Source organism: Vidua chalybeata, chromosome 15, assembly GCF_026979565.1.
Source record: "Vidua chalybeata isolate OUT-0048 chromosome 15, bVidCha1 merged haplotype, whole genome shotgun sequence".
Classification (NCBI taxonomy): domain Eukaryota; kingdom Metazoa; phylum Chordata; class Aves; order Passeriformes; family Viduidae; genus Vidua; species Vidua chalybeata.
This window is the reverse complement of record NC_071544.1, coordinates 13,156,965-13,298,810: the sequence shown is the minus strand read 5'-3', so window position 1 is coordinate 13,298,810 and position 141,846 is coordinate 13,156,965. Positions and strand designations below refer to the sequence as shown.

Genomic DNA, 141,846 nt, shown 5'->3' with positions numbered 1-141,846 from the left:
GGATGACAGGCAGGAGACAACAAACTCTGATTCCAGCTACAAAAAAGCCACCCTAAAAGCCATGCTAAAGCCTCCTGGACAGCTGTGGGGACAGGTCCTTCCAGTGTCATGGGAGTGCTACACACACTGATAGAGTGCTGCCTTTGAGGGCCAGAGCACTGCCTGCCTCTGACCCTGAGGAGCAGCTCCAAGCTGGCCTCCCCCACTGAACAGGTCTGAATTCCTTAAGGGCTCTCTCTAGAGCATGGAAGGAGAGTGATGGAAGGGGAGTAACAGGCCTGCAAAATGCAGAGTGGAAAGGCAATGAGAGGGCACCTACCACCAACTTAATAAATGGGAGTGAGGGGTGGAATTTGATGAAATGATCAGGCAGCATGTCTAACACAAATTAAATAAAGTGCTTTTTTACACAGTTAATTTATAGAACTCCTTGACACAAGTTACTGCACGAGACAAAGAGTTTTAAAAGGATTCAGTAAAGGACTAGACAAAGTCATAAAGACTTAGTACCTAAAGGCATGGCTTGAAAGCCCCTAAGCCAGCAATTGCCAAAAACTGGAAAGATTTGTCTGAGACAGGTTCAATGTCTGTTCATTCTGCACATCTGCCACTAGACAGGCTGGCCAGGTGATGGCTATTTCCATGTTGCCCTTGGCACTGGGCAGGGGCAGGGGACAGTGTGGAATGAGCCACTGCAGCAGTTGGCCCTTCCTTTTCTCCTGGGTCACCACTGAGGAGCTTTCCCTGCTTCTCAAAGAGATGGGCTCTAATCCTGCCTGCCCGTGGAGTCACTTTCTCACATGCCCAAAGGCCAGTCCCATCATGGCTTGCAATGTGACTAGCACAGGTCAGAGCTGTCCTCCTGTGGTTTTCCTACCACTGTTCAGATTATCCTTATTAAGTGAAAGGAGATATTTTAAGGTCTTTTTCTCTTTTCATTAAAGTCTCTGTCACAGGAATTACTTGTTGCCACAGGTTTAATCTTCTGCAGAGTCCAGTTTCCACGTGTTTGCATTCATAAGATGAGGGACAGAACACGAGGAGGAAATTGGACCAAATTAACCTGCTCCCATGACAATCCACAATAATAACAAAAGTGGAAAATGGCAGAGAATTAAACTGTTCTTGACAAAAACTGTAATGACCTCCAAGAATGCCTCTAAAGTAACTGTCCAAGTAGTAGTTTCCAAGTGTAATTTCAAGGATGTGCTATGCAAACTCGCCTGCAGTATTTCAAGCTGCTGGTTAAGAAGCCAAAAAATTTTAAAAATTAATGAGGGGAGGAGGTAATCAATATTATAATGAACAAAACAGTAATCTGAAACAGGGTGATTGGGTTAAATAGGTACAAGTAGATTGGATCAGAGAAAACTCTAAAATAAAGAGGAGACTTTAAATCTGATTTGGTTTTAACGCTGGGAAACAAAACACTTTAAAAGAAGTTGCACAACAGAGTGCCCTGCTCCATTTCAAACTCAAAGTAGTTGAGTAGAAAAAAACCCACCAAAACAAAAAACCAATGAAAACCAAAGAAAACTGATTTTAGATAGCATAGCCTTAATTAGTCAATCTCCAAATAGAGAGATAGCATCAGTCAAAGTCAGGCAGAATTGGATTGAAAGGCCATCTGAAATTTGGCCAATCTGCTGAATAAAAAGGATGTCCAAAATAAAAGTATTTCCACTGAGTGAAGACCAGGAGTCTGCATGCTGCATTTTCCTTTTTAAAGCTGACTGAGGCAGCCAGGGCTATGTTTTCCAGGGATTAACAAAGGAGAGAGAAAGAAAAACCTCACTATTCTCCTCAGAACAATGGCTGTGGCACTACCTAAATGCTCCTGTTTAGAATCAATATTTCTGAAAATGGTGTCAGTTGCCATCATGTCAAAGAAGAAATTCAAGGGTTTGTCCCTGAATCATAAAAAGAGACTGAGACATCGTCTTCAGGATAATGCTGTGCTCTGACACACCAGGCAGAGGCCACATCTAGGTACCATAAAAGGACTGTGGCCTTATCAATGCACATCTGACAGAGAATGGTTCAGGGACAGTAGAAATTAAAGTTACTCCTTCAGCTAAAGCCCAGCACTGACACAGCATTGTCATAATACACCTCCTTAATCTAGTCAAACTCTGCAAGAAGAAAGAAAGTAATCCTTGGAGGATTTCCACTAAGTATAAACAATAATATATTACCTAAGGGCTTAATACTGCTCTACTGACAAAACCTCTGAAAAGTGCAGCTGAGACTCCCAAATTCCAACTCTGTACAGGGAGCACTTCATTTGGGATTCATCTGTCCAACTTCAAATGCATGCAACATTAATATTTACATGTGAAAATTGATTTAGACTCCATATGTGAAGAGCTAGGCATTTCTGGAGTTCATTACTGATGGAGAGAGCCAAGAAGCATTGCAGATAAGTAATGTGAAAAATGAATACTATTTCTTTAGTCAAATATATCTGAAAACTCTCTTGGCTCTGTGGCCAAGATGGAGTTTTCTTCCACTTTGAATAAAACAAAAAACTAGGAAAGCCTTGGTGCCAATAAAAAATTTTTAAAAGAAAGAAAAAGCAGCAGCAAAAATCCCAGCATTGTGTTGCTCACAAAGTCATCCTTATCACATACTGTGAACCAAATCCTTCTTCCAGGCAATATCCTCTAACATAAGAAGTGAGACCAAGGGCATTGGCCAAACTTCAGCTTCTTTCTTTAGCTACATCTCAGTCCCCTGGACAATTAATCTCTGCTTTAGGAGTCAGTCTGTGGAGCACAGTTGCAGTCAAAGCTATCATTGCCAAATGAAAGCAGCAGGTAAATGACTTTGTGCTATATCTCTGGTTCTATATGCTTCCTTTGATAAAAGTTGGCTTTGAGGCAAAAAACCAGCTTGGTATGAAGACACACAAGCCAGCAAAAGTCTGGAAGTCTTTTGGATCTTGGTATTATCATCTCAAGATGAACCCTTGGACCAAAATCATACCATAAAATACAGGAAAGGGAGAGGTGCAAATCCAGTTAGAACTTAAAAATTTTTTAACTTGTCATGTTCAGTATCTATTTCTATACTCTTCCCAATTTATTGAAGCAGATTTTGGTAGGAGTGCAAGGGAGAGAAGCTCTGCAATTTAAACAGACCTTTCTGACTGTCAGTTAGATTGATTACAGTTTTCTGCAAACAATACATTTTTAAATATTTCTTTATGGAGTTTATTTTACTCCCAACATTTTCTCTATTATACAAACCCCATAACGAATGCAATCACACTTCTATTCACTGCCTCTCCAAAGTCTTCCTCCCTCCCTTTTCTCTAGCCACCTGTTAGCTCGCTCTTTTCTAAATTTAACTCCCTTAGCTTTGTTTAGTAACCTTTTCCTCATGCCCTCATTATCTAAATTCTGCTCCTGCTGTGGTAAAGCTGGTGGGGAGCTGGATCTGGGTTGTTATTTTGGAAATGGGCGGGGGAGGAGGTAATGAATCAGTCCACTAGTAGAGGGTTATTTATGGCTGTTTTTCCTTAATAAACAATTTTTTTTTTAAATAATCCAAGGTCTCTACCACATCATACAAAAAATTGACAGCATAAGCACCAGAATTTATTTAGAATATCTCAAGATACGTCTTACTTCTGGTTAATACATTGGCAGGTAGTAAAAAGGCACTGGATAGTCCTTTACAGCTGTGAAAAGTAACTATAAGCTGGAATTCTAACTAATTTGTTCACTGCTCAGTGTTAGCACAGGTGACCCTGGAGAAACTGTGATCAGCACAGAGGGACAGACTCCTGGCTGCTCCACAGGGCAGGGAGCAGAGTCCTGCCCTCAGCCAGCTGCTGCTCATCCCCAGCTCCCTGTCAGTGCAGGAGGCACATCCAGCAGCAATTCCCACCTGTCAGGATGTGGCATTTGGGAAGTTGTCCCCTCGAGGGTGCAGGTAACTGCCCTCTTTCATCCCACCCACCACAAACGTTCCTCACCCAGCCTTGGGCAGAGCTGAATGCTGCCTTCAGAGTCTCTCCATGAGCTGGTGATGACACCCAGCCACCCACTGAGAAGCACAAATATGGAAACAGATTGTTCTGAGGGAAAAAAAAAAATAATAAAGACTTGCAGCATGAAGAGACAGAAGCAAGAACAAGGCAGGGCTAACTGGTCACCAGTGACTTCCCAAAGAGGACAACAGAGTAAACCCACATCACTGAACAAAGGATACATTGCTCTAACTATTATAGTGTGTCTTGCACTTCATTTGCAGCAGTTTTGCCCAAACTTTAATGCATAAATTGCAGCTTTCTTTGGAGTTTCCCATTGACTCATCACACACAAAACACCTACAGCCCTTTGGAGATGAAGAGAAGCTCCAGGCAGAACATGGCTCATCCATCCTATCAGGGATGCAGGAGAAAGCCGTAGGGAGCACAGTCTTAGCTGAGGGAATAACTGCAGCCTTTCCCAACATCATGTTCCATGTATCCTGCCCAACACACCCTTCTACAAACTCCTTGATTGCTCCAATAAATCCAACCTTGAGCTAGTGCACTTTAAATACTCTATGGAAACAGGTTGATGGACATAAAAACCACACAACTAATACACAGTGAGGTTACTAAATGAATGAATTTGGATGCAAGTAGGAAAATAAAAGCTGTATTTCACCTACAGAGAGAGCCTGGAAACCCCTGTTCCCACAAAGCACATACTGATTTTGAAAATATAGTGAGCTTGTGTTGGGACACAGAGGGGAGATATTTTTAAAATGCCAAAGTCACTGGCATGGCACCAGGAGTTGGTTTAATTTCATTCTCATGCTTGCTCAGAGCCAAAATGAGTCATCTTGCCCATGAAATAGGAATCTGTACACAACGCTGGCTGTTAATTACCTTTCCTGTCTCCATTAAAGAGGGAAGTGACAACTTCAACCTCTCCCTGGGCGAGCATTGTGTTCTCTCTCTGTCTCCTCCGCTCGCCAACAAATCTGCTGCTACAGCACAAGTGGCACTTGAGATATTCAGTCTAGCATTTCAACAACAGCATAATAACTGATAATTTGACAACAAGAAGCCATCCTCAGGAAACTCAAGCCACTTATAGCCCCAGGAGAAACAAAGAGAGGTATTTCTTCAGCAGGCCTGCCCACAGAGCAGCTCATTTTGGCCCTGGGCAGCATCAAGCACTCCAGAACTGGGAGCAGACATCTCCAAAATATGGCTGGTTTAGCACATTGACTCCATGACATGAGGGGGGTCTATTCCTCATTTTTTTGTGAGCATAAAGTTTTGAGAGCAGCAGGACTCAAAGGAGATGGTGCCTGGCTCAGAGTGATTGCTCTGAGCATCCCCAGCTCTGGGCAAGTCACCTCTGCAGCTGCATTGTCACCCCAGGGACCAGGACAGAGGTGACAAAAGGTGTCTCCCAGCTCTGCCGGCAGCTGGTGGTCCACCAAAATATCACAAGTTCCTTAGATGCCTTTTTACCTTTGCACAGGACACTGAGTGGAAGGAATGCAAAGTGTTACAGCAGTTGCCACCAATTAACTGTCAAAAAACCTGAATCTGCCCTGTTCCAAAAATTACAGTGGCTAGATGTGACAAGAAAAAACTTAGTTCTGTTTGTTCCCTGGGCTTTCACTTATATGGGAGACTCTAACTGAAGGGCAGAAATAATTTTTTTCTATTCAAGAGCCTGCTCTTTTTAAAGACCCTTTTGAAGAGCTTTATTTATGAAGTGAAATAACATAAGATTTAGAATATAATCATAAGGAAAAAAATGGGGGAAAAAATAAAAAAGCAACTCTGAAATTGCTACTTATTTATGGTTGTAACAAAAATTCACTCCTATTCAAAGGTGAATCAAGATCCATACAAGGCTTCTTTCAGCAAGCCCTTGGGATTCAAGTAGATTAATGTACTTGTGCTGAGATTCCCAGAAGGACAAATCTCACCTTTGTGTGCATTGCAGCAGTTAAAGAAACAAAAATTTTCCAGAACTGAAAACACTGAAAACCTTCAAATGCAGCAGGGAAAAAAAGTCATACTCACTTCCATCTCTGTTCATAAGCTCAATGTTTTACTCTGAAATAAAACAACCTCCAAAGAAAAGCTCATAGCAACTTGCTAACCCTCCTGAGGTCTCACTGGGCACCTCTAAATTAGATAGCACCACTGATGAGTCTTTAATCCTTTGTGTCACTACAGGAGAAGATTGATGTGTTCACAGCAAGGTGTTGGATCATTTGCCTGGACCATGGCACAGGTCATTCTCCTAGTTCAGCCTGAACGCCACTATAATTTATTTCTTTTCTTACACCAGTTGCATCTGATTTATTTACTTATTCACCTGAAGAAGTAAATACAAAGACCAGGGTTGATATCTTTATAGCATCCTTCCCCCTGAAGAACCAGGTTCTCACTATATCAGGATACCCACTACTATGATAAACCCTTTTTGTGGTGAATTTATTACTTTGTCACAGCATGTTCTGTATTGAGTAGAACAGCTCCAAGTGAAACCAGTTCATTAGTCATCTCTCTGTGGCTTATGGGGGAAAGCTCTGGAATTACTGAAAGTAAATACACACAAGGAACAGCATTATTTCCCAGAGGCAGAGAAATTTCTGTTACCACACATCTTATCTGAGAAGATAAAGAATGCAGGGGAATAATAAAGGAAATTCTTGATTATTAGAGTATTTTCATGAGAGTATCTAAAAATCAAAGCAGAGGACTGAATTTCTGCCTTGCAAGGTTAGTCATAGAAAACTCATCTACATGAAACACACTGCCTGGTTTACTGCTGCTTTTTTTTTTTTTTTTTTTTTTTTTCCATAAAATAGTTTAAAGCTAGTTATTCATTTCATTGAACTTTTCATGGGGCTGTTCATCACATTTTTACCATCGTGGCAAGTGACTAATGACCTTGAAAAAAATAAAAAGTATCCATATGAGCATTAGCAGAATAATATATACTCCAGATAAAGGAGGGAATGTTCAGCTTTTGCTCAGTGAGGTATGCAGCTTGTTCGACAAAGAATGATTTATAGGGAAAGCAACAGGAAATCTCATGATGGTTTTGAGATACAGAGCAGGCATAAGCAAAGCTGTGACTCAATGCAAGCAGAATCCCAGCCAGCCACCATGGAAATAGAGGTAATTAATATGTGCTTGTGCTTGAGCTCACCCAACCTCTACCCTCTTATTTAATTCCTTGAACTCAGGGCCATCATGAATAACAGACTCGGCTGTGCCTTCTTCCCACAGACTGGGAAGAAATGAGAAGAGAGTCACAACTACACAGGATAAAACTAGAGTCTGATATTTCCTTCCAGATGAAGGAGGAATTGCTGAAGGTGCAAGATTCAGTGCTGCAGGCTCCCAGTGCTGCAGCCTGTGTATGGACACCAGCACAGAACTCTCACTATTTAGCAAATTTTTCCGCCTGAAATAAAAAATCCCAATGTGTGAAGGAGTCATCTCCCAAACTCTTTAAAAGATTCAATGCTTCTAATGCTAGTTATTCCATTCCAGATATTCTTATTCACAAAAAGAACAACATTCCCTTCCTGAAATCTTTGTTGTGTACAAAGGAGGCTCTAGCAATGGGTTCCTACAAGTACATGAGAGTTGTGTGCAGAAAAGGGGGAAAAAAAGGGGGGGAAAAGCCACAAAAGAACCACTAAAAGCAATGGCAGAATGGCTCTGTTTTCATTCTGTCAAGCCTCATCTCGACTACACTTTAAAGCAATTTAAGTGTTGCCCAATTTGATTCCCTGTGCAGCCCCAGCAGATGACAACATGAAAACCTGAGACACCACACGCAGCTGAAAGTGCCCGAGCACTGTCCAGACAGACAGACCCTGGCCAGGAGAACCCAATGGCTGGATTCAGGGAAAGGGAAACAAACAGAAAGAGAAAGAAATGGAATTTTTAAGGATGTCTCTTTTAATCTTGTTTCTATTCACTTCAATATAGGAGCAAGAAGAACTTTCTCTTTTAATTTTACAAGATTTCATAGGCAGATTAAAGTTTCTCTGTAGTTATTTCCTCTGCATTTGATCTGGCTTATTTCTTTTAATATCAATGGAGTTAAAAGAGGATGCATGTCATCTATTTTATTAGGTTTAGTTTTTCCCAGTGCAACTTTTTCAAGAGCAATCAGCTCAAAGATAAAAGGCAACACTGCAGTTCTGACCTGGGAAAGTTTCACATTTACTTAGCAATCTTAGAGGTTATTTCAGTTGTAGACTTCAGCTTCAGGCAAACTCTTGCTTTTTGGTTGCAATCACAAAAATGTCACATGCAAAAGGAGTCTTTCCAGGTAAAAATGTTTTGATGGGCACATGTGTAACCAGTGCACCCTGAAACGCCTTTGGAAATACAGGACACCATGCCAAGAGGTTGGGCACATATAGATTACTGAGCTGGAAAATTATTTTGGACCCAAAGTCTCTGTACTTCAATTTTATGGGTAATTAAACCTAATGTGTTGTCATTCAGAAAGCAATTAAGTCCAATATCTAGAATGCAGTGTCCCCTTCCAGTGAGCGATAGGGAGGAAGTGACAGCATTCACCGTGCTGATGGATCATTTCTGGGAACCCCCCTCGTGACCTTCGCTCCCCTCCTGAAAGGGAAACTGAGCAAAACACAGAGGATGTCCCTGGGGCTACACCTTGCACTCATTGTCAGCTGCAGGTCCTGGGAAGTGCCTTGGCTGGGGGAGAGCCTGGAAAGGAGATTTCCCAAGCAATCAGACAGCTTTATCTGGATATTGCTCTACTAAAGAGACAGAAATGGTCAGAGATAAGAGAGATCAGGGATGCAACAATGATTTCCATTCTTTGGGAATGTCACATCAACCACACTGGGCACACTAGAGGTCTTTTCCCTTTTTCTGTTGGCAAAAGACACCAATTCAATCAGGCTAAAGGCACCAAAACCATCAATAGGGGTAACTTAGTCATGGCAAAATCACCTTGGCTGAGAGCCATGCAGAGCATGAGGCTCTGAATTCTCACACACCACCAACTGCCCAACCCTGGGCAGCAGCACTGCACTCCTGGTGTGACTGGGAGCAGATCCCAGGCCATGCCCATGGCCCCAGATGGATGTGAACCAAAGCAGTCCACAACAGGGTGCTCCTGGACCCCCCAGATACCCCACACAGCCCAAGTGCACCAGTGCTGCAGGAGCTGTGGTGTCCTCTCCAAGCAGAGGCGCTGCCTTGGGTTCCCTGAGCCCCATGAACTGCACACAACCTGCATTCCTTGGCCATACCAAAGGTCAGCTGTCCCCAAGCTCAGCGAAAGCCCTGAGTTGACATCTTCAAAAAAAAAAAAAAAAAAAAAAAAAAAGCAGGCTTATGTCAGAGTACCCATTAATAACACAACATTTGTTTTAAATTCTATGTTTAAGTATCATTAGGTTTAATAACAATGGTGCGCTGAGACATAATTGTGATCAAAAGGTTCACTCAAGGTTAGAAAGAAAGTTGGTTGCAAAGTCACAAAAGCAATCTAATCTCCTGCTGTGCAGACCTGTACTTTGGGAGGAAGATAATTGTTACTAAAGCTCACCAGTGGGTAGTCGCCATGAAGAAAAACTTAATAATTTAGAGTGTGTATAATGCCAATTTTTTTTTCAGTGTAACTATGGAATGGGGAATGAGATTGGTAGGGAAAAATAAAATAAATTTAGCAAACAATACCTTCACAAATATAGCATCAGACCACATCTCAGAAATTCTGTTACAATCATGCTGACCCAGCCAAAACATTGGTCTTTTTGACAGGAAAAGCTAACACCACAGTGGGATTTCTTAAAACATTTTTCTCTTCCTCTGTTATTTTTTATACTATTATTTGAATGCACCAGCTTTCTGCTTCTTTTATGACTGGGCAGCTTAGTGATAAGCCAGAGTATTACAAATGTTTTCTCCATCTTTGAGAGCAGTGTGTAATATCATTAGATTTACATGGTTTGCTTTGGCAGTGACATGCTCAGTGGACAGGCTGGTCCCCCACCACAGAGACAGGGTCAGCTCTGAGCAAGCAAGATAGAAGGGCTGTATTAGCACAAACCTTTATCTCTGTTCAGTTTTCCCAAAGAGTAACCAAGGCCTCTTCTGTGACAGAGAATAAATGAAAATATTTATTGTCTGGTAAAAATTAGTAAGCTGCTCTAACACATGTCTGTTCTGGCACCTGCCTGTTCTGGCACATGCCTGTTTTCTCACCAATTACAGCACAAGGTAGCTTCAGGTGATGAGCAGAGAAGGACTGGTGACAGCCTCAGCAAGACACTCCCAACACCCAAGGACCTGGCTTGAAGAACAAGAGGGCAAATCTACAAACCCTGGCATTGCTAGAGGATGATTCAATATTTAGTGTGCAACTCACATTTCCACAAACAAAACAGGAAAAAAACAGTCCTGTTCCTATGCCTGCCTACAAGCTCACCTCCCCCGTTTGAGCTGGCAATGCCACATTGTCCCTACCCCAGCTGTTTTGGGCCAATTGTTTCTGAAAGAGAAAGGCAGCACATTGAAAGCAACATCACCCCATCCTGGGCACTTCTGGAAGGTGAACTTTCCTGAAATGCCAGGCTTGCAGTCTGTTGTACTGCCTGGCTAATTTTATACCCTAGCCCATCCATGAGGATATGGACGACATATGAGGTCTGTTAATGGCTCATATTTCTGCATCAGATCCTCGTGAGCTGCTCCACAGGCTGGCAGTGATGTGTGACATATCAGGAATTTCCCAGTTTGTTGACTGTCACAGGTTTGCTTTCACCTCCCTGGAAAATCAGTCCCAGGAGCTGAAAGCCAGATTTTCACTCTCTACTTCAATGCCTCTGTTCAGCATGTGCAGGTTAATGATGGTGTGTAATAATCAATAAACAGCTCCTGGCTTTCAGCTGATGGTGCATTACTGCCAGGTCGGAACAGGAAGGTGAGCTGTGCAATTGCTGCTCGCTGGGGAAGGCTCTCTTGGGGCAAACACAACCCCTCACAGCTCCCTTGCTTGTCCTGCTGATGTCATTACCACTCTCCTCAGTCTTTGCTGTCAGCACATTGCTGTGCTCTGGAATTAGGAGGCTGACAGTGATGGTTTTAATGACATGCAAACAGGCAACGTTTCGGTGATTTCCAATAACCACGTGCCAGCATAAAAGCTGCAACTCCTAAGTGAGGGAGGCATATTCTAGAAAGCTTTATGCTTACAAAACCAGTGTCCACATGAATCTGAGTCAGGACCAAGCTGGAGCCTGTGGCAGGAGAGCTTTGCTTCCCCCAGCACAGGTCTGTGGTGCTCATGCTGCTGGGTTCAGAGGCTCCTTTCTGCTTGTGCCCTGCCAAGCACATTTGACCTGATAATACCAAAGGTTAAGAATGAAGGAGAAATGCCTTTTGGTAAAAGAAGGAACTACACATCAAAATAAAATATCCTCCCAGTTTCAGAAGACAGCAAAGGAAATTACTTAAGATTTCATTATGCTTTTGTCGGCCATTTCATATCTGCTCCTGATAGCAAATGACATCTATCCACACTGTCAGACTTCTTTCCATCACACAGAAGGACAGAAGAAATCACTCACTGATACCTTGAGATTGTAAGGACAGAAAGAAAAGGGACATCAAGGGGTTTAGCATTGAATGAGCCAAGTACCTAAATCCATTTAACTCATAACTTCCAAACAACTTCCACTTGACTCAAGCAAGGAAGCAGGAACACAATGGATACCAAAACAAACAAACAAACAAAAGAAAAAAAAAAAAAAAAAAAAAAAAAAAGAAAAACTTTCAGGCTTTATCTCCTCAAGATAGATCATCACTCAGAACCTACATAATCCATCTCATCTAGTTTGTTTTCACCAGCTGTGCTCTAGAGGTGGCATGAGCACCCAGCAGAGAAACCATCTGAAATGAGCTCCCTGCAAGGACAGACGGGCAGAGCCTGAGCCTCCTTTGCACGGTTCAGAGATGCACCCAGGAACAATGCATGCTCCGTGCTCCCAGGAGTAGGTTTAAGCTCTGAAACAGGCAGGATCCTACAACCCCTCTCCAGGAAGGCAGTCAGCAATAGCCCCCTTTAGGGATAAAGCAGTTCCCATCTCCCTGCAGTGCTGGTCAGAGGAGCAGCAGATCCCCAGTCCCAGCAGGTTGTGCAGTGCCCACACCCTGGTGGTCAATCGTTCATGAGCTGGTTTGTGCTGAGGAGCTCTCAGGGGCTCCTCTGCCTCTGGCAGGGCCTCTGCTGTGGCTGTCACTGGCTGTGATGGCACCAGCTGGGTGACAAACCCAATTGCAGCTGTCACATCTGCTTCGAGGACCTGCCACTTGGAGACTGGTCTGAGACTGACTGAGGCATTTGCTTCTGGAAATTGCAGAACTTTGGGGAAAGAGCCCAATGAAAAGGAGATAAGCAGCTGGGGCAGTGCAGGTTGGTTTTATTTTACCCACTGAGAACAGGTCCAGGCACCACAAAGAGTGACCATCTCAGGAAGAGCCAGGTGGAGCAGCAGAGCCTGCGAAGCAGTCTGGATGAAACAACAGCACGAGCTCTGTGCCTGAGGATGCAGCTCTGAGACAGGCAGAAGAAACACCAGTCCAAATCTGCTACTTATTTGCTTTGGGCTCCAGAGGTTTTTATTCTTAACTGAGACCAGCACCATGCTTGAAATCACCCCTCTGCTATAAGTTAAATTGTCAATATTCAGTATGTCAGTGGGCTGTGTGTTTTTCCTTTTTGCCCCTTTTTTAATGAAAACAAACAAAACCAAAACAACAACAAAACCAAATCCAAACAAACCAAGCCCACACCACTCTGAAATTCCTGTACAAGTTTACAGCTTCTGCCAGGCTTTGTAGAGCAGATGATGTGATGCAACTAGAGAAGGTGAGGGAGCCCAGATGATTCCCATACTGTTTACTCTCACACAATAAGGAACAATCACAGCAACTCAGTAGCTTAGATAAAATGAATTTCACACCTCAGGTCAGCATGGAGTGAATGGTTGCTCCCAGGTCTCTCACACCAGTGCAATGAACCTGGGATGAAGAGGCATTGCTGAGATACACAGAGACAAGGAGAATTTTTGTTGCAGCTTCTGCCAAAAGAATTAGCAGAAATAGCCTGCAAATGCTACAGAATAAGTCCAACACTTCCTGCATTTATTTTACCCTCAGAAAAAAATAAAAATACAAAAAGAAAAAAAGAACCCCTATTGAAATACATCTCAACATTTCCTCTCTTACTAAGGCTTCTTCTCCAAACTAGATTCAGCAAGTGACATGAAGCCCATTCCAGAGCAGATAACTGCACTGCAAACCATTACCCTGGAGGTGAGAAAAGCCACAGTCCATTGCAGAGGGCTGTTAGCTGCCCTGTGCTGAGCAGTCCCACAGCCATTAAAGTGTCATGTTATGGAACACACAATATTCTCCTGCAAGAGTTATGCTGTGTCATGTTTCTTTAAAATGCCACAGAAAGACACACCAAAAAAAGGAAGACTCCATCCTTGGAGGGGAATACAGTCAGACTGACTGCAGGGCAGAAGCAGAGCAAGCAGCAAGCCACCTTCCTGATCACTAATTCTGGATTAAACTTCTGTCTGTCATTTGTGGATGTGGCTCTCCAGTCCATCCAACCACCACCACCATTTGCTTTAAAACAAAGAAGAATTCAGGGGAAATACTAAATTTGTTAAAAAAAAAAATAAAGAATATGCATAGCAAGAGCAGAACTGCTCCCAGTTCCCTCAGCAGTTCCCCAGTTCCTCTGTACTGCCAGGTGAGAGGGGGGCCTGGTGACTTCACTGACCCAGCAACCAGGATCCTTTCATCCTGTGCAATACCCCAAGCCTTTGCTGCAGCCAGAATGGTCTCATTGGGAGCCCCAGGACATGGGATTACTCAGTTTTAGGGTTCATGATTCCAGACTCAGCTCAGGAGATCCAGCACAAGGCCTGTGTGCAGAGGGATCACGTATGATGTGCTGGTTAGAGTGCATTTGAATGTGACAGGACAGATGCAAGCCCTGACATATTAATGGGGCTAAAGTGATCAAAACAAGGCTCTGTAACCCACACTCCATGGACAGACAACTCTCCAAAGGGCTTGTTGCATCCTGTGTTTCCTCCATCAACAGAAATCCCTCCTCGCAAAGCTTCCGATGAGGAAGACTTCTGAAAGATGGAAATGGGTCATCTTCTCTCCCAAACACTCACATCTTTCCTGCCCTGGGGAACCACTTAAAAGCATTAGGTGACAAATGTTTTGTTGCCAAGCATTACAGAGGCCCCATGGAACTTGTCTTCTGACACCTCTGCTGGTAAGCGAGCGAGTGGCACAACAACATAACAAGGGATTTAAAAAATTAAGTTTCCCCAGACACTCCCTGGGGGTGCTTTTGCTACAACATGCAGACTGGCAGCACTGCTGCTCGTGAGATGCCACATTCCCACATTTCCTTGTTTTACAAGAAATGGATTTCTCCTCTTAGTGAAACTTTAATGTGACAAAATGAAGGGGCACTGCAGTAGTGCTGGGATGGTTTTTTTTTTTGACACCACCATGTACAAGGCTGCCTGTGGTAGGGCATTCCCCTTGCTCCTGGACTTGCCTTTGCATGACCAATCATTCAGATCAGAAATAAAATCCTTTTGAGAAGGAATAGACAGAGTGTGAAGGTTTTGGCTGTGAACTTTCCATGCTGGAAAGTGCTAGGAGGAGAAACAAAGTTAGAGGGGGTGGACAAGACAGGCCATTGGAGCAGAATGGGACAGGCCATGTTTCAAACACCTGGTTTCTTCCCTCCCAGGGATTTGAGACAAGGCAAGATTGCTCAAGACATGTGGGAGCCTTTCAGTGACAGCCCACAGCTCGTCTCAGCCTCCACCAGCCAAAGCTGTGTTATCAATGGCTGTCTCCTCACTTCCAGTACCTGCTGCTGTAAATCATAGCCCAGAGCAATGCTTAAGAGAAAGCATCTAAATCACAAAATAAAACAGGTCAGAGCTGCAATTATGATCAGTGAAGCAGGCATCAGTATGTTGTGCATAATTAAAATGACTGTAGGACTTCTCTATAAATATCAGCCAGAAAAGTGTCTCTTTGTGTGTGGGCATAAAAATGAGATGCAGGAAACAGCCTGCTCTGATGTGACAACACGACCTTGGAACAACTTTGTTGCCTCCACACCAGACTAATTACACTGTTGAAATGTCTGATTGTGTCCCTCTTGCCATCAGCAGCAACCAAGGCTCTGCAGCACTAGATGTGGGGTGAGTAACAGTTCAATAAAGATCCACAGACAGCCTCGTTCTGCAGGGGCTGCTGCTCCTTGAAGTTCTTTGAAACTGCAGCTCCATGAGCAGAGGCTCTCGTTTTCTCCTTTAAAAGTCTGAACTCAGCTTGGAGATGAAATCTACTCAAGATGATAAATGGATACCATGCAAAGCTTGTCTTACACACGTCTTTAAATATTTTACTTACTGCTCATCAATCTTCCCCATCTATGCAGCATTCTTAACTACTTTGCAGTAAGAAATCCGATCCCTCTGGGGAATTTGGGAAGCAAAATACATTCCCAGTCCTCTCAATGCTCTGATGACAGGAAATATGGAAATGTTAAATGGAGAGTGGTGCTAAAGCAGAGAGTTACTCCAGACAACATCGTTATTGCCAGACGGAGCCGTGGGGCAAGGGCTGGCCCTGGCTGGACCCACGGGTCAGGGGCAAACCCACACGGTGCATTTTGGACCTTGTGAGTCCCAATGGTCCCAGCTGCACTGGCAACAACTCAGAACTACAAATCAAGTCTGAAACGCTGTACAGGGCAGGCTCCACAACTGAGCAGGGGAAAAAAATCACTGGAAATGAGCAGCACAAAAAGACTCTTCCCATTAGCACAGAGAAAAACCAGAAGTTTGGCAAGTGACAACACGTGAGGTATGTTTTTATTCAGAGCTATTTCAAAACACAAATACTTCAATCAATAATCACTCACCTCCCATTCAATACCCCAGTAATCCCCTTTTGTCCAGCATAATGCCTAGACACAATTTTATTGACCCAGCAGTATTCTCCTAGGACGCACCATTCTTTGACTGCTAATGACCAGGTGGGCACATTTCTCCCTGCAGCCAAGTATTTATCAGGCAGAAGGCAAATATGGGATTCATTGATGCATAAAACATTGCAGATAAATAATAATGAAAGACCTATGCATCATTCTTGTCGATGTGCTGAGAAGATTTGCTGAATGCACAGAGGCTGGGGGGGGAAGAAAAAAAAAAAAAAATCAAAAGTGTTCATCTGTGAGAACAGATATTGAGGCAAAAGCTCACTCAGGGGATAAAGGGACTCTTCCACCAAGACCAGACTATTAGCACTGGAAAATACACAGCCTGATCTTGTGTCCAAAAATGCAACATCACCACATGCCCCGAAAGAAATGCTCTAAACTATCTCACGGTGGTTATAAAATGTATATTGAGTTGGGGCATAAATGATGGAATTTAATAAATTAAAGGGGTTTTTTTTATATATTTCACAAGATGAATGAGTAGAAGAGTACTGGATAAATTAATTAATATAAATTATTTTCCATATGAAATATTAATATGCTGGACAGCAATCAAAAGTCATGAACTAAACAAAATAAAAGCCTGCAATAAAATGAACTGGAATACTATGAAAAACAGGAAAAATAAGCAAGGAGGAACCAGTTGTCATTCTGAAATCACTCAAATATAGATCTTCTTTATAAGGAATAATGGTGCATCCAAAACAGTTATTTCCTTAAAATAACCTATATAAAGTACTAAAGGAGAGGCACATAATACATGGCACTGTTGCAGCTCTGTCAGGTCACCATTTTCTTTTTAAGGTGCTATAGTGCTTGAGCTTCTGCTGGGAATTCTCCCTAATAAATTTCCTTTATATGTCACTTTTCAGGACTGACATTTGAGGGATGCTATGAAAAGATTTGGAGATCTTCTGGAATAACTCCGTGGAGCTGGTAACCCTCAGCAGGCAGGAGCACAGCAGCTTCCTGGGACATCCCCACTTACACATCAGTGGTTTTGGTGCAGGACAGGAGTCAGGGAGTCTCAGGAGCCATTGGGACACAAATGAACTCCAGGTCCAGATTCTCTTGAGCTCTGGGAAGCCACACATGGAGCAGGCAGTTCTAGCACAACCTGCATGCAGCATCTCAACCCCACTCATGTGGGGACAGAGGGGGAAAAAAAAAAACCACCTTGCAAAACACCAGGCCAAAGCCCCTGTAAGGCAGTGCTGTGCTAAATAAAGTGGAAGAAGTGCTCTGAAATCCCAGCCTTGGTACAGCTCACGGAGCAGCCTGGTCCAGCCTGGCAGCACTTTCTGCATTTGACCAGGCATTTGACCCATCTCCTGTTGCTCAAACTCAGGGAAAACTGACATCCATCTGTTAATTAATTCCTCTGTCAGAGCCTGTTAAGTGCCCAGCTGCCCTTCTCCATATCCCTCACCCTTGCAGGAGACAAACTCCATTCAAGGCAAGTAACATAAAGAAAGCTCATTTCCTTTGAACTTATTTACAAGTTTTACCATTAAACTTGCCCACATTATGCAAGCAGCTTGCAATCTTCCCTAATTCTCTGACTTTAATTATATAATTGAGCAACCTAAAAACTCATTTTTTCCAGGAAACATTAAACATTACCATCTTAATGAAATTCTTAATGAAACCGTCCTCCCTGCATGCAAATGACTGGCACTGGATTTGCTTATCACACTGATAGACAAAAGGACAAATGCCCTTCCTTTTGTCAATCATCAAGAGTGACAGCCCTTCCTAAGGACACTCCTCCTCGATGGATGGATAGGGCTGACACAATGCCAGGCAGGAGGAAGGCATCATCACAGGGAAGGGTGAGGAAGCAGCCAGGAAAGGTCAGTAAGAGGGAATAAACCAACAACAGATACACAGTCAAGGCAAACTTTTTTCCTTAAGCTCAGCTGAGTTCCAAGGGGCTCTGCACCAGCTGAGTTGTGACACACAGGGTGGGGAGAGCTGGAGAGGTGACTCAGGGGTCTCAGCAGGGTCCTGCTGCAGCCATGTACTGTCCATAAGGAAAAAACTGTGGAGCACTTTAGGCTCTTATAACCTGTTTCAAGAGACTTGGCTCAGCCTTCCCCACCTCAAACACCCTCCTTGTGTTGCCTTTGTCTCAGGGACACTCTTGGCTCCAGCTCCACGGCTGCAGACATGGTGCACTCACCAAAAACCAAGAAACCACCTGGGAAGGAGCCCTGCCAGTGGCATGGCTGTGCTGGGAACACCTGTCCTTCCCCATGCAGCTGGACATGCCCATCATGTCACAGCACAGAGGGATGCTGCTGTATCAAGCAGCAGCTGTACTGCAGGGAACCAAGATATCTGCAGGGGGGAAACCTGCAGGAAGAGCTGCAAGGGAGCAGGGGAAAATAGAAACCAGCACTAAACTCCCATTGCCTCTCTCACCTCACCCACCAACTTGCCAGTCCTTTGCACCACACCAGCTGCAGAGAGGAGCATCTGTCCCCCGCCAAAGGTGTGGAGGTACCTTTTAGGAACCAGGTCCTGTTTTGGTCCCTGGCTGCTGCTGCTCTCCACAGCAGATTTTGAGGCACTGGCCCAACCATCACTCCAAACAATTTGATTTACAGGCTACAGCATTGTTTTCCCAAAGCAGACCCATTCTGCTCCCTTCCAGCCTTTTCTTGCAGAGTATTTTTATGCAGCCAAGTCCTTGTGCAGTACCAAGCTCTACCCAGCTGAAGAAATTTTTGTCATGAATATTTTGGGTGCATCTTCTCCTTCACTGTCACTTTGTGACCTCCAGCTCTTGTTTTTGATACCAGTTCAAAGACACCACAAATGTCTTTCATTTTTATTCCCATCAAACACATGTGTAGTTCAAAGACACGACCTTGGTGTCTGCTTCTGCAAACAATGCTGGCCTCAGTGCTACACCAAAATCCATGTCACTGAATCAGCTTGCTCGAGCCTCTTCTAAATCTAATTCTTTCTAAATCTAATTCCCACAGATAAAGAGCAGAATAGTTTTATTCAATAAGCATTAATTAGTTATTTTTTCTCCTCTCCCCTGCTTCACTGCACTTACAGCGTCCTACCCCTTTGGCCTACAGGTACACCTCACCCTGCTGCAGCTCCCAGATTGTCCTGATGATTTATTGACACTAAAACTCAAGCCCCAGGTGCCTTTCCCGATTTACACTCAGATCTACAGTTATGTGGTAGGTGGTCACAGCAAACTTCAAAATAAACAGAGATAGATGTGATGAGTAATTTAGAGGGAAAGAAGGAAAAAGCAAAGAGGTGTCAGTGTCCTGGCACTACCCTAACCAGAAGGTCTGGGAGGGAATGTTGCAAGAGTTAAATATCCAGCAGAGCTTTGGAGATGGGGATCTTAACCTGACCCCTGTGTGGCCCCCACTAAGGGCATTCTGCTCCTCTGATTCCTGCTGCTGTCAGCTGAATGTCTGGCAGTTTTAAAGACATTAGGGCAAAATGGTCTTTTCCATTTCAAGTCCAAAAAGATATAAATATTTTTGAGTCAGCTACAAATACCTGACAAGCTAATTGCTTGGTATCATTAGGAGATTAAAGAATTAATTTTACTTGGGTCATGCATCTAATCCAGGTGAATTTCTTATGCTGGTTTGAAGAAAATGTTTAGGGAGCCTTGATTTGACAAGCTCCCACCACCAGTCTTGATTTCTCAGCTAAAACAATCTGACAAGTTCTCCCCACAGTTGCAAATAAGTTCTATTTTCTAGCTCTCTATCTTTCCTTAAAGCACTACAGCCCCGCCAGCACCAGAACATTACCTGTGTCCAGAGCAGAAATGCTTTTTAAAGTTCTGGTAGAGAAAGAGGTTCTTGATCCCATGACTGCTCATGATCCTAAACAACAACAGGAATAACCTAATTCTCAATTAACAGTCTTAGTGCTCGAACTGTCCAGCTGAAACCAACTGATATATTTGTCCAGCAGAGTAAGAAAGTATCCACAAAGCACAGGGGATCAAAACATGGCCACTGAGGCCCAAATCAACTCATTAAAAAAATTAATGGGAGCAATTCCATTGGCCTCAGTGGGAATTCAATCCAGTTTACAGCTTATAAAGCACTTTCACCAAGTGCCTTTCATTCGAGGCTCTTTGCAGCAGAGGTGCATCATTATTTTCTGTAATCCCAGAACCTTCCCCTGGTCTGGCTTGTTTTTCACTCTGTGGTTCATTCCAGTCTCTCAGAGTATTCCCTAGCTGTGCATTTTTGTCCCTGGCATTGTTTTCTGTCCTTAGCATCCCAAGTGCTGTAATTACTGAGCAATTATTTATAGAAGGGACTCATCCAGCCCCAGATCTGTGCCCCCAGCCTCATGGCAGTGCAGCTCCAGCTGTTTGTCTCCCAGGAATTCCATCACTTTTCTGCGCACAGGCTGCAGCTCAACATTCCTGACAGGTCATCCTCTCTGCAGGAGCAGAGCTCCATCCTCCCACATGGAAGCATGGAAGATTTCCATTTAGCTTCCACGACAGCCATTTGCACATGGAAGCATTAATTCTAAAACAGGGGTCCTCAAAAATCTACTTTTTCAGGCTAGCAAATCTAGAACAACATTGAAATCCTATTTTACTGTGATATAAAATTTGGCTCTTTATTCATCCCAATAGAAAGCCCTGTTGTTTTTTTATTACCTATATCATGGTAGCATTTGTGATGACAAAAAGCAACTCAATGTGCTCAAATCACACATGCTTGGGCATATGAACCCAAAACCAAAACTCTATCCCATTTGCTACACAGACTTCTGTCTGACTTGGTTTTCTCTATCACCTTTCCTCTTCCCTTTCCTCTCTAGTCTTCTCTACCTTTTCTCTTCCCTTTCCTCTCTATTTGTAAAAGAAGAAACCATTTTTGCCTTTCCAAGCAGGAAATCTGCAGTGACAGGGTGGGGAAGGGGCCCTTCAGCAGTGGGAAGGGGCTGACAGCCAAGTGCCTTGGAGATACACCAGAAGTGCTGACTCTGCTCCTGAAAAAACAGGAGCAGCCTCCTGGTCATGCTCCATGGCTTGGACCAGCAAGGATGCCCTTTCCAAGGGAGGGATATTGATTGCAAGGAACCATCCCACCACCACCCCCTGGGCAAGAGGTCGCTGCAAAACTCCCCCTCCTCTCACTCACATCCATCTTGTTGACTCTGTGGAGATTCTGCAGATTGCAGCAGAGCAACTGAATTATTCCAGCTAATGAGAACGTAATGTTTCATCGCCAACTTCCACAGTCACTTAAATCTATCCTTATCTAATTAATTTTGCAAAACAAAAAGTGACTAGGCAAATAAACTCCACATTGTGACAGCTGTAGTATTATGAGTTACTGTTCGGTCAGCAACAAGAGAGTGTAAGGGGGCCAAAGAGAAAAGGATGAAGAATTTACTCAATGAATGATTGGCTTTAAACCAGTGCAAAATTTGAGGGCAAAAAAAAACCCACTAGTGAATCACTTTAGCTCTGTAAAAGTGTCACCACTGCCATCCTGCTATTGAAAGGCACAGAGGCTTGTGAGTGGCAAATGAAACAGAGCCGAGCTACGCAGAGCTAAGGCAGGCAGAGCCCATCTCAGAAAAGCAAAATTAAACAACATTAGCAATGACCCATTTCCTCACTCAGCAGGGGCCAGCCGAGCTAATCTGGCACTGGAGGAAACATGCTGAGGGTTTTCCCACACAGAGATTGCTCTTTGCCAACATTTCCACTAATCCACCTTGCCCCAAAATGGTTGACCATTTCTGTTTAAAGAAATAAGTGGGGATTAAGAGGAGGAAGCCTGAAATCCAACTGTATTGAAATTAAACTGGCAGGGAAGGTAAACTGCTGAGAAAGAGAGATTTGCTCTGGAAAGAGATAGAGAGCTGCTGTGGGATGGGGGGCTGTACAGAGGGTGTAGCTGTCACACCCCACTGATGCCCACAGCAGCACAGGATGTTAATTTCTGGGGGTTTACACTTGCTTTTTTCTAAGTACAAAAATGAATTCTCTGCCTGTTGACCTCCAAGGGAACAAGCTCAAACATAACTTTAGCCACACAGACAGACCTTTCACTTGTGCTGCAGGTAAATGTTTTCACTTGAACTGCAGTGACAGCAACATTGGACTCGATGATCTTAAAGGTCTTTTCCAACCTAAACGATTTTATGATTCTGTGACAGCTGCTTCAAGTGTTTGCTCCCATCTTCTCCCCCTCACTTCCCCCGCCACACTCTTACTTTCTTTGCCTATATCCACAGACATTTGTATCCTCTTTGCTACCAGTTCCATTTGCCCACTTTTTCCCTTAAAAAAAAGAAGGCAGCCCCATCTGCTGATGCCTCCTGCCAGAGATCTTTGCCTGCAATCAGAGCAATCCTCATTTATTCCAGCTGAGGATCTGACCCCAGGACTTCCAGTGCTTGAGCTGTAATAGAAATAGAATCAGAACAGGCCATTACATGTTTGGGAGAAGTCCAAGACACTTTCAGGTGCTGCAGAAAGCAGTGGCAGCAATTCTGCAATTTGTAAGGATTTCCCCCCCCCATCTGAATCAAACAGATGATCAGTGCAATGGGTAGGGCACACAGAGAGCTCATCCAGGCACTCTTTTGATTATCAAGCATGCCAAGATCTGCCACAAGGTTTAGTTGCAGGCTGAGGAGTCCAGGAACATGCACCAGCCCATTTTACAATTCAAGGCTTGCTTACATTCCTGGGGCTTTTTTTTGTTTTCAGCCCAAAAAGCAAGAGAGACCCCATAAGTCAGACAGTCTGGTGTGGTACTGCTGCAAGGGCCATGATCCTCAATATGTGCCACTTCTGGCAAACAGAGCCATCTTCACCTCCAAATTGGTTAAATTTGAAAGGAAGCTCAAGCTATACAAAAAATCCAATCAAAGCAAACAACTGACACAAGAGACTGGTCACATTTTACACCCAAGCATCCAAAGAGAAGTGGATTTCTCATTCTCCCTTTCTTCCTTCAGATTGAACAATTTTATTGTGGTTTTTCCTACTTCTTCACAGGAAAGACATCCCAAACCTTCCTCAGTTATGCCTGGATAAGGGACAGGGCACATTCTGCTTAACCTGGGATACTAAAACAGAACTACCAGCTCCTCTCTACCTGACCACTCTCACTAGCACAGGCCACTACTATTTGCTTAATAAAGTGTTTTGCAAGACAAACCAAGAGCACCACAGGGTGACAGCAACAAAAAAGCCACCCTCAGCCCAAGAGCAGTATCAATATGTCTCTGCACACATGGAGCAGCAAGAGCCTGACCCTGCACACACCAACAGCAGTTCCTCCTTGCAGGAGGAGAAGTCAGCCAAAGCCTGACAAATACAATTAACAGGTGAGGAGAGACACGTCCAAGAACAAACATGTTTATTTGTATGGTTATTTTTACACTAGGATGATACATTCTGGCATAACTTTCCATGCCCTCCATTTCTGTCCCTCTAGCACTCTGCCAGTCTCCCAGGAAGGCCAAGAGTAAGAATATGGCTTTTTCTAAGCAATCTCATTTATTTCTTGGTTTGTCTTTCTCTACTAATGTCTTGGGTTAACTAATTGAATTCAAGTTGCTTAATTGAAACATCTTGAGTTAAGTTAACTAATTGAATTCAAGTTGAGACATGTTAAGTGCAGTGCCTGTTTCTGATGCAGCAGGAAGGGGAAAAAAAACCCCAAACAATGAATGTTAGAGCCCTCTGCATTTGTTGGCAGCATTTTTTTTTTTTTTTTTTTTTTACTTTGACACAGATTAGGATCATCAGAACAATATTATGGAGACTATTCAAATTTCTAGCCAAGAATGAGAGAGAAGATATTCCTTTTGTACAACAACATTTCTGTAAATTTTGTTTAGCTTGCGTGGGATACAGTTAATTACAGTAATCTATCAAACTGGCACAAGGTAGTATTCACATACAAAGTTTTTCCTGCAGTCAGAATCCTTAGTTTTATATGAGACTGGTTTGTGCTAATTGAATTTTCACTTGGGTAGATAAAATCTTTAACAACTCTGGAATAACTAAGTGCTCTTTGTTCAATGATGTGGATCAGAATGATTTACAGCACCTTTCACATAATCATGCTAATTTTGCTTTCATATGATTAATTAAAACAATATGTTCTTTCTTTGTAAAATAGAATTAGTGCACCGAAGGAGACAGGTTTTATTGCAAACTTCTTTTTCTGGTAATAAAAGCAATTTTCACACATCACCTTTTTGGCAAAGCTAAATAAACACGCTTAAGTGGGCAAGGAAACTGCAGCTGAGGTCAGATCCCTCTGTGGAGGGCCACCAGCAGGATTTGCAGATTGCACCAGGGATGGTCCAGCCCCAGTGCTGTGAAGCAGAGCATGGCCAGCAGGAAGCTTTTGGGATCTCCAGGCCAAAGCCTCACTGCCAGTTTCCTGTAGACCATCTCTGCCCCATCACATCTAGAGCCAAACTGAAGGACACTCCTGTAACAGCACAGAAACTCTCATGCTGAAATGGACGGTGCTTGTGGTGCAAGCTCTGGATGCAGCACATCCCTCTGGACCAGAATGTCTGACTGGGATCTGGCTCTGCCCCGTGGGAAGGGTGGGAGGGAATTACACAGATCATTGTTCTGTGTGTTGGTGCCAACTTTATACTGTCCCAGTTTTATTACTGTGCCTTGGCAGGATTATTTAGCTCTCCTTGAGGTAGATACTGATGAAATACCCCAGATAATGAGAACTGTTAGAGGAGAATGGTGAAGTGGATCCCATGGGGGACTCTGGAGGGGAGGCAGGTGCTCTGGCTGATGGCAAAAAGAGAAGAGGGAACCTCAAGAGGTGCTCTAATGGCACCAAAGGGGTAATTGTGCAACCTGATCCATGAGAATGTACATGCACAACCATCATTACAATTAATAGCAGCCATGTGGATGGCTAAACTCCCCACACAGAGCACTCAGTATTTACCTCCAAGGGCTCCCCCCTGCCTTATTTCACTTCAAGTCTGGATCAAAGCTGGACCAGAAAGGTTACCAAACCCAAAGTTTCAACCACACCAAGGTATCACAACTCTGACTACATGCCTGGGTCTAAGCGTTCTTTACTGCATGAAACACTGAAGGAAATCATATGGTGCTGGGTTTCATAAGCCAATTTTAAAAATTCACAATAAGAAGTTTATTTTCATCTGTCAATCCAAGATCTCAAGTCATTTTGCCTGAAGCATCCATGTGTACCAACAAAAAGAAACTTTCCTCAACTGTCAAATGTCACATTTCAAGTAGTTAACCCACCAACCAAACCATACAGAGAAACCTGCATAGAGGCATAAATACAAGGAGAGTGAAGATCAGTCAAGGCAATAATTTATGTGGCAAAAAAAAAAAAAATCAACACTGGACAGATCAAAATAGAATATTACCAGTACTTGAATCTAATCCCAATGCTAAAATGTGCTGGGCAGAAAACAGAATGCCTTTAGGAAAGGAACTGTGAAAAATTTAGGCACCAAATAGAGACAGCCCTGCATCAGCAGGTAAAGGAACTCTAGAAATCAATCAAGTTTAGGACAAGTTGAGTATAGATGGAACAAGCACATCACTGGTGCAAGGAAAAATGAGCACTCCCAAAGAGCCTAGAAAAGACACCCTGTCAGGAAAGCAGTGCAGCTGGTATGGACACTGAGATGGAGATACCTAACCCCAGTCCTGACTCCTAGAAAAGACTGATGCAGAACAAGCCAGGAAAAAGAAACAAAAGAAAAAGGTTTTGCATCCATGTTTTTCTGTCCCTATCAAAGAGTTTCCAAGGGCTGTCTGAAAGGGCCTTCACTGCCCCCTCTGCTGTAACTATCTCCACATCCCAGCTTGCTTTCTCCAGCAGGCAGGAAGGTGTATGGTCATGGGGAGAATTCCTGCTGCTGCAAACTGCTCCTTGTGCACACGGTCGTCTCCAGGGCAGGGGATGAGCAAACCAGCAAACTGCAAGTGACAGGCCACTTACTGCACTTCATGGCAATGCTCAGGATGTGGTTTGACTACAGTCCTACCAGGCTCTAATTTAGATGTCATGACTACTTCTCTTCAGTGCCTGATGCACAAAGAGGAGCCCTGGCTTGTTCCTGGCCTTAACCTCTCTGTGCTCCCTGCAGCTGATGGGAATAAACAGCTGTGGCAGCAAAGGGAGCTGCCCTTTGGTCATGTATCTTCAGTGCCACTGTATAAAATAAAATACAAATTCCATCTAGAAAAGCAAGGAGAGAACAGAGTAATGGGCTGCTCCTGGCTCTGGGTGGTCTGGACACCACCAGTGGTCAGACAGCGTGGTCAGTCTGTCCATCCTCTCTCTGCATCCATCAGTCTTGTTGGAGCCTGAGCAGGTGGGAGCTTCATTCTGCTGCCACCTCCTCTGGTGATTGGCATTTCCTGCTTCTGTAAAATTAATTTGATGACTGAATTACACTAATAGCTGTTTCAGTTACAAATATGGTCTCTGAATGCATTTGACTTCAAGCACGTTTCTCTTGGGAGGTGCCAGGGAGATCCAGTTGTATTACTCATGGAATCTGGGCTAATTTAATTACTTTTTGATGGAAAGTGCATGATTTTGCAGACGGTAGCTGTCTGCAGGGCCACACACAGTTGCTGATATCTTTTCATGTTCCTCTGTGATGCAAGAGATGATAAAAGGCCCAATTAATAAAGTCACCTTGAGAAGGAGACCTTCTGTTAATGGGAGAGCCAGAAGTGATTCACCCTTTGGGAAAATTCTATTTTCCTTATTTCCATCCTATCAAACACTCACCCACTCACAATATGCCTCTTGAAAACAACTGAATGCTAAGGGAGTCCATATGTCCACACTTTTCCAAAGTCTTTCAAAGAAAGGTAGCAATTAGAAGCATGTTTATAAATGGCATCCTGAGTTTGTGCCCTTTCCCTCTGTCACTCCAGTTCCATGTGCTCCCACTGGACCCTGCCAACCCCACACAAGGGTCCTCATCCCATATCAAAAGTCTGGGGATTGAGTGCTGACAATGCAGAAATAGCACCACAGAAAATGACAATAAACAGTTGTTTCAAAAGTATCCTGTGCTGTTCAGACAATTAAATCCCATTTTCCACTCATCCCCAGGCAAGGGAAGAGTCACAGACCTCCACCCAAGAGCACCACATGTGCTTCTTTTGCTGCCACCAACATCCAGAGCAGCCTCAAAGTCATTGCTAGGGCTTCTAGCAAGCTTCTAGGGAAGGCTGCTCCTCTCCTTAAATTCCTTAAATTCCCCATGGAAAAGGGAAAATATTTTTGTTTCTTGGCTGCCCAGATCACTTCTTCCTACAGGTCCAACCACTGCTCACTCTAAGTACACACAGAATCCAGTCCTGCAAAAGGAGCAAGGTCTCTGATTTTCTGATTTCACAGGGATTGAGATGCCAGCATGACACGAGCAAAATGAAATTGAGCCAATCAGCATTTCATGGTAAGTGCCCTGTCAGCAGGCAGAAGAGAGGTGGAGAGTATCAACTCATCCCCACAGCTCACAGGAAATCCTGACAGGCACATCAGCCTGCAGAGCATGAAACATAATGCTCAAGATGCATCTTGGAATTTGAGATTTACTCTCAAGGGTAAAGTGTTTGAGTTCTGCTGAACCATGCCCAGCTTTAAACAGCACAGAGAATAAGGACCATCAGCTCAGCTGCTTTCTCCAGAAAAGATGCACAAGATCTAGGTCATCATCTGTCAGCTGTGAGCAGGAAACTTCCCCAGAGAAAATTAGGCAGAGGAGGAGGAGGAAATTCGGAAGTGAAGGTAGAATAGTTTTGCAAAAAATGAGGAGGTAAGAATAATCTCTCCAGAGCTCTGAATCATCCTACAGATGAAGAAAATGGTGGGTTTTAGTGGTACTGTGAGATGCTGAGTGGTCTTAACCCCTCTCCTAAATGTGGATTATTTTCTATCCTAACTTACAAAACTATTATTTCCATTTAAATATCTATTCTACAGGGGCGAAACCACAATTTGTAAGGTTTTATCCCTCAGACTCTCTCAAAGCACTGAAGAAAGGAGTTGACAGAAAGCAAACGGCACACACAGAACCATGCCCATGCCTTGGAAACTCAGGTGCCCTGCCCTGAGGCCCTGTGATCTGCCAAGGACTGCACGCACAGCAGCAGAGGGAGTTGAGGATCTCTCCATGGGGTTTGGTGCCTCCACAGCAGAGGCTCTCACCATGAAACCCTGGCAGTGAAAGATCCTTTCAACACACAGTTCTCCTATTTATTACAGAGTCACAGAATGGTTGGGTGTCGGAACCCAGAACGTCCCTTGGACATTCTTGGATGTTCTGGGCCCAGGTCAAAAACATTTGAGACCCTGGCATGCAGCCAGAAACCTCTGTAGCTTTGAATCTGATCCATGGCACAATTTACCAACCTTGCAGGAATAACAAGAAAGCACAAAAGTTTAGATATTATAGTAGAAGTAGTCACAAAGTGAAAAGAAGAATCTTTGAGTGCTGTACAGGGGGGTTTTAGGCCTTGTACAGAGGGGTCTGAATTTTGTACATGGGGGTCAGAAGTTCTAAGATAGAAAGATTTAGGCGTGCCCTATCCTCCTCCTTTCTCCTTCTCATCCTCCATGTTCTTAGTAATGTTGATACTCACAGATTAGTTTAGACTAGAAAGTCACCATTCAATATAGGTAATAAGCATTAAGAAAAAACTATAAACATTTAACACGTAATATATAATATAAAAGATAGCACCAGCCCTCTGGGCAGTCAAAGAGTGTCAAAGAGCCTGTCAGAGTGTGTGTGTGTGCCTTTGTCTGACCTGCTTGAACCACAGCAGTTCAAGAAGAAAATCTTTTAGATAACATACAATAAACTACCTTGAGACCTGACAACTAAAGACTACTAAGTCTTTCTTTAAAAACATGAGTTAGAGGAGAGACTTTTCCACCTCTCGGGGTCACCCCAATCTGGGGGTGAGCCCCGGCAGTTGGGGTGGGGAGGGACCTTTAAAAGCCATCTAGTTCAAGCCCTCCCCACACCCAAATTCTTGAGATAAGCTTTCACCCTGGACATTCATTTCTACTAATGAGGCTCAGAGCCTGAAAAATCCAAAGGCAGCAGAGCGAGCACACACACCCAGCAGCATCCACACACACTGAGAGCAGCCAGGCTGGTACCTCGTGACCCCCCTTGGGACAGAGGAGGGCTCGAAAGAGAAAACCTCGACCCGGCAGCGCTGACGTTATCAGGCCTCCAGTACAATATTAAATTAGAGGCTTGGTAGTCCCTCTAGGACCACATACTTGTATTTGTAATACAGCTGAGCTACACTTAAAATGAGGACTTGTGAAAGGAGTAGGCTACTGTAAAAAGAATTAATTTTCTGTACTCCAGATCAGAGCCGTAGCACTGAAGTGAGGCTTTTGGAAACAGATGACCAAAAAGCAATAAACCTATTAAAAATAAACTTCAGCTGCACAAAAAGGGTGAAATAGTGACATGTCAAAGGTATGGTGCAGTTAAATGAACAGGTTTTCTGTTTTGCAAATCAAAGCAAATTTCCCTGAGAAATGGATTTTTTTTTGAACAAATTTATTTTTTAGGATGGGGCACATTGGAACTGCAGCTTGACTTTACAGCATGGCTCTGCATTAAGCAGACTTTTACTAAAGAAAAGAAGTTATAGATGTAGTTAGCCAGGAAAAAATTAAAGGATTATTTTGAGAATAGTTAGGCATTCAAGACCTTGAGAGACATTGCCTGGCACGGAAAATGCTGTGGAGCTGCAGATTTCAGTGCATGGTGATGATCGTGCCTTGAGCAGAGGCACAGACCCTGTTCAAAGGTGAGTGTCCCTTTTCCCAGTCTGTTTTTTGCCACTGACAGCTGTGGTTTGCACATCTGGCAGGTTGCAGCAAGGGCACATCCAGTTTATTCCAACCTCTGGCCCCTGCTCCCTGAATTTGATGACACAGACCAACCACTTTCATGTCCTGTCATAGGCACCTCCATCAGGTTCCACAGGTCCTGTGCATCACCTATTCTCAGCCCCATTGCTCCAAAAATATGTGTGCTTTTATCAAAGTCCTAGGGTTTGATGACCAAAAAAGTCTGGCTTTTCTCCCAGCCTGATGCAGACAGGTCAGAGATTCATGATACACCTATGCACATGATGGTAAGAGTTTTGTACCTTTGAAAACAAACAAATCAGACATTTCCAGGAGCTGCAATTCTTCAGAAAAACATCAGGCAAGGACTTAAAATTAAAATGGCAGAGCCAGCAATGGTTATGTGCACCCAAAACACATCCATAATGGTGAGGGGGAAACTGCCTCACCCTCAGGCCTTGGAAAAATTCATCCAGTCCCTGCAGTTTTCCAAAGTGACAAGGTTTTATTTACCTAAAAGAGATGTAGCCGGACTTTGATGAGCTCTTGCTGCTTTTTAATCTATCACTCAGGGAGCTGCTCTTGCAGGGAGCATTTGACACTGAGTGAGAGGCAGCAGTGCCTGGCAAAACCTGACTTGTCTGTTTTCACAGAGGCTGTGTTTGAGCATCCATCAGGTGTGCTGTGCACACAGCCCAGCCAGACTCTGCTCTCTGGCAAGTTTGGCAGACATCACAGCACTGTCTCTCACTCAGAGAAAGTGTTTTTTCTTCTCTCACTACTCAGATGAAGGAGAAACTCGAGGAGACAGTCATCCTTCCTCCTCACACCACTTTTGCACTTCACAGTAGCAGTGTTGCTGAGTTCTACAAAGTCTCCATCTTTTTCTTGCTCTGAATGTGGTAGGATGAAGCAATTTTATTCCACCTTTAATAACACACAAACTGGCATTTAATTTTTAATGCTAGCTTAAAACCCAGGAGGTTGCTGGGCTTTACAGGTGAAATCAATCTCCTCTTGGGTCATTTAGAGAGTTCAGGAGTCCAACACCACTGCTGGCAACTAATCCCTTCCTCCCCCCTCTTCCTCCCTCTCTCAAACATCCTTTGAATTTTGCTGGACTAAAGGCAGGGGTAAGACTAGGCTCCTGGGGTACTGCAGGGGCCATAAACCAACAGGAATTAAAGCAGGATATCCATGCCATGTTACTGAGCCCATTTCCTGTCAAGTGCAGTTCAGTGGCCCACAACACATCCCCTTTATCTACAGCTCTTGAACAGAGCTTGCTGCTGTCCCTTTCTGGTCACTTGGACTTTGCAGCTCTTAGGATGACCTGCAGTCTGGTTTGATCCTACCTGAAAAGGCTGTCTTGTCTAAGAAGAAGAAAAAAAAAAATCTAATGTATGAAGGAATAGATAAGAACATATTCCTGCAGAGATGAGTCCCTGAGGTTTTAGGGTTTCATGCACTACCAGCAAGTTCACCAGACTCATGACATGGGTCCATACCTCCAGTGTTTTAGAACTTACTTTAGAGAACAGACTGCTTTTTCTACTCTTTGGATTTTCTAAAGGGAAAGATCAAGAGACTAGAATTGAAGAGCAGAGAGGGAAAAAGCCACGAATAGGATTAGTTCCAAGAATATCAGCTACTTGTCAGCTCTGCAAAATAGCTGTTAATTTACAGAGGAGAAGTGTGCAGGTTCTTTCAGAGCCATACGTCAAAGCTGTCTCACTATGATACCTGCTTTTACTTGGCCTTCATATTATGGACCAAAATGGATTTCTCTGATTCTGGATAAACTGCACAAGGGTGATGTACACTGTGATTTATGGCTGCAAGTGCTTAAAATGCCTCCCACTAAATTTGTAGTGACCTTATCACACTATTAAAACCTGAAGTAAATAAGTGCACTGAGTAAAGGTTAACAACACCTCCAATAAAACAAACAGCAAACAGAGGGGATAGGAGATTCTCAATCCCATCACCAGCACAAACCAGGGAAAGAAACTGCTGCAAGTCCTGGCAGCACCAGGGAGGATGCAGAGCCATGCAGAGATAAGGAAAGTGGTTTAACACCTCAGCCCAGCAGCTCACCGAGCACGACAGCTTTGCTGTGACATGCTTTCACCTCGGGGAGCCCCTGGATCAGGATCCATAATGAGCCCAGGCTGGGCAAACACAGCAGCACAGAGGCTCCCAGGGCTGCCCCTGTGCACAGAGCCTGCATCGAGCTTCAAAGCCCAGAAACCACTGAAGAGGACAGAGCAGTAACTTCTTATGGCTCTGCAGCCATAAGAAAATCCTTTTGAGGAAAAAAAAAAAAACAAAAAAACGTTTATACTGTGGTCTGAAGAGAAAGTCATCACCAAATCTATCTCAGAGTCTTAATCAGAAGCTGAGTATTTTCCCTATAGCAACTGGTTTAAGTTTATTTTCTAAAAGACCATGCCCAGGTCATGCCTTCTATTGTGTCTGACAAAGATTTATAAGTTAGCAGATACCTAAATAAAATTAGTATCAGGAAGTAGAGGAACACTTGAAGGTGGACAAATGTAGACACTAATCCAGAGAAAGAAAAAGAAACTTTTAAGCCACTGATTTGAACAGATTCTTTACTGGTTTGTAGAGGGAGACATTCTCATCTCCAGTTGCCCCTTGTTACAGCCAGGTAACAATAAAGTTTTCTGCAACTCAGAGCATCAGAACACACCTTGCCCACCAGAACTCTAATAAAAACAATTTATGAAGGGGAAAAATATTTTTCACTAGAGATCCTCAAAAAAGGTGTTTTAAGTTAAAAAGGGGGAAACAAACCAATTTCTTAATGAAAGCTGAATAAATTTTTTTCTATTTGGCTTCTGCAGTTAGAAGTGGTTTTTTATTCCAAAATAAATTCTCATTTCCCATTTCATGTAAGTGTGAAGTTCTGAAAGTTTCTCTCCATACATTAAACTGCTTGAATATAACATTTAGTACTCCCAGCCTCATTTTCTCTCTGATACATCAGCAAAGGTGAGTCAGGTCATTAGAATTTCCTTTCTTTTTATTCCAACAGCAGTTGTGATCATAAATTCATTATTTTCATAATTGCTCCATTATAATTTAGTAATAGATTCACATTAATTTCAAAAGTCCTACTATGAGGGATTATCCAAACAAAATAAGAAACAATTACAAATAAATTTATCTAAACTCCTATTTAGAAAGCATTATCCAAACAAAACAAGTAATATGTAGCATGAAATTTATTTAACATCCTATTAAAAGTGATAACTTTAAGGCCAAAGAAAATATTTTACATAAAAGCACACAAGATAATTGACTTTTTCTGCTGTGCTGTTGAAGAACAAAAGATAGCCAGCACTAGTGCTAAATCAGACATGCTGAGCAGCCTCAGGGGCTTTACACCCCCAGGGCAGATCCCAGCAGCCCACCCAAGACCCCTCCTCTCATCCAGGCTGTCTCACCCTCCCCAGTAATCTTCCTTTAGGAATTCAGAGATTTATTACACCAGTAAGAAATTCACTTTTGCCAGGACAGCCAGGACTCCGTGGGAAGCTTCTTCTGCTATCTCCAAATCTCCAGGTTAAGAAACTCCTGCTCTGGAGCTGCAGGGAAGCTCCACGGGTGGTGTTTCCTGCTGCCAGCCCCAGCAGGTAACCACAGCCTCACCTGGGCAGCTCCACACCCCCAAAACCCCCAGCAACAGCTGTGGGGAGAAGCTCTGAGCACTTAACCACAAACCCTTTTCACCTGGTCTGACCTGGGTCACTCACTCAGGAACAGAGTATTTCAAGGAGAAAATACTACTCTTAAAGCCAAGGCACCTGATGCTCCTGCCTGCTTTGTCCAGTGTTCCTGCACTCTCCTTGCAGAAAGCACAGCAGATTATTGTTTGTCCCCTAAGGCTCCCAGACCTTTGTCTCACCTCCCACTATCTTGAATCATAAACTGTGTTATTGTTTGCCACTTCAGGGAGCAGCACACAGCTGAGCCTTGCCTTGGGCTGCTCTTTTCACTGTCCCTCCATTGGGTTGTAGCCACTTTTAATTTAAAACCCTCACAATTTTTTTTTTGTTGTTGTTGTTTTGGCATGTGTTGAACTGTTCTTGCTGGAGAGGTGCATTTTCTCAGCAGTAATGGAACTTGTATTGATGCAAAGCCTTCTGTGTAACAAATGCAAGGTAACCTTAACATGTTTCTGTATGTCTCAATAACTAGGTCATGTTCAGCATTAAGAAAAAAATGCTGCAGATCAGATTGCTGTCTACCATGCCCCACAAGAGGAACTCACAGCATCATTTTATATGATTTACTTGATCTCAGTGTCCAGTTTTACATCTGAGGATGTATGTCCATGGTCAGAAACATATCAAAGCAAACACTTAACTCCACCCATCAGTTATCTCCTGCCTCAGCCTTCCTGAAATGAGTCATTAGCTGCATTTCATCTCTTCAGTTCCAAAATTCAGCTGCAAAAATGGAACCCCTTTGATCTTAGATTGCCACTAATTCATAATTGATAACCCAGTCTGGAAGGAAAGGAAAAATTCGTCCCCATTAGTTGTTCCACTTAATATGTTCTGGTGCTTCAATTATGCAAAACCCAACTCTCAGGGCCTGACTGCTTTCCAAAATGTGAGCCAATGGAGGGAAGAGAAAAACCCAGATCGAATTATTCCAGCTGTAAATCTTTGTAATAGCATAGATGTCATGGGAGCAATACTCAACACTGAACAATTCTGTTTGTTTTCCAAGCTGTTCCTTTGTAGAATTCCCAAGGCATCCATAAATGACTCCAGAGAGTTCAGTGGAGGACTCAGGACTTGGTTCTCCCTCACTTACATTTTTTTGGTCAGGCCATTAGGCTGTGAGTTGTAATGACCCTTTTTGGCCCAAGGCATTAAAAGCCTTGGAGCTGGTAAGTGAGTAAGCGAGGAGGAATAATTAACACAAGTCATTATGATCTTTATTTTGTAGAAGAGAAACTGTCACTTCTTTCTGTAGACCTTTGAATTATAAATGTTCAGAATATGAGCACGGTGAAGAAAACAGCATTGGGCCAAAGTGTGTTTTTTTGCTGGGAGACTGACAGAAGCAGGACTACCCAGCAGGGAACTCAGCTGAAAAGGCACAGATGCCTGCAGCACCTCATGAATAACCAGAAATCAAAGATATGGATGTGTCTGTACCTGTGTTCTGTCACCCAGCAGGTTGCTGGGCTTAAAGAAGAATCTTTGGGCTTGCATTTCTCTCAGACAAAACTGTACAACCACGCAGCAAACTCCCAGGAATCAGGGGAAATTAAAGCCTGAAATTGCACAGGTGCTGGTCAAGATCAGGAGGATCACCTGTTGAGGACATTTTGGTTCCATAGTTCTCCAGAATTCACCCACATTAGCAAAAAAAAAAAAAAAAAAAAAGAAAAAAAAAAAAAAAAAAAAAAAGAAAGAAAGAAAGAAAGAAAGAAAATAAGTAGTTTAATTTTCTACTGGCTTGTGTCAATTGACTGATAGACTTCGTGCTTTAGGAAGGTGGGAGTTTTCCTGGAGTAGGACCAGGATAAGGTGCCTTTTCTGGAAGGCATCACAGCTTTTCTTTTTCAGGCACCTCCAGGATCTCCCCTCTTCCTGTTACTGATTTCTATAAATTTCAATCTCTTCCACACTTGTCCTTAAACCTGGTGAGCAGCTCCTGACACTGCTGGGAAGCCTGGGAGGTTCAGAGTATGAAGGCAAGATCTTCCTTCCTGGAGTGAGTTATGCTAAAGAAAAACACAATTATTTTGCAACAGAAATTCACATCTGCACTTTTTTCTTATGTCCAATGAGTTTCCTACAGTGGCAAAGTAAAGTCAAAGGCTTAAGGCAAATGGAGGGAACATCTTCACATTGCATTTATTGCCAGAATGTGTCAAAGCCATCACATAAACCTCCTTGCATTTTCTGGTACATTTTAAGGGCTAAGCTATTAACCTCTTACAAGAATAAATCTATCGGGTTCTCCAGGCTTCCCTTGCTCTCTTATTACTTCCAGGTCTAAATCCTTTTGGCACTTGGAAATTGAGGGGTACCCCATGCCTTTTACAAACAGACAGATGCCACTTGTCCTCACAGACCATCCCCTTCCCCCTTTTCTTTTGTCATGTGCTGCAACACACCTGCTCTTACCTTTGCACTCCTGGTATTCTCATTCCCACCCAAATTTCCTCTCATTTCTCAAGAGAAATATATGCCTCAGCCTTGCACAGGTCTGTGAGAGCAGGAAACTCTCAGCTGCCTTCCTTGGGCAGTGCAGACCCTTCCCCACCCATGTCCTGCAGGGGACAGAGCTCTGGCTTTGCTGGCACACTTTGGGGATCCTGGATCGTGGCCAGCAGGACTGGGACCATTGATCCAGGGCCAGTCCTTGCCTTGCATTTTGCTTCTCCTGCTGTGTGTTTTCCTGTTGTTTTTATTTTTCACAGACACCTGGCAAAAGAAAAACAACCCTGCACCTCACAGACATTTTAATAATTCATATTCAACTTCAGTCACTGGAAGTTTAATAAACAAGTACTTATTAGAATAAAATAACTTCTTAAAGTGGTCACTTTTTAGGAATGAAATCACAATAATTACCTGTAAGAATATGTATGACTAACAAACATTCAGTCCTCCTGTTTTCATTCTTTTGTTCATTTGCATGAAAGACTTCCCCACTGTTCCCCTTGCCTCTGTTTTAGCAAAGACTTTGCCTTTAATGGGACTGAATATTCAGCTAGGTTCAAACCCAAATTTTTATGTAAAGAAGCTACTCATAGCAACCAGCACATCCTGGAATCCATTAAAAATAACAAGAGGGATTGGAATGAGATTATTTCAAGAGCTCTCTTGCATTCACAGAAAAACAGATTTATTGCACTTGCAGAGAAGCTCTCCCAGGCAAGGGAGATGCAGGTGATAACACTGAGTCCTCCTGGTTTTTCCTCTTGTCCACAAAGCAAAACCATGAGGATTTCTGAGCTAATTTCATCCCTGAAAACCAGCTTGCCATGCACTGAGAGCCTGTTATCAGCACCGCCTGTTCCTGCAGCCTCCTGCCTTCAGCCCTCCCTCGGGATGCATTGCAGGTCCCTGTGAAATTCCACCTGCACTAAATGGAAGCAACGGAGAATACTACAGAAAACTAAAATAAACCAGATGCTGCTAAGTGGCAACTACAATAAAAACACCTGCAAGAGCCAGGAAAGCAGGTTGAAAAGCTGACACCCTCAGAGCAGGTAAGCCCAGCAGCCAGCCCAGCATCGTGCTGCTACAAGCAGTGAGCACATCCTGACCTCCCACCCTTGACCCAATCACCTTCTCACAGGGCTCCAGTGAAATTTGGGCTCACCAAATAAAAAGCAGCGTGTCCCCCTAAGAGCAGTGCACAGTGCCAAATTGCAGCCTGCCACCTCAGCTGCCACCCCTCTGGGAGGATGCAGGCTGTGTTTTCATTCAAGGGAAGGGTTTTTTTTTATTTCTCTCACTTAAAAATAGCTATTTTCATAAAAAGCATCTTTCCCACACTCCCACTCACAGCAAGAAAATGGAAAGTGATCCAGAGACTTTAGGTTTCTCCTTCTAGCTCTTGACAGGGGAGATTTTCAGGAAGAAAAAGAAACCCTAACAAGATAATTAATTGTTTTGGGGGACATATATTGTGGAACTCTTGAATGGAAGAGAACATGGGGATAGGAAAATGTTGACTTTCTCAACAGGGAAAAATAAAACATTTCCAAATCAGAGGCACACACACCCTGAGGCTGTAGCTGAATTTTTGAAGGGCAAGTCCTCAACTAAGACTTTCCTCACTGGCTGCCCTGCAGTGACCTCATGCAGCAGCCCCTGTAGGAGCCTTGAAGTCACCATCTCCAAAGGCACAGGCTGGGAGGTGCCTCCTGAGCAGGATGCACATTTAACTCCAGGGCTACAAACACAGGCCAGGTGAAGGAGCAGTGAGTTCTCCTGTGTCAGGTCACACATGGCCTTTCAAGCTGCTCTTCAAAGCAGAACATCTTCCTTTGGACCACAGAGCCACAGGCAGCTCCAGCTTAGGGTTCTGGGGAAAGGTTTGTGATAGAGGAGCCCTGATTAGAAGCCAAATGAAGCAGGGTAAATTTGTAGAGGTTTTAAGAACAAGTTTTACTGATTGCCATGCACCCTTAAATGCTGAAAGTCTGTTGATCCCAAAGGTCTGGGCTGCCAAACAAAAGTCACAGGAGCCAAGGAGGTTTTCTTTGAAGTCTTGCTTCTAGTTGCTTACAACTTGCATTCCTCAAACTAAATGAGCTGCAGTTTGGCTCTCTGTAGATAAAGGTGTCACATTTGCACCATACCCAAAGAGCTCCCAGAGTTCAGTCATTGCTCTGCACCGTGCAGGTTCCTGCAGGAGTTCATCCCTCTAAAGCACAGTGGGGTCTTCTGGCGAAAGGCACTAAGTCCCATGTTTTCCTGCACATCCCACACCTCAAGTTTGTTGTTTTTTTTTTTTTCTCTAAGAGCAAACTAAAATGAACTGAACATTAGTGTGGCTTAGTTCTGTAGCAGATCTTTAGCTGATATAAATTAACAGAGCTCTGACCCATATTCCTCATTCACACTTCTTGCCAACCCAGGAATGGGGAGTGAAACACAGCCAGGAGGAGTATAGTTAACAACAAGAGCCTTGGCTTCAACAAGGTCAAGGACTCATCTTTCACCTTCATTTTGATAACCCTCATGCCAAAATCAGAAGAGGAAAGAGGCATTTATTTCATTGTCCTGGAGTTCATTCACTCTGTGTTTTATAAGAGCCTGTGTTTTAACTTTGTGTTTTCTGCCAACTCATTTTCCCTGGTGCACTGGCAGAGAAGCACACCGGGCACAAAAATCCCAACAAAAATACTGACCATGTTTGGATCTAACCTACTTTGGGAATCTGGGATGCAGAGGAAGTTGAACTGGCTACCCAGTTCCAGCTGTTAAGAGTGCCCTGGCTTCTTTTAAAGCTTATTTATGTACAGATCAAACAAACAGACTTCCAAGAGCTTTCAGTTAACTTTGGTGCCAAACTTTGATGTCTTCACCATTTACAGTAATCATTTTTATGTGCATTTAATATTATTTTTTTAGTCCAAAATACTATACATAAAAAGACCAACTTCATTTAAAATACGCAGCATTTTTGCTATTTGAAAACACTGCATTTTTAATTTGTTTCTTATCAGCAGAGTACTTCTGGGGCAAGGAGAACATCAAGTTTTTAATGCCTTTCAGTTGATTTAAATTAATATTTTATGTTTTTATTCAAAAGAGCTGACTGATAGAAGGGTGCTGACATTTTTTTCACACTCTTTCTCTGGCATGCGTTATATGCAAAGTAATGGTGATTTCTTAAATGTTTGGTGCTTTATTCCATGATGAGTACCCGGAAGATAACATTTCCACACTGTTTAATGCACTTGGATCACTGCTCAAATGCCCAGGCTGGGTAGGAAAGGGTCCCCAGTGTCTCAAGGTTAAGATTTTTATCTCAATATATCAAACATTTGTTTTAGAGGCAAACACTACCTTTGTGTGCTTGGAAGCCCCATCCCCTCAAAACAACAAAGCAGGGAAGTGTTTCCCTCCTTGGCTCTGTGTCTGCTGAGCTCTTTTTGAAAAACATAGAAAGCCAGAAAGAGAAGAGTGAAACTTTTAATCAAAAGGGCCCTGAATGATTTCTACTGCATTTAATAACCACTTCATCACTGTCTCTGGATGAAAGTGCTGTATTGGATTCCATAGCTGACAGGAGTGGTGAGGCAGAGGACAGTCTTCAATTGGGAAGCTGCACCCCTCTCCTTTTAAAATCAATGGAGGAGGAGTATCTGAAGTTACCTTTTCACTGCTGAAGGCTTTCCCTTCCTTTAACCCAGGTAGCTCAGAGGCTGGTAGAAATGTGGTACCTGCAGGATGGAGCTCAGAGAGGATTCACTGGGGATGCAAACTCAGACTATCCCTGCTACAGCTACCAGAGTCACAGACAGGATCTGGAAGTGTCTGGAAAACAGGGGGTGTGGCAGGCACATTCTTCTCAGGATTATTTAATAGAGGAGCACAGAGGAAAGAAAGAGAAAACAATTTCTATTTCTGCTCCATGTTTTTCCCATGTGGAATGTGTTTGGAGAATTGTTTACCTGGGGTGATTGCTTGATTGGATTCTGGTGAGGATTGTTTGAGCCTGATGGCCAATCCAATCCACCTGTGGCTGGACTCTCACCAGAGGGTCACAGGTTGGGAGTTAGATATAGTAGTTAGAAAAAGTAGGTATGTAGTTTTAGTATCTCCTTTAAATAGTATAATAATGTATTACAGAATAGTTATAATAAAGAAATCATTCAGCCTTCTGAACTGGAGTCAGACATCAGCATTTCTTCCCATCGGGTTCACCTGCATTTACAATAGGGGGGAACTTAGAGGAGGACTGTAATCACACAGCCAAGTCCCACACAGCACAGGTTACTGCAGTATTAGCACCACATTTTTATAGAAAGAAAATATTATTGCCATTATCCACGAGGGCAAAGTACAAGGGGAAAAAGTTTCTCTCTCTAGGGCAGATGGAGGAGGAGGAGAGAAGCGAGAAGAAATCATTAGTAAAATAATTGGCTGCCTGCTTTGCACAGTTGCCACAAAATGTTTATGCTGTCAGTGCCATGAGGGTATTGACTTGCCAAAGTCACAGCTGTGCCAAGGAACTGTCAACCACGGGGGCTGCTGTTGCTTTTCACCTTGTAGGTATATGATGCACCCCTGAGCCATCACCCCCATTGCCCTGCTTTCCCAAGAACCATATCAGAAAGATTTATTATCAGCCTCCTTCTGAAACCTAGGATTTTGGCCCCCATGATTGCAATCAGGAACAACCATAACATCTGAAAATATCTCTGAAAAATAAAGATAGGATGCTGTGTGATAAAGGATCTGAATTAAGTTTGTGGAGGGTTTTTTTTTAAGTGAGTAATAAGTTGGAAGCTTCTGTGTCAGAGAACAAAAGACCTGTTGTTTTTCCCTGCTGTAGATAGAAAGAAATGTTAATATCTTACATTCAGGCAAAATGATACTGAGTTTATTCCAGGAGTGTGCTGGAGTGGGGCAGAAATGTCACTTTATTAAAGCAGTTTTTTTGCTTTTCCACCTCATTTTCCAACTAACTTTAACAAAACACAATTTGAAGAAGGAAGGATGCCTTTGTTTTGTATCAAAGCAGATGGATGTAAAAAAGAACTCCTAAGATACCCAGAAGTGGTTAACTGAACACGGGCAATCGTTGCAAAAATACCATCCAGAAGCCTCCCTTATCAGCAAGAAATCATATTAAAGAAGGGCATGGTCTGGGAAGGAAAGACATGCACCACACAGTAACTTACTCATACATTCCACGTGTAAAGAAAGCTTCTAAGAGCACCACCCTGAGAGCAGCTGCAGCTCCCTGCAAGTCCCTGCTGCTCTGGGGGTGGTGAGCACACTCAGCACACGGCAGGCATTGCCTCTCATGGCTATCTCAGCCCAAAGCCAAACTGTTAAATGAATAAAATCCCTGCAATCCCTGCATACTAGATCAGGACACGAGAAGATTGCCCGTGTTGCTGAGAGATTATCAAGTGAATAAATCTAGCATGTGACAGATAAAACAAATACCCATTAAAAATACAAATCTCTCAACACTAGGAAGAGAAATGCATTCCCAGCACAGACTCTGAAAGCCTTCAAAAAGACAGGCATATCCAGCATCAGAACAGATGGAGAAGATGAACAATAATTGCTTTCCAAGTATCCATCCCCACAAAAGCAGTGAGTACAGGCCCCCTAAAGAGACAGATAATAAGAGTAAAAGAAAAATAAAGAGTATCTCTGAAACACCTTGGACTTGATGAGAATAGCTGGGAATTTCTGCTATGAAGTGTGACATACTAGAGACAAATGCAAACACTTCTGGCTACTCAGCCAATAGTTTAGTTGGTATGGCCTTGATCTTAGAAATTTCCACTGACTTTTGGAGGTAAGAGAGGTGTAACTGCACCAGACTTCTGATTCTTGCTCTTGACTCCAGTCAGCCCAAAGTAAATCCAAGTTTCAAATAATTTTGCCTCTTCCCTTTGCTGATTTTAGAATCCACCTTCCCTTCCTAAGGGCACCTCAGTTCTGGTTGTTTCACACTCAAATTTCTCCAGATAGACCTTGGTCTAGAAAATGAAAATTGTCTTGCCACATTCACCTGTCAAGAGAGAGGGCAGCAGCATGAGGCTTATTATTAATTACTTAATCAGCCACTTGTGGGGGTTTCTGGGCTCATGCCAGCTCTCCCTTCAGAGTTTTTGGACAAACAGTGTGAGGGGCAGGACTCCTGTGCACTCTCCCAAGCTGTTTCACTACACCTGATTTATAGCATGACACTACTTGTTCTAGCCCATAACCTTGAGCTTGTAAACTACACAGGGGAAAATTTACTAACTACTGAGTTCATCTTAATGCACTCTTGGGAATCTTAAGTGGGGAAAAAAAGAAGGGAAGGAATTGGGCATCTAGAGGAGCTGGTTTTGAACAGCAACCCTGTACTGGCCCAGTGCAGTGTATCTCACTCTGCTTCCATTTAAATAAAGTTTTAATTTACACAGCCAGCATACAGTAAGGACCCATGTTTATCTTGCTCTGAAGGTAATAATCAATAGGAGAGTTGTAGACACATTTCCCAGCTTATTAGCTGCACACATGGATGGAGTTTCCCACAACAGCATGTACAAATGCCTTTACTCTACTCTTAGCTGGCATCAGAGTTTGATTAATAACAGAAGACAGAAAACTGGTTTGCAACTTTTCTATTAGGAGAGAAAATTGTCACCCACATAACAGACAAATTCCTAGTAAAGGAATGTAAACAGGAAAGCACTGAGAGCTGGATCATGGGTGCCAGAGCCTTGATGGCTGCACTGCTGTGCAATACACACAAGCACCACCCACAGATCCAGAAGTTATTCAGATGCTCTGCCCCACATTTTTTGTCATTTTCAAGTGCAAACTTTTAGGTTAATTTCCTCAGCTCATACTCTTGAGGTGAATGTCTAATTTGCCCAAGGTAGAGTTAGGCTCTCCTTGGCTCGTTCCCTTCAATGGCAGCCTGCCCTCTGTACTAATTTACAACTTCCTTGAAACAAGCAGAGAGTGTTGATGTTACAGAGTAAATACAAAATGAACTCTGCATTCACTGACTATTCTCAAGAGATATCTTGCTCCTTACTTCAGTCTAAGTATTCAAAAGTCAGACCCTGAAACTTTCTCCTCAAGTTATTTTTGCCATGTAAGGCTCCAGCAAACAGCAACTTGAGTGATTATTTCTGCCATTACAGTCTCTTACTTTGTTCAGCTTTTAATTATTTTAAATTACATGGCTGAAGTGCTGCTGGATAGATGTCATTCAGCAATAAAGGCTTGTTCCTTGAAGAGCCTGAACTAGGGGCCTTTTCAGCAGGACTGTAGCTCATATGCTGGGGAATGTCACACTGTTTCTGTGGTTCACTGAGGACATTAGGAGTAACCTTATTTCTATTCAAAGCAGAATTGTGTTTGCAAATTACTTTCCAGCATCCCAGCAGTGGATTCTCAGAGGGACTGGGAGGAAGCAGTGATTCCTGTTGTTCCTTCACTCCAGTGACTGAAGGATTTCCCAAGTGACAGCGCATTGCAGAGACAGGACTGTCACACAGCTCCTGTTTGTGCCAACAGGGAATCACAGGATTTGTACTGCACAACCTTGCTCGAGCCAAGTTCACACCAGGTACAGCAACACAGCTGAAGCACTGGGCAGAACACACCTGTCAGTGCCCAGGTACCAGCTGAGCCCTCATGCAACCCCACCAGAGCAGTTCCCAGCACACACCTGGGCAAACCAGCAGTACCCAACTCTCCAGTCACTGACTCTGACACTCTCATTTATCTTCCATGTTTAAAAAAGGATGATGATCATTTTATAACTACAATAACGAGCATTTCTTACTCTGCTTTTGATGAACCACTTCATTAACAACTGCCCAGAAGTCTTAAAAAGGAAAAAACAAACAAACAACCACACACATCCATAAAGATATCAGGCTGTCTGACTAAAGTACTACTTTCTCAGTGGATACTTCAATATGTTTATGAACAAGCCCAACAGCAGGTTTACAAGTTTCTCCTCAGTTAAATCTCACACTGCTGAGCAGAGCTCACAGTTCTGCTCTCTTCAGATTTCCCTGAAGCCTCACTACACCTTCACAAGTACTTGCTCCTTCTGCTGTTTCTGTACCACCAGCACAAACACACACCAGTGGTGAGTTTACAGTGCCCCCAGATGTTACTCATGAAATCAGCACCAAGTAGAGGCCTCACTGCCTCTCCATCCCTTCTGGTGGCAGTTCATTTTAAAACATTCTTTTATAATAAATGATCTGCTAAAGGCTTATTGCAGTTAGCATGGAATTTTGTGTCTGAATCTGTACCAAACACCTAAGGTGCAGATGTACTATAATTACCATGAAAGCACAGTAGAATCAAACCTCTAAAATTTATAAATATACAATTATATATAGAAATTACCAGTATAAAGCTGTGTCACTAGATCTTACTGAAATGGAAAAGGTTCAGGTTCCCAGCATTCTGATGGACCTACCACAGAAACCACTCCAGACATTCTTACCACCCTACCAGGGAAAGGCAGGGACCAAGCCAGTTCCTCACCTCACCCAATCTCCCATCACTCCTGTCAGACACAGCTGTGGAGCTTCCTTAGCCAGCACCATAAAGATCAGTTCTGGGTTATGCATGTTTAAGACAGCAGAAAATGCCACCAAGGCACAGAATACTAGAAACATGCCAAAAACGAGTTTTCCCACTTACTGTCTTGAGGAAGAAAACAAGAACAAGCAACAACCTTGCTTTTTAACTGAAAAACTTTTTAAAGCCCAGGTCTGTTTGTTTAAAGGACTTTCAGGGCCACCTGCAAATCATAAAGAAGCTGGAAAATAAATCAGTCACATTCTCACTTCTCTCTCTGTCTGTGGATTCATAACCAGAGTAATGATATCTCTAAGGATGCAGCCTTCTCTGGAGCTCCAGAAAGGATCTGAAGCAAAAGCTACAGCATGCAGGAGAAACAGGTACTGGAATAAAATACTTAGGAGCCAGGGTTTAGATATTTACATGTGTCTAAGTGTAATATATGTGAGTGCTTATTAAATTTGGATTATTTTGCAATTTTTTAGTCTTCTCCCAGATCAGTGATCCCCAAAAAGATTATAAACAATTCAAGTTTGCTACAACTTGTAAGAGATTCACTCTGACAGCGGAGTGTAAGGGCAGCTGGCAGAGCCCAGCACAGCTGTTTATCACAGTACAACAGAAACAGTTCTTCAAACACACATCAGGGACTGCAGAGATAGAGAGTTTTATCAGAACACACCTTTCAGGCAAGTTACTAAATCGTGGCTTTACAGCAAGAAATGTGTTTGAAAGTGCACTGCAGAGAACCAGATTGCAATAGACTCCCATTAATGGAACTGAGCTCTCAATGTGCTTCTTGTGTAACTTCACTGTCCCCTAATACTCTAAACATCATGAAACCCTTTCTTCAATAGCCAAAAGAAACCACTCTCTAGCAACCTTTGTTATGACAATAAAAATAATATGTTTCCTTACAGGAACTGTCCCTTCCCCATCATCCAATACTGATCAAAGTAAACACATGTAAGAAAAGCTACCATGAATTGTTGCAGTAAAAAGACCCAAGTGAGGTGAGCAAGCTCCCACTCCAATGTTCCCAGAATGGAAAAGAAAGGTCTAAACATCAGACATGTGCATGTACAAGCAGCTGCTCATTCTGTTTCTATGCTGATGTTCAACTCTGACCATCTTGGTTTGAAAATCTGACTGAGCAAAATGAGATTCCTCCTATCAATCTGTCTTCTTCTCTTCAAAGAAGTAATGATAAAAATGAGATTGTTTTCAGAGAACTGAAAGCCTGATTTGTATATGCAACAAGCCATTCTATATTAAATCCATGGAGGGTTTCACTTTCCTCAATGTTACAAAAGCAGTTTGTTTCCAGACAATGCAGAATTAGTTCACTCTTTACCAAAAAAGCTTTTCTCCATATTTTGCCTGTTACCCACAATGAATTTCCAGAGAGAACAGCCTGAACTCCCATGCCTGTATCAGATTATTAATGCCATGGGCAAAATCCAAAAGAGTTTGACCATTCTGGAAGTTTTCACTGCTACCTCCTCTCTGACAAACTAAATATTGCCACCTACTGACTGCCAAAGCCTGAACTTCCAAGGATTTTTTAATTTCCCTCTCCCAGACACAATGCCCAAGACACACAACGAAGGCTGTTACAGCCCAGATAAACAAAAAAATTGATGTCTGATATTCTGAAATATTATTGTTACTTGGTTTTGTCCACTGTTACTTGTTCTCTTCCAATGTTGTAACTATTTTAATATGTCAAATTTTAGTCTGAGGTTTGATCTTGCAGCATGACTGTCAAGCACACAGTTTTACAATAAAAGGCCCACCATACATAGCAAGAGACACCAAGCTTTATAACAGCACCATATGTTTTAGATTTGACAGTCCAGAGTTGAGCTTGAATGCTGTGGTCCAAATAACTCAGAAAAAGTAACATCTGCTGCTCCAAGATTTTTCCATACCCTTGACTTGACAAATAAGGAAAAACCCATGATTTTTCTCACATCATCCAGCTCCAGCAGCATCAAAGATGTAACTAAACCATGACTTTAATTAATCCTTTATATAATTACATTGCCCAACACGAGATACCTATACAGCCACTAAAGTGTATCACAGCGTGTGAACAAGGGTTCTGTTTCGCAGCTGCTGCACATATTCCTTTGCTTGGTCATAGCCAGTCCTTGGTGGTTCTGGGGGAGGAGGAGGACCTTCCACCAGCTTCACAAAGTAGTGGCACCTGCTGATTTTCATCATGCCAAACATGCCCTTGCCGTGGCACCGCAGCCGCTTCACGTAACGGCCCCTGCCCGTCTGCGACTCCGCTGAAGGAAAAAGGATAGGGGAGAGAAGATTATTCAGTCAAGAACAAACTGCTACAGCTGCAATAAAACACCTGTCTTGCCAGGATATTTTTCATGGCTGCTTCCAGAAAGTTAATTCTACTCGGGATTCTCCCCTCCATCTTTCTTCTGTTACATTTAGCAGATCACTGCTACAGAGGAACCCATGAGCTGCATTAATGCTCTGCAGGAGCGCCAAAAAGGGGAATTTAGAAAGCAGGCACACAAAGATAAATATGTGGTGAAGGACAAATCACACTGAGCAATTACTAGATTATACAGCTCTTCTGAAGGTGGTATGTGTTTCACTGCCTTTCAGTAGTTTGTCTCATGAATTCCTGTAAAGCCTTACAGACTTCATTTTCCCTCCTTTCTCCCTTTATTGCATTCATCACAGGTATTTTCATTATCTGCACATCCAGTCCTGCACTACAGCTGAGCCTTCTTGTGGCAGAGGCCTGGAAGGCTCCAAAGAATTCTAATCAAATCTCTCTACAGTCCAGGTGACTTTAAGCTTATGAGGTCAGTTGAGTGAAATTTATCCCCTATTAGACAAAATGGTAATTTTTACTCTTAGGTGTTTTGAGGCCCAAACAAAAAACATTTCTCTAACATTTTCTAGGCTAAAAAGCACTTTAGTTATTACAAGCTAATCCTGCAAACCATCTACAGACAAGTCTTTTTATTAAGAAGTTTGCTGTCATTACCCATTTACTTTTATACTGTGTCTGATGGAAGTTTAACTTTGATACTGCAAATCAAGTTGTACCAGCCACAGACAAAGCTTCCAGCATCTCTGACTGGCAACATTAAAAACTAGAAACCATTTGCTTCTTGTTGTTCAATCTTTCAGATTTGTGTCAAGCATCTTCCTCTTCAGGACGTTCTGTTCAACAGGGAGCAAAAATTCCACTCTCAGATGGATACATCTATCTTAGAAATGCTGCAAACATGTGCCATTCATGTTTTGGTAAAGTTAAGTTTAGCAGAAACTGTCCTCTATTCACTTCTGGTGATTTCAAGCATCAAAATCTTATTAAATATAACACATTTCCACAGGGTAGGATAGAGTAGGATGACATTTTTGTAATGCACTAAATTTAAAAATTGTACCTATGTGTAAGTTTGATTTGAATTCCACATTGTGCTTTCTTACAGCCATTTCCTGTGCTTCTAACAGAACCTGTAACAAAAGGAAAAGAAATGGAAAAACTGAGGAGGAATTTAAAGAATGCTATTTCTTATCTCTAGATAACGTGAAAGAAATTGCAGATTTAAGTCAGTTATAGAAAAAGTATTTTATAAAGATAAAAACTGTTAAAAGACAAGCATCTTTTACATAAGGAAGTTCCCTGCATAGAATGAAAAAGCCTCAGGACAATTTTATTACATTTTTGGGGAGGAAAAGGAGTGGAAAAGATAGTTTCCACCAGCATTTGTCAGCCTTCCCTCCACAGATCTTTGTGTAATTAGACATCTGACTAGAAATAAATTCCAAGGTGGGCAAAATTAACTTGGTCTATTCAATATTTTCAGCTAATACAGGACATTTCTTTGCCATAATTATACCAGAAATCAACACTTCAGCCGAGACAATGAGTAATTTGAGAATCCAAACTACCACAGTGTATTCAAAGCTTTTGTGCCTTTACAGAATTTAGTCCTCTCCTTAATAATGTCCTTCATCTCTTACAGTTTAAGAACCAAAGCACACAGATGTAGCAGCCATTAGTGACCAGGATTCTGCACCTTTTACCATGAACTTAACACCAAGCAGAGAGGACACCCACATGGAATTTATCACCATGACAAGTTAGAACACTGAGCACAAGTGACCCCAACATATTCATAAGTCACAACATCACCTGACTACAACAAAAACATGTTGTTAGAATGTGCTCCCTACAGGCTTACTTGAAACACAAAAACCCACTGAAGTAGAAATGCCTCCAAACTTCTGGTGACAGATACTGATTTTCAAGTTTTCTGGAAACCAGGAGTGTTAAAGAATACTGCTATTTACCTCTTTGATCACCTTTGCTCCCTTTTTGTCACTGAATTCCAGCTGAGCAAGGGCCTGATCAATGGACATTCCTTTTATCTGCAATCAAAGTGGTAAAATTAACTTCTGCATTAACAGGTATTTCCTTTCTCTTATTCAGAAGAAAATATTTAAATTACACTGCTATTATAAAAACAAAAATACCGTCATTTCCTTAATTACCACTTCTTCAGTGTAATACCTTACAGCTAAACCAAACAAACAGCCATTCCCTGTCCAGATCCATGCTCATCCCCAGGACTCTGCTATAAAGATGCTGATTAAACTGTGATTGAATGAGGCTCTTAAGACAAATGCAGCAATTAAATTTTGCATTCTCTCAAGTACAGCACAAAGTACTCTTTGCTTACCAGTTTTGCCAGATACCACATCTTATCTTTGCTGTATTTTATTTCCCTCCTACAGTGATATATTTCCTAGGGGCAAAAAAAAAAGTTAAAGGATGAGTAATTTTGCTGTGAAAACAGGAATGGAGCATCCATGTCTGCTCCACAATCTATTTTCTTACTAGGAATAAAATAAGAATGGCTCTGCCTGCTATAAGAACAGCACATCAGGCATAGCTTTGACATTTGAAACTGAAAGCACTAAAAAAAGGTGCTGGCACACAGGAAAGTTTAATTTAATCTTATGACACTTAGCTTATAAGCAGAAGTCCCTGAAAAGGATAATCAGAAGGTTTATCACCATCTTTTCCTCTCATTCTCCCCACTTTAGAAGCAAAGATTGACACACCCATTCAGCCTTAAAAATATAACCCTGCTGTCAACTCAACTTACTGGGAGAGCAAATAAACAATATTACCAGAATGAACTTAATTAGCCCTTGAGAAGTAAAGAGGGTTTCAAGTTTGATTAACACAAAGAGCTGCCTCCACAGACCCATTTAACATTACTGCTAACAGGGACCAGCACCAGCTGGTAGAATCTAACATCAATGCAAATTTGAAAGAGATGGAACTCTTGATAAACAGGTAAAACACTGTCAATAGCTGCATTTTCACACACACTGCATCACTTCACAGCAGGGAGTTCTATGTCCTAGGCCACAATGTTCACAAAAGCAACCAAAAAATGCTCATGGCCCACAAAACACTTGCTTAAAAAAACCCATTTCTTTTCAGATGTAAATGCTTTTACTTTGCTGAGCAGTGTGTCTAACGAAGCCACAACATATTCATTCCTAATGAAGAAAAATGCTAACAATGCAATTCCAGAATATCAGTTCTTGACAGTACAATTTCTACCTCCTTCTAGTTCAGAAACTTCTGCAGAGAGAGGATGGGCCCCTTAGAGCTTGAGCCACACACTGAACAGGTGATCAGCTCCCAGGAACTCAAGGCTCCAATATAATTCAGAGATGGAAAGCATTCCAAGCGATATCAACTTCTACAACACAGCCAAAAATCCTAAATAATGAGCAAAGAAACTTTCAAATCAGTGCCCTGTGCAGTCACCCTGTGCAGACAGTGACAATCTGCTCAGAAATTGCTAAACATTCTCAGGTGAGGACATTCACGGGTGCATCCTTACAGCTGGTCTGCGAGGCTCTCCAGGCAGCTGGGGAGGGTAAACAATCCTGTTCTTCTTCTCCCACTTCCCAATTTTCTGCAGAGATGTGCTGGTGTGGATGCATGACAGAGGAAAAAGGCTGCCAGGTGCCAGCCACCTGCAAGGCAAGACCACAGCCTCAGCTGCTGAACACAGGAGTTCTTTGTCCCTGCCCAGTTTATCTGGAAAACTGTGAACTTGCTGTCTTGAAAAAGAGAACCAGCACATTTATATACTCAAAAAACCAAACTGTTAAATCCTTTATAGTTTCTGCTGAAAGGGCTTTTTAATTCAGCAAGAAGACTCAAGCTTCCTAAAGCAAACCATGAATGTTGGTGTGAGATTCCACATTAAGTGTCCTCAGACTGTCACACAGTCACAGCCACCTCTGTTCTGATGCTCTTGTGGGGTTCAGAACTCACACAAACCATTTATACTTTCCATACTTGTTTAACTTTTACCAACAACATATTTAGCAGTGAAAATTTCTAGCTTTTCAAGGGGCTGAGTATCTCAGAGCATTAGAGGTTTATAAACATTGTGACATTTGAGAAGAGAGGTGTTCTAAACTACTTCCAAAAACACAATCAAGTCAATCCAAAAACCAGACAGCTGAGAGCAATAAAATCAATTTTCAGGCAGTTTGCTCAGCTCAGATTCTTTAAAACCAAGCTACATTTTGCCCCCTGGTGCCTGGATAAAGCAGCAGTGGCAGCCACCGGTGACTACAAGAAACAGATGAGTTCAAGACCAAACACTGTGAGTTTTCCTGAGCCTTGAACGTCTTTGTGTGTGTGGCCAGCCTGTGCAAAGCATCTTAAAAATAACAGGCAAACAGAGCATGCCAAAAGGGCAGTGTACAGCATTGTTCACAGTAATATGTGAGCAGAAATTAGCATAATATACATATTTCAATGTCATGGAATATTTTTTCAGGTATTTGCAGGGATGCAGCTGGCAGTTCCAGTGCTCCTACAGCACAGCTATGGGATTGCTCCTGAATGAGGGGAAACTTCAGCAAGTAAGGAAAGCAGTGACTGGGGACAGCTCAGATACCACGTTACTGTGACCTGAACTGTGAAGTCAGAGAGAATATGGATGTCTGACAGAAAGAAGTGAGGAGAGAGACACCTCCATCATGGCACAAGCTCTGAATACACAGAAACACCACAGGGACAGAGAGTGACCCACAGCTCCAGGGCTGGGTGAGCCAGGGGACCCCAGAGCCCAGCCCCAGGTAGCCCAGCAGGGCAATGCCTGTCCCACTGCCCGGGGCACGGGTGGCAGAGCCAGACTCACCTCTCTGGCCGTGCCCAGCTGAGGAGACTCCGTGCCCAGGCAGCACCTGAAGGGAAGGGAAAGTGAGGGAGGCATGAACAGAATGATAAAATCACAGCATGGTTTGGGTCGGAAGGGACCTTGAAGACCACCCAGTCCCACCCCCTGCCATGGCAGAAACACCTCCCACTGTCCCAGATTGCTCCGAGCCCCAGCCAGACTGGCCTTGGACGCTTGCAGGGATGAGGGGCAGCCAGAGCTGCTCTGGGAAACCCGTGCCAGGGCCTGCCCACCCTCACAGGGAAGAATTTCTTCATAATATCTAACCTAAACCCGCTCGCTGCGAGTTTGAAGCCATCCCCCTCATCCTGTCTCTCCAGGCGCTTGTAAACACTCTCACTCCATCATTCCTGGACGCTCCCTTCAGACACTGTAAGGCTGCAACTTGGTGACCCCGAAGCCTCTCTTCTCCAGGCTGAACAACCCCAATTCTCCCAGCCTTTCCTCATACTATAGCCGCTCCACCCCTCCGTTCAACCCGGCGGCCTCCTCTCCAGCGAGACCCTCCCAGAGCAGCGCCGCGTCCCCTCAGCCTCACCCGCGCTCAGCGCCCAGCGCGCCGCCATCTTCCCGGCCTCGCTTTGCGGCAGCGCCCTGGGCGGGCGCACGGGCAGGGGCGCGGTTTGCGACAGTTTGCGGCGGCGTGCGCGGCGCTCGGCGGCAACGCCCGGGGCACGTGGGGCGGCGCGGGGGGACCGGGGCGATGGCGGCGGGAACGGGGACAGGGACAGGGACAGGGATGGGGGTGCGGGCGCTGCCCGCCTCCCCCAACTGGTACAGCAGCCGCTGCAGCGATGCTAGCAGCGACGGCCGCCTCTTCGGCTTCGCGGCGAGGCACCGCGTCTGCCTGCTGGATGTCGCCGGCGCCGCGCCCGCGTTTTACGGTACCGTCAGAGCCTCCCCTGGCCCCCGCACTGTGCAGGGCCTGCGGGGCCTCCCCGCCGCCGGGAGCCCAGGGTGGGCAGGCGGGCTGCGGGAGGCTTCGGCAGGCCCCGGGTGCCCCGTGACCATTCCTCCTTCCCCTTGCTGGCAGGGGAGCTCATCGGGCACACGGACAGGATCTCCGGCTTCGCCTTTTGCCACTGCCCCGGGCAGAGCAGCCTCTGCGCCAGCAGCTCGGATGACGGAAGCGTCAAAATCTGGGACAGCGGGACACTGTCGGCGGTGCTGGAATACAGCCTGCACCAGGTGGGGACGCGGGAGTCGCGGGGCGGCCGCGCTGCTGCAGGGCTCGCACTCAGAGCACGGCCAGGCTGCTTTGCCCCAAAGTGAACTTCAGAGAGGTGCGGCTGGACCTGTTCCACGCTCCCGGCCGGCTCTTTGTTCGTAGCCTGCAGCGCTGCTCATCCCCGTCATTAGCTGCTGCGTGCTTTGGGCTCGCTGCCGCTTAACCCTGTGGGCATTCTGAAAATTGGAAGGTTTTGGACAAGTTGCAAAAGGCAGGCATCAGAGGTAGCAGAACTGCGATTAGAGCTAAGCAGCAGACATAGGATTTGTCAGGAGAAAAAAATTATAAGATAAGTAGAAAGTAAGGACAAATAGAACAATGGTCAGTGTATTAATGCTTGGCTACAGTAACTCCCTAAGTTATAGAAAAGTATGTTTAGCGAGATATTAGGAAGCTTTAAGCTTAATAATGGAGCTCTGTGCATTGTATCTTAAGGCTTACAAGCAGGTATTGTATTGGAAATAAGCAAGCACTGTTTTAACCAAAGGTACGTGTGCTTATAGTTGGACAGAACTACTGTCAATATGCTTTTGCTTTGTGTGATTGGTCAAAAAGCTTTGAAAGGAAGTTGTAGCATTAAATTCTTTGTGTGCTGCCGGGGATGTGAGCTGCTGGCAACTTCCCATTGTCATAGCCATGTAATGAGAGTGATGCTGGAAAATAAACAGCTCGAGGCACGTTCCTCAGCAGTCCTGTCCTGTTGGTGATTTGTACATGGTCCCAGCTCGCCTAAAATGATCTCAGTAAATTGCTGTGGCCACAGGACAGACTAAATGTGTATTTAAAGAGTTCCTGTGGCTCAGGAGTGCCCATCAGCAGCTACACCCATCCTCTAAAGCCTGAGTGAAGGAGGCACTCGTGGAGGAAGCACAGTGCTGCTGGGCACTGCTCACAGATGATGTCCTGCCTGTTTCTCTGTGTTAGGTGACAGTAAAACAGCTTTAAACCTTCCCAATGCTCTTTCTTCAGAACGCCATCTCAGCACTGCACTGGTCCCCTCTTGTGAAAGATCTGATTGTGTCTGGTGATGAGAAAGGTGTCATTGTTTGTTACTGGCACAACAGAAGTGACAGCCAGCAGTTCTTCCCAGAGCCCAGGACAGTTTTCTGCCTCACCTGTTCTCCTCATCATGAAAACCTGGTGGCCATTGGGTAAATGCTCATTACTTAATGTTTTGTTTTCCTTACGTTTTGTTTTTCACTCTTCTTCTGCAAGAATTTAATTGTGAGGTTTTGGTGCATGATTGAAAAGTAAATTTTAAGAGGTCTTGGTGGTTGTTCTTTTAGTTTTGGAGTAAAACAAATTAGAAATAACATTTAGATTTGATAAACCTGCAAAGGCAAAGAAATCTTTAAAAATGTAATGGTCCAGCCTGGCTTCTCCGTAATAGGGTGATAGTGACCCTGGAAAGAGCCTGTAAATCACCTTGATATTATTCCACAAGCATCCAAGAATCCCCTCATTACATTAAATCTCTGCTTTCAGCTACAAGGATGGCATGGTGGTGATAATTGATATCAGCAGGAAGAGAGAAGTTGTGCACCGGCTGAGGGGCCACGAGGATGAAATCCATTGTCTGGCCTGGTGCCCTGTGCCTGGGGAAGAGAGGTTACCTGCTTGGCAGGATGAGCTCCAGGGTATGTGAACATGATTAACAACTTGTGGAGTAATTTCTAGTTCATGTAAGTGTCCTTCTGGAGGACTGAATTTTTTACAGAAGGTTGGTAATTAGCTAAGAAACTGATAAGTTCAATAAAATATGCTCTGATACAAATCAACATAATTTTCAGCTCATTTTTATGAACTTTTGATTTTTAAAGCATAATAACATGATTTCAATGCTATTTAGGAGCTCCTTCAGAAGAAGGCAAGGTTCCAAATGGGGAGCTGACACAGGACACAGCCACAAGGAAAGGTTGTTACCTGGCCTCTGGAAGCAAGGATCAAACCATACGAATATGGAGCTGTACCAGAGGCAGGAGTAAGTAAGAGATAAACACTAACAAGGTGTGGAGTAGCTCCTGAACTGCAAATTGCCTTTGGCCAAATACTAAGCATGGAAGACTTTGGCCCAAAATACCAATATTTTATGAGGTTAATGTATTATCATGGAAATTACTTGATAACCAGTGGTGAGATAGATAATAATGATGTCAGCTGTCACATGCCTGTGTCACAGGTGGGATTGGGAGCACATCTGGCTGCTTCCCATATTCCCATGATAAGACCTTGCTTTTCTTTTCCTTGCTTTATAATGTTGTTGAACTCAGAGAGTTTAGGCTGAAATTTTTCCATGTCAAGTGCCTGCCCAAAGCTGATTATTTTGGAAAACTCAGTTCAACCTTTGTGTGTGCTGAAAGCATGGGGAATGCAATTAAAGCTGCAGATTCCCAGGACTCCTCTGTTTGAGAATTTGGATGTGTGAGGTGCAGTGATGCCTCCTGCTCCTGCAGGTGTGATGACTCTGAAGCTGCCTCCCACCAAGAGGAGAGGTGGAGCCGTGGACCCGGCGGTCAAGGAGCGCATCTGGCTGACTGTCCACTGGCCTGCTGGCCACCCCTCAGACCTCGTGTCCAGTGGCTTTGGGTAAGTGGGGCACCCAGCAGCAGCTGCAGAGTCATTTGTTCCTACTGAAGGAAGAGCTGAGTAGAAAAGACACCCCCTTCTTCCTTCCTTTCCAGTGTTACAGGAGAAAACAGGCCAAGAGTTAGAGTTCAGCCATGGAGAAAATCACTATTTGTCACATAATTTGTCTTAACAATCTGAGTATTGGCTGCTAATAGCACTAATTGTGGTTTTGCCCATCTACTGAGAAAAAATGGCAGTTTTCAGGTGGAGTTTGGGTGTGTAGCTTTTCACAGGTGTCTGCAGAATCTATTACTCCTGTATACTTGCAGTAAATTTGTCATATAGTTTATATAGGGCCTGTGGTGTTTTTCTGAAGTGAAAAAGTTAAATAAATTTCAATTTTGCAGAGGAGAACTGCTCCTTTGGAATTTGACCCAGCCTGGCAAACGCAAGTGGACTCTTCTGGGATCTTCAGAAGGACAAAACCACTCCAGAATTGTGTTCAATCTCAGTTCTGTGAAGCACCAAGACAGAGAGCTCCTTTTTTCCATTTCAATGGACAGAGATGTAAGAACCATTTAAAAATTAGCATAGGAATGCCTCTACAATGCAGTTTGACTGAGTGAGACTAACCCTTTTAGGGCCACAGCTTTTCTCTAGAAGTGGGTTTATTTTTAGCACTTTATAACATCACTTCTTGCCATTTGTTCTGAGCACAGGTTGGGTATGTTTCTGTTAGTTTATAAACTCAATCTCTTACCACGGTGGGGTGAATGCTTATGACATTCTGGACTTGAATAGTAAGCATTTAATGAAAGGAGTTTTCCACTTCTTTTCCTCTATATTTCACTTTTAAAAGGCCTGGTTTTCCTTCTTAAATTAATTTGATTGTACAAATTAATGCATCTATTTTTTTGGGGGTCTTTTTTTCAATCTTTGGTCTTTTACAGGCAGCAGAGTGTTTCCTGTTTTGAAATTGGAAGAGAAATTTAGTTAAATATATTCATTATGTCCATTCCAGTCTTGCAGCTACTGCCACCCTGTGACATGGAATCCTCTGGGTGCAAGTCACATCCTGCCAAGCTTTGCATTTGACCCTTTGATTCTTCATTTCACTTCTGCTTTGTTTTTTCTTGTCTTGTCAATCGCTCTGTATTTAACTATTCCTTGTTCCTCAAATATTCTTCAGGTGAAATGCTGGGATCTGTCAACTCTGGACTGCAGCTGGACCATGCCCTCCCTTGGAGGGTTTGTCTACAGCCTTGCCTTCTCCCCCGTGGACACAGGCTGCCTCGCCGTCGGGGTTGGGGACAGCATGATCCGAGTGTGGAATACCTTGTCCATCAACAACATTTATGATGTTAAAACCTTCTGGCAAAGCATAAAGTCCAAGGTTACAGCAGTAAGTGTGCTTTGGATTACTTTTTTTTTGCCCCCTCATCTCTTTTTTTTCAAGTATGTTTTTCTCTCACTCTGAAGGTTTGTCCCAACTAAAATGAGATTAAGCCACGTTGTTCATTGTATACTCAGTTCTTTCTGTATACAATACATTTTAGAATCTGGCAACAAGTTTTTACACCTATTTACAATCCTAGAAGCTTGCATTTACATCTAGTGGAAATAAGCTGAAGTCCTGTTATGTTACTTTTTCACTTTTGTACTCCTTCATGATTCTTCCTTGCTTCACCCATGGTTGCCCTTGCTCTGCTAGGAAGTTTGACAGGTACAAAAAGCCAATGCAACCAAAATAGGTGTCTTCAGTTGGGGTTTAACCACTGGTTGGTCAAAAGCTACTGCTTGGTGAAATAGCTAGCAGCTATTTTTGTTTTGTAATGTAAGTATCAAATAGCATTTTAATGATTTTAGTCCCTTGCATCTTATCCCATCATAACTGGAAGGGAGAAAGCCTTTGATACTCAGAGCAGAGTGATCAAATCAAGTGGCTGTGGTTGGGAGGGTGGTATAAAGTCCTTGCTCGTCAGTTTCAGCATTTTCCTTTTGTTTATTATTTAGCAATAAAGTGTTTGTAACTTAGGTCATCTTGTGTCTCTTTATATTTTTCCTGCAGTTATCCTGGCATCCAACTAAGGAAGGCTCCTTGGCTTTTGGAACAGATGATGGAAAAGTTGGCATATTTGACACCTTGTCCAGCAGGTGAAAAAGTAGCTTTTGCATTCATTAGTGTCAGATCCTGCTGGTGTGTTACCACTCTGGGGTGGTGTGGTCTTTCCTAAGGGATATCTTTGCTGTTAGATGAGTTAGATTAAATTCAAATTAGTCAAACAGTTGTATTTTCAGTGCATTTTTTAATTTCCATCATGTCTGTAATCTCCTAAGGTGAACTGGCTTTAAGGTAAACTTAAAATGGCGTGACCAGAGACCACCTGTGGGAGGACATCAGTTCAGGAAGACTTTACATTTTCTGGGAAAGAGGAGCAGCAGGGAGGGGAAGGTCACCAGGACAATTATGTTACAATTTTAGTACTGTCCTACAGGAGATGTTAGAGAAAGCTTGGCTGAGCCATGGCTTTAGAATGTTAGAGCACCTGTTGTCCCAAGTATGTTGCTTTGATTTTATCTATTTTTCATTTCCATTTGCTGAAATCTGACTGCCCCTGCTTCCTTATCTCCCTGCCCAGTGCTAAGAACAAGCCACCTCAGATTTCCAGCACTTACCACAAGAAGACAGTGTACACATTAGCCTGGGGTCCTCCAACTCCTCCTCTGATTTCTGGTGAGTCTTCCAGCACCTTGTGACAAAGCAGAATGTCCATGCAGAGCACACAGATGCCAGGAAGCTGCTGTTCCCTCCCTTCTTAGGAGAAGGAGCCCCATTTGCTTGGTGGCAGTCCTTTGGAGCAGCTAAGAATGTGTTCTGCTGGAGGAGCTGCTAAGAGTTTTGCAAGGGCACATACTCTTGTGGTTTTTGAATTCTGGTACCTTTAGCAAATAGGTTTGAGTAGTGCCCCACACCTCTGGGATTGCTTCAGGGTGTTACAGGCCAGGAACTTCACAGGCTTCCTGCAGCAATTGCATCAAATCAAATCCTGGTTGCAGAATTTCTGCCATTTGAACTTTAGCCCTTCTTACATAACCTGGGATTTTTTCTTTTAAGGACCAAAATTTAAAGGGATTTTATTGTTTTTGTGTTATGAGGGATCTGTTGGTAGGAATGAGAGCTCCTTTTAGAGGGTTGTACTGTGAGAATTTCCTGCTGCTGGACCACAGGCAATTGAAGGATGTATATTGCTTTTTGAATTAATGCTTTGATTTATATTGGGAGAGATTAGTTCTGTGAAGAGTGATGAAGAACAGAGTGTAATTAGCTCTTTTTCTCTGTTGGATAGGAGAAGAAAATGAACAGCCCTCTGTAACTTTATATAGTTGTGCTGGAGAAGGAATTGTTTTTCAGCACAATCCCTGGAAGCTTAATGGAGAAGCAAATGACATCAACAAAGTCATCAGAGACACCAATTCAATCAAAGTGAGTATGAATTTGAGGGGTTTTATAGATTCATAGTAACCACGCCAGAGTTTCCATGGCCTTGTAGTTGTAAGTTTCTGATTTTGCCTTTTTGATGTATCTGTAACAAAAAACTTGAACCCCTCAGTGTCCACAGGTGAACTTCAGCAACACTGACTCCAACTGTGTAAAGAGTTTATATATTTGTGTCTGAAGAGAAGGTGGTTGGTTTTTTTTTTTTTTTCTCCTGTGTCAACATGGCACATTTTTTTCTGGCATCAGTTGCTTAATTTTCTACACTGTGATTTACTTGGGAAAGGTAAATGGAAGATAGAGTTTGTGTTTAAAACTGTGTGTGACTGTTTCAAATAGTAAGAGATTTCCAGATTCAAAGCACTTGAAATGATATCCTGAATATATCCTGGCTTAGGTCATGTGGTAGGCATGCATGAGTTATTTACCTCAATTCCTTTAATTCCCTTGCTTCGACCATGAACTTCTTAAAACAAATTTTTCATTAAAAACAATCATGATTTTGCAGGAGGTTGTTTCCATTGATACTGCAGCCAGTGCAGAGTGGTTGGTGATCACTGAGTACCTTCTCAAGTGTGATCAGTCATTTCTTAGTTGAAAGTACAAAATAAGTGAAGTGGGTTGGATCTTCAGTTCTTTCAAGTCAGCTGAAGTCAGTCCAAGGGTATTGATTTTTGTCAGCTGGGTTTTGGCTTCTTCCTTGAGTTAAGACTCTCTGGGGGTTAAGAGAGTAATGTCAGAGGCATTGAAATGATCATATTGAGGCATCTGAGTTGTAAATTTTAAGTTGCTTTTGTCTGAATTCAAATGAATAGGGATAATTAAATGTAAACTTTGGTTTCCTTTGAAGTGTGAAAGAATTTGCTTGCAATGTCTGGTGCTTTCCAAGGAGTGTAAGGATATGAAACATCAATGCCCTATTGGAATCCAGACAAAACTTCAAAATATTTCTCAGAACTGAACAAATCATTGGTTCTTGCATCAGTTATTTCAGTCTTAATTGCTCAGGATTATGTCACAAAAGCAATGGACACTTTTATGACTCTTCATTTTGCAGACTAATTGCAGCTCTGTCCAGTTGCCAGCCTTGCTCTGTTAAATGTGAGAGAGATTTAAGAGTTTTTGGCAATAACTGTCTTCTTTCTGCAGCACAAGCTGCCTGCACGTACAGAGGTCAGCTGGAAACCAGATGGCAAACTCCTGGCTCTTGGCAATGAGGATGGGTATGTCCCACTTGTGGGTTAAGGTGGTGTCTGTGCTGATCTTGACTGCAGTCACTGTGGTGGAGCAAAAGTACTTTTTGTTTCCTGGTTTGTCTCTGTTCTTTCACTGCTGATGTATTTGAATCATACAATATGATTCAGTCATACATATGATAATATAGAATTCCCTGCTGTTATTTGTTGTAGCTGCTCTTGGCATGGAGGATCCTCATTATCCCATTAAATTCTGTTTCAAGGATCCACTCATGGTAGAAATGCACTTTTGCTGATCAGTGAAACCAGGGTTTGAGTTGAATCCAGAAGGCACAAACTCAGTTATTATAATTCACATGCTTCAATTCTGCTCGTGCAAGAAAACAAAAATGTTCCCATTTTCACCAACTACTGAAATTCTTACACTGTTGTTCTTACATTTCAGCTCAATTGAAATATTTCAGGCACCAAACTTGAAGTTGCTCTGCACTATCCAGCAGCATCACAAATTGATCAATGCCATTCGTTGGCACCATGAGCACGGGACCCAGCCAGAGCTGAGTTACTTGATAGCTTCAGGCTCCATCAATGCCACCATTTATGTGCATAATCTGAAGAGTGTTGTAGGTAACAGTTTGCAGATTATATTCCAAATCTTGGCTTTTTTTTTTTTTTTTTTTTTTTCTGTTTTATCTTTCTGGCTGTCCTTAATGTTTCTTTTTTCTTGCAGAGAACTCTTCAGAAAATCCTTTGACAATAACAGAGCCTTTTCGAACTCTGGCTGGGCACACAGCTAAAATCACAAGTCTTTCTTGGAGCCCCCACCACGAGGGAAGATTGGTGTCTGCTTGCTATGATGGCACTGCAGAGGTATTGTCCAAAGCACCTCAGAATTGTATTTCAGATCATCCATTCCACAGCTGATCAAAGAGCAAAACTTGGTTTTGTGAGATAAACCGTTGAAGCACTTCAATTTTACCCTTGCTAACCATCTGCTCGTTCTGGATACCTGATATGCAGATTATTGTGATTTGTGAATTGATTTGTAAGTCCAGTCATTAAGGTTTTCATATTAGCATTTTTGCATCCTTAGAAAAGAAAGATGTTGTGCAGCTGTATCAGTGCAAACAAAGGAAGCCCTGCATTTTCTCCATTTGCATGTTGGTGTTTTAAATACCCCTGCAAAATCCCAAAAGAGAAGTTCCTACCTGTGCAATCATGAGAAAATGAAGAGTATTAGGTGCAGAAGTGACTTTGAGTGATTGCATTTCTTTCTTGCCAAGGTGTGGGATGTGATGAAGGAAGAGCCACTCTGCAACTACCGAGGGCACCAGGGCCGCCTGCTGAGTGTCCAGTGGTCACCAGTGGAGCCAGATTGTGTTTATACAGGAGCAGATGATTTCTCTGTTCACAAGTGGCACATCTCCAAGCAGGAGCACACACGGCCTCCTCAGGGTGAGTGTGTTCTAACAGAAGATCTTCCCTGAAGGTGATGTTGGAGCTGGGAAATGGGGAGTTGCCACGTTGAAATGATGTCCACTTGAATTCCAAACCTGCCTCTTCCTCTTCAGGAATAAACTGTGTCTAGGTTTAAATTGAGTGTGCTTATTTGGAAACTAAATGTTGATCCTGAGATATGGGCAGTTAATACACTAAAACTTGCACCTTTTACAGGCAAAAAGAGTATAGAATTAGAGAAGAAAAGAAGTATACAGCCAAAAGTCAAAGCCAAGAAGAAGAAAAAGCCTGTAGGCAAGAGCCCAGGCAAGCAGGATGCAAATGATGCCATGAATGGAGATGACAGCATGAAGGAAATGCTGCTGGAGGAAAATGGAGTGTCAGACCACGAAGGAGAAAAAGAAGCTCAGGAGGCAGAGTTGGCTGATAAAGTCTCTGTGACTGGTAATAATCAGATCATGTTAGTTCAATGTTTCCCAGACTCTTCAGCCCTCAGAGCATCACCAAGTTTAATTTTCATGCAGATTTTCTCATTGTTTGGTTTTATTGAAATTGTCCACTTGAAGCAAAAAGGCTCTAGAATGCCTTTTATAATTTTCTAAACTAGTTTGGGACTAACTTTCTTTAGATAACAAGATTCTGGTCTCATGGTCAGAGTTACTGTGTTTGGCTTGAAACAAGGTCATTTTGGATCAGCATTGATAAATCTTAAAATACTGATGGATCCTCATTGGTGTCTCTTGACATCTCATTTAGCCTTCTGACAGTTCTTTGTTTTCTTGATATTTCCTATCCCTAAAAAGCTGTTAAGTTCTATGGCAAAGCAAAGCTTGTTTTCTGTCTATTTCAAAATTAATGTAACAGAATGTGAATTATTCTGTGTGCGTTTCCATTCATTGCTTTTCCTTTTTTTAAATCGCAGTGTCCAGGGATACATCTTCATCTGCATGTGATTATTCTTCATTCAGCTTGCCAAAGCCTTTTGTGACCCAGAAAGCTGTGCCTGTGAAAAAGGATCCACCTAAAGAGAAACCAAGTTAGTATGTTTCAGGGATTTTTAACAGTCCTGTATCAAGGCAGAGTTCCCCATTCTAGACTTGTTTGACTGCAGCTTCCCTTCCTAATGTAACACCAAATTAATGCCAGAGAAGGAAAAGGGAGCTTCTGAAATAATTTGAGGGGTTCTGCTGTAACTGCAGCAGCAGTGACTAAAATGTGTCTGATTTTTCAGCTCCTGATGCCTCTCTGAAGAAGAGGAAGCCTCGTTCTATTCTGCCCTTCAGCACATTAATGGATCACAGATCAAAAGAAGAATTGCATCAGGACTGTTTGAGGCTGGCTGCATGCCTGAAAACTAAAGGTATCAGTATAAAATTTAAAATACTTAGAGTCAGGTAATCAAAATCAAGTGTCCAGGGACTTGACTTCAACCACAGCACATTTTTTTAAATCCTCACTTTTATCAAAGAGTGTGACTTGGTGTGATATCAAACTTAGATCTGAGTGTTGACCAGCAAATTATTAAATCTGCTGTACAGGAAAGAAAGTAGAAGACAGAAGTATTTGCCAGTACTTGAGTGGTACAGTGACTTGGCACATTCCAGTTCCCAGTTTTGCGTTAAATCCTAAATATTCATTCTTCTTATCTGGTTTAGATAATAATGAAGATGTGTCCCCTGACCTCAAGGATTGCATCCACCTAGGGCTGTTCACAGACAGGGATTCTCTGCACAAGATGATTGATATGGAAGGTAAATGGCAAAAAGAATATGTCCACTGTAACTGTTATATTCAAGTAGAAAACAAATTGGGAAAAATGCTTGAGTTTTCTTTATTGTGGATTTCAGTCTAGGATTAAGAATGCAGCTGTCTGTGAGAAGAATATACATCTTTTTCCCAGATGGTTTTTACACCTTTCAGATGCAAACCTGCCTTATCTTAAGCTTGAATGATTTCCCTTTTGCCAAGCTATTTTCCTGTGACAGATGATGCTGTTGCACTCCTGCTGATGGGAATTGTGTTTGCTTCCAACAGGAAAGCAGCACTTGGAGAATGGGCATGCAGAGCTCTTCCAGCAGCTCATGCTGTGGAAAGGAGACATGAAGGGTGTCCTCCAGGCAGCTGCTGAGAGAGGGGAGCTCACAGACCAGCTGGTAGCCATGTCACCCATGGGTATGTTTGCTCTTGCACCACATGAACTGGGATTGGCTGCCAAGGGTCCCCTCATTCTGGTGATTCTGGACAAAAACTCAGGAATCAGTCCTTTGTGGTATGATTAGCAGTCCTTACAGCTTGCTGCTGGTTTAAATATACTTCTAAGTTACTTTACTGGCAGTGAAGTCCTGTAGTCGTGTTCAAGCCTTAGTTTTGCCCTGCTTCACTGATTTGTGTTAGGATGGTTAAGAAATAGAAACTAACCTGGGGCACAGAGATACATGTTGAAGAAACCAGTATCACACAGGAATTATTCCAGTTACAAAACTGCCTCCAATAGTGTTGTGTTTTCTTTTGCAGTTGGCTACCAGGCCTGGGTTTGGACAGTGGAAGCCTTTGCCAAGCAGCTGTGTTTTCAGGAGCAATATGTGAAGGCTGCCTCCCACCTCCTGTCCATCCATAAAGTCTATGAGGCTATCGAGCTCCTGAAAGTGAACAATTTTTACAGGTTGCTGTATATTTATGTTTAGCACTTTATCTTGGTTTTGTTGTGGGGTAGATTGAGCATTTTGGTTCACTCTGCACACAGATTAACTTTTCTGTCTGCTTTCCCTTATGTGCATTAGGGAAGCAATTGTAATGGCTAAGGCCAGGCTGCGACCAGAAGATCCAGTTCTGAAGGACCTGTACAGCAGCTGGGCAGCTCTGCTGGAGAAAGATGGTCATTATTCCATGGCTGCCAAATGGTGAGTGCTGCTGGGGAAAAGACAGAATTGGTTCCATGCCTCAAACAAAGAAGGTTCTTGGTTTGTATCAGTTGAAATCTGTTAACTGGCCTGGTCGTTGGTTGTCTGAGGTGCTTTCTGAGCCTGATCTCACTACATTTCCTCTAATGTAGGTGGGAAGAGAAGCTCCAGAGAGCAGTTCAGAGCAGAAAGTCCAAGTGCCATGTTACAGTAGAGCCATCTCGTTCCACAGACATTACTGGAAGTTTTTGAAAGCTAGTTTAGCAAGTCTAAGATTAGGTTGTCTACAAAAAGACTATGTGAGATTTCCAACTTTTCCACTGAAAACATTCAGTGCAGCAGTTCATCTTGAGTTTCTTGAAGCCTCAGCTAATATCCTGGTCATTTGGTTGTCCTGTTCCACCTGAAGTGTTTTAACTTTGTGACTACCAAAATTACCAATACCTCTTGAAATATTTTGTCTGGAGTAGTGTCCTCTGCTTGATGCTGATTTTTGTTCTGGCATTTTTGTGGGTATCACACTTGTGAAAGGATTTGAATGAAACCCAGTAGGGGTTGGTCCCCCATCAGGGACAAACAGCTGCATATAACCTTTGTCTCCTGAATCTGTTTCATTTTATTGCTCATCCAAGCCATGTGTGGCATGCAGATCACCAGAGATTTCAGTCCTGACTTTAAGGCTTTGTGGCTTCCCCTTTGTGGCTTTGCATCAGATTGTTCACCATATGTCTGTAGTAAACTTTGATAAGAAAAAGTGGAGAGAGCTCTGAGAACCTGTGGAAAATCCAGGCTCATCTTAATTTGTGTATTTGTGCTACTGTGTTGCAGTAAAATTTAAAAGCTCTATTTTAGTACCAATCAACTTGTTTTGCTTTTATCTTTTTCAGTTATTTGGGAGCTTCCTCACCCTATGATGCAGTCAAAGTGTTGTCAAAAAAGGGGGATGTGGCATCTCTTAAAACTGCTGCTGAGCTTGCTCTGATATCTGGGGAGGAGGAGTTGTCAGCAACTTTGTCTTTGAGATGTGCCCAAGACCTGCTGTTATCCAGGAACTGGGTGGGAGCTCAGGAAGTCCTTCAGCAGCATAAAACCTTATTTGTGAGTCTGGTCCTTTCCTTTCCACCTTCTTCAGTGCTGTCTCTCTCCAGATTGACAAAACTTCCCATTTTTTAATAGCCCACTAGTGGTCTTTTGGGCTGATTTTGCCTCAGTATTTTTCTAGGAGTAGATTGGAATGGCCCTATGGAATGGTCATGGTGGGGAAGCGTGTAGACTCTGTGCTTGTTGTTATATGGGAGGTTGTAGAGAAAAGTGGGATTCTTCTTTTAATTGTAATCCTGATCATAAGAAGAAAGAAGTATTTGCTGTTTACATTAAAGGAACAAATGAGCCAACTGGAAGTCCATCTGCTGGAGGCTTGAATTTGAAATCTTTTTGTGGACTGAGAAGCAGGTGGCTACCTTGGCTTGCTCTGAGGTTTCCTTCTGACTTCCCTTAGGCTCTGTCACCAAGCAGCTGCTGCCAGGCATGATGTTCTGAAGTCACTCTACCTGCTGGGGTCAGCAAGGGATTGTTTTTCTTGTTTCAACAGCTCAGTGCTTTTTTTTTTTTTCCTCCTTGTTAAAGGGACAAAGACTGGTTTTCTGCCTGAATGAACTGCTCTGCAGCTGCCTCAGTGAGAGGAATCCCAGTGAGCGAAAGAGCCCCGTGCCCCCCTGTTACCACAGCTGGGAGCTGAACAGAGAGGCCCCATTTTTTGACATGGTGACAGAAGTGTGGCAGAATGTGCTGGGCATGGACACCTCTGAAAAAGCCACATGTGCACAGGAGCAGCTTCGCAGGATTGAGCATCCTCCTTCAACCAGCAACACACACCCAAAGCAGGTAAATGGATTTTGATCTGTGCAGGCACAAATCCTTACTTGGGGATGGACAGTAAACCCAGCCACTCTGTGGTGTTGCAGCAGCCATTCCCAGGGACCTGATGTATGCACCCTGCTGCAGGATGGAATTTTAGTCTGGGAGAGAGATGATCAGCTACTGGGACAGCTTTGTGTAGCCACTAGTTTGTTTCTGTGCAGGGTAAAAACTGACATAGGGTGTTGGGGGTCAGCTCTGAGGTTACTGAGATGTGATGGACAGAGCTGAGTAGTCTCAGCACTGATTCAGGAGTTTGTATTGGACTGTTAGGGCTGCTTGTTGTCAAATTAGTTTGCAAGGTCTGCCATAGACTGGTTCTCCTGCAGCTCTTCTCTGTGACCACTGTGAGTCACTGCTCCCACTTCTCATCTGTTTACTAAGACACAGGCAAGCACAGTGGCTGATTTTACAGCTCCAAGTGATGTAGAAATGCTTTATCTCCTGCATGAAGGAGACTGTATAAATTGCATTGTCACTAAAATTGCTTTTGTTCAAGTCATGTGCTTCTGGGCTCTTCCACAGTTGTCATAAACTCACACTTTACTGTAAAACTATTAACTGTGCTCTCTGGTGCTTCCTTTAGGTGCTTTTCCATATCTCCCATGACCTGGCCCTCGCAGCCCTGAGCTGTCACTTGGGTACTTGGGATGAGGCAGTGAAAAGTATTCTTGGGGCTGTGACCCGCAGTTTTGATGCTGGGAATTTCACTCTGATGCAGGAGATTTGCAGTATCATCCTTCCTGAGGGTGAGTCTTTCCTTATGTCTCTTCTGGCACTGACAGGGCTCTTTCCTGCCAGCACAGCTGTGTCCATTAATGTTCCTAGGCTAAATAATGTTTGGAAGCAGCAAGACATAGGCACAGCTGTGGAAACTTGTGGAATTTGGCTAGTGCAAAGGCCACTGGGCAATGAAAATTCCTGACCATGGAAGGAAGCTCAGCTGTGTCACTTGGTATGAGTGATGTAGGAAACAGAATGAATTCTCTTCTGTGAGGGAGACATTAGAATGCTGTGTTCATTTCACAGCAACAGATACTCCAACTTGTCCTCCATTCTCTTTAGGTTATGCAGTGCATTTAGTTTGTGGCTTGTGATTATGTGATGTGTTTTACAGCTTGAGACCAAGGAAATTTGCTTAGCTGATAAGAACATTTTAGCTAGAACAGAGTATTTGTTCACAAAGATGCCAAAGATGTTTTTACTTTCATAGTTTGTGCACTGCTCTGCCAGCATCTGAGTAAATCCCCAATTTGGGTTTCCAGGGTTTCCTGGTTCATTTACCAGATCTGCTCATTGTCTTTGGAAAGTTCCATGAACTATTTGTAATCCTTTTCTCATTATTAGGCTGTGATGACCTGAGAGACAAACTGGACAGCACAAATTCTCAGAGCATGGATGCCTGCAGGAGTCTGGAGGGCTTTGTGGCTTACAGACTGCTCTATGACCTGTGGTGGAACCCACCCAAAGATTCCCTTGGCCTGCAGAAGGCTGTGTTGGGTGCTGTGCCATGTCCCAGTGAGCAGACAGCTCTTGAGGAGAGCTGTATTTCAGGTGACCCATCCCCTGAGGAAACGGTTCAAACTGCAGCTGAGATGGGTGAAAACCTCTGCAGTACAACTGAAGTTCCTAAGAGTGAGACACAGAGTGACTCAAGAACTGATCCAGTTGATGTGGCAGACAGACAGTCAAAACTGAAGGGTTGCCAAGTGCTCCTTTCAGAAGAGATGGCTGCCTTGCAGAACACCCAGAGGGACATAGCTGAGGTCCAGGAGACTTTAGCAGAAATGATCCGCCAGCATCAGCAGCAGAGGAACAATCTCCAGGAAAACACAAATGGAAACACCCAGGGAAGCAACCTGAAACAGAGTTCAGAGACTGAATCAGACAAACCATGCTCTGACAGCAACCAGATGAATGGGTAAGACTCGGCACAGGAATGAGCGTGTTGAAAAGTGTTGCTTTTTTGTGTGTTTGTGCAGGAAATTTCTTGTTTTGCGTAGACTGCCTCTAATCTCCAGCCCATCACCCAGGAACTCTTGAATATACAGCTCAGAAATCTTGCATTTCCCCTGGGCTGAACCACCACATGCATAAGCTCAGTGCAGCTGAATAGTTCTGTGATGCATGAGGTGTTGTTACAGTAAATAAACAGAGCAGCTTGAAAAAGGGAGGGTAATGAAAAGGCTAAGCATGATCTAAGGGTTTTCTTTGTTGAACATTGGTTTGGGACTTTGGCAAGAATGAGCTAGAGCATAAAACACTCAGCCAGTTCTCTGTGCTCCTTGTCCAGGGGGGAGGCTACAGTCACCTAACAAGAGTTACTCATGACACCTGCTCTTCTCTTGACAGCAAAGATGAAGCAAAGCAACCGGTTACACTCCCTGAGCTCACAAAGCAGCTTCTGAAAGCGAAGCAGAAATTAGCTGAATTCCCAGACAATTTAAAGGTAAGTTTTCAGAAGAGCCATTGCAGTTCTGAAAAAAGTCATTCTTTAAGGGCAGCCTTATCACAGAATCCCTTTCAAACAGAAAGGATCAGTGGCGTTCCTTGTGATCCTGTGGCAGTTTTGAGAGAGAACTGACACATAGCAGCAGGATGGTGGTTTTCTTTCAAGTATCATTTTCCCCATGCAATTGGAAAGCATAGCTAAAGCTACTGTGTGGGAGAACTCAATGAGATATCCTGCATGGATCATCCCATGCATTTTAAAAGTAATCCCTTGCTACTTATGTATGAAAAAAAAATTATGAACAATGAAATCAAAGATTTAATCTATAAAATGGCCTTTATAGATTAGGAACTGTAGAAAGTACACATCACACATTCAAACACAGGTAACCATGGTGATTGGGCAAGAGGGGGCCAACCTAGGTAAATGTGAATAGAAAATGCATCTGTTCTGAGAATGCTACAAAGCAGTATCTTTACAGAGCTGCCTGATTATATTGAACAGCTGAAATATAAACTGTAGACATCACCTCATGATCCCTTTTTTGCAGGTCTTCCCATTCCCTGACGTGCTGGAGTGCTGCCTTGTGCTCCTTCACCTTGGATCCCAGTGTCCTCCTGGGCTGCAGGAAGAGGCTCTGGCTCTCCTTAGGAAACACGGTGGTGCTGGTGTTTACAAAAAGGCTGGCAGGAGCTTCTTGACATGACACTGGGAGACCAAACTGTGTCCCTTGAGCTGCCTCCAGCTACTTAACACTAAGGCTGCTCTTTCTTCAAGTGAAGGCTTCTTTTGATGGCTGTGGCTGTTACTGATACAAAACGTCAAGTTCATGCACATCCACTTGTGCTCATCCACTCATACTTATTTAAGGAGACTGTTAGAAAACCAAAAAGCAGTAGAGGGAACTGTTAAAACTGATTTTTGTATAGTTTTTTATTTGTTGGACACTATGCTAATGAAAGCTCTTGCTATTTACATGCAAGAGAAAGTTTTGAGCAGCTGTGTAGTCTTTCAGCAGAGGAGGAAGAATAGCTCAGGAAAATCAATGGTTTCTGTAAGCAAACTGACCCTTAGGCCAGTATTGTTCTAAAAAGCATTGTGAGTTTATTTTCTCTCCTTTAAATAAAGTCTTCTACCACCATGAATTGGTATTTAATTTGATTTATAGAAATAAGTTCTTCAGAACGGTGCTGTTGTAGCAAGTGCCAAAACCAGTCCTGGATTTTGCAGTCTTGAACATGCAGTATTTTGACCAGTCTTACAGCTTACTTAGAGGCTTTGTTAGGAAAAGTAACTTCTGTGAAAAGCACAAGCATGCATAAGCCTTAGTGAACACAGCATCTGTCTTAGTCATTTTTAAAGCAAGGTTTTAAATGTAGCAAAAAATGTTGATGGGGGAAGGTATGCATCATGAATTGAGAAAGTTTCAAGTATGGTAAAGAATAATGCTTAAGAATTAAAAGGATGGATTTTTTATATCAAAAGCTGTTCCACATTCTTGCAGCCAAAATGCAAACTCAATCTTGATAGATTTTCCTTCTTCAAGCTGAGTAAAGCCTCAGAACAACTTCAAGAGCAGCAGGTGAAAGCCAGGGGTTAGACTGAAACAAGATCCTGCTGTAGATGTGTTCAATCAGTGAAGTGTTGCCACCAATTTGCATTTGCTAAATTCTGTACAAAGCATCTGAAAACCAGGCGGGGGAGACAGTGCTTAACCAAACTGCCTTCCTGCACTTACAGCAGCAACCGCTGGAGTTTAGATGGAGCAGAAAACTTCACACACAAGTTTGTCCCTTTAAGTGGCCACTCTGCAGTGCAGGAATACTGCACCAGACTGTGAGCTGTGCTGAGAGACCAGCAGGGAGAGAATACAACTCTGCCAGAGCTCTTCAGCTCAGCTTGCCTCAGCTACTGTACAATAAGCTCAAAAGACATTTTACTAAGAGCTACCCCAGGAGCACATCATAAATGGTAAAGGAAACAAACTTGAGCATCTTCAGGCATGTATCTCCCAAATTCAGATTCCAAAGCCTCAACTGTGAAAAGTCTAGTGCTTGATGGAAAATCCAAAACAAAGCCTGGTTTAAAAAAATTTATTTTACAAAAAATAAAAACTAGTCTTTACAAACATTTCAAATACCAGCTCTAAACCTCAACTCTTTAATATTGGATTACGCTTGTTCAAAATGCCAGACGAAGTCTTAAAAATTTTTGACGTGTCCAAAAGGGTTTGTTCTTTTAAGAAATGTCATTACAGAGCTGTTAAAAAATACTATAGAATGTTTTTCAAAGTCAGAATCCCAAGTTCTTCATCCTCTTAACTACTTTTTAGGTGTAATGCAAAAAAACCCAGAAACTCAGGGAAAAAAAAAAATCAGAAACTCTGTTTTACCTGTTAAGCATATTGTAAAATTAGGGGCTGTAGAAGCAGGGGGGAGAAGAGGAGCAAGTATTTATCCATGCTGATCTAGTTGTGTTGCATGAGAAGAATAAAATTTAAGATGAAGAAAACTGAAGTCATAGTATTGGTCCAATCCCTGTCAAAGGTGAACTTTTGGGCCTCTGAATGTATTTCCAGAACAGTTCCTTAATACCCGTAAGAACAAAGCTGAGGCTTAGCATGGGTCAAAGCAGTAACACAGAGAATTAGAAACTAAGGAGTGCTGATCAAATCAGCTCCATTAATCTCCATTCCCTCTGCTGGTAAAGCAAATCTCTGAGTATTTTTAGCTGCAAGGATCATTTTTAATGTCATCCGTTCCCAAACCTCTGCAGTGATCAAAGGGAGCAATTTCCACAGACAGAGATAAAATAAGCAACACTTGAGGTGAAGTTGTCACCCTCACAACATGCAGAAGTTTTAAAACAAGCTTTATAAAACACAAATGGTAAATTTGCGTGCGTGTCTGTGTCCATTTTCACTGCATTTCCCAACCCTCAGCTCTACCCAATATTCTACAGGTAAATCTTCCTTGCAGATTCTGTACAGTAAAAAGAGGAAAAAAACCAGAGGTATACACAATAGATTCTGTCCTTTGCCCTTGGTATTAAAAATATAGCAAACCACAAATGCTGGCATTAGGAATTCAGTCAACTCTTCTGGGTTTCAAAGGAAAATGCAGCTCTTCAGCAAAACTGCAAGGCTTGGTGCAGCCTGTGTACTGGAGATGCTTTTTGTTTGAGACACTGTTTAGGGAAAATGGTTGAGGACAGCAGCTGCCAATATGGTAAACATGTTCTGCTGAGGGGCACCGCTCATCACGGCTGCATGTTGTTGATAATGGCCAAAATGCTCATTTTCTCTTGGGCCGAGTCCACATCTTCATTTTGTTTCTGAGCCACTCCTGTGCCAAGGCCATACAGTCGTCCGCAATACTTTGCATCATCAATTGTATCCTCAAAAAATAACTGCAGATAAAAAAAAAAGAGAAAAGTTTAATTGTGGCTCTAAATCAGAAAACATCCAATGTTAATTAACAGCTCATTTGAAATCTGTCACCTCCAAGATGGAGTGTACAAATTAAAATAAGCACATAAAAGGCAAGTAAACAGAACAAGTCTGTGCCTATTCCTGATAGTTTGAAGTGTGATGGCTTCAAAAATCCCAAATCAAAACAAACAACACGTTATACATGTTGACATTTATGGACAGAAAGTGGAGAAGGAAGAACACTGCAGTACCTCTTTCATTCTGAAAAATGCCATTCCTGTGAGAAGAGAGTCTGATCCTGCCTGGTGTTGTCGTCCAATTCGCTGCAAATCCAGTTGATCTGCCACTTCCTGAAGGCCACCCTGCAAAGAGAACAAAAGAGGTTTTAGTTTCTAAGATTCATCTCTTGCCAAAATTGCCACATTTCTCCAAAACATGAGGGCAAACAGGGTATGATGAACCCTGCAGATCCCAGCAGTACACACCAGCTCTGAGTGAAACAGTGGGAAATGGTGTTCAAGAGTGCACAAATAACTCTTCTCAAATTTAGGTGCCTTCTTTTCCTGTAGCATACTTGAGATAACTGTGGGTACATTCATAGGTTACACATGCTGGGCCTTTCCCTCCCCCTTTACTCAAGGCTGTGATTCAGTAGATAAATTACTTTCAACCCTCTTACCAGTTAATCAAGTCATGGAGTATTTCATGTAAAAGATATACCCTTGCACAGGAAACATAAATATGCTGAATTATAATTAGCATCTGATACACACACCAGTAGGCTGTGGCAATGTCCCCTTTACAATAAACACCTTGCTAAGTCTGAAACTGGGGAGGGCAGTATCCATTAGACACAAACTGTGTCTCAGGTGCTTCTGTGTTATTACTGACTTTTATACACATTCCATTTTAAAACAACATATGCAGCAGTTCTTCCACTTGTATTCCTGTACATGCACAGTGCTGATACCCATCATCTGCTTGCTGGGGAGATAAAAGTACCTTGAGGTTTTTGCAGCTTTTCATTAAGTACTTCACATCATAGATAGATGGGAAGAAAAGGTTTAAGATATGGAAAAATTCATGTTCCTCTTCTGGTAACCTGGAATCTGTCAACAACTTCACCATGTAGCCAAAGTCATAACCACTGAAAACAAAACCACAGAGAAACCAGGTAAGCAGGCAGCACCTATAACCCAAGGTACAAGTACCTTCTTTTTCAACAGAATTTTACTTACTGTGCCTTTCAAGCCTTAACATTTTCTGACATTCAGAAAACTCTACATCTCAGCCAGAAGTCATCCTGATTTTCTATGCCAACACAGGACTTTGGGATGCTCCCCAAAGTGCCCTCACTAGCCTTTTGTGGAACAGCTAAGCCATTGGGAAGAATACACATTTATTCCCACCTCTGTGTATTTCTGTAGCTAAGGGCAATACAGAAAAGGACACCCTGCAAATATCTGTTGAAATAGAAGGAGGTGGTGGCAAGTCCTTTCATTTGTGATACCATGTTGAACCAGAGGCTTCCTGATCAAGTTGGCTGAAATGCTACAAGAAAGGTATCTTAACCACACAAGTAGAAGTTCAGAGCACCACCAACATGGTAAGGAAGAAGAAACAAAATCCTCTACAATGCATTTACTAAGTGCAGGAATCACATTTCAACTTGTTAGTAGCTTCTTCAAGAGAAGGAGACTGCAACAGCAAAAGGATTCACAAGCAGTCAGGAAGTCAGACCATGAAGTGCCCTTACTCCTTCAACTTGGCCTTCGTATCTTGAAGCTTATTTTAAGAACTGCAAGACTGCTAATTTTTCTCCTTAAAATCTGTCAATATCCAGGGAAAAATGCAGAGAATTAAGAAGAGATTTAACAGGGTCAGTGAGCACCCTGGACCCACCTGTGGAAGGACAGCCATTTCACACTGTCACTGAGGACGACCCCCGACGTCATCAGCAACTCAGCAAAATGCAGGGTATCAATCCCTTCTTCTTCATGCTTCTGGAACTGCAGCCCAGAGCTGGCAAGGAGGTCTATGGAATCCTGAGAGTACATGTCTTCCCTGAAGGAAAAAAAAAAAAAAAAAAAGGCAAGTTTGCACTCAGGGTGCTGCGAGACAAGCTCATTTTGGAAAAATTCTCCCCACACTATGTCAAGAATTGGACTAACCAGTAGGATACTCTGGGTTCTAGTTTGTCTCTCTAGAAAATTCAAACTGGCTCAGTTTCAATACTACTACTGCAGCCTCCTACATCCATAACAAACTGTTCTGTGATCGTAACTAGTTAACACTTCCGTTGCTAGTGCAAATTCCAAAGATTCCACCTCCACAGGACTGAAACTGACTGTTTTGAACAATGTCCCTTCTGCAAGGTGAAAGGAAGCACCACAGATGAGGCCCAGAGGAAAGGGGGGTTCTCCCAAACAGGAAGATGTGCAGCTCTAAAGCATTGGCCATCATTCCTGTCTACATTTTTCCTTTTCACTCCACAGCATGTACCACCTTATCAGCACTTCCACTTCCATCTCTGGGAGTAAACAGAATTGCATCATCCTTGACTCAAGAAGGACAAGAATCATGTGCTTGGTGGAGAGCTGAGCAGGAACCTTTTTTACTGGTTTTTGTCATTTGAGGGAGAGAAAACACATAAGGCCAATATCTATCAATATGATAACTCATTTAAATGAAGTGATCACAGAGCAAAAACCACTTCACTCTGATTTCAATACTTGTAAGAGGCTCACAAATTTGTGGAGTAAAAAGTACAACTTTTGGGGTCAAGAACTGGATGATCTGCACAGAGTAACTACAAAGTTTTGTAATTCTTTCCAATGACAGTTTCATAAAAATAGATTGATTTCCTCTACATATGTGGTTTTGCCAGATAAACCCTTTCTTTATTTCCAGACAGCTCGAGTGGTAATTATGCTGAGTTTATCTTTATAATTACAGGGGAAGGGATAATGAAACTTGTTTCAGCTGCAGCCCAGGATATTACAGTATGGAGGAGACAAGAACTGCCACACTCCATTTAACAAGATTCATTCTCCTGAACAGATGTGATGATTACACCAACATGTTTTTAGATCCCAGCTTATACTTAAGCATGGATCTGTAAAGAGGTCTTTTTCTTTTTGATGAGACCAGCACATCCATTTATTTTTAGCAGAAAGAGACGGAGTTTTACATCGAGATATATATATATATGAAGTTTCAAACATTGTTCCAGAAAAAAAAGACACACAAAATTATTAAGAGAAAGGATAATAAGGATAGAATTTTAGTATGGCTTTGACTTCCAGATACATTGTTAACTCCTGGCACTCCAAAGTAGGTTCCCACACAGTCTGTACTGGAATCTGAATCCTCATTGCTCAGAAGCAGCCAGCAGTGATGAGCACATGGACACCGGTATTTGCCAAAGGAAAGCATCACTCCAGCAGAAGGAACAGGAAATTAATGCCAAGCCCAAAGACTCACGTGAGGTTGAATTTGAAGTTGAACTGCCAGGTGTTAATGCCAGAAGGATATTCCCCCTTCTCATTTGTGAAAGTCAGGCCCAGCTGGATGATTTTCAGCAGGTCAACGTTACAGCGAAGGAGCTGGTACTGATAATCTATGGAGCTGCGGAATTCGCCGATCGGCCTGACGACGACTCCGGGGAACTCCGTGTCCTGCCACAGAAGGGAAAACTGAGTTTCACATGGATTCCATTAGGAGTCACTATTACCATTCTGTTAGGACAGCCCAGACAGTGAAAACCTTCACAGCTTCTGAGGAACAGTCAATGCCTACATTAACAAAAACTACTGTCAGTCAAACACACCTCAACAACAGCAGCCATCTATTAGATAAAAAATATCTGTCAGGTGAAAAACCTCTTACTCAGCCAGTGACTGTGTGCTGTCTCTGCTGAACACCGAACTGCCAAACTGTTTCTACCTTCAGATTGGGTCACTGAGCTGCTACTGACTACACACAGAATCTTTCACAATGAAGCCAGTGCTGTGCACCTGACACAATCTCTCCCTTGCCCAAGAGGTTTATCTGTCTACTCTTACAGCACAGTCACTCACACAAACCCTACGAACACTTTCAGTGAGACTGAAAAGAAGCAAAAAGTTCATTTCCCATTGACAAATGTTAACAAAAAAATCATATTCACTTCCACAGCTGAATTTGACACCAAAATCCCCCACACTCTGCAAAGGCACCTGTCTTTTGCCACTTTCAATGAGGACTTTTCATATCTTGAGGTTCAGTGCTCTTAAGCAAAGCTGGCAGAACTTACAGTATCACAGCTAAAACCAGTTCTTTATCTAACACACTGGGGTGCTGCCAAGCAGATACTGACTTGTAAGAGCAGGAGGGGATTCCTCCCACCTGGAGGAGATTATGCTCTTCCTAAATAAAGCTTTCTGAACATATTGTCTTATCTACAGCCAGAATATTTTTCTTCCCTAAGAATCAACATCTGCCCTCATTTGAAAGGAGACAGCCCAGCTGGCTAGCAGTGACTTGCAGGCCTTTTGACCTCCAGTCCCATGGCATCTTCTATAATCAAATGGAGAAACATTCAAAGGACAAATGCACTGGTGGAAAAATAAGGATTTTAACGCAGTTGTTACTTGTTTCATTTTCCTGTTGCACAAATGAATGCACTATGAATAGCTAAATATTAAATAAATTCATGTTTTTAAGTTGGTCTCCCTCTTCCCCTTCTTTCAATCAACCCATACTCAGCACTGTTTGTATTAAATTCTGGAAAGCTACCGAACAGCTTTTTATTTTTTCACCTCTTCTAGTTCAGTTTGACTGGGGGTAGGGAGAAATCATTTCTCACTCAAGAATCAACTTAGTCCACAACCCCAAAAAATCCCTTGACTAAGGCAATTAGGTCAAGTATAAAACATTTACCATGGCAATGTAGCTGTAACTCAGAACAATCTCTCGAATTTTCCTCATCTCTTCCTCCAGGTTGTTGGCCCATACTTCACAGATAACCTGGCTGTTCTCTGCAAGGGCTGCTGGCATCTTGCAGGGACCAGAAAAAAGGCAGCTGATGCTGAACTCAAATGACAGTGCAGGATCACAAGCTGTGCAATCTTATCAGTGCTGCATTAAAGAGATAAATAAATAATGCTTTAAGTGAAGGAAGAATTACGTGAAAAAATGCTCTGTAGGAGTCAGTCACACTACCATTTTCACCTTCAAATAACCCATTTAAAGTTTACACCAAGTTTTCTTGCTTTATCACTTTCTGTCAACGTGCTGAATGAAATCAAGAGCATCTGTTCACAATGTAAGAGCAGATGCACAAGCAACAGTCCAGTTATTCATGTAAAGATGCATTATTCCTATCTTCCTTTTCCTGGCATAACCTTTGACACATTGGGCACAAGATGTACAGGCAGTGAATCCCCATCTGCAACCCTCAGATATCTGGGATATTTCCCCATCCCTGGAAATGTTCAGGGCCAGGCTGGATGGAGCTCTGAGCACCCTGCTCTAGTGGAAGGTGTCCCTGCCCACAGCAGGGAGCGGGTGGAATGAGATGATCTTGAAGGTCCTCTCCAATCCAAACCCCTCTGTGATTCTATGATGAAGACAATTGATTAAGCACAATAACAGAACGCATTAGAGAGAACACTCATTGGCACGAGTTTCAATGGGTAGGAATATCTAAAGGGGGGTGCCAAGATGGAGCCAGGCTCATCTTCGTGATGCCAAGCGACAGGACAAGAGTCAACGGGGAGAAAGTGACGCACAGGAAGTTTCCCCCGAACACGAGGAAGAACATGAGCAAAAACGGTGCAGGGACCGGGCACGGGAACAGACTGCCCAGAGATGCTTTGGAGCCTGCCTCAAGGGAGATATTCCAGAACCGCCTGGACACAGTCCTGTGCCACATGCTCTGGGATGACCCAGGTTGGACCAGGTAACCCACTGTGGTCCCTCGCAGCCCATTCTGGGATTCTGTCCCTCTCGCATGGAACTCGGGACACACTGCGGCGGGCTGTTTCAGCTGGAACCACCGGCAGCTACAGCTCGGGCGAGCCACCGGCAACAACACCGGCGAACCGCTGCCAGGCGTCTCAGCCCGGCCGGGCCCTGCGCCACCAGTTACCGGAGGGACGAGCGCACCGCCGCAGCCCGGCCCGGGGTCACCTCAGGGCCCCCCTCACAGCCTGGGGGCGGCCGGACGCGGCTCACCGCGGCCGGGAAGCGGGAGGGCCGCTGTCCGCGCCGCCGCCCGTTCAAGCCCAGCCCCAGGCGCAGCCCTGCGGCCGCAGGTCCCGCCGCCCGCCCCGCTCCGCTCCCCGGTACCTCCCGGCAGCCGCGGCCGGGACGCGCCGCTCTCGCCCCGCGCCCCCGCGATGGCTCCGAGTGCCCCCCGCCGCGAGGGGCGGCGCTTCCGGCTCTCGCGCCGCTTTGGCTCTCGCGAGAGAGAGAGCGAGAGGTGGCGGAGCCGGCGGCGGCGCGCGACGGGGCGGGGGAGGGGGCGGGTACGTTAGTGCGCGCGGCCGCCGTGCCCGCGCCGCGCATGCGCCCAGCCCTGGCCGGCTGGTGCTTCTCCTCCTCCTGCGCCCCCCGCAATGCAGCTATTGGGCTCGCCCGGGCTCCCCGCGCTGCCAGCGGCGGGCGAGTCCAAACTCCGCGGGCGGGGGGGGGGGGAAGCTGGGTGCCGCCGCTCCCTGAGGGAGGCGTCGCCATAACGCCCACCGGGGCTGGGGTGGGCTTCCAGCATGGGGAGCCCCCAGCACCCCGATCCCTTGGGACACGGGCTGCGCCGGGCCCTGGCTGAGCGTCCCCGAAAGAAGCAGCGGCCGCCCCTCCCTCACCAAGGGGAGGTGAGGGGGTCCCCGGGTCGGGGTTAGGCCCGAGCCCCCCCGGGCTCCCAGGCCGCGGGCGCGCAGGGTGGGAGTGGGATGAGGGTTTGTTTGCCAAGGGGGATTTCCTAAAGCCCAGAGAGCAACCGCTGCTGTCCTGGCACGCGTTGCTCCTACGGTGTAGTGCGTATCAAGCCCATTAATGGAGCAAGTTCTGCTTCTTCCTGCAGGAGTTTAGAAGTCATTTAAGTCCCTACTTCACCTGCAGACTTTTAGTCTGGCTTCTCCTGTTCCAGGAATGGAATTTAAATTACGTTAGCAACAGAAGGTTGTAGCTGGTACAGCAGCTACTGCTTGTGTAACACGGCTGCCAACACTTGCTTTGCTGGCTCATGCTGATGGCAGGCAATTCATTTGGAAGCTCGTCTACTAATTAAACTTAGATCGTATTTCCTTTATTTTAGACTACCATCCTTCTGGACGGGGTTGCATCTGTTGTAAAATATCTATGCATCTATAAAATATCTATAAAATATGTGTCTCTATAAATATATATGTTCTGGTACTGGATTGTCTGCCCACCATATGGGAGACTTTCCCTGAATCTCGGCTACTTGCCCAGCATTTTGATCAAAGTATCTGCAAAAGCAGATATTGGTATCTTTCAGTGTCTCAGGTTTAATGTTCATGCCTCAGCAGAAATGTTGCCTTTAGAAAAGAAGAGGGTTTTTCAAGTGTTGCTGTGTTGAGTGACCTTGCTGCTGTCAGCATCTTGGTACATTCCCTTTATTGAGCATTATTTTGATTCAGAGTTTATCTTCAGGGATGGTAGAGAGTTACTGTTTTGCCTTATCTCTGCGGTCTCTGGTGTTGTGCAATTTATGCAACATGCAATATGCTACACTGCCAGAAAGTAACCACCTTTCTGCCTGTGGTCAGCTGAGTCTGGGGTTTTGTTCAAGGAAATCTGTGTTGTTAGCAGGGAAATTCAGCAGGCTGGATTACAGCACCCTGTAAATATAAGGTGAAATTTTTATTTCCCAAAAGAGTTCAGAGTCGTTTTTCTTGCTCGTAAACCCGGCACTCGAAGGGATGTTGAATCCAGGGGAAAAGGGAGGATGCATCTCCTCAGGCCACTGTAAATATCTGTGCCTTGGTACTGTAATAAAAATGTGTTGCAGGCAATAATCACCTGTGATAAATTGCATTTGTAGTGTGTAAAAATTTGTCTGTAAAAAAAAGCTGTTCAAGGATGTTTGCAAGCACTGGAGACGCGTTTTGCTTGATGAGATTAGAATTTTTTTCAAACATGACATGGCTAATAAAGATTCAGAATAGCTGGAAGAGGCACCCTGCTCTGTAAAAAGTCCCATCATTTCTGTATTTGGAGGTTACCAAGGTTGCCTCCAGCTCCAGCACTCCAAAGCAAGTCTTGAAGAGTCCTCACATCTACACATGAGAGTAGAGCTGCATTATAAGGTGGAATAAAGGTCTTTAGCTCAACATTTTCACACTGGGCAGCTTGAGCTGCATGTCCTGTCGTGCGTTTTCTTTAGAGCTTGCTCACAGTGCCACAAGAAAACGTACTTGTGGGAATCCTGAAAGGTGAATTTATGTTTTCCTCACCCTTCTGTTGTTCCACAGGTGCTCCCAAAGCAGCCGCTGCAGTGCTAGGTGGTGGCACACGTGCCCTGGCAGAGGGTGAGAAGTCTGGTTCAGAATGCAGGGAATTAGGCAGTGGGTGATGTGTGCCAAGTTCAGATTCCTCTTCAGCCTTAGAGGAGCTACCAGTATGGGCTTGTCCAGTGCCCTGAAAGATACTTCATAGATTTTCCCCTGTTCCTCTCAAACAGTGACACAACCAGTGACTGTTAAAAAAACTCTGGGGAGTGAACGAAGTTGTGTTAGGAAGTGTCTGATCAAAAAGCTTTTTTTGCTGAGAAGAAATCAGACTTCTTGCATGGCTCAGCAAAGATTGCAGCAGCATTGGAGTGTCTGTGGTGGAGACACCAGCACAGGGCAGCCAGCAGGCAGAAGCAGCAGTTTGATTCGTGACAACCTGTGCTAGACACAAAATTGCAGCAGAAGTTAAATGGCATTTACAACCCTATGACTAATGTGCTGAGTTGTCCCTATGGGTATGAATATTTCAGAGATCACCCATGCTGGAATTGAGCAGTGGTTCAAAAGGAACACTGATGTCTGAAATTCACTCTTATCAAATACTATTGGCTGTTGGATGAACAGCCCTCCCCCTGCAAGCTCAAATCTAAGGATCAGCTGAGGACATTATCCTTATGGCACCCCTCTCTTGAGATGCTCATTTCCACTTCCTCCTCTGCACGTGAGTAAATAGTTTGAAGGAATCACGTTCCTCTCCGTTGAGCCTGCTCTGTCTGATAAATACCAGTTAGTAGCAACAGCAAAGAACTACAACTTCTGTCCCTACCGGGGAATAGTTGGAATTAGTCAAGAGAAAGTGACGATGGAAACAGTAACAGTGTTAAACGCTGTTCACTCTTGCAGAGCTCTCTGCAGTTCCAGCTCTGCTGGCACGAGGTGTTACAGAGGAAGAGTGTGTGTTGCTTCACCTGTGAAGGGCAAACAAGGCTAACTGTGAGGCAGAGGTAGTATTCCCTATTTTTCCTCCTGTGGAAAAAGAGATCTGGAAAAGTTGTGATAGTAACACCTTCAGTTCTCAGAGCTTCGTTTTTAACAGGGCACTATTTATGGGCTAAGTAACAGATTGGGGCCACATTTGCATAAGAAAGATCGATGCTGCTGTAAATTACATCTTGCTCTCTGCAATACCATAATTACACACTGTATGGTCTGTAAACATCATGTTTAAAGACAACTGAGCCCAAGCACATGCTAACCTATGTGTGTCTTCATCTTACCCATGCAAGCAAAGCCTGTTACTGGTTGAAGGCACTGTGTAGCAACAGAGTTGGAGTAATTTTTAGATTTAGTACAACAGGATTAAAACTGGACTGCCGGGTTTTTGCCAAATTCCACAGTAACCCTTATTGCTTTTAACAAATACACCTTTGACCCATTCAGTTGCACTGGCAGTAGCTATTTTGTGCTCCAACCATGAGTTAGTGAATTATAAAAACTACTTACCTTTAGGGTGTTGGTGGCTTTTTTATTCTCAGGTACAACGATGAAAAACTTACCTGCAGAATCAATGTATTCCACGTGCTTAACTGAGTAACAGCATGCACATACACACGGGGAACACTGCCAGCACTAACAGTGACATGGCACTGGCTTCACATGACTTGTCTGGGAGGGGACAGGCAGCTCCTGCTTGGAAACACACCCCCATTGCCCTTGCCTAAACCCTCATAAAGTTTCGACAGCAGTTGTGAAAAGTGAGGAGTTGAACTCTGCTCTGAACAGACAAAAAGACCTCTCCTAGGCTACCATCAGCAGGTGGTGAGCAAAGAACAGGCAGCCAGAGTTCAAGGGTGCTTGAAAAGATATGATGGAGTCTTTGAGGAAGTCATTAAAAGGCAATGTCATGTCTGTGTGAAGTCCATTGTCAGCTTTTCTAGGAACGGGTTCCCCTAAAACCGTGCAGTGCTTGGTAGGACTTCAAACACCACGGCTGGTCCTGTGTCTGTCCACACAGAGTGGCTGATATGCAGCTGTTCAGGTGACCAGGTAAGTGGTCCTGTGTTTTTTGTTCTGTATGTTCTGTACTTTCACAGCCTTTGCTCTCCCAGGAGCAGTTTTCCACTGTCTGTGCCATATAAAGGTTGATTTCAGTGAAGTAAGACCTACACCAGAGGCTTCAGGAGGAAGGCACGAGGAATCCCAAGGAGCTGGGGTGGGCAGCCAGTCCATCACAGCACATGGAGCTGTTCTGAGCTGTGCCTGCCGTGCAGGTCTGTGGCTGGTGGCAGAAGGATGCAGTGCAGTGGGTGCAGTACAGGGAAGGGGCACCTGTGCTGCCTCAGCTTGAGGCTGTCTGGGCACCAGAAGTAGAAGAGAACAGCAGGCATGGAGCATAAATAATAATTCACATGTAAGAAAGAAAAAGTAAAAAAATGCAGCAGGGTTTTTTTCAGATTATACTCAGATTGTATTGAACATTATATTATGTATTATATTGAGCATTTTAAAACATGACTTAGACAAGCTAGCTTTTTTTTCAGTACCAGAAGTGAAAAATTCAATGAAAACAAGATCTGTGACTTAATGAACAGTTTTTGAGCAAATTAAGTTACACATTGAAATAATAATATTAAAAAATGTATTAGAATTCTTGTTTGACTAGTGTATGTTTCCCCTTTAATGTCAAGAGACTGATTGGAAAAGCAATTACTTTTACTCTAGGGTTGAGAATTTGCTTTGGATCAAATTTTGTGTTATCTAATTCAAAATAACTGTAAAGGAACTTTTTTTTTAAGCAGTAGTGGTTCTAGCTGATATTTGGAAATAGCTGCAGGCAGCTGAGAGCTTCAGTGGTTGATTTGGGGCTGTAAAATATGCCAACATGAGAGCAGTGCCAAGCAGCTGAATGACTTTTTTGTTTGCTGAAACAGCCATGGTTACATTAATGGTTTTTAAATGTATTTGGTGTATTCTGAATCAGGGGAGACATTACACAATAAAAAAAGAGTAGGTAATGAGATGTTGGGGAAAACCTACTCTATCCAATTTTTCCTGGGTTTAATGTAAATAATGTAAAATTTTATCCTGAAAAGAGGCTTAATAAAGGCAGTGTTCTGAAACAGAGGGTAAGCAGATGTGGCAGCACTGCTTTGAAGTAGAAGTCTTTGCCCAAGCCAGCCTTCTGTCATAAATTGATTATTTTTAAAAGGGTACTAGAAATGTGATTGTAATTTTGACTCTTTCCTAAATGCACATAATATGTGACTCAATCAAGTAATAGCTCCTTCTCCTAAAAACTCAAAGCAGAGTCACATTTTCTATAGTGCTGTGCTCTGGAACTCTTCACATGCAAAGGTTCAGCAGGTTTGAGTCAGCTCTGCTGGATGGAGGAAGCTCTGGAGGATCAGCCTTCCAGCTCAGTGAAGTTCCCCTTTCACATCTGCCTCTCCTAATCTAATGTTGTCTGCTACAAAGTCGTCAGAGCAGAATAATCTCTTTAACCACAGAAAACTATGGCCAGCACTATTTACTTTATTGTCCCAGCAGAATAATTGGATATTGCTCTTTTCAGCTCCCTACTGGGTGGTTGTAAAGATGGGGATGTGCACAGCCTAAGAGCAAATAATAGGAGTTATAATAAAAAAAAATTCCATGTGGAAAAAACTTACAGTGAAGGCTGTCAAATACTGGAACTGATTTCCCAGAGAAGCTGTGAAATCTCCCTCTGTGCAGACACAGAGCTGTTCAAAGCTCTGAACAACCTGTTAAGAAAGCTGGAACGGAGCAAAGCCTCAAAGGAATGGATTATTCAAGCCTTACATATTTCAAGTTTTAGTAGTGTTTTCTTGGAGGCAGTGGGCACACCTGCCCTGAGAGGACCTGTGGGACAAGATGTGCATGTAGTGGATGTTATGTAACAGACGTGATTACAAGGTCTTTTAAAAATTAAGATTGATTTAAATTTGGCCTGTGGCCTGTTCTTTATGCTGTTCTCTTTTTGGTTGTTTCTTATGTGTATTCTTCATCAGATATATTAGAGTTCAGCTGTATTTTATCAATAAAGTTGTGATTGGCAAGCAATGTATGAGAGGAAAAGCAAATCCCACAGACTGGCTGTGGTAGCTCACGAAGTGCAGTAGTGAGGAGCTCTGTCTGGGGAAGGACAGGAAGCCCTGGGACACTGCAGATTCCCCAGTACATTCTCATTTTAAGCAATAGCATTTTAGGGCACCTCTCACACTACCTTTTTTGGCCAAGGGACACAAAGTGAAATTGGATTTGGTTTCTTTTTAAGGCTGCTACCAAAACTTAGCATTTCCCATAGGAGTACCTCCAGCCCTAGTATTGAAATACAGAGTTGGGAGTTGGCCTCAGAGTTTCAAGTTTCAAATCCCTTTTTGCCTTATTTTTCTTTTTTCCTTCTCAGAACTGTCTAACATCAGTTTCTTCCACTAAACTGTGTGCTATGGTGGGCTGGTCTTGCTCTTTTGTGTCTGTGAGTAAGCAGGAAGGTGTCTAATTTTACTATCTCATGCCCTTTGACCTGCATACTAATATGTAAAGTAACAGAGCTGGGAACACCTGTCAATAAACAGAGTTGTATTTGTAAGAACATACCCAGAAGGCTATAATTTCAAATCTAAACCTCCTGACTAATACAGGATTTCTTTTTGACAGTTTATTCCTCCTTTCTGAAAAGCTGCAAGCCTCCCAAGAGGCTTCCCTCCATCATCAAGGTAATAGAATATCATCTTCCTAATGAGTAATTTTCCAACTGTTTGTATCCTAGAAAAGAACGTTTGAACCTTCTCTGTGCCTTTGTATTTTAGGTAACAGTTTGGCTGTGCTTGAATATTCTGCTGAGTAGGGAAAGCAAAATGGATTAAGTTCTGCAATCCTCAGTAATCTGGCTGTCATGTTACTAGAAGTTGTGTGTTTGTTCTTAAAGACCATGTGAAACCAAGAAAATATTAAGGAATGTTTTGTTAACTTTTGCTAATTATATTTGATTATAAGACTGCAGAAATATAAAAACAACTATGCAATAATCCCTAGGGCAGCCAGAACATGGCCTGAAATGCAGATCCCTTTATGGCTATGGCCAGCAGTGAAGTCCCAGCAGCTACTCAAACCTTGGGTTTGATAGATTTTTAAAATTTCTTTTAACAAAACCATCAACAAAGGGTCAAGCCAGAGCCAAATGCAGGGAGATTCATTATGAGACAGCCACATGCCCACTTAGGACTTTAACTCTCTATGTGACCATAGCAGGACTTGAAGCAAAGATTATTTTCTTACTTATCATGTTCTTAAACTGTAACTCAGTTTGAGTGAAGGCTGTGGGGCTCTATTGTGTTAACTCTCTGTGGCCCAAACTCAATTTGTTTTCATCCCTGTTTGTTTAATTGCATGTTGTAATTATGGAAGAACATATGTCCCACATTTTTATCATTTCCTTACAGCCTGGGAAGGGCTGGAGTAGCTACTGGGTGCTGCAGTGTATTCCTGGGCCAGATCAAGGGAGGAAGTCTTACCACAACACACCACTGACACAAGCAAAACTTTGGTTTTGGCTGTTCTCCCATTTTTCCTTGTTTTCCTTGCATCCCTGTTAATCTTCTGGGACACTACTAACTCCTCAAGATATAAGGGCATTTTTCTTCTCAAGAACTCAGCCTTTCTCCATGGCCAACACACGAAGGATGGAGCAGGACAGGACATGGCACAGAGAGCAAATATTTTACACTTTTAGCACTGAACAGCAAGTGGAGGTGATTTGCTGTTGTCTGCATCATATTCTGTGACTCTCCAGCTGGCCAAGGTTCACTTACTTAGATCACCTTTTATTTCAGATGGAAACAGACTCTGGATATTCCTCCACCACTGAGCTGCAGAAGCAGGTAAAGGCTCAAGCTCATCGTTTGTCATGCAGGTGCTTTGTAAGGTTGAATGTGTTGAATCATCTTCTAAGAGAAGTGACAGACACATCCTCATTCCGAACATTTTTGCATAATTAGGAGCTCATCTCTTATCACGAAAGCAACACTTCCCCAGCATTTTTCCCTTCCAGTGTACTGCATCTGCAGCAGCAAGTGGGGAAGGACCTGTTATCTATGCATTCCTGGCAAGAACCCACCACAGTCCCCCATAAACAGAAGCTGTGCCACCTCACTGGGCCTGGTCCTCAGAGTGGTCCTGCTAAGCTCTTATGGCCAGCTGATATGCCCCAGTCTCTTTACCTTGCCAGCAGCAGCCCTGTTCTGCACTTAAGGAATTTGCCAACTTCTACAAGCACTTTAAGAGCAAGAATCCATGAATTAGTTTGGAAACTACTGTGCTGTAGCTGTTGGCATGAGGAGAAACAGGGTATTAAGCACTTGGACTTGATGAACAAGATTTTTTTTCTATGTAAACTTCTCTACTTCTACATCTCATGTAATTATAGTGTGTGGGATTAATGTAATCACTTCATCATACACAATAAAAACACAGCCTTAAAACAAGACAGTTTCTAGCCAAAGGGCTGTTAAAATAGCTGAAGTGCTGAACTTTAGCTCCTCTCTGTCCTGTCTCAAAGCAGGACATGCACAGTGTCTGTGACTATTAGGAGTTACAAAGGTTTGAAACTCTTGAGCTGGAGGATGTTAAAGCAACTGAAACCTTATTTGGGCTAACTGGAAATTCTAACATTTGTAAGACAGAATTTTTGTTTGGTATGCTCTTCATCCCAGGAGAAAAACGATTTATAGGATACGAGTCTGTTAAAAAGCTCAAAGCTTTCTAAAACTTCTGTAACTTTTTTTTTTTTTTTCTAAAGAATATGTAAGTGATGGTCTGGGGTCTAAAGATTAAAAAAGTCTTACATTAGCATACATGGGGCATAACATGGATGCAGCTGGAATTATGAAACTGCTAAGAGAGCAAATCTCTGGTCCAGGATCCAGCAGGCACTGTCTGATGCTGGAGGAGAGGCTTTTGCCAGCCTGGCATTTGCACTTCAGTACCCCCAGTAATAACAGTGGCAGCTGATTGCACTGCTCTCATATAAACCCATAGGGTTCACAAATATCAAACTGTAGGACAAGAGTCCTGTCAGTTTCTTCCTCCCTATCTGCTTTTTCGATTAAAAAAAAAAAAAAAAAAAGGAGGTGATAGGAGGAACTAGTTGGTTGTTTGTTTTAATAGTGAATGTTTCAGTGCTAAAGCAAAGTTCTGTCCTGGGACAAATAAATATTGCTTATAAGTCCTGGGCCACATTTAATGTTCTGTAGCTGTTACAAAATCTAAAAGCCATGTAAAGAGGATTCCTTTATCTTGCATTACCCTAAATCACCTGCATTTGGCATTTCTCAGAGCTGCCTCTCTTGTTTGTCCTCTCTGACAGGAGGTGAGCAGGACAGCAGCTATGAATCACACTGTTTTCACTCCAGTCTGTTTGTGCTGCACAACACCACAGTTAAAAAACAGGAAGGAAGAGGAATGAAGAAGACAATAGCTGGTTATTATACTATTGCATTGATTTTTTAAAAAACATTTACATTGCAGATAGATATAATTCATATTCACTCACGAAAATCAAATTAATTGCGCTCCAGAACCAATTCCAACTTGGACTACTCCAAAAGACAGATCATTAATTATAAATTTGTTGTATATTTGCTAAACATCTTTGTTTTGAATATTTAAATATTCAAATATATTGAATACTGGTTTTTGAATATACTTATTCCTGTTAACCAGGTCATCTGAGCACAGCAATTCTTGACTGCTGTGGGGAGAAAACACTGCATCCTGGGAGGGAGAAAATACTGAGGGAGGGAGGTGCTGAGATGGAGCACATTCCTTATTGCTCAGTGTTCCTTTCCCACTGCTCTGAGTTATCCAGAACCAAACACTATAGCCCTCCAGGTACTGAGCAATATGCCAAATAGAGAGGGAAAAAAATCAGTGGTCCTTTCTCTCCCTTTGGTTACTCCAATGAAATTCCACATCAGTCATGCACCAGATCTCTGTAAGCATGACAGATGGATGATCATACACAATATCCCACAACAGCTTTGTTATTGTGTTCTTCAGAGTGTGTGTGAAGCAAAACAGGCCATCACAGGACTGCCTTCATCATTTCAAATACCAAAAATGCCAGGGCAGAACACAGCAGCACGTGCTTACTCTTGTTGCTTCTCACAGGGAAAGAAGCTCTCGGATGCCTTGAGGATCACTGCCTACGTCTTCAGTACAGGCCTGCTCATGTTCACTGCCTTAGTGAACACTGCTTCTTGGTAAGAATGTTCAAGCAAAGCAGCTTGAGGAGAAACTTTTCTGTGGAAAGGGGGAAAAGTGGATGAATAGATGGGCAACCAACCACTGTTATTCCCACAGGTTTATGCAGAATATAACTTTAGGCAATTTCTGGCAAACAGCATGGTTGGAGTTCTATGACCATATGGAGGGAGATGAGTGGACAATCTTCCTCGTTGGTGAGTTTTAACAATGCTTCTCAAGAGAAATCATCCATGTGTTACATATAAAAGGGAGACATGGACAAGCTTCCCAAACTCACTAATCCTCCCTCTGACAAGCACTGGCTTGGAAGGTACCCACAGGTGATGTGGTACAGCTGTTCTGCTTTTGGATGGGGTCACCATCAGGACCCTGTGCAGATTAAAAATCTGATCTTTTTCCTGCTTCTGAAATGGCTTCCCTGTGAAGACACTTTGCTCCTTGAGAACTGAATGACTCAGTAGAACTAATTACTAAAAATATAAGTAAATTTAGTGAATTCTACTCTTGCTGTAGTACTTACAAAACTCTTTTCTGTGATTAGCAGCTGGTGAACAGAACTGGTAGGGACCTTGCAAGGTTCTAGAGCAAGTCAACCTTATCCTACTTGGGTTTAAAAGCAACACAGGCCTCCCAGCCACCTAGAAAAGCCTTTTCTTAGCTTCAATTATGTCAAGTTTCAACCTCTGAGACATTTGTCTGCTCTAACCTCCTTCCCATTCTTTGATCTTACCTGGATGTCAGAATTTACCCATATTCCACTTCAAAGCATGTTGGGTCAGGGGACACACACCTGGCACATCTGGGTCCCAGCAACTGGGTACAGTGCCAGTGTATTTTGTTTCTGATTTAGCCATAGTTCCCAATTCATTCACACATCTCTGCCCTTTCCTCATGCCACAGGGGCTGCATTGGTGCCTGCACTTGCTTTCTGGGGCTTCAATGGAATCCTTCTGGTGGCTGATATAACAGGAAAGCCAACTTTCATTACTCGCTATCGCATTCAGCTGGGCAAGAATGATCCTGTAAGTACTTCTCGCTCTGCCTTTTCTGCTGGCTAAACACTTTCTGCAGTCTCTTAGGCCAGGAATGGGGAGAAGAACCTGTTATGCTTTCTCTTGCAACCAGATAGGATTCCAGGAGGATCAAGTCAAATCTTGTATACCCACTGCAGGGAGGAAGGCAGTTGTGGTATGAGGCTACTGATTGACTGCTTCTTAAAGAGCTGATCCCAAAACTAGCTGCCTACAAATCTTAAAGCTTTTCATCCTTCCAATTAAAACTGCATTGCTTCTTTCTTAGTCTCAAGTCCTGACTTCTCTTTTGCAGGTGGACAGAAAGAAACTGTGGAAAGCCATCTACACAGCGCTGGGTAATCAGTTCTTTGTCTCCTATCCCATGCTTGTGCCCATGTTCTACATCATGAAATGGTGGGAAAACACCTTCAGCAAGGAATTACCAACCTTCCAATGGTTTCTTGTGGAGCTAAGCATTTTTACTGTAGTAGAGGAAATTCTCTTCTATTATACACACAGGTGAGCTGAACACAGGAACAGGTGCTTGATTTTCCTCCATGCCTTTAAGATTATACTCATACCCTACAACAGCAATAATCCTCGTCCCTCTGTTCCACCAATCTTGTATTTATATGGGAAACCTTACAGGTCCTGAAATCCACCCTCACAACATGAGGCCTTGGTGCTGCCAGTGATTGTAGTAAACAAAAATGGGTAGAATTTTAAAGGTGGAACAGCTTAAATGCTAAGGAAGAAACAGAACAGGCAGTTTTTCACAGAAGCTGTAACCCAGCATTCTTTGAAAAGAACAAGACTGACTATCCTGAAAGACAAAAATATTAAGGGTCAGTGACTGATCTCTGTTCCCTTGTACAGCACTTACAAATCAGAGCCTGACTTCCAACACTGCAGGATTTCCAAACACTGACACCATCATTAGAGGACAGAACTAGAGCAAGGAAGACAAAAGAAGCAGAAGCAAGCACAGTAGAAGCAGAAGCAAGCACAAGATTTCTGAGTACTCTCAGAAATCTGTAGGTTTCCCTTTAGGACAAATGCACCCAAAAAAATGTAAATGCAGTTTTTTACCAAGGACCCATGGAACTGAAAATTCTGATTCTTTGACAGTTGCCAGTAGAAAAAGTCAAAACAGTGCAAGCATAAAGTGAGTATTCCCCTAATAGTACTCCCAGATTTGAGTAAATAAGTAATTCAGGGACTTTGATTTATGGGATTTATCTGGCCTGAGTTTATCATAAGCCAACAGACACATTAATTGAATAAGGGCTCAATACAAAGAGAGCAAAGGAAGCAAGGAGTCCTACACTCTTATTGCCAGCTGCTCTGAAATCTTTATGTTAGAGGAGACACAAGCAAGTCCCCTGCAGAAATTCTGTGTTCTGTTACTCCTTTTTTGCTGCGTTCAAAACCTGCCTTTCTGTTTCCTCTGCCTAGGCTTGTTCACCACCCAGTGCTGTATAAGCACATTCACAAGAAGCACCACGAGTGGACAGCCCCCATCGGTGTGGTCTCCATTTATGCTCACCCAATAGAGCACATAGTAAGTGGATTCTCCCATGGTCACCCTCCAGTTGCTGTGTGGAGTGTGATTTCCGTGGGGTGAGGTGGAATGGTAAGAGAAGAGAAGAAAACATGCCCTTAGGGGCTTCTTCCTTAGGAAGAGGAAGCTGAGCTGCATTGCCAAGAAGCTTGGCTCTTGGAGGCTTGCAGTAATTGTTTATACTGGACTCCAGTAGCTTTCAGAGCACAGATCCAAGGGCCTCCAGTAGATAAGGAACTGACTGGACAGGGCTTCCCATGAGCCCCAAGAGGACTGGGAGCACAGACAGTGCTTTCAGCAAGAGATATGAGACACTGCCTGAAGGATCGTGTGGACTTGGAAATCTGTCAGGATTTTTGTGGTGGTTGCTGGGATCAGTGTTTGCAAGGAATGTATCCCAACACCCCTCCAGCTGAGACTTCTCAGGAAAACACATCCCACCTTCAAAAGATTCCACTTCAAAATTCTGTCTCCTGTTACCAATAGTCCTGGGCTGCTCTGAGGGTCTCCCCAGCTGACAGTCTTTGGACAGCATAATGACTGAGGAGCCCAGCTGAGCTGTGCTGGGGCATGCAGCTGGGTCTGGGCAGCCAGAGCCATTTGTGCCACAGGCAGAACACAGTGAAGAGATGCAGCAGGGTTTGTCACATTGCTGTGTGTGTCTGCAGGCCATGCCCTTTCACAGTGAGGTTTCCTAAGAGCAGATTCAGCATTATTCCAAGGTGAAGCTGAAATTCACACCTCAGACTCCAGAGTGACTTACTGGAATCATGCTGTACTCACCCAGGGTTTGGAGTCATGTCTAACTTCTACTGCAGGCTTATGGAGTTTGGGCTATGACAATGGTTTGCAGTAGTAGAACTCTCTTATCTCTGTTATTACTTTTTGGATGATTATGTAACTTTAGTTAAGGTGTTTGCAGAGAGATCTTCTCCCCTTTACACTGTTTGCACAAAACAAACCAGTGTGATGGATCACCAGGTGACAATTCAGCTCCTAGAGGAGAGTCTGCTTGTAGTGGACCCATTAATGAGGTACTTTCTTCTCATTTCCAGGTCTCCAACACTCTGCCTGTCATGACTGGCCCAATGATCATGGGATCTCATATTGTTTCAATCTCAGCATGGTTCTCCATTGCTCTTGTAACAACAAGCATTTCTCACTGTGGCTACCACCTGCCCCTCCTGCCATCTCCAGAGTTCCACGACTTCCACCACCTCAAGTATGTCTGAGCACTGCTCAGCTTTCCATTCTCCTGCCTCTCTGCTGGCACCACTGGCAGGGAAAGCTCCTTTCTGAAGGTCGAGTGGGTTTGCCTAACTCATGCACCAGCAGAGCAGCTCTCCAGTTCACCTGAGAGCAGGCTGAGTGCTGCCAGTTCTTAGAGCAGTTAAACTGGGATTTCAGGGGATTCCATCCCTGTTAAGGACAGTTCTCTGCAAGGCTCTTCCTAGAAATTCAGAATACTGTTCATGTGATCTAAAGACAGAGGCAGGGCAAGGTCACACAGGTAAAATAAGTGAGCCTGCCTGTCTGTCCCTCTCCCATACACTGGGATCAGTGACACTGATCAGATTACACTTTGCCCAGACAATCACCATTAACCCTTCCTGACAGAGATTGTCAGCCTCCTGTGCTGGAGAGAGAGCAGTTGCAGCAGACTGTTTGAGGATACATACCTGAGCAGTGGAGAAACATTCCCATCTCCCAGTGTGCACTGCATTCAGACATGCTGCCCAGAGAAGTCTGCCCCTGCTGCAGAACCAGCCCAGGGGACACTTCAGTCACCACATGCCAGGACACGGATCACTGCAGAGCTGAGACACTGTGGGTGGAACAGCTGTGCCAACTGGAAGCACATCTGCTCCATATCCCAGGACAGCCAGGTCTTGAGAGCACGTGGGGCATGGTAGCGTGGGTGTCCAATGCTCCCACAGCTCTGAGCTGCCCAGGAGAAACAGCTGCTGCTCAGTGCCACCATTTCTGGGCAATGATGGCACCAGAGAGAAGCTGCACAAGGTTCACCCAGGCTTTGACAAAGCTGCCAGGAAGACTGGTGCAGGGGCAAAAATCCCATGGACATTATCTGGGCTCAGAAAGGAATGGAAAGGGCAAGGTAACCTCAGTAACTTCCAGTGATGTTTATCTGTGTTTGGTTCTCAGGTTCAACCAGTGCTATGGAGTGCTGGGAGTGCTGGATTTTCTGCACGGCACAGACAAAATGTTCAGACAGACCAAAGCCTTTGAGAGACACAAGGTCCTGCTCAGCCTCACACCACTCTCTGAAAGCATCCCAGAGCCACCCAAAAAAGACGAGTGAACCAGCCCAGCAGCTCTTGCCCAGCCTGGTGATGAGCAGAGTGGGAGACAATTATTTATGTCAAATAGTATTTTAATCAGGAAACAAATTCTTGTCCACACATAACAAATCATGAAGCTGAAGTTAAATATGCTGCTTTGGAACGACTGCACTTTGGCTGCCATTGTTTTCTAAGACATTCGCAAAACAACCTGCTCTAGAAATCTATTTTTGAAATGTAATGCTTTGTTTCTCTGTTACTTGTACTGTCCCTTGGTTCCAGCTGCCTGTGTATGAGCCAGGAGTGTTCTGGACCACATGGCTCAGGGGTTCTCATTATTAAGGTTTTAGCACCAGACTCCACAGGTGATTATTTGGCCTCTCTTGTCAGCACTCACTCTATGGAAACATCAAAGTCACTCCATCTATGTGTGATACAATTAAACCAGCTTTTGTGACTCAGAGCACCTGGGACACATGATGCAGCCCCATTGAAAATCCCTGGGGCCACAGCTTTAGAAACACCCCCCTGCACATGCAACAAGGGCCTGACTTCCTGTGAGCAGTTATGCACCAGAGGTAGTAGAGGGCTGAACTGGGTCTGCCACAGCCTCATCACTGATCCACAGACAGCTGCAAAGGGAGTTTCCCCTCGTGGGACATGGAAGGAGAGCTGGGAGCTGATGTGCTTCATGGCATCACCTCCTCCTGCTGAGTCTCACCTTGCTCCGAGATACAACCGAAATTCTAATAAATTCTAGAGATTTTCCAAGGAAAGCAGAGTCCCTGCTGTCCTAAGCTGTGTGGAGATTAAGGAACCCCTCTAAGAAAGGACCCAAGAAAGCAGCCCCCAGAACAATATGCACAAGTACCCACAGACCATCCAAGACACTGTAAATTCTCTCAAGGATCTTCCTAAGTCTCAGTCCTGCCTGGGGGCTTGGAAGAAAAACACATTTCCCCCAGTGCTAGAGCAGCCCCTCGAGGAACAGGCACACAGGGTTGACCTGTGCTGCAATGACCATTGGTCAGCCCAACCCTACCTGTGGAGCCAAAGTCACTTCCCCAGTGCTCTCTGGTCCCCACAACTGCACCAGGATGAACCCAGCCCAGTCACCCACCTACAGTTCCCTAGGGAGGGCAAGTCAGCAGAACAGAAAACCCAGGCACCACTGTCTTTTGAACTTTTTATTTTTATACATTTTTTTTGTATTAAAAAGGAAAAAGCATAATTACCACAAATTACAAAGGACTAAAGCATTACTAGAATAATGAATCACATCAGCCTAGAAAGCAGATACTCTGAATAATATTAATGTTATAATACAAGCTCTCATTCAAGTATTTTACATTTTTCTCTTTTCCTTTTATACGTGATGATGATCCTAGCACATGGGTCAAAGATTATGTACTATCGACAGAGATGGATCATGTACAGCAGGCCGTATTAACAAGATTTTCCTCCCAAGTGATACATGGTCTGTGATGAGTCATTTTAAGTTTGTCTCTACTATAAATGCAGCTGAAGAAGGTTGCACACACTCTCTAGTTTTGGGAAACAGAAGGCTGAGGTTGGACACATAGGGTTTGAGAAGGGCCAGCACATCGAACCATCACCCCCTTAGCTCCAGGCGAGCAAGCGGAAGGCTGCACTCGCTGGGATGCAGCTCAGTGGGTGTCTCTGAGCCACAGACCCAAAGCTTTCCAAGCCCAGTGGGACCAGGGCAGGCTGGGGGGGGGAAGACAGGGAGCAGGGCTGCAGCAGGGAGGCTTGAGGGACCAAGTGGTGCCAAGCACCCCCCCCCACGAGGGGCACCACTGGCACAAGCCACCCTGGTGCAGGGCTGACACCTGGGGAGAGAGCAGGAGGACAGCGTGGGGAACTGGAGGGACCCCAGCACACTCCACAGGGGCCAGCTGGCACCCAGGGCACTCCCTGCTCCTCTGGAGCTTCCCACCAAGGGGATGTGCTTGTCACAGATACATCGGTCCTATGTTCAAGTGTCTGTAGAAAGTGAAACTGTAAACTACTCCTGGAAATGCTGCCCTCCAGCCACCCGCTCCATACCACCGAGATGAACGTTTGTTTAGAAAAAGAAAAATGAAAGGAATTCTTTTATCTGTTACTTGTATTGGAATCTTTTAAAAAAAGTCAGTGAGGCATTTAACATCAAGTGTAACAACCCTCTCAAGAAGAGCCCAGCATCCATTTCAAACAGTTACAAGTGACATAACCAGCCTCAGAGACAGGAGACAATAAGCACTGCAAACACAGCTTGCTACATTTACAGTTTTCCTTTTTTTTTCTTTTTTTTCCTTTTGATAAAATAACTGGGAAGGCATTAACAGCTAGAAGGCCCCCTCTGCACTGCCACGTGGAACGTGGCAGGACACTGAGGTTAAACACATCAGTTTGTTACAGTACAACAATCAGTCCCCAGCAGGTGCTGAAACTCAGGGACCCCAAGGGCTACAGTGAGAAGGTGCCACCAGAGGTGCCAGGGGGGGCAGCAGAAGAGATGGATAGGCAAAACTAGAGCAGCAGCATCATTACTTTTAAAATTTTTTCCCCCAAATGAGCACAGCAAAGCAACAAAGCCTCCTCAAAAACACACTTTCCACCTCCACTCTGACCTCACACCACAGCTCTGTACCTGTTGCAGCCACCTGCATTCTAAAGACAAGTTAACCTCAGCAAGGAGGACCTCCTGAGAAGAGGGGCAGGATGAGGAATGCTCCCCTGACTCAGCCTCCCTCAGCCCTTCCAGAAGCAGCTGGGGCTCCCCCCAGGCTCTGCCAGTGGCTGGACACCAGCACTGAGCAGCCCTCGCGGGCTGTGGGACAATCAGCACTCACAGGAGCACGTGTGCAACCACTCAGTCCTCTAAAATTCAAAAAAGCACAACACATGGTGGAGGTGAGGCATCCAGACTAAAAGCAAGGCCTAACTCCCTCCTCTGCAGAAGGGCAAGAGCTTCCTCAAACACAAACCCCCTCTGGACAGCTGTCCCTTTATCCAGTGGGGACATGAGCCTCACTGCAGCCACTCGTGACCCAGCTGGGCACAGACCACGCACCTGGGAGCTCCCTGCCCTCTGCCAGCACGCACCCTGGCACGGAGTGGGAGGGAACAGTTCTGTGCTCCCTTCCCTGCAGGAAGACAGGTGTGAGCCAGCAGCAGCTGCCTCGGACTGTCACGTCCATCTTTGCTCTGTCCTGCCCACTGCTGTCCCATGGACAGCTAAACAAGGCACACGGTCCACAAACCTGGAGGGCGCTGGGACCACTGGGATTGCTCTTCTGACCCACCTTCCCCTGGGAGCACACATTAGTGTGACAAACCACTGACTTGGCAGAGGGGGAAGGGAAAACATTTCCATGCCAAGACTAGAGCCTCAGGATCAGAAATTAAAAATTATTTAAAATCAGTATTTTTGGAAATTCTCTGGGAAATGTCCTACCTCTTCTACAACCCAAGCAATTCCACAGTCTGCTCTACAAGCAACAACTCCATAGCAGCAGCTCATCCCTCCCCATTTCCTATGAATTTGTTGCTGAAACACAGACAATTGGCTTCAAGAGAGCCACGCACACACACCAACGAAAGGAGCACAGACACAGCAGCAATGATCACGTGTGGCACATCCAGACCTGCCTCCACTTGCAAACAACCAGCAACACATCTACAATGCCCTTGATTGACTCTCCAGCCTCCTCCTTCCCAAATGTGGGACAAACCCACCTCTAAACGTAACCTCAGAGATCTGACTCCAGCTCACAAGAGGGGAAATCCAGAGGTAACAGTCACGGCCACAGCACTGTACAAGTGTTACTTTTGCCCGTCTTGCCCAATTCCCACCCCACAACCCCAGAGCACTGCTGCCATAACGGAGATCCACGGCCTTGGATGGGCTCGCCTGCTGCAATCAGGCCTGTGAGTGGTACCAGCTGCAGGGTGACATGGCAGGGGTGGATGGACCAGGGCAGGATCACACCACCAGGAAACAGCCAAGTAGCAGCTCCCCAGCCTCTCAAACCCAGCTGTGCTTTCGATTCTAGCAGCAGTTCATGAAGCCACTCCAGTCAGACCAGCCCACCGGCCAACACAAAGGCGGCATCCTGGAGGCAGGGTCAGTTTGGGAAGTGATGGCCTCAGCCAGGACCCCACAAGCACCCACAGCCACTGCTGATGGACAGCTTGGCCGTGCTTCCCCTCTTGCTCCTGCTCTCAGTTCCTGGCTGCTCCCACCCACCCTGCAGCCACACAGGGACAGCCCTGGAGAGATGATGACTCCTCCCAGCTAAGAGACACAGCTCTGGATCAGCTGGATCCCTCGGGAAAACACTGTTCAGTACCAGCTTGGGACTTTGTAAAAAGGGCAACACAAGGATCTGCACCCTTTGAGTGGTGCATCACGTGCCCACTCCACACAGGAGCACAGCTCTGGAGCTCACAGGGATTGAGCCCGAGCCACAGCCAAGCCTGCTATCCCAGGGACCCAGCAGAAGGAGCACGGTGGCAGCAAGGCAAGCAGGTCTGATTGGAAAGGAACACGACTTTCCAGTGCTACCTCTGGAGCATCTCCAGACGTAGCACTGGACATCTCCGAGATCTCACACCTGACACATGCCCCTCACAAAGGATCCAGTGCACAGCCTGGGGAGGGTCTGCCCACCGAAGTCCACCTGGTGCTGGGTGTAAGGATGAATCAAGTAAATGCCACAGCAGCTCTGCAGTCACCCCCTGCCTCAGCTGAGTAAGGAGCTACATGGTGTCACCTCAGCCCTTGGAAATGCACAGGGACTGTGCCCTGAGTGGGAGACTCCATGCAGGCGCCTCCACAACACAACATACAAGGAAACCCAGGCGAGAGCTCTCCTGTGCCAGGCAGGTCCTGCTCAGCCCTTCTCAAGTCCCACCAGCAGCCCTGAGCCAGTGACTGCTGTGGGACAGCTTTCCCAGGGCTGCCTCACTCCCTGTCAGGCTACAGCAGAAGCAGCCCTCGCTCACAGCCAGGACCAGTCCCCCCAGCTGCTGTGACAATCTCCCTGCTCACTCCCCAACCAGGCTGGAAGCACAGACAGGAGCAGAGCCACCTCCTGCCCAGGGAGGGCTGGGGGTGCGAGCAAGGCCATGACAGGAACAGTCGCTGTGGCGGGACAAGGCTGCCGTGGCACCAGCACAGGGCTGCGACTACAGCGTGAGCACGAGTCTTGGCTGTGACTGCCCTCAGCCCCTGCCCAGGAGACTCGGGCCTGGCAGGGAGGCTCCGTGACGGGGGGAGGCATCCGAGCGAGCTGCGGGGTCAGAGGAAAGGCCGCAGGGAAGATCAGCTCGGCAGCAATGCCGTGAGGAGTCTCTGGGCCTGGGGGGAGCCAAGAGCCCAGTGCACCCCAGGGTGCAGGAAGCAAACAAGCCTCCCCGCTCCAGCTCCACCATAAGGCAACTTTTTTTTGTGTGTTTTTGGGGTTTTTTGTTGGTTTTTTTTTTTCCTTTTTTTTCTTCAGTAATATTTCCAAGGAAGAAAGCAAAGGGGGATGTGTCTTTTTTTAAAGAGTTTTTCTGTTGTTGTTTTAGAGGGGTTTGTGGGTTTTTTTTTTTCTTTTTGTTATGTCATTTTTTCCAAGGGAAAAGGAAGAGAAAAGCTCCTTCAGCAAAGTCCTGTCTTTGCAAGTGATGGGCATTCCTGGGGCAGCGGGTACACCGTCCACACAGGCTCGAGTCCAGGTGCCTGCCAGCCTCCCAACCAGCCATCCTCGCAGGAAGGAGTCAGAACAAGCCTATCCTTGGCAAAGGTCCTTTGGTTGACTTCCAAATTGTCCGTGACAGAAGGGAGAGGTGGACAGAGGGAGAGCCAGACCCTCGGGAAGGTGAAGACGCTGGGGAGAAGGGAGCGGGGAGAACGAACAGGGCGATGCTCCTGTCAGAGGTCGGTGTTGGAGGCACCGCCGCACGTGGAATGGGAGACGCCAGCCGGGTCAGAGATCAGAGGCTCCGCAGCATCGTCACACGCTGTGGCTTCGGTCCCCCACTGGGGAACCTCGCTCCTCCGAGCTTCCTGAGCGGCTGCCCCGCCATCCGAGGGGGACACAGAGGGGACTCGTTGGGGCCACACAGAGCAGACTTGTTTTGGTAAATCCAGACGAACTTCTAGCAATAATTTAAAACTTGATATATATATATAATAATAAAAAAATCTCCCCTTTCCAACCCAGCCAGAACACATTTTTTTGAAGAGACACTAAGACATGAGTGTGTGCACAGGAGGAGAGAGAAGGGAAAGGTTGGGTCTGCTGGGAGCGGGTCTGGCTCTGGTCAGGGTAGTAATAGCAAAATGGTGTTTTGGATGCAGATCGTCTTTGCTTTCCAGCCACAAGAGAAGAAAATCGTGTGCGTTGAAGTTTCTCCCAAGCAGCCTATTCCTGCGAACCCACCTTCCAGCTCCCTTCCTGTCCCACCCCCTCACGTCTGCCCTTCTCTGAGCCATTCCCCACCAACCCACCCCACCCCCCGGCAGGAAGCGGACGCTGCAGCCTCTCTACTTCCCCACTGTCTGCGACTCTGCAGCTGATGGGGCAGGGGATTGCTGGCTCAGGTTTTTGGCATCCTCTTGTGCAGGCTGGCTGGGTGAGGCGTGGGCTTGGCTGGATGGGCACTGGCTGACCGTTTTGCTGGAAGACTGGGATGGGTAGCGCTTCCTGCCATCTGCCCCTGACGTCGTAGGGTATCTCTTGTGTCCACCTTCTTCCCCCATGGGTGGCTGGAAGAGAAGCACCCCAGTATCAGTACAGCCTCCTCCAAATGTAGGTGCCCCCCTGCCCCAGGATCAGGAAACAGCCTTCCTGCAAGCCTCCAATTGCAACTTCTGTCCCTGGCCCACAAGGAACACACACATTCACCCCAAGCACTTGACTTCCCTGTCCAAATTTCCTGCTGCCAGGTTTGACAGAAAAATGGACTGACATCCACAAACTGACCACAGTGGTGACAACTTGCTCTTAGTTACCTGCTTCCCACACAGAGGCACAGTCCAGAAGTTTGGGAGCCAAAGCTCCACACAATGCTGGCTCTAGTCAAACCATCAAATCTCTCTTTCGTCCTCCTTCCTCCTTCTCACCGGGGAGGACAGGCTCACCCAGCTCCCTTACCCCACACTGCCATATTCCAATCCCGCAGTTTGCTCCCGGCCTGGCTGCAATGACTGGGAGTGACAGTAGGTGTCACTGCCCCCCCTCCTGCCACTTGGGGACCCCCAAAATCCTCCATCCTCAGAGGACTGTCTGCAGGGGCCATCAGTGTGGTGCAGGAATTTTGTCTACTCACATCTACTCGGAAGTCCTCGAGGCGCTTGAACTTGCTGAGGTATTCTTGCAGTTTGCTGTTAATGTCCAGATTTTTGGCTTTGGAATATTTTAAGAAGGCCCAGAACTTTTCCAGCCCATAGAGCTGCCCTGGAGGGAAAAAAAAAACCAAAACAATCCAGATGTAAGCAACACAAAAACCAAATAAGACACTTTTCCTCCAGGCTTCCCCACAAACCCTACTGTCCTGCTGGTGTGCACAGCCTAGGCAAAATGGGACACCTGGAGGGAAGCAACCTACATCAGTCCTGGGCAGCCCCCAACTTGGGATGTCCCCAGGCTCAGCTGACTTGGTGGTGGTGACAAGGCTCAGCCACTGCAGGGCCTTGAGAAATCCCACAGGAAATGGTGCCTCTACAGGAATGCTCTGGCAGAGCTGCAGCCTCCCACTGCCCTCCTCCAAGCCCCAGCAATCTTTACAATGGTGATACTCAACCCTCTCCTGTGAACTGAGCAACAGGACACCCCAGTCCTCAACCTACAGCACTAGGTGGCTTCCTCAAAATGACAAGTAGAGGCTCAGAAGGACCATGCAGCTGAGCTCTATCAAAGCCAATCCCAGGGGAGCCAAAGGAGGCACCTACCAGCTTCATAATCCTTGATGGTCTCTTCTTGGAAGTCCTTAAATATGTCTGGCCGGAATTTCTTCTCCAGCCCGTAGCTGTAGTATCTGAAAAGGCACTCCAGACCGTACCTAGGAAGGGAGCAGCATGTGCAGTTCAGACACTGCTGCACACAACACAGGGCAGCAGCAGGAGGCTGAGAACAACCCCAGACCCACCTTCAGGCAGAGGCAATTTGCAGAAGGCCAAACCCTTAGAAAAGACCTGTACTCTATGACTCCCCTCTTACCTGTATCCCTCCTTCCCATCCTCCACAGCCAGTTGCTTGAACTCCTCATACATTTTCTTGTTGAAGTGATCTCGGAGGAAGAAGGACCAGAAGCGGAAAAGCGTGTTCATCTCCTGGGACTGACCAATGCCCAGTCGTTTTCGCTCTGTTTGGGGAAGAGGGGATGATTACAAAGCCAATCCTCTCCCAGGGAGTCAGGGGCTCATGTGCAGGAGGGCCCTGTGGCACTGTGATGACACCCAGCCCCAGCAGTGGACACCATGAGTGCAGCCCATGCTCCTCACAAACCGTGGGGACACAGCAGCTGCCAGCAGGGCTGTCCTGTAGAACCCTGCCTGTGTCCATCCCTGCCTCATTCCTGTCCCCAGCACGGCAGCACAGACACCCCTCAGTGCAGGGTCCCTACCGTTAAGGCAGCGCCGCCGGTACTTGTGGTAGACGTGTTGTGTGAAGCCGTTCTCCTTGAGCAGCTCGTGCGAGGGATGCTGGAACTTGGGCAGGGACTGCGGGGTGCAGCCATAGCTCCCGACAGCCGGGGTCCCCTCCGAGGGGCTGGAGCTGAGTGTGAGAGACTCCTGTCAGCACCCTTCCTTGGCACTCCTCCCCAGGAGAGGGGGGGGTCACAATCCACCCCACCTGTCTGTTGGTCCCACCCATGCCCTGTCACTATCCTGGGTTTGGGACATGAGCCATGGAGCACTCTACTAGGAAGGTGACCAATGTTTCTAATCAAGTCTCATCTTGCTACTCTCCAAGGCCATCGATTTCCCCCAAGCCTTTCCAGGAAGGGCAGGTTTGATCCCTGTCCTTTCTGCAGTCACCTAACATGAGACCTCCCCTGCAAGATCAGATGCTGCTTTCCCCTTCCTTCGCACACTCCCTCTCTTTCCCATTTCTGTCTCCTCTGTGATCCTGCACGCCTGTCTCTGGTACCTGATGGAGGCAGTCCGGGGCCTGTGCTCCCTGGAGTCCATAACCCAGCCCACGTGGCACTCCATCGGAGGGTTCGAACTGTGCCTCGTCTTCCTCTTCCGTGGAGTCTGCAAGACATGGTGCATCACAGTTGTGTTCCCTTCCTCCTCAGGCCCCAGCTGGGAGCCCCAGCTCCTGTCCCCCAGCCCAGCCTGGTCCCACCTTGGCATCTATCGTCCTGCCCTCTTTCACCACTGGGTAGAACCGGGGCGTCTGCGTCGGGTCCTTGAGCTGCGGCGTGCGCGGCGTGCGGGGGGTCCTGGCGTTGCGGTAGTTGGGCGATTCTGGGACAGTCGTGGGCAAAGAGCGGGCGATGGTGGAAGGCTCAGGGACTCCGAAGAGCTTGTTGGCCAAAGCGTCTGTAGGTACTGCAGGGAGAAACCCCCGCCCCGTCACGCTGGGCTCCGGGCACCGAGCGTCACTACCAGCCACAGATGGGAAGCAGCAGGGGCAGGAATGCAGGGACACATCCCAGCTCTCCCACACAAGCAGCCCGAAATCCAGTTTGGCCAGAAAGCCCAAATGCTAGCAGCAGATGCTAGCCCAAATGCTAGCAAAGAGCTCCCCACAAGGTATCTGCTTCCTAGTGGTTAACAGCAGCAACAAATCCCTGTCCCCAAGGACACAGCCCTGGTGTCACACAGGCAAACAAGGTCCAGCAGGCAGCTGCCTTCCAAGTACTCAGATAGGGTCCAATAGGAAAGCCAAATCCCAGGAACTACATCTGAGTCTGCCACGGTTTCCTCACTCCACTGGGACACCCCTGCTTTTGGGCTCCTCTTCCAGAGCCCCACAGAGCTGGGAGCATTAATCTGGGAAAGATGCAACTCAGAATATTCTGTGAACTAGATAATCTACTACACCTGTGAGCCCAGTTCCTTCTCCCCAGCTGCTAGCCAGCCTCCAAGAATCTCTCAGCATGAGAAGCCTGCACAAATTTGGTCCCATCCATTCATGCCCCATCTCTTACCTTGCTGGAATCTGGGGGGACCAGGAGGGACTTCCTGGTTTGGATCCACGGGGGGCTCTGGGGTCAGGGTGTCAAACTGCTCCCTGCTGATCATATTCACCTTCTTGAAGTTCTCCACCTCTTGCTGCATTGGAGGAGGAAGATGGTGAAGAAACTACTCACAACCATGGCTCTGCCTGAGCAACAGCCACAACACTGGGCCCCAAGGGCAGTCACAGGGCCTGAGTGCCCAGAGGGCACTGCCTGCACAGGAAGGGGAGATGCAGCAGACAGAAAACTGGGCTCTGCACAGGCCACATCTGGGCCATGGATGCTGCCACGCTTTCAGGATCCCACAAGGCAGCTTCACTAACCAGCACCTGCTTCTTTCAGGCTTTTACCAGCCAGGTCAGAGCCAGTGCAGTGAGCTCAACATGAGCTCAGTGACCCATTTTTGGCCAGGACCCCCTGCCACCCCTTCTGTGTCCCTAGAGCACCCCTCCCCACATCCTCACAGCCACGCTGAACCAGGCACAGCACTCCCATGGATCTGAAGGACCCACATCCCAACACATTGTCCCTGTCACCCTCAGCTTCTGTCACCCGAGAGCAGTACTGCTTCAGCAATGGGCCAGGTATCAAACTTAGAAGCACTGAGCCCAGCTGGGAGCTCCAATAAGTCATCCCACCTCACAGCCATGATTTCTGTCACTGAATGAGTCTAGGCAAGTCCCCAGAAGAGAGAGTCACCAAGTTGGGACCCAAACATTTCAAAACAGCAGATGGGCTTTCTATAAAAAGCCCGTGTCTATGCAAACTGACACCAAAATGGAGAAGAGTACAGGCCAAGAGCAGCCCAGCCACCTATGAATCCGTCCCCAACACACGTAGTCTCCAACAGGCTGTGCCCAAAGCACAGGGCACTACGGGCAGTGCAGAGACGCCCAGTTCCCCTCACAGATCTGGCCCTGCCAGCTGAGATCCTGGCAGCCAGCAGAACAATGGGCCCCACGTTCCAGGTCACCTCACTACTGGCACTTTATTTACGTGGCTGTAGCCTCACGTCTGGTTACTGCGCTGTGTTTATTCCTGGTATGGCCAAACATGATGCTAGGAGCCAAGAATCCCAAACACTTCAAGAGGACTAATCCCAGCTTAGCTCTACCCCACGAGTAGGCTGTAACCCACTGCACTGCCCTTTTCACCCCAGCCCGACTGCTGCACACAAGGCTCCCCACCAGCCACACGGATCCCTGCCATCCTCGGATCAGCCGCTCTCACCTTGATCTGCGAATACTCTGGCTCAAACTGCTCTGTCCACAGGTCCTGCTCGTAGTAGTACAGCCCATCATTGATCACCTTGGCCAGCTCCGAGCTCATTTTAGCCCTGGAGGTGTGGTTGCCAGTCCGGTCCCCGCCGGGATGGCGGCGCAGGTACGGAGGGGTCTGCGTCACGATGAGGATCTTGTTCACGTCACGGTCGTCGATCTCGTAATCGGAGTCCTCGTCTGACCAGTCGGTGAAGGTGTTCTTGCGGCCATCCATCTGCTCCATCTCCTCATCGAAGAGGAAGTCGAGCTCCTCAGGTTCATCTTGGTCCTTTTGCTTCTGCTGCTGCGGTGTCTTTGACTCCTCTGGTTTCTGCAGGTAGGGGAGCAAGCGCGACAGAGGGTAAAGACCACGCAGCGACACAAGACCCAGGTCTTGCCCCTTATTTCTTTACCCCAGCCCATCAGGGGAGAACACTTCATTTACACCACTGAGGAGCAGCTCCAAAGGGGCTCAGATGGACACAGGAGAGACTGGCACATCACTCCCAACAGACCCTACTTGACTGAAGCCTGCCCATGTATGATCCAAGTCACCCCAATCACCGAGAGACTCCCAATCCAACAGCTCCTACATCACTTACCTTGGGCCTGGCAGGGGAAGGTCGGGGTCTCTTCTTCACTTCAATCCATGTCTCTGAATCCAGGTCTGGCAGACTTGTGGACAGGCCCTTGGGCATTGTCTTCAGGTTACTGACTTCCTCTGTTTTGGTGGGGACTGGGCTGGCAGGACGTGGGGAGCCTGGAGCGGACTCTGGAGCCAACAAGAACCACAAACTGCTTTAGAGGGAGGGAGGGAACCCAGGGGTGTAGTTACAAATTACCCAACCATTCTGGCAGCATGGCACAGCCTGCAGAACTAACTGGCATACAGTGGCCACAGTTAACCAGCAGAGTGCCCACAGGTGCTAGAGTGGGAATCTTCAGTTAAAGCTATGATGCCAGGGGTGGCCACAGAGCTTTGCAGGTGACAGCTTCCCAGACATACAAAGCCCTAAAGCAGGTGCTCTGCTGCTCTCTGGGAAACCTTCCCGAAGAGAGTCTGGAGCCAGATCTTCTGTCAAAACTCTTACAGCAGCACCGAGATCCTTCACGTGGGCTCTCAGGCCCAGGCCTGGGCTCCTGCCAGCCCCCGTGGGATGAGGTGACAAGAGCATGGGAAGCCCATGAAGGACAGAAGACCCTTCTGCAGCACTTGGTTGACAGCTTCACATCTGCTGCCCACTTTGTGCCCAGTATCTTCCTCAACCAGTAACGGAAGGCTGGATTCACAAGCATCCTCTGCTCTGCCCAGCAGTTGTAGACTATTTCCAGGCATGCCAAGAGACTTTCAGCAGAACTGACTCTCTCTGAATCCCTTCAGCCCTAACAGAGGACAAGCTACATGCAGTCTCTCACATTACCCCATGTCTGAAGGCAGCAGCATTCTGGGGGTCCAAGGACAGAGCCCACACCAGCTCCCACCACCAAGCAGAAAGCCACTGGCAGAACCCTGCCCTGGGAACACTCCTGACTCTCAGGGTCTCAGTCATGCTGCAGTCCCATCACTGCATCCCACACCTCCCTCCACATTCCCCCAGTGCTCACCAGTCTCCTTCTGGAAGCTCTGCCGGGGCACAAACTCAGGGCAATTGATGAACTGTGAGAAGTCTGTCTGTGTGTAGTCTGCCATAGGAGGGCCAGGCAGAGCCCATTTTTCTGGCTGCTCTTTTCTCCTTATTTTCTCATCCACGATTTCCACCACCTTGCTGTCCTTCAGAGCCTGGAACCAAGCAGTATTTGGTCAACTTAGGGTCTTGCTTTGGCATACTGAGGGGCTCAGCCCAAGCCATTCCTCCCTGGGAGGACTAATAGGAGGCAGGAGCAAGGACAAGGGAAGGCTCCACGTGCACCTCATCCAGAGTGAGCAGGCACTGCACAGGGGCGATGAGAAGCAGAACAAGGAGGAAAGGTCACCCTTCCTTGCCCTCACCTTGATGATGAGGCTGATGTCGGTGGTCAGCGCCTGCACGCGGTGGAAGCTGGCGATCAGCGTGATGGGCAGGAAGCCGTCCGAGTCCATCTTGCGCCGCAGGAAGAAGTCCCGCTCCAGGTTGTCCACGCTGAAGTAATATTCTCTGCATGGACAATGTGTCAGTGAGAGGAAGCCCCAAACCACCATTCTCTGAGCACCCCCAAAGAAATAACCCCCCCACACACTGAGGGGAGCAAGCCTGGGGAGCACAGACATGCCTGGTGCTGGAAGCAAAGCACAGTCAACACCTCAGCTCTAACCCTTCCCATGGGATTGGCTGCAGTCCCCACCACCCAACAAGGACAGGGGGTAGTACTTACATCTGCCTCTTGATGTAGTCCTTGAGTAGCTCCTGGTCCACGCTGTAGAGCTCAGCACTGCTGATGTTGTCGAAGTAGTAGGTGATGTTGCTGGCGTACTTCTGGGTGCGGGAGCCGTCCGAGCCCTCGAATTTCCGGTATCCATACTGGTAGTCAAAGTGCCCTGGGGGACACCAGGATCAGCACAGAGACCCTGGAGTCTACCCTGCCAGACTGGGATGGACTCCTGCACAAATACTTCCCTCTTCCTGAGGAACCCCTGAAAGCCCACACCCACATCCCTCATCCTCCTGCTCTCTGCCTGTGCCACACAAGAGGCCAGGAATCCTCTTATCCAAGGGTAACTGGGCAGCCCAGCTGACACACAAAGGCCCTACAGTGAAGCTGCATAGTGCTAGCACGGACGCTGCCCAGCCAAATGCCAGGGCAGGTGCTCTTACCCAATCCATGACCCTGCTTGGCTCTCAAATGGCATAAAGCCTTCACAGACTATCAACATGCTTCAAAATTCCTGCTCACAGAGCTATTGCAAGGGGCAGAAAACATGAAAAAGAGCTTAGCCTGAGTAGCAGGAAGACATCTGCTTTTATAAAAATACTGGTATGAATTATTTGCTTTGTTGACAGCATCATTCAACTTACCAGCTGGAATGACCAGCCACAATACTCCCCTGTATCCCTGGAGTGCTCTGCCCTCCCCAGCCCACTTCAGAGCCCCAGATCTCTCAGGCACACAGACACAGAGCTCTGCCTGCTGTGTCACTCTCCCTGCAGTCACACGGGCACACACACGATGATCACCTCCTCTGCCACGGCCACGGCCCCTGCCCCGGCCGCGGCCTCGGCCCCGGAAGGTTCCTCGCACGGCCCCTCCCTCGCTCTTCACGCTGGAGGTCTCATCGTGGTCCTGCCAGCTGCGCTCGTGCTTGTTGTCGGGGTGCCAGCCTGCAGCAGGGGAAGGAGAGGCAGAAGGGGAGTTAGGGCATGGCAGCAGCTCCTGGGGCAAGCCTGCTGCACTCTGAGCCCTCTGAGTGCAGGACAGTTGGGCACCAGGGCTTGCTCTGCCCCGCGGCCGGGCCGGGAGCAGCTCCCCAGCCCGAGCCCCCACCTTTGAGCTCGCTGCGGTTGTTGGAGGGGTGCCTGTGCTGCTCGTTCTGCCGGTTGTTCCGAGAGGCCGTTTTGTCCCTAGGCACCTCTGACTTCATGTCTATCTGCAGAGGGACCCACTTGTGTTTGTTGCCTGCAAAAGGACAGGGTTTGGGGGTGACACAGGTTCAGAGCGAGTCTGCTTCCTCCCCCACAGCCCCCACACGTGGAGGGGAGAAAGCAGCAGGGCCTTTTGGATAGACCCTGTCCTCTGACATCCCTCAAGGCCTCACTGGATGCAGAAAAGCTCTGACCAGGACTCTGAGACATGGAGGGACATGAGTCAGAACTTGCCTGTGGCAACTGTCACAGCACTTGTCCTTCGTCTGCCCCTTTCTGCCTGCCCAGGCTCAGGCCAGACTGAGCCCACATGTCAACCACAGCTGATACAACCCACAGCAAGGGGCTGTTCTGTGCCACCACTGACCACACAGGAAGGCAGGCTCCTGCCCTGCCCCTAGTTGGGCCCTGCTCCACCTGCTCCCACCAAAATGATACCTGAAGCCTGCAAACACCTTTTCCCCCAGCTGTCCCTGCACTGGGATCATGTCCTGCAGCAAGGCCCCCAGGAAGGCAGAGGACGCTTCCAGCTGCCTGGGGGTTGGGAAGGGGAAGACAAGCTGAGCCTGGAGGATTGTCCCCACCAGCTCCTGCCTTACCTTTCTTCTTCTGGGCTGACTTCTGGTTGTCATCATCACCGTTCTTCTCCTCCCCAGACTCATCCGATTTGGTTTTCAGGCTCTCTTTGCCATCACTCCCATCCCCCTTTTCCTGCTCTTTCATGTCTTTCTTGACAGGCAGCTTCCGAAGGGAGGGTGCTTTGTGCGGCTGCTGGGGACACACCAGTGCAGGAAAATGTGAGAGGTGGGAGTAGTGAGGAGCTGGAGGCAGAGCCCAGCTGTCCCAGCAGGAACAGGAACAGGAAGACTCTAGGCTGGGTGCATCCCTGCTCTGTACCTCCCAGAGCTGTCCTGCTCCTAGGGAAGGGCTTGTGGCTGAGCAGGACAAGGGCTCATTGAGACACCAAGATGGGCTGACAGGGAGACCTCGTGCTCATGGATGGGTTTGTCCTGTAAAGGACCAGACTGCTCCAATGACAAAAGGGTGAGTGACCACCTTGCCCTGACAGACAGCCAGGAGATAGCAGAGCAGCATCCAAAAATAGAAAGGTTTCAATGACACCCATGTCCTCAGCAGGGAGGAAGGGCTGAGCCCCTTCAGCACACCAAACCTTTCTCATGCATTTTCAGTTCCTCCTGTGGAGCTCCTGACCTTGGCCAAGTCCCTTCCTGCACAGAGCAGCCCTGAGGAGAGCAGGTCTGGGAGCTGGCCTACCTGCTTCAGCCAGCCCAGGCTTTAGCATGGGCTCCAGGTTCCCAGAATAGCACTGAGGGAGGGAGGCAGCCCTAAAAGGAAATTCCCTGCACGCTACTCCTGGCTGCCTCCGCACTGACACTCAGCACCCCAAATGGCCTGGCTCAGCCAGTGCTTCCAGAGGGATAGGGAGGTCTGCAAGGGCCATATCCTGCCCATCACAATGGTTCTGTGCTCTTACCTGGATGCTCTTGTGGGCTATTTCTCCAGGTGTTGGCCAATTTGTGGCATCACCAAAGTCACCAACCTTGTACCAAAGAAAAAGGTCCTGTTAGTGCACGAAGCTGCAGGTGTTCCCTGCAGCAGGGAAGAACGCTTTCCACCCACCACTGTCCCACAAACAGCTGTCCCCAGGAGGCTGGAGGGGGACATCCACACTGCACATATACCACCCCTCTCCCCACCAAAGCAGGAACGCTGAACTAATTCCAAATAGCTGCAGACAAGTTTATGTCCATCAGACATTGTAACGAGGCTGCCACCACTCCTGCAAGCTCCCAGCCTCTCACTAAATATTCTGCCCCAGCAGCAGCAGCATTTGGCAGCAAGTTGCCCAGAGTAATTCACTCAATTACAGGCACCCTGGACAGGGAAAGCACTCAGCTTACAGCATTCTAAATACACCTGATGCAACTGCATTCCACTGAAGAAGCCCTTCCAGCTAGTGGCAGCCACAGCCAGGCACAGCCCCAGTCAAGTGCCCAACTACAACCACCACGTGCTGCCAACAAAGCAAGGGCATGGTCTCAGAGTGGGTGAGAAAATTCAAGCACGTAAAGAGAACTCCCTCTTTCCAGTCACCCATGGGCACACAGGGGAACATCAACCACTTCCCTGCCGAATAAGTGACCTGCTCACTACCATCGTTTCTATCTCTTTCAGGTTTCAGAGGACCTGCAGGACACAGGAAAGAAGCCAAACAGCTGCCCAGGCACCAAAAGAATCATGGCTGGTCACTGAGTTTATCTGGGCACAGAAACTCCTCCTTGTCCTTGTGGGATTGGTATTTCTGAATTAATTTGGAGTCAAAGGAATTTTTTATCCCTCAGGAGATCACATCTTTACATGCAGGTGCCATGCTCCTCTGCCCAGGAGGCAAGTTTCCTGGGAAAACCAATTCCAGTGCAGGGCCATGCCTGTTTCACAGAGAGGAGCACCAACCATCCCAAAGCCTTCCTTTCTCCAAATTGGAACAGAGAGGGAAAGTCCTATCAAGTTGCAGATACATCTCTACTGCTGCTGGGTGCCAACATCAACAGCCCCTGTCCCCAGCTGTGCCCCAGAAGAAACTGTCCCTCCGTCACCACTGAGTCCCTGGAACAAATTGCCCTGGTTCCTCCAGAGGAGTTGCTTTGTGTGACATCAATTTCCCTGGCTCTCTGTGTGCCAGGGAGGAACAGACTGCACAAGGAAAGACAGAGCTGCAGACACACCACTGTCACACCCTGCCTGCACTGCAGGGCTGGGCCCACAAGGAATTTGGGATGTCCTCAGAGCAGGGTGAGAGGTTTCCACATCCAGGACTCCTCCAGGTGCCTCCCTGTTAGAGGGGAGGTGAGAAGGTCTCCCCTGACCTAGATGGGCAGAAAACCAGTCACAGCAGCATGCAAGACCCCTAAAATGCTGAAGAGGAGATCGAGAACAAGGCCAGAGCACATCAGCCTCTCCACAACCAAGCTTGTGAAGGAAGAGCTCTGCTCCCCAGACCCTCGAGAGGTTCATGCAGCACTGACAACTGCACCAGAAACTGGGGGCCAGCGAGGAGAGCAGGCACAGCCTTACCTTGCTTCCTTTCCTCTGCCTCGGGTTGGCAGCCCTCACCACTTTCGCTGGAGTTGTAAGTTCTGCAAGAGAAGGACAACAAAAGTGTTAAAACACAGCTGAGGGCTGTGAGTGGGAGTGTTGGCTCTGGAGAGAAGTGGGTAGGAAGCAAAGCAGCTCCCCCTTGAGCAAAGGAGGGCTAACAGGAAAAGGTAAACAGAAACCAGCCAGCTTCTGACTCGAGTCTCAGATCTGCCCCATGAAGATGAGAAAACTCCTGACCAATCAATCCAGGTGGCCCAGAGATGGACTTTTAACCCATCCTGCTGCAGGATGGCAGTCCCTGCCTTAGCTCTGCCCTCCCTAGCCAGGGAGCAGGGTTGGCAAGGAGCTCAGCTCATGCTGCAAAGCACCCACAGAACAGCAAAACAAATGTGCCCTTGAAAAGCCAAGACCCATCACGGCACCGTGAGGCTGGTGCTCCCAGGGAGCAGAGCAGGGCTCTGACAGAGAGATGCAAAAGTCTGTGGCTGCTGAATCCTGGTTTGAAGTCAGGTATCCCAGCAGGGACAGTAAGTTCAAGGAGGAAATGTACAGAGGGAATGAGCCAGACACATCAAGCTCCTAAATCTGCTACAGCTGAAAGTATTTAGGCACTGAAGCACCTGTGGGGTGTTTTAGCACATCAGAGTGAGACTGTTGGGGTTCACACCACCACAGACCTCACAGCAAGTCAAGATCTCAACCTCACCATGGCCCATCTTGGCTCCAGCTCACACACCACCTTCTTACAAGCAGAAAAAGGAATTCAACTTGCTTTGTCCCTCAGGTCTGGCTGCAAGGTCTCTGACCAGGCTCACACAGGGCACGCAGAGTCTGAGCAACAGAGCAGCACAACTCTGCCCAACACAAACCAGCCCCACATGGATGAGGGTCTCCTCCAGGACGCTGGTGCTCCACAGGGGAGCAGAGCCCATTGGGCCCTGCCCCAAATGGCAGCCTGTGCCAGGCTCCTGCAGCGAGGATTTCTGCTGACTCACTGGCTTTGTTTAGAAGAAAAGCAGCCCTGACTGGGGTAGGGTGAGGGTGGGAGCATCGGCTATCTGGGGATGCCCCAGGAAACACCCTGAGTAGCCTATTCAGCTCTGCTCAAAGCTGCCTTTGATCTTCTTCACAAGGCTGGACAACTTTGCCTGGATGATCAAAACCGGTCCCCTTCTGAGCCTCAAAACCAGTGATTCATCCTGGCCTTGCTCAGAGCTGGAGGCTTTGAAGTGTCAATAAGGCAGAGTCAGACATGGCAGGACAGAGCCATGTGCACTCTCCTTCCCCAATTCCTATCTTCATGGCTCCTGCATGGGGATTTCAAGTCCAGAAGAGTCCAAGCTCCCAGCTGGATCCCTGAACCCTCCCCTTTTCCCCCAGGACCTCCCCAACCCACCTGCAGTGCCTCCCTTCATATGCAGCAGCAGTCCCACGTGTCCCTCATTTATTCCATGTGCACTTAATTGAGAATCCTGGCTCCACGGCACAAAGCTTGCCACAGGGCTTTTAAACTTCCCTGCTAGGAAGCCAGTGTAGGAAGAGCCACCACTTTCAAAACAGCTTCCAAAATCCTCCACTCAACACCCACAGATGTCACCAACTAAATATAGCTTCAAAAGGCACCAGGAGCTACAGCACAAACCCACAGCCAGCCTGGTTTTCCACAGACACAGAGCACCCTGCCTGCTCCAACAGTACTGATGGGACTGGCACAGCCTGATCAGGCTGATCCCTGGGGCTGGGGGACAGCAGGGACAGCTCTCTCCCTGCAAGGATCCCACCCAGGTGCCTGCTCCCTCCACAGCACAGCCCCAGCGCTCACAGCAAAGGCATCCAGCCCTTTCCTCCAGCTGCTTCACCTCAGGAGCCCTCAAGGCCATAGATGTTCTTGTGCTTTTTTTGGGAACCAGTCAAAGAGAGGGGCCTCACAAGCAGCAGTGAAAGAGGACCAAGGGGCACGGGCTGCAGGGGCAGGTGCTGCAGACTCCATCATCTCTGTGGGAGAGGGAGGAGATTGTTTGAAACAAGTTCTGCTGCTTTCCTTATCTGCAAGATACGAACAGGGATCCCTTATCTCGCTGAGGTGCTGAGAAGACTAATTAGCATTTGCAGAGCACTGGGGAAGACAAAACACAAAGCAAAGGGCTGCAGTCCAGCAGGGAGGGAGGCTGTGGAGCATGGATGGAGCCGAGATCCAGCAATTCATGGTGGAGACCAAACTAGGAGATGGAGAGGGTGTAACTGTGCTGGTGGACACGTGGCCAGACACAGCATTTGCTGAGCCAAGATCACGGCTGGCAGAGGCCATGCATGCCTGGCACCCTCCAGGGCACAGCAACATAACCAAGGGCACCAGCAACGCATCTTGTGGTCTTCAGCTGAGAAGACCCCCTGCAGGAAAACCTCATGGCATCAGCCGGGCAAGGGGAGAGCAAGTGAGTGCTGCTCATCCCATGCAGGAGCTCAGCACGAGCAGTGAGGGACACTGGATACTGCCTTGGTTCACAGCCGAGCCTTTAAGAGCTGCTGACAGATGTCTCAGACCTGTGGGAGTCTCACAAACCTCCTCCTGCCTCTGTTTGGTGGCAGTAAGTAATTTCAGTTGCACTAGCAGTGCCTGACCACCTCCTGAGGAACAGGGCCTCTCTGTGTGAGGGGACAGACAAAACAGCTGCAGCAGGAGCCAGGGCTTTGGTGGTGTGAGGCTGGCACGGGGACAGCGGGCAGGGAAGCAAGGAGCAGCTTTGCCTGTGGCCACAGAGCAGATGCCGGCACAGCCAAGAACAGAAAAGCAGGTCTTGAGTTTTGATCTGCTGCCTGCAGCCAGAACCTGATCATTTGTCCAGTCAAGGGGTTGCCCAGTCACGAGGAGATTATTTTTTAGCAACCAAGGGGACGAGGCACAGGTGGGAGCACCCACAGCAGCTATCACAGCCAAACCCTTCCCGAGGCTGTGCCACAGCCAGAGTACTCGCCAGCTGTGGACACTCACTCCCAAATGCACCTGACAAACACCAAGGGCAAAGCTGTGCAGACACCTCGTGCTTTCCTGCAGCCACACCTGGCTGGGGCACAGAGCCCTGGGGTGGGAGGCTCACAGGGGCATGCAGCCAGGTGAGCAAATGCCTCTTATCCTTGCACAAGGACCAGATAGCCAGAGTGACAGCAGATCCACAGTTAAATGTCCCTCCACCTCTACAGGGACATCTGATGTAGGACCACTGAACTCAGCCAAGGAGACATATCTACTACCTTATCTGGGAAAATGAAACCAAACACCCAGCAACTGATTTTCTACCTTTCCTTGCATCCAATGGAATTTCTAATGGAATTTTAGATAAGGTAAATGAAGAGAGGGAATAAATCTGCAGTGCTGGGCAGAGACCTGGCATTACTGGAGAAATACTTGTACCTATATCAAGAATGCTGTGATGGCTGCTCCAGGTGTACCACTCATGTGCAAAGCAGACAAGGGCTCCAGCAGCAGGTGGACAGCCTCAGAAGGCAGCCCAGGCTCCCAGCAGGAATGCAGAGTCCTCAGCTCTGGCACACTGTCCCTGACACAGCATCTCCTCCTTACCCAGCCAGGTCGACAGAACCGAGCCATCCTGCTCCACAGCCTGGCACCTACCAGAAACTGCTGATAAAGGTGGTTCCAAGCCAAGAGCCTGGACTTTGTGCTGAAGAGGCTGAGGCAGGGGAGCATGCTCTGTGATGCAGGTCCTGATGGGGCTGCAGGAGCCAAACCAGTATCCCCAGTTTCCTCAGAGCCCTGGCAGGAGCTCGAGGGTACTGTATGAGACAGACAGCCACGTGCCCAGCAGTCCACCAGGATCCACTTCACTCTTCAGTCTCCAAACAATCCTCCCTCCTTCTCACAGTCCACACAACACTCGTGGCACATGTGAAGACTAAGTCATAACCCACACAACAGGACACCCACTCTGGCATTGAGGTTTTTAGGTGAGAAAGAGCAAGTGCAGCTTGGGCAAGGGTGAGCTGAGAAAGATGTTTAAAAATGCTTCTGCGTGGGATTATCTGTTTTCCCAGGAGATATATAGCTCCTTCAGAGTCATTTTGTGAGGGCAAGAGAGTCCCTCCTGGGGTGCTGACACACAGGAAAGATGTGGTGAAACAGCACCAACCCTCAAGGAAATTCCTGTAAGACAGGCCCAGCAGGCAACCTGCCACAGGCAGGCGGGCCAGGACCCCACTGTGGCTGCAGGAATCCCATTCCTGGCCTAAAAGAATACCTAGGGAGCCAACAGACAACGGCTCCAAAGGTGCATCCCCCACCTTCCCAACATGAGAAGAAACTCAGGCCACCAACCCTGTCCCTGTCCTTGCTCCAGGCCTCAAGGAATCTCTCTCCCAGGGTGACCTGACCTGCACAGCAGCAGGGGCATGACATGGATTTGGAGACTCTCCTGTGGCACTCACCACTGTCCATGCACTCAGTGCAGGACTTGCAGTCTGAGCCTGCCCAAGCCATCAGAGGACACAGCTGGTGAGCTTCATGTCCACCAACAGCACACAGGGACATTTTTAGGACCAGTCCTGCAGGCCAGATGTGACCTGCAAGCCAACAGTCCCTGCTCCCAGCAGCAGCCTGCCTCTTGCAGACAGTGACAAAGCTCTTTTTGAGTCCATACCAAAGAGCACCCCCTGAAGTTACAGGCAGAGAAGCCTTGGGGGATAGGCAAACACTTTATGCCCCTTTTGTGGGTGCTGCACCCATTTCTGCATTAGCAAGAGGCTGTGGTGGGCAACACACCCTTACTGTAAAGGGACTGGGAAGCATCAGCAGATGGGAGGGGACCTCAGCCTCCCCAGGGAGCCATCTGGTAGCACCCCTGTGTGCAGAGAGGTGCAGATATAGAGACCAATCAGCACATCCACCCTGCTCTGCCTCCCAAGGAGCTGCTCCCAGCACGGCCTCAGCCTTGTGCCAGAGCTGAGATGGGAAAAGCCTGGGATTTATAGCCCTGACTGCTTGGCATGCTCACATTTTGCTGAAGGCACACAAAGCCAGAAAGGTCCAGGACAGGCTCAGCCCACAGACTGCACCTCCTCTAGGAGGTTTGCAATGTTTTACAGCTCTACCTCCCACCAAATCGCAGTGGCACATGAGTGAATGGAGGGGGAAACAAGGGAGCGCTGGAAACAAGGGAGCACTGGATGGAGTTCTCTGACAGCTTTAAATGAGATGTTATCACAAGGACATCTCCCAGCACAAATGGGTTGGTGCCTCCACAACAGGGGCTCCCACCTGCTCCTGGGGACTGCAGAGAACCACAGCCAGCCCCATCACTCGCAGCACGTGGTCTCACAGCTCCCAGTGGGCAGTGCTTGGCCTTGCTTACTAAGGTAAGAGGAATATCTGCAACACCTCAGCAATATCAGAAGTTTCCTGTACATGCAAGAAAAACTGCAGAAGACTGGCCAAGGTCAGGACCAAGCAGAAGACTGGATCCTTAAGGTGGATGGTTGAGCAAGATTCAGGCTTGTAAAGCACAGGGGAAGCCTGCTCAGCTGAAGCAGGAGATAAACTGCAGGTACCATGGCTCAAAGCCTTCCAAGCAATTTTCCACAGCTCCTCAGCAGAAGCTCCACTGTACAAGCTGTACTGTAACTGCAGTGGAAGCAAGGAGCTGCCTACACCTCTCTGCAATGTAAGCTCTGCAACTGCTGCAAAGATCACTCTCTAAAAATAACTTCAAAAAGGGCATCTGACAGCTCCATGGAGAGCATGGGAACACTCCCACCGGGGTGTCCTAGGCAGCTCCAGGAGCTCAGGAGTTTGACCTGGAAGAATGCAGGGAGGTAGAGCCAGGACAGCACTGTCACAGGCTGAGTGTGGGCATCTGAGTTATAATCCCAGCTCTCCAAGCCCTCACATCCCTCAACTGATAGTCCTGAAAGCCCCGGAAGAGGAGGAGCAGCTCAAGACACGTGTGGAGCCCACCTCTGCTGACAGCACAAACGGGCAGCACAGATCCTCACAGCGAGCAGGGGCTTCAGTCAGACCACAGCCCTCCTCAGGGAGCTGAGGAACAGCATTGCTCCTTTAAATGCACAAAGCTGCTACAAGCTCTACACACATGCATTATCTGCAGGGTCTGACATTTATTTCCAGAGCAAATAAGGGGCAGGAAGGGTCTGGACTTACCAAAAATGCATGATCATCTTCACGGCAGCCTCTCAGTCCAAGACAGAAACGCTTCAGCTTGTGACCAGCTACACTCCAGGAGGAGCGGGTTAGGAAACGCCGACGAGCATTTCTAACATTAACACTGTCAGTGAGGGCTGCCTGGATTCCTCCTGGCACAGACAGCTACTATTAAAGGTAGCAAATGAACTCCCTCTCAAGGGCAAGTGACATCTTTCCACCACCTTTTCAAGCAAACCTCTTCCGTGAAGAGGATTTCTAGGAAACTCCTGACATACAATCCATGCTCACAGCCCTGCACACGATCCCTGAAATGCCAGGCACACACAGAATGAGATGGCACATGAAGCACCTCCCACCCAGTTTTCTACAAAAAAAAAAAAAAAAAAAAAAAAAAAAAAAAAACAAACCTAAACTAAGGATTCTCTCCAGGGAAAAACCAAAACCAATGGCTCCCAGAAACCAAGAAGCATGGCACAGGGAACACAGCCAAAGTCACCAGCTGACCAGACTTCAGAAACTCTCAAAAAGAGGAAGCTGAGCTGGCTCAGGCCCCCACAGCTGCTGAGCCACCCTGTTCTCTCTGAGCAGGGAAAAGGTACCCACCACCTCTGCAGGAAAAGCTACTCCAGAACCAGCGCCTGACCCAGTACATCTGGTGCAGACACATCTCCAGCTGGAAGAGCATGTCACCAGCAATTCCCCTGCCAGCATGGAAGGCAGAAAAGCCTTCAAGGACACCTGCAAACACAGTCAGGTTAAATGGTTCAGGGACAGGGGCTGGAAAAGCCGGCGGTGCTGCAGGGAAAATGCCGTGTCAGTCTGGGCCCCTGAGAAAAGGCACGAGTTGATCCAGCTGCCGCTCTGGGCACGAGGCACAGCAAGGACACCTCAGTGCTAGGACAGGAGGCCACCTGAGGCAAGGCTGCAGCGGCCCAGGGTATGCAAGTGAGCCAAATCGTGGAGGAGATGGAGGGTCAGGCCCTCCTCCCAGCCAGCTCAGAGACCAGCTGATAGCTCATGACCTAAAAACTAAAATCAGTGGTGGGGGAGAGGGAGAGTTGACATGGACAAGAACTACAGAACAGCAAGGGCAGACACCAGGCAGGACTCACAACTCCTTATAAAACAAAACAACAAAAAAAAAAACCACCCAACCCAGCCCACTCACCTGGGGACAACTGATTTGCAAATTAAAAGGGGGTGTCCACCCTCCAGGAGGGATCAGGAACAGTTTCCCAGTTTCCTCTGCTCCCGTTTACCTCTGCTGCACCGTTCTGCCTGTTCTGCCAGGCTCTAATGAAAAGCTAGTTAACAGTTAATTATTACCCATTCAGACACACGATCCCCTACTCTGACTGCCGGCTGGGAGGGATAAGGCAGTCACGTGATGCAAAAATCCCGACCTTATGAAAGCACAGGCAACTATATTTAGTTGGAAAAACGATGACCTAGCGAGCCTGCTCCTCCCTGGCCCCCCCTCAGAGGGGCCAACCTGCCACCTCCCAGTATCCTACCTCCATGGCACCCGGGAAGATCCTCATCCAGCAGGAGTTGTAATACATAAAACAGGGACACCTGGCACGGCAGCGAGCCCTGTGTGCACGTCAGGCTATCCCGGGCAGAGGGGCCAGGCCAGCACACAGCCCCAGCTGGGGGGACCCTCCCTCCCCATCCTCAGTGCTCTGCAGCAGGTCACCTTGTCAGCAGCAAAAGCTGATAAGCACCAAGAGCAACAAACAGGGGCCTAGCCCAAGGTCCTGGACCTTATCTTGAAAGCAGGAGGCACACTGGGAACCTGACCAGTGTGACCAAGCATAGGAGACGCATTCAGCAGCAACGCTCCAGCTGCTGGCTTCTCCATGCCCAGGGCTGGTGATGCCCAGAGCTGGTGACAGGAGTTTGACCCCCTGGATCAGTCTACCCCTCTCTCCTCAGGCCTGGGTGACCAAGATAGACACCAGTGTGCTGAGAACGGAATGAGAGCCAAGGCACCACCACTGCCACGGAGAGATGGCCCTAGAAAAAAGGTGCAACAACAAAATCCAAGAGCATCACCTGCTCCCTCTGCAGGGAAAGAGCTTCAAAGCAGAAAAAAACCAAAAAGCCTGAGGAACAGACATCATTAATCTCTTGACATCAGCAGAAGGGTCCTCTCTGCCTGGATCCTGCTGTGGCCGACGAGCCAGCACAGCCAGCAGCACCCGAGGCACGAGCGACAGGAGGTCACTGCATCGCTGCCGAACCCGTGCTGACACCATCCCTTTCATGGCCGTCAGCCTCTTCTGCAGCTGCATCTGGGGACTTGGAAGCTGACAAAACCCTTCCTAGGAAGCATCTGGTACATCTCACTGTAAATATTTAACAACAAAAAGACAGGAATTGAGAGCCAAGTGCCTGCAGAGACCCTCCAGCTCCAAGCGTTCACACTGTCTAGGAGGAAACTGTGCAGCTCCCACTGTGCCAGTGGAGGGGGAGAGGGGTTGTACAAGGCAAAAGTGTGAACTCTGCACAAAATATGCCTCTGGAAAACCTGTCATCTCAAAGAATAGAATGGGTTTCCAGAAAGGAGACTGTGATGTAATTAAAACAGCATCATTCCGAGTTCCTCCCGCTGTGATTCCTGGACCTTCCTGGCTACTTTGGCAGAGGCATCCCTGCAGAACCAGAGTGTCCCCTGAGCAGTGGCTACCTGCTAAGTGACCACTTAACCTCACCCTCAGCCTGCACAGCTGCAAACCTGCCTCCCTGACTGCACAGAACAAGAAGAGACTGAGCAGCAGCTCAGCTTGTGAGGTCAAGGAACACAAAGCCAGCACTGAGTAGAAGTCCAGCTCCTGGGGCAGGGGAAAGTAACAGTGATTTGGTGGTAGGAGCAGGTGCAGCAAACTTTCCCAGGAATTTAGGGAAGTCATACCTAGGTCTCCCACTAAGCAGGATGTCTCTGTAAATGTGCTGAAGAAATCTTACAGTCTCATAACCACCTGGATTAAACTGAGCACAGGTATGGGGGCTTCCTCCTGTTGGTGAATCCAGAGCATTAAAATAATGACAAGGCACTCAAATATCCCTGTGATCTTTGAGAGCAAGCAGAAGGGCTGCTTTTTGTGCTACTTCAGGATTACTGCACCTCAGCTGAGCTGATTTCAAGGCATGCTTTTACAAGCAGAAGATACACCATCCTCACTTATGCCCCCCACATTAAGCAAGATGCAGAGACATTCCAGGTTTTTCTAAATAACTCTGATATAGTAACTCTGAACTTCCTGGGTTCACAATCACATGAATCCTGCTGCATAAACCACTCTCTCTAATAAAGCTAATTCCTGTGCTACAGGTGGCTGCCTCCCATGTCAATACATAGCATAAAAGAGTACAACACTCTAATCAGACTAAGTTTTCCCAAAGGAGTCAGGAATACCCAATTACAAAAGAGTGCAACATAGCAGTTTCCTAATTTAAAAATCCATCTCCCCTCCTTTTATTTCTAAAGGATTAAAAACCACTTCCTTGCAGTGGTAGTATCACCCTCATCTCTTTATGGAAAACTTCACAGTGTTTAATTCAAAAAGGCATTTATGAACTCAAGAAAGATATCTCAGACACTGCTGACAGTTGTACAAAATGATCAGGTCAGGGTGCAGCAGATGAAAAAAAGTCATCAGGAGTGGTGAAACCAAGACAGAGCATCGCTTGCTGCTCTGTTGAACACCAGTGCATCCACAACTGCATCCCGCAGTCAGCTCTGGTCTCTGGAATTCAACAAGGGCACAGGGCTGTTACAGCTGCTCAAAGAAAAGCAATTAAACCACCCAGAGGCAGCTCCTTGAGAGGTGAGACTAAAAAGGCTGGGATCCTCCACCATGGAGAGAAGGAGGGCTGGCTGCAGCATGCAGGAGGCCAGGAGGGCACAGCACACTAAGTAGCAGGAGATCCACTTGAAGTGGCAGAAGTATTCCCTTCCAGAGCAGGCAGCAAATTTCACATAGTAGCAAGTCCTTGGAGCTGAACAGCACCAGCTGCTTGGCAGAAGAGTTTGGTGTTCAGAGTAAAGTCATCCACAGACATCCAGCTACAAATGTGCCGTCCCATCCTCCTCAGCAGCAATGGGAATGTGAGAGTGTGTCCCTCGGCCCACCAAGCCCAACTCTGCATCTCTTAGGGGTGTTGAAGTCTCTCAGCTTTCCATCTGAACTCCAGATCACATGGTTTGAAATGGCTCCTTCTGAAAAGCACCCTACAGCTGCCAAATCCTGGTTGTGGGATGCGGGAGAGGAGAGGACTGAGGCACTGCTGTGCCAGACAGAAGGAAAGTGAGGCCTCTCTTCAACAACTGCCTTATTTGCAAACACTGTTAGGTAACTGGGATGCAAACACTGCTGTGCTTCCACCTCCACAGTGCTCCCACGTGACATGGAGATGATCCAGGCTGGGGATTCAGGCCCAGGATCCAGGCTGCCGTCGGCATCCGTATGCTAACAAGCAGGAACACGCTCTGGGGCGCACTACAGCTACTGTGCCTACAAAATGGCTGAGTTTTGGCTCAGGCACCCCTCACCTATGCAATTCCCAACCCTGATACTGCAACTCAGCATCTTCCATCACTCTGCTAACCATCTCCTTGGGAGAGGACCAACAGACTTCTCATCCAGAGGGGAAACCAGCCATACAGACACAACTGACTTCAGCAGATTAAACTAAAAAAACAGACCCCTGATTACATGTGTGGGAGTTCTGGTGACCAGAGTAAATTAACTCATTCAATAACCTCAGCAATGGAAAGGAGGTGAGGGAGTCAAACCCAAGCCTCAGGAATGCACAACAGCTCTGGTGGTAGGAGCAGTGCCACTCTGCCTTTGCCTGCTGCATTTACACTTGCTGTGTTTTGAGATACCACAGCTTCCAGATAAGCTTAGTGCATGGGAAGGAAAAGCACAGCACCAACTTTTAAGGCATTTCTGGAGAAAGGTATGAGAAAGACTGCAGTGTCCTGTGCAGCTACCATTTAGAGGAATCCTGTTTCAGCTTTAACTTATCTTCTAAAAAACAGACAGAATTGTAAAAAAAGCCCCAAGCTCTGTAGGTAATGTTTTCTGCAACACTGCTGACATGTAACAAACACTTTCTGAAGCACTATCATCTGCTGCAGACACACACTCATGCCCCACCCTGGAGGCAGCTGTGCAAGGTCCCCAACCAGCTGGAGAACAGAGGATGGAGCAGTGCCAAGCAAAGGACATGTCTGAGTTCACAGCACAGGCAGACAAAACCCAATACCCAAAGAAGACATATCTTCAGCAAGGTGGAGAAAAGCCTCCTACAAACTCAACAGATGGGAATGTATCTTTGCTCTTCAAAACCCTAGTATTTCATTCTTACATGTTAAGAAAGCAAAAAAATCATGAGGGACTTACAAATGTGGAATCAAAGCCTTAATCCAGTGCATCTTTTTCTACACCATGGCATTGGTAGCTGGCTAGAGCTCTGGAAATGCATCCACAACTTCCACCCCTCTGTTCAGTTCAGCAGGCTGAATTACACCAGTGTCACACCAGACCACTCTAAAGCAGTGAGTTATTTTCCCTGAAATCAGCTTTAAGACACCAGAGCTGATTTCCATACTTCCAGTGTCTCCACCATCAACAGTGATTTATCCTCACACCATCCATGAACTGGAGAAATAGGATCCCATGCAAAGCCAAAGACGGACATCAGAGGTGGACACAGTGACATGCCTGGGGTGACACAAGGCCCAGTCAGGCAGTGACTTCCCTTCCCAGTGCCTTTGCTATGGCACATCCCCACATGGCACTACAGCTCTGAAACAACAGGCTCTCACTGACTGATCCTGGTATCACTGCTTAAAACACAAATCTTTCTTTCAGTCTTGGCACTTCCACAACATCAGCCTGGATAAAGTAATTTGGGAAAGGCAGGAATTGAGATCATCAATATTTGCTTCTGAAAACTACATTACTTTCCTGATTTGAAACCTCCATCCAGAGCAACCTTGCTCTCCCAGCAAGGCTGCACACACGACTGGGGCCAGGAAGTTTTGTCTTTGCATGGATGGCAACACAGTGAGCAACTTGGTTGTCCTTAACAGCAATACTTAACAGCAACACACAGACTACAAGCCACGGGGGAGGTCTGTGTCTTCCCAAAGTACTGCAAATTCAAATATATATCCTCAGGTTCATAGACACATCCATCTGTATACAGGTAACATAAACAACAACAATCTGAGTTACATTTGCATCTTGACACATCAGTGTTTTCAATTATGTGTGATGAGCAAGACCTACAAGTTCCCAAACTCCTTCACCCTGGACATCCAAATTTTCTATGCTACAATGTACGGGAGGAAAGAACCTTCCAGCTCTTTAGTCATCACTACATGAAAGCATAAAAGATGTCACTGCTATACAGGAATGACCAAATATTAGAGGTTTGTTTAGGAAGTTCTTTTGCTTCGGTTTTTGGGTAGGTTTTTTTGGGGGTTTTGTTTGTGGTTTGGTTTTGGTTTTTTTTACATTAATGTCCATTACATATTCCAGACTGTACATCGCATGTACCAGTCTTCTACATCTGGTTAGCGCTGACTCTGAAGGAAGAGAAGTACAGGGAAGGCAAAGGAGAAGGAAGTTTGAAGAGTTCCATTTTTATTTAATACATACCAGACTGGCCATCAGTTGGAAATATATCTGTAAAAGAAAAAAAAAAAAAATCAGTATTGGTTGCAGCTGGAGTGCAAATCATATTTAAAAGGTCTCCTCTCTCAATTTGTTTGCTTTAGCTAAACAGAGGAAGTATTTTCTTAGAATCTCAAGTTAAACATCAATCCAGCTTGGAACCCACCTCAATTCAACCACTTGTTGTGAGAAAGATTTTGAAGGAGTCTATGTTTACCTGAATGTACTGCTCTCATAAATAACCTTCTGTATTGGCTTCTAGCAGACAGCAGTGAGCAATAAAAAAGGTTGTTGAGATGTACAAAGACCCACACAATGAGCTACTTGGTGGCAGCCCACTTCCCCTGTGCAGCAACATCATCTAACAAGGAGCACAGGTGGAAGCCAAGGCAAAAGCCAAGTGAGCATTCTTCTGATTGTTTGCAGCCATGAGAGACATCAGCAGCTGTGCCTGGCTCTAACAGCATCTACACCAGACACACACCCCCATCACCAAAAGGACACCCAGGGCCTTGGCACATCACCCATCACACCAGGAGAACCCCTTCCCTTTCCCAGCTCAGGAGTCTCTGTCAGCAGGCACAAGCCACTGCACAGGACCGAGTCTGGAGGGTTCAGACCCCAAAACAGATTATTGAACCTCCCCAGCCCCCAGGCTCTTTCCAGTTAGAGGTACAAGCCCTTCTCTTGGAGGGCCTTACGTATTGCTGGGAAGATGTTCATTTAAGTAGCTGGAAGGACCAGACCTAATTTAAGGAGCACACAGGACAATGTGTGTGGAAAACCCCTGTTGATAAGGCTTCCCCAGAAGATATAAAACAGTACTTTTGAGAGAGCAATACATTGTTTTCTTCAAGGATCCTGGAAGAGGAGGGGGAAGGAAGGCTGCCAGCAAGGCAAGGTCCTCCTGGGACAGGGGCAGGCCCCTGGCTTCTGCTTATCAGTTACCCAAAACACACATTCAGCTGGAAAGTCACAAGAGTTACAGCAAGGACTACCCCTCAGGCAGGGCAATGCTCTCTGGCCTGGGCTCGGCTCATGCAGAAACACTCTTCTGCCAGAATAACTTCTATTTCTCTTCCTTTGATTTGCACCATGTTCAAAGCATTCTCAGGCAGGGATGCTTTCATCCCACATAGGAACCGGAAGAGCCAAGCTGAGCAAAAATACCCAGAAGTTAAATCAAGACTCTCTCTACCATTATTACACAGTTATGGTCTGTGGCCATTCAAAGGCATGATATCAAGGACAGCCCATCACATCCAGAACAGCCTCCAAGCAACAGTTTTGATCCTTTGCAAGCTGCATGTTCTACTGCAATCCTCCACCAGCCCATGTCCCAAATGCATTTAAATATTTTGTATTTCTGTATGGTCACTGAGGAGTTTTGTCTTTCTGTATGGTCACTGAGGCTTCTACAGCAGCAAGCCAAAACACCCTGTACTTCATAGAAACATACAATTGTTAAGATTTGAAAAGACCTTTTAAGATCTCAAACAAGATATAATTTATTTCCCTACTTGGGCTTCTCTGCAAAGGAACAAGGTGGTAACACTGGTGTCCCACCTGTTTGGATCAGCTGTACCAGATGCTACCAAAAACCAAAATAAATAACAGCACCACAGTGGTTGATAAAATAAATTCCTTTGTGCCAGCCAGGAATTTAGCAGAGCCAGGCTTTGGCATATGTTCCCCTTGCTGTACCCTGAGGGATGCAGTTCTCCAGTCTGCATTCCTGCTAGGCTGTCCCACCAACTCTTCATCAGAAATGCCACAGCAGAACCAGCCATTCACAACAGGTCCAGGCTCTAATGCCACCAAATCAGGCACAGCTGCAGGTGACCCCTCAGCAACATCTCTTATCAGATGTGCCATCACCACAACTCCAAACTCACATTCCCTCAAGGTCTCCTCTCAGCTCACTGCTGTATTCCCCACTGCTCTAGATGTGCAGCAAGGCTCTCCTGGCTCCTCCTGAACTCAGCCACGACTCTAGAGCAGCTTTGTCACTGCTTTTACTAGAAAAGCAGTGACTCTACTCAGTGGCTGAGGTCAGAAGAAAGCAAGGACCATGTGTGACAGCTAAGGACAGATACAGCTCACAGTCACCTGAAGAGGCTTGCCAGGGCAACTCCTGTCCAGGAAAGACACTTGCATCCAGGGCTCAGCCCCCTTGCCTGGGAGAGGCTGACCTTGTCCAATTCATCACACCTATGATTAACACAGAGTTGACTCCAAACTCTCCAGAGCACACTGAGAACACTGGGCTTGCAGGCAGCTTTCCCCAGAGCTGTGAACAAGCACGGAGCAGTCTGTAGGACTTGCTTTGAAAAATGGGGCTGCTGGGAGGATACATCTGAGGCAGGGCTGGTCAGGGACCAGCAGGAACAACGACCCTTTGGGACACCTTTTTCCCCTGCAAGCACAAGTGACTTAAATTAAAAATTAGCCTGCCAATTAAGGGCAGCACCTCAGGTGCCCAAGAGAAGTCTAAATCAGGCAGAGCTTTCTTTTCCCAAGAAAGCCATGGTAGGGAAGCAGGCAGAAAGACTGTGGCCAGCAGGTAAAACCCTGGGCTGCTCTCCAAGGAGCCCATCTCCTACACTGCAGGACTGAGGCTGCCTGTCCAAGTCAGCTCCCTCCCCAGCCCTCCCAAGGCTAAAACTCAAGCACAATGAACGAGGCACAGGGATGGGTTTTTTGCTCGAACTCCCAACATAGAAAGGTGAAGCCAGCAAACCAGGCCCACCAATTCCTCCCACCACACACACCTGCTACCTCCCAAGGCACCCTGATGCCAGGTATCCCAACACTGGCCAGATGCTGCAGGACAATGCTTCACAGCAGCTCTCCACCATCCTGTCAGCCACCTGCTCAGCAGCAGGCAATCCCTACACGGGACCCAGGCAGTCCTGCCCCTGCCTGCAAACACCCGACCAGCCATGCCCAGCCTGCCCTCCAGGCAGCCCAGTGGGAAGGAGCAAGAAATAACAGTATCTCAATGCAAATGAGATTTGGACCCTACAGTCTCACACTTCCTCCTCCTTGCACACAGACACTTTTGTTTCTCAGCATGCACCCAAAATCAGAAAGAAGTGGTGTCTGATCACAGGGACCCAGTGACCCACAGTCACCACGGGAACCAGTGATCTCTTCACTGCAGCACCAGGTACTCCCCAAGCCCCTGACCATTCTCAGCCCTGTACAGAATCCATGCAGCCTACAACATCTCAACAGAAAAACACATTCTGTGAATCTTCCTGTTATCAGCAAAGCAGGGTGGAGGACAGAGTGAGGAGGAGATCAGGGGTGTGCATGGCAGCTGGCAGGATATTGGGACAGGCACAGAGCATCCCTTTCAGGACCATCAAGTGAAGGTGCAGATGTGGTACAGGGGTGCTTGCTCTGAGCACCACTACCCAGAGCTGTGGCACACAGCCCAGGAGATATAACTAAATTGAGGGCAGTCATCCTTATTTTAGGTGGTGCTGGGGGTGGATCTCAATTTCAATTTTTGCCTGATGGTATTTTTACACAAAGGAGAAGACCGTATATTAAAATGGGGCATTTAAAGAGAAAAGCTGATGCATCCACACACATACCACTTTCCCATGGGCTATCTGGCTACTGCTTCTATTCAGGTATCTGGGACAGGTCCAAAAAAGTCACCCCATTTATGAGCCCCCATCTCCCCTCTGCTGCTCCCTGAGGAAACACGTGGCAACCACGCTCCTCTGCCAGCCACACTCGGAGTGCTGAATCCAAACACCCGCACAGGAAGCCTGTCTTCTCCCAGCTCAGAGCTAGAGCCAGGAAGGGACCTCCACCACCCAGTGCCTGTCCCCAGCCCCCCTTTTCCAGCACGGACACTGCTTCCTCCCTGCAGGGCCCGGGAGGCAGCGGCTGAAGAGCAGCTCATTATCCCTGACGCAAGAGAAACGCTGACTCGTTATTACAGCAACCTGCAGCCATAACTGCCGAGGGGCCGCGGCCGCAGGCCGAGTGCCAGCAGGAACCAGCTCCCTGCTGGCCCCCACCTCCCATTACTACCCTTCTGCTCTCCCAACGGGGAAAAACGACCTCAGAGCGCTTTATGCCACCTGCCAGACACCAAAGCGCACTGACTGGTGGAGCACGCTGGCCAGTGTGCTCTGGGTGAGGGCTGTGCACGCACAGGTACGAGCACAGCGATGACAGCCAGCTCCTCGGCGGCTCCCAGTGGGACATGGGGCTCATCCACGCTGCCACAGGAAGACACCAGCTGATTTGTTCTGGCTTTCGACCCCTGAAGTTGTAACCAAATCAACCTCCACGTTTTGCAGACAAAAGACTCGGATGTCAGCAAAAAAAATGACCTCGCCAAGGTCACAGGGGGACTCGCAGCAGGGACGTGACCAGAACTCGATCACAATGGCTCGAAAGCTGCAGGGCTGCACTGGCTGCCCAGGAGAGGGCCTGGGGAGGGAAGTGCTGCCGGATGGCAGGATCGATTGGTATCTCTCATCCTAACCTGACCTGCTGCCCAGCAGGGACGATCCAGGCATGAAAAAGGTCCAAACTACATAGTCCAGCATATACTGCAAAGAGACCAGAGCTGCTTGAATCTCTTCTCTGGCCCTATGCAACATTTCAGTTCACATCTCTGTCACCTGGCTCCCCCTCGCAGGCCAAGGCAGTGCCTGCACAGGTTCCTGAGACAGTTACAGGGCTCTTCAAAGCAACACTCAGCAGAGAAGGGGGTGAGATCTGCTAGGGAAAAGCAGCAAAGCAAGAAACCCTAAACCTGAAGATTAGCATGGCCAATTTTATCCCTCCCGAGATCTTGTTTGCTTCCTGTTCCCCTCCTTTGTTACCTGCTGAGCAGGATCAGGGAGGGTCCACCTCTCAGTCACCCAGATCATTCCAGCCCTCTCCAGCTGCCAGGTCCATGCTAACACACCTCCCATGCCTCTCAACTTACTGTAAGATATTTACCCCTCCCCAAACAGAAGCTGAAGCATGAGACAGATGGGTCAATCCTAACATGATGCTGGCTAGGTCCCAAGACACTGCTAAGGCCTGTGCAAGAGAAAAAAGCTACCAAAAAAAGTTTATCCCAAATCAGTTCCTCTGCAAGGGTATCCAGACTATCAGTATCTGCTAAGGGGTTTTCTGTTCCCTGCCCAGAGGAAAGATTAGATTCACTCTCAGGCACCCCCATCGCCTACACTGGCTCAAGAGCTGCAGCCAGTGTGAGCTCTAACATCAATTTCCCACAAACCACACAGAAACAAATGCTCAAAATAGGTTTTCAGTGTATAAACAGTTGTGCATTTGGTGAAGTTCAGCTGTGGTGCCCCTGCTATCTTCATGTACTTGAAAAGTAATGAAGACTTGCAGCATCACAGAGTTTCAGAAGGAACAACCCTGGGAAAAAAAAAATCACCTATTCCAAAATCAGAGTGTTTTCTGGGATAAGTCCCTAACTAACTCTGTACCTCAGTGCTGATGTCCAGTGTCCTCCAGACCAAAGGGAGCAGTGCAGACCCAGCAGGACCTCAACACCAGCTGAACACACAGTCACCAGCAGGACCAGCACTGTGCCTGGCAAAAACACCTTTCAGAGATCCACATGGATGGAAGAAGGTCCAGGTCTCTTCTGGTGGCATTCACCAGAGATGCCAATGGGGTTCTTGGGAACCTGACCAGAAGAATGAGAGCTCTCCAAACAGACAGTCCTGCAAATTCAACACTCACATATGCACAGGCACACAAGGAATAACTGGAAGGTCACAGGCTGCTGTTTCTCCCATCCACTTATCAGTGCTTGCACTGGGGAGAACAAACACTGGGTGCTCTCTCCCATTAACCCCTTCCCCTCATCTCCAAAGTGCAGAAGCAGCAAAGCGCTGCTGCTCCAGAGCATGAGTCTCAACATTCCCAATCATGAACTCAACAAGGGGCTTCAGAGAAAGTCCAAGGCAACTTTAAAGGTGCTTGATTACTCTTCCCATGGAGCAGCTGGTGACCCAGCTCTCTGCCTCATATCCTTTAATCACCAGGAAGCCTGGAGTGATACCACTGGAGGCCTTAGGCCTTCCAGGAGAGCAACCCTACATGATTCTGGTCCAAATGATCACAGTCACCCTCCCCAAACTGCTCTTTAAGCCGCTGGATACTGAACAGACACTAAAATTTCTGGCACAATCAAGTAAAATACACGCCTCAAAGACTCTTGGTTAAATACAGGAGCCATTCTGGTGTGGCCCAGGAGCCACCTGGATCCCACACTGTGGAGACTGATACAGGATGGTGTTTCTCTCTGACAGGGCTGTCACACTCAGAGCTGCAACACACTTTTCTGCTTGCACATCAAGGACAGACCCAAACTCCAGAGAAGCTTTGCCCAAGGACAGCTTAGCAAGCAGCAGGCAGGACAGATCCATCTCCATACAAGGGAGAATCCATTAATGTACCCAGAAATTCAGCATCTCCATGAAAGAGGGTCCCACTCCACCCCCTCAAACACACCAGTATCATGGTAAAGCCCCACAACATCAGACAAGGATACCATAAATCCCTATGAAAAACCCAGAAACTGAAAATTGCAAGGCTCTCTCCACCTTTGGGCTGCAGGCAGAGGGCTTCTGTAGGGGGCTGTAGGATACACAAGGCAGCACAGCGAAGACAACATAATTAAATCTCTTAACTGAATTACAAATCATCACAGACACAGTCTGAGGTGTTCCCTCCCTCTGGCCCAGGCTATCTGCTTGGTTTTAATCAAGCACAGCCATTCCAATCACCCTCCAAACTCCATGCTTGCTTGGTTCCACTCACTGCTGACAATTACATCAACTCAGATTTCACCTCCAATTGAAGCTAAGAGGGTTATCTTACTGCAACCTGCCATGTCTCCTCCAAATCATCTCCACAATTGTCCTTACAGGTTTAATTTTAAAATTTAAAATCATGGCACATTTACAGCAAATTCCTCCCTACAGAGTATGCAAATGTCACATTCATCATTCCACAGTTAAAAAAAACCAAAAAATAAAAACCCCCAAAAAACTAGCAACAGTGAGCTTGTAGAGCTCACCTGAGACTGGGAAACCAAAAGAAAAGTCCCCTTTTTTTTCAGCTCAGTGCAAGACCCTCTGAAGTGGCAGAGGATTTCTGAGCACTCAGAAGATGCATCAGATCATAGCCAGTAGTCCCCCGAGCTCTCAAGGATGAGCTGGGAGTTGGGAAGTGAAATTCAATATGATTACAGTGAAGTCTCATGCTTTGTCACCTGAGCACATGGTGGAGACACCTCCGTGATTCGCTCTTCTCTACTGCTGGGTGGAACCTTGTGCACAAATCCCATCACTCTTCTGTTTCAGTCACAGTAAAAACCTCCTGATCACATTTTTGGGATGTGCTTCTCCACATTTCAGTATCTGCTGCTACAGACACATCATTTCTCAGCATCACACACACTGGTGTCTCTCCTTACTTAATTCTTCATTCTGTTTTTCCCCTCTGCACAGCCTTGCAGCTGACCTGCCAACATGAGCCCACCTGGAGGTAATAGAGCTATGGTAAAGTGCTTCAGTCACTCCTTTAGGTGCCTCTTTTTGTGCTGAATGAGGGCAAGAGAATTGCTTTTTGTTATTGTGGTTGTCTTTATTTTCAGTAGGCTTGTTCTGTGAGGTCAGGAGAGCTGACACAGACTTTTTACTACTTGGAAGTGTAACCTTTCCAGTTACAGCAAAGGCATAAAAATTGTAGAGAACCCTAACGGTCTTGCAGGAATAAACTCAGTGCTTCTTTAGCAGCATACAATAAAAAAAAAAGGAAGATGTGACCTTGGAGAATCCAAAGAAATTAATTTCCTGTAGTTTAAGTGAAAGCTGGCTTATCAGACATTTGAGTGTTGCTTATTAGCTGTGAGTTCTCACTATTTTATTGTCACTAGCTTCATCATCTGCAAATGTGCAAACCAGATAGTTTGGTAGCTAAGACTTGGTAAAATAATCACTCATTTACATCACTGACCAGATGCTTTCAAAAGCACAGTCAGAAAGTAAAACAAAATAAAGACTGTGTGATTTAGTGTGGAGGCTGAATATGTATCACAAATAATCTGCTTTAAAGACAATGCTCAGTATTTAGCAGCACCTCTGAGTTACCAGGCAGGTAAAACATCAATCTCCCCACACACCTTTTCTCTTACTTTCCCAGCAACAAAACTCTACCCTTCCCTCATTTTTGTGGTTTTTCCAATTTCATACTTGTTTCCCCACATATTTAGCCAGGAAAAAAAAAAACCTCACCTCTTCTCTCAGTTTTTTTCAGACTCTTTAAAAGCTACCTTATCCAGCCCTGAAACCCCCCCTGTTCTCTCCATGCATTCACGCTGCAGGCGAGTCAAAGAAGTCAAATGACTAGCAGGAAAGGAGAAGCGATAGGAGCCCCCCGCGCCCGGCCGCGGCTCCCTCCGGCGCAGCCGTGCCCTGCAGACTGCAGAGTCACTCTGCAGGAGCTGCACACGCCGCCGCTCAGCTGGAAAAACGTGCTCAGCTGTGCTCAGCGCTGTGCTCAGCGCTGTGCCCGGGACAGGCTCCGCCGCCCCGAGCTGTGCCCCCATACCCGCGCCGGGAGCGCGGAGCAGCCCCCGTGTCCCACCTGCCGGACCCGCCTCGGGCTCCCGCAGGCCCTCCCGGCCAGCAGGAAGGACACACAGCACATTTCCGCCCCCTCTCCAGCTTCCCAATCGCGCTTTAACTCTGCCTCGTGTGTCAAGGACGTGTGAGGTTCACAAGCCTCAGCTGAGCCCCCATTTCTCCCGGTTGCCCCCCGGCTGCCACGGTCACCAAGGGATCACTGCAGAGCCTGACAGAGCTCAAACGAGTGACACCGAGGAGCACCAGAGATGCTTCTCCTCCAACATCTCCCTCGTGGGGCAGGGATGCCTCTCCTGGGCCCCATCAGCGGCCAGGGCTGCTCTGGGGAGCGAGCAGGGAGTGGAGAGCAGCACCTGCTAGAGCAGCAGGTCGCAGACCTGTTCCCAGCCACTTCAAGGGGTGTCCAGCAGGAAGCAAACGCGCTTCCCCAGGAGCACAGGTCAGGGCACGCCGTGCCCGTCAGCACATTGAGAGTGTCACACGTATTCTGGAGGAACCAGAGAAACATTTTCTAGATCAAAAGAGCAAAGGGCATTTGTGTCACCTCTGAATGTCACCACAATCAGACTGAGTGGCATCACACTAACAACCAACCCCGCTGACCACTTCTAAAGGAAATTAAGGTTTCCGCCTGGCCTGCTGTGACAGAGCACCCAACCCAGCCAGGGCCACCATGGTCACTTCCAACACACCATCAGTCTGCGTCAGGGAGCTCTACCAAACCTTATGGTTTGTCACCACACAAGGGAAACAAAGGACTCAAACCCACAAAATAAAAAATAAAATCACAACCACTGTAGAGCACTGAACCCTGCTGCGTGTTCCCATACAACCCTGAAACACATGGAAGTGTGAAGGGAAGCTTCTGCTCCTAAGTCAGCTTTGCTCCAGAAGGACAGTGAAGGTAACTCACTGATAAAGCAGGTATTAGATAAGCCAGTTCCCAGCCCTTCCTCCCTTCTCCTTGCACGTCTCAGCAGAACATCCCCCAGCACACGTAGCTGTAATGCTGCAGGAAGAGCTCTTGATCCTGGCAATACCCACAGCGAGTGTCAGACCAAAGCTGAGCAGAATGATCTGCCAAGGATGGCTCCAGCAGCTCAATCAGCACCATCAGCCTGTGCAACACTGAAACCAGCAGAGCCACAACACATCACACACCAGTTTGCTCGGGAAAGGCGATCCACCCACGAGGCCCCCCAAACTTCAGTACAAATGTGTGCTCTGATAGATTAAAGTTCAATTAAGAGGATCTTCTGGGAACCTCCAATTACAGGATGAGCCTCCCTTTAGAAACATGTTGACACTTGACCACAGTTTCCACAACCTTTCCCAAAACCAAAAGTTTATCTTGCACAGCATTAGAATTGCTATCAGCAAACCTATTTCCACCAAATGCCTTGTGCCAGTTTTTGCTCCATAGCTGTGTGACATTAATGTGCACACCCAGTACTCTGTTTGCCAAGCAATCCAGACCGACCCTGACCCAAAATTTTCCCCCCACAGAAGTCTTGTAATTTATTTATTCAAGGCCAAATTAAATTGCCATTTGTTCTGGTCACCCATTAGCATTACCTAAATACACAAGTAGCTCTAAGTTCTCCCAGGACTGCACTAACTTCTTTGAAACCCTTATTTTCCTTTTCCTATGACCTCAAGTCGTGCAGCTGCATCATTTGATACATGATATTCAGATTAACCAGTTATTTCAATGCAAGGAGATAAGTCTCCCAGCTCCATTCAGACCTCACTTACAAGGACCTGGACCTGCAGAACAAGTGGAACCAAAGCCCAGTTTCAAGTGAGAAAAGGAAGAAATGCAGAGCTGGCCATGCCAGAGACCACAGAGTGGATCCAGAGATCCACCCAGAGCTTTAGCCAACCCCTGGAGACAACTTCTTGGCCATGAAAAGCTCCACCTAGACAGCACTATCACCATGGGAGAGCTCAGCAGGTATCACCAAGGTTGCATCACCTCTTTCCCCAAGTTCCCTGTGTACACAGCAAGCCAGGGATTTGTCAGAGCCAGCAGTGTGGAGACTCAGGCCCTTGGTAGGAAGTCACAAAGGCTTCAATAATGCTAAGATGACCAAAGGATAAGTAACATATTAAAGACCATAATGTAAATGTGTATTGCAGTTGGGAATGAACAAAGCTCCTCTGACCCAACTGGACCTAGGGAAAGAGCACCTGTAATAACTGTAAGGGTTAAAACATTCAGCCTGGCCTGAACAGCAAGCACAACTTTCTACTAAAATGCCCGCCCATTCCTTATTTTGGCAAACAAGCACAACCACAGAGATGGTGTTGGAGATTCATTATAGTCTCAAGAATGTAAAGAGCAACCTAACTCTATCCAAGTCTGCATTTGGCATTGCCCTGAAGATAATTTCACACTGTTCGAGCACAGTAAAAAGATCCGGTGTCATAATTTGGAAGGGAGAGCAGAACACTGCAGCCCCAGTGCCCCAATTCCAGTCCTGCTTTCTGGACTCAATTTGTCTTCACATTCAAATGAAGTCCTTCTGCTGCCCCAGTCGCAGTGGAAATCTCCATGGCACAATGAGCAATATTAAAGTTTAAAAGAAGAGCTGTGAGGGTAAGGAGATGGCTGGAGAGAATCCTTCAGTGACGCCTCGGACCTGGCAAGCTGGAACTGGAGGTCGCAGCAGAAGCAGGCACTGAAGCCCAGCAACCAGGGCCAGTGAGTCAGCTCCCAGGAGCTGCACTGCATTCCCCAGCCTTCTCTGCCCGAAACAAACAGTGCAGAACAGGGCAAAGGTCCAGCACAAAGCTGAAGGGCAAAGGTATGTGGGGGAGGGAAAACACTAAGCCTCGCGGGTTTTTTTTGGAGCAACAAGTTCCAGTTACCCTCATCCTCCCCAACAAGGTGGGAAGAGTTACTCGAACGTGAGTTGTGGGATTGGAAGAAAACAGGAGTTTGGAGAGGAAACTTGGGGCGGTGGAGGGGAGGCCTCCTGCTGCGATAGCAGCTCTGTTGCAACAGCCAGAAGAGCTCCACAACTACATGCCACGACAGAGTGAGAATTGCCCAACACTTTGGAAATAGGTGTGTGCAGGACTACCAAGCTGGATACCTGAGCAAGCAGATGTGTGTGTCTACTCTGAACACGAAGAAATGCCAATGGTAAAGCAAGCTTCCCATCCATTTTATCTCCTGTACTGAAGGCTGATTTCAAGGAAAGCCCTATGGGGAGTTAGTCAGCAAGGGGTGAGATGCTAATGAATCTTCCCCTGCCTTCTCCTCAGTACCGGTAGCCAAGTCAGACTCTGCTCAGGCATAAAGCAACACGCACTCTCAACAATAGTCAGCTCACCCCTGGTGCCTGCTGCTAGCAGCTAAGGTGTGCCTTCTTGAAAGTACTGCTTATCCACCCAGCACGTTTGCCAAACAGCATGCAGGAAACTCTCCTCAAGAAATCAAAGCATCTCCTGCATCTCCACTAGGAAATACAGTGCTTTCCCTGGCCAAGCACTTACAAGGAGAATTTTAAAAGTTAGCCCAGGCAAAGCTCAGCGATTGCAGTGCCAGTCATTAAAACCTGCATGTTCTTACTTCCAAGATGTAAATGGCTTTAAAAATAAAGAAGTGCCAAGTGCCTTGATGCAACATTTCTTGAAATACATCCAGCAGGTTTTCAAAATGGGGTGCTGTTAACACCTGTCCACACCAATGCTTGCATCAGCATCAGCCCTGGTGCAGGGCACAGCGGAGGAGTACAACATGTTCCAGAAGGTCGAGCTGCTTTAACTGCAAGCCACACTTCTCATCTACAGAAGAACTGAAGAAAACACTTTGAATTTGGTTTATAGCCAGTAGTGCAAAGCTGGTTTTGCCAGAAAACGTTTCCTTCACTACCACAGACACACATACACTACCATCATGTGTCAGTCAGGCTGCTGGCTGCATTTATTTACATGACAAGAAGAGAACATGTAATAACGAGGGCATGGTCACACAGATCTTGCTACTAGATCATTAGAGAGTAAAAACAAGGCATCATTACAGCTCTGCAGCGTCCTCACAAGCAGTCAGCAGTGTCAAGGACAAGCCTTGCCACATGGGACAGGACCATGTGTACTCAGGACTCAAAGGATCCCCCCCCTCCTCTGACAGAAACACACATGAATAAAAAGGTAACGTGCATCTTGTCAAGAAATCATGAAAATTTTCTGGTGTGATGTTCCAGAAGAGCCTCAGCCTCCTCCACTCACAGCATCAGCAGTATCACTGGTGTCTAACTCGACCTAATGGTTGCCCCACTTACTGCCAAGCCGTTGTGCTTTTGGTAGATTAAGAAGCAAGGAGAGGCTTCACTTCAAGAGCCCTCCTTCCTGAAAAAGCAGAAACGTTTGCTCGAACATCCTATTATATTACAGGCTTTACTGCCAACTTTGAGCATAAAAATACTGCAGCAGGTAGGCAAGGCACAAGCTTCTAAAGGTAAATCCTAATCCATGAAAAAACGACCCTGTTCTTCAGTCCCTGTGTCAGGCCCCAAATGCACTCAACTTGCCCAGCCATGGCGAGTCAAACAGCCCAAAACAAGCCAGTGTTTTGACCACCTGGAGGTGGTCTTAAACTCTTCCCTATCCATACTCCAACACGGACAGCAGAAACTCACCAAGATCTTGCAGGCAGCTGTTTTGCCTGAGCTCAGTGCTTTTACTTTTATAAGCACCAATTCCAACGCAGGCCATTACAGAATGCACGGACATCTAAGGAGAAGGTCTTGTCCATTAAATCTTCTCTGTGGGTCTATAATTAATACAATCATTATAAAAAAATTAGGGCTTTCAAAGCCTGTAAAACAAGTCATAGAGGGATCCCTTTATCTTTACAGAGAGCTGTCTGCACTACGCTCTCTGGTCTCCTCACTACCTCTGGCAGATCAGGGCTGGAAACATTTAGAATCTCCAGCACACAAGCACTGCACTGGGAACACTGCTGGATTATGAGCAAAGGCCTTGTTAAGCTCTGCTGAGAAACCAAAGACTTACAGCAGTGACTTTCCAGAGTTCAGAAGCTCTCAATTCACTTCAAGCATAGAAAAAGAGTGGCTTTCCTTGGGTCATCCTCCTGGAGGTCACTACAACACCACAACACGACAACTCACCTCACCAGCTGATTCTTTCACACAAATTCACACTCCAGATCTTTTTCGGTAAATGTCTGCCGAAACAAATCCTCCACCCAATGAAATGAAGACACAATATGTGCCTGCAAACTCTACAAGAAGGTACCTGGGTGCAGGGCTGCCAGGCAAGGTCAGCTGCCAGCCTGCCTCTTGTGGGAGCTCACCAGCCGTGTTTATTTTACACGTTTTCTCTTCTGGTAATGAACACGAAGCAAAAGAATCAATGGCCCAAGAGAGGAGAGCCAGGCAGCAGCACTGGGGGCACTGCTGGAACCAGTCACTGCTGCCAAGCGTCCCAGAACACACCACTAACAAATTCCATTTTTTAAACGCCTTTGGGAATACAGAGACAACTGTGCTGGACCCAAGGACAATTCTGAGTGTTGCAGCATTACTCCCTAACCCTACAACTGCGTGGACATGCTAATAACACACCCTCACTCTCTCCCTCAAATAATCATCCCAGGAGTTGCAAGGGCCCTCTGCTTGTGTTGGGCAGCTGCCTCGTTGGTGCTGACTCTGACAAATCACACACCTTTGCAACGGATGAGGCTGGTAATGAATCTGGACGCTCAAACTGGAACACTCAACCTTGCAGTTTTGCATTTTTTGGTTTATTTCTTGGGATCGTTATCTGAGAAGGCATCACAATAGAGTGCAACCTTCACACAAAGGAACGATGTGACCAGTTTTGTGTCATAACGCATGAGGCGAATGCAGACAGCGACGCTGTCCTGCATTTCCTTAAGCTTTGCTTATGTCCATGACTACAATGACAAACCAAACAATCCAAACACAGACTTCTACCTGGCACGATTAACTTGTCCTCTATACTTCCCATTAAGATGACAGCTTTCCAGGTGGAAATTGCAGAGCTGTCCATCTCCCAGATATCAATAACTCGGATGAATCGCCATGCTAGGTAGTAACAGTTCTTACAAAACACTGGCACGTACAGTAATTGGGAATCTGATGGCACATCTGGCAGCGTGATTTCAGAGCTAACAGAGACAGGTAGAAAAAGTCTTTCCCAAACAAGACGCTTAGTGCAAACTTATGTGGTTTTCTCCCACTCCCGATTCACTTGAAGCAGGTACGAGAGGAGCGCAACACCCATCCCAACAGGCGAGGAAATGGTGTTCTGCCGTTTCAGCCTTTGCTGACGACAGCAGCGGGTTACAAGCGCGATTTGGACAGCGCAGCCCCTCCGCTTCCCTTTTCGGGGACCCCCGTTCCCCAGCCGTGCCCCCAGCCCGGGGCAGCGACCGCGCCGGGCAGAGCCGCGCTCGGCCGCGGCCCCCGGCCCCGGCGCCGCCATGAGTCGGCAGAGAAAGGCGGCGCGGCCTGCGCGGGGGAGCCGCGGCCGCGCACACGTGGGCAGCGCAGGCCGCGGCCCGGGGGAAGGGCCCCAGCGGGGGCGGCGGGGCCGCGCTCCCGGGGGAGCCGCACGCCGGGGACCGACCACGTTGCCGGCGCTGCAGCGGCGGAATGCCGGGAGCGGGAGGGGAGGAGGGGGGGGGGGGGGGGGCCGCGTGTCCGCCGCCGGGCCCGCCCGCCGCCGCCGGGCCCCCGGCGCCCTCCGCCGCATGGCCGGGCCGCGCTGCCCTCCCCGCCTCGTGGCCGCGGCCGGCGCCGCCGCTCCCCCCGCTCCCAGCGCGCCCCCCGCCCCGCCGCGGCCCCGCAGGCCGCGGGCGCGGCCCCACGCCGCGTGTGCCGCATGGCGCGGCCGCCCGGGGCGCGGTCGGCGGCGCACCCGGCCCCCCCCCCCCGCCCCGCTCCCAGCGACCCCCCGAGCACCCACCGGGAGGCGACTGCCCGTTCACGGCCGGCGCGTTCTTCGTCCAGGGGTTCACCTTGGGCGGCGGGGCCTCGATGAACTCCCGGCGCCCCGCGCCGCCCGCCTCGCCGCCGTCCTCCGCCTCGCCGCCGGCCCTCAGCAGGCTCTCCTTCTCCTGGTTGTTGCTCTCCTCCTTCTGCTGCTTGGCGCTGGGCGGCCTCGGCGCCGCCGGCCCGCCGTCGGGGCCCATGGGCGGCTCGCCCTTCTCCCGGCCGCCGTCCTGCGGCGGCTTCAGCACCAGGGCGCGCTCCTCGGCGGGCAGCAGCGGGGCCGTGCCGGGCAGCAGCGCCTCCACCTGCGTCGCCATCTGCGCGCCCCCGAGCCCCGCCGGGAACCCCCCGACCCCGGTGCCGCCGCAATATGGAGCCGCGCGGGGACCACGCGACTGCCGCGGGGGCGCGCACCGCCCGCCCGTGCGCGCCGCCGGCGAGGGGAGGGGCGGCGCGGGGCGCGCCCCCGCGGGGCGGCCGGCGGCGCGCACGGGCCTGATGCAACGCCCGGCTGAGCTGGGGGGGGGCGGGAGCGGGGGGGGTTTAAAGGGCACCGGCCCCTTCCCGACATCCCGGCCCCTTCCCGACATCCCGGCCCCGCTGCCCGGCTGGGAGAGGCCGGGCTTGGGCCAGGGGTATCGCTGCCGGCTCGGGGACTACGGGAACGAATGCACCGGTGCAGCCCCGGAGTCCCCGAACCGGCTTCGACAGAGTCTCCCCGGCCGGCATCAGCCAGGAGCCGAGGGATAGGGATGTTCTCGGTCACCCACGCCTGGGGATAACGTGGTTGGAAAGTGGAGAAAGGGACTCGGTGCGTGTCCTGGGGGATCACGGAACCACAGGAACGGCCAGGTTGGGCCGTCTGGTCCCACCTCCCTGTGCAAACAGGGTTGTCCCAGAGCACATGGCGCGGGATTGCGTCCAGACGG

At 46.5% G+C, this 141,846-nt stretch overlaps 5 protein-coding genes across 11 annotated transcripts; 2 read left to right on the top strand and 3 right to left on the bottom strand.

Annotated features, from left to right (window-relative positions):
* Positions 1–46,776: 46,776 nt before the first annotated feature.
* On the bottom strand, positions 46,777–52,681 carry MRPL22 (mitochondrial ribosomal protein L22; the record flags this gene model as incomplete). The annotated part of the gene is made up of 7 exons (XM_053956949.1): positions 46,777–47,075; positions 48,207–48,276; positions 49,117–49,194; positions 49,506–49,571; positions 50,688–50,823; positions 52,005–52,050; positions 52,582–52,681. Coding segments are annotated over 7 exons (708 nt in total), but the record flags the coding sequence as incomplete, so codon positions are not given.
* Positions 52,682–52,773: 92 nt separating this feature from the next.
* GEMIN5 (gem nuclear organelle associated protein 5) lies at positions 52,774–70,403 on the top strand. Of its 2 annotated transcripts, none has more exons than XM_053956191.1 (28): positions 52,774–52,927; positions 53,077–53,231; positions 54,241–54,422; positions 54,757–54,908; positions 55,124–55,252; positions 55,725–55,857; positions 56,247–56,406; positions 57,029–57,241; positions 57,908–57,993; positions 58,479–58,573; positions 59,187–59,323; positions 60,485–60,558; positions 60,977–61,158; positions 61,262–61,401; positions 61,815–61,986; positions 62,206–62,433; positions 62,912–63,025; positions 63,221–63,349; positions 63,645–63,740; positions 64,024–64,161; positions 64,504–64,651; positions 64,770–64,889; positions 65,777–65,987; positions 66,516–66,773; positions 67,393–67,555; positions 68,154–68,727; positions 69,159–69,255; positions 69,809–70,403. In XM_053956191.1, exons 1-28 carry the CDS (start codon positions 52,783–52,785, stop codon positions 69,962–69,964), a joined length of 4,587 nt encoding a protein of 1,528 aa, XP_053812166.1. In that variant the 5' UTR covers positions 52,774–52,782; the 3' UTR covers positions 69,965–70,403. The 2 variants fall into 2 exon arrangements, with proteins under 2 accessions (XP_053812166.1, XP_053812165.1); XM_053956190.1 differs by having other exon boundaries at positions 55,121–55,252.
* A 933-nt stretch (positions 70,404–71,336) lies between these two features.
* Positions 71,337–79,130, bottom strand: CNOT8 (CCR4-NOT transcription complex subunit 8). Its single transcript, XM_053956199.1, has 7 exons — positions 79,019–79,130; positions 77,609–77,806; positions 76,172–76,365; positions 74,591–74,752; positions 73,691–73,835; positions 72,940–73,050; positions 71,337–72,666 (listed from the first exon to the last, which is right to left on the bottom strand). The coding sequence occupies exons 2-7, from the start codon at positions 77,723–77,725 to the stop codon at positions 72,517–72,519; spliced, it is 879 nt and encodes a 292-aa protein (XP_053812174.1). The 5' UTR covers positions 77,726–77,806; positions 79,019–79,130; the 3' UTR covers positions 71,337–72,516.
* Positions 79,131–79,246: 116 nt separating this feature from the next.
* Positions 79,247–95,772, top strand: FAXDC2 (fatty acid hydroxylase domain containing 2). 5 transcript variants are annotated; one of them, XM_053956198.1, is made up of 11 exons: positions 79,247–79,542; positions 83,082–83,190; positions 85,822–85,880; positions 86,997–87,044; positions 89,332–89,423; positions 89,524–89,621; positions 90,328–90,449; positions 90,754–90,959; positions 91,896–92,001; positions 93,057–93,223; positions 94,165–95,772. In XM_053956198.1, the coding sequence occupies exons 4-11, from the start codon at positions 86,997–86,999 to the stop codon at positions 94,319–94,321; spliced, it is 996 nt and encodes a 331-aa protein (XP_053812173.1). In that variant the 5' UTR covers positions 79,247–79,542; positions 83,082–83,190; positions 85,822–85,880; the 3' UTR covers positions 94,322–95,772. The 5 variants fall into 5 exon arrangements, with proteins under 5 accessions (XP_053812173.1, XP_053812171.1, XP_053812172.1 ...); XM_053956196.1 differs by having other exon boundaries at positions 83,073–83,190; XM_053956197.1 differs by having other exon boundaries at positions 83,062–83,190.
* On the bottom strand, positions 95,474–141,295 carry LARP1 (La ribonucleoprotein 1, translational regulator). Of its 2 annotated transcripts, none has more exons than XM_053956192.1 (20): positions 140,892–141,295; positions 125,269–125,295; positions 112,399–112,460; positions 110,798–110,863; positions 109,902–110,073; positions 109,205–109,336; positions 108,898–109,041; positions 108,098–108,260; positions 107,736–107,880; positions 107,351–107,525; positions 106,348–106,517; positions 105,717–106,076; positions 104,457–104,580; positions 103,649–103,854; positions 103,448–103,554; positions 102,921–103,072; positions 102,515–102,659; positions 102,247–102,356; positions 101,625–101,752; positions 95,474–101,061 (listed from the first exon to the last, which is right to left on the bottom strand). In XM_053956192.1, exons 1-20 carry the CDS (start codon positions 141,232–141,234, stop codon positions 100,840–100,842), a joined length of 3,153 nt encoding a protein of 1,050 aa, XP_053812167.1. In that variant the 5' UTR covers positions 141,235–141,295; the 3' UTR covers positions 95,474–100,839. The 2 variants fall into 2 exon arrangements, with proteins under 2 accessions (XP_053812167.1, XP_053812168.1); XM_053956193.1 differs by having other exon boundaries at positions 109,902–110,070.
* Positions 141,296–141,846: the final 551 nt, after the last annotated feature.

Bases quoted from the DNA above. Each gene is read 5' to 3' on its own strand.
- GEMIN5 (XM_053956190.1), top strand. From the start codon at position 52,783: ATGGGGGTGCGGGCGCTGCCCGCCTCCCCCAACTGGTACAGCAGCCGC. The intron at 61,402-61,814 runs GTATTGTCCAAA...TTTCTTGCCAAG, and splicing joins GCTATGATGGCACTGCAGAG to GTGTGGGATGTGATGAAGGA. The intron at 69,256-69,808 runs GTAAGTTTTCAG...CCTTTTTTGCAG, and splicing joins AATTCCCAGACAATTTAAAG to GTCTTCCCATTCCCTGACGT.
- CNOT8 (XM_053956199.1), bottom strand. From the start codon at position 77,725: ATGCCAGCAGCCCTTGCAGAGAACAGCCAGGTTATCTGTGAAGTATGG. The intron at 73,836-74,590 runs GTGGGTCCAGGG...TTTTGTTTTCAG, and splicing joins AAATGGCTGTCCTTCCACAG to TGGTTATGACTTTGGCTACA. The intron at 72,667-72,939 runs GTACTGCAGTGT...TTTTATCTGCAG, and splicing joins CATTTTTCAGAATGAAAGAG to TTATTTTTTGAGGATACAAT.
- FAXDC2 (XM_053956194.1), top strand. From the start codon at position 89,065: ATGCCAAATAGAGAGGGAAAAAAATCAGTGGTCCTTTCTCTCCCTTTG. The intron at 89,424-89,523 runs GTAAGAATGTTC...TTATTCCCACAG, and splicing joins TTAGTGAACACTGCTTCTTG to GTTTATGCAGAATATAACTT. The intron at 90,960-91,895 runs GTGAGCTGAACA...TCCTCTGCCTAG, and splicing joins CTCTTCTATTATACACACAG to GCTTGTTCACCACCCAGTGC.
- LARP1 (XM_053956192.1), bottom strand. From the start codon at position 141,234: ATGGCGACGCAGGTGGAGGCGCTGCTGCCCGGCACGGCCCCGCTGCTG. The intron at 103,855-104,456 runs GTAAGAGATGGG...TTCTCCCTGCAG, and splicing joins TCCCCCCAGATTCCAGCAAG to TACCTACAGACGCTTTGGCC. The intron at 101,062-101,624 runs GTGAGTAGACAA...CTTCTCTTCCAG, and splicing joins TCGAGGACTTCCGAGTAGAT to CCACCCATGGGGGAAGAAGG.